The sequence below is a fragment of the Perissodus microlepis genome, chromosome 15 (genome assembly GCF_051167445.1).
Source record: "Perissodus microlepis isolate ML-2025 ecotype Zambia chromosome 15, ASM5116744v1, whole genome shotgun sequence".
NCBI classification, from domain to species: domain Eukaryota; kingdom Metazoa; phylum Chordata; class Actinopteri; order Cichliformes; family Cichlidae; genus Perissodus; species Perissodus microlepis.
The window spans coordinates 35,207,036-35,329,320 of NC_140475.1; the positions used below are offsets into that span (position 1 = coordinate 35,207,036).

General features: G+C 40.1%; 4 protein-coding genes across 8 annotated transcripts; 2 read left to right on the forward strand and 2 right to left on the reverse strand.

Moving 5' to 3' along the window:
- The first annotated feature begins 19,630 nt into the window (after positions 1-19,630).
- Positions 19,631-28,403, forward strand: LOC146372563 (5-hydroxytryptamine receptor 3C-like). The gene is made up of 10 exons (XM_084952419.1): positions 19,631-19,745; positions 21,016-21,079; positions 21,921-22,084; positions 22,388-22,432; positions 22,714-22,820; positions 23,382-23,551; positions 23,674-23,837; positions 24,603-24,813; positions 27,308-27,517; positions 27,610-28,403. Exons 1-10 carry the CDS (start codon positions 19,743-19,745, stop codon positions 27,882-27,884), a joined length of 1,413 nt encoding a protein of 470 aa, XP_084808545.1. The 5' UTR covers positions 19,631-19,742; the 3' UTR covers positions 27,885-28,403.
- Positions 28,404-33,500: 5,097 nt separating this feature from the next.
- LOC146372564 (5-hydroxytryptamine receptor 3A-like) lies at positions 33,501-38,736 on the forward strand. The gene is made up of 8 exons (XM_084954397.1): positions 33,501-33,674; positions 33,837-33,881; positions 34,001-34,110; positions 34,695-34,864; positions 36,796-36,956; positions 37,550-37,760; positions 37,930-38,220; positions 38,456-38,736. The coding sequence occupies exons 1-8, from the start codon at positions 33,501-33,503 to the stop codon at positions 38,671-38,673; spliced, it is 1,380 nt and encodes a 459-aa protein (XP_084810523.1). The 3' UTR covers positions 38,674-38,736.
- A 14,610-nt stretch (positions 38,737-53,346) lies between these two features.
- rubcn (rubicon autophagy regulator) lies at positions 53,347-82,114 on the reverse strand. 4 transcript variants are annotated; one of them, XR_014802671.1, is made up of 23 exons: positions 81,690-82,114; positions 79,661-79,814; positions 77,968-78,051; positions 75,956-76,115; positions 75,735-75,841; positions 75,282-75,507; positions 73,869-74,300; positions 73,195-73,242; positions 72,167-72,262; positions 70,293-70,408; positions 69,911-70,106; positions 68,872-68,979; positions 67,560-67,634; positions 64,925-64,985; positions 63,800-63,932; positions 63,578-63,723; positions 63,190-63,254; positions 62,856-63,094; positions 62,496-62,557; positions 62,251-62,404; positions 62,030-62,123; positions 54,713-59,237; positions 53,347-54,048 (listed from the first exon to the last, which is right to left on the reverse strand). XR_014802671.1 is itself a non-coding variant. In XM_084952415.1 (22 exons), exons 1-22 carry the CDS (start codon positions 81,725-81,727, stop codon positions 59,101-59,103), a joined length of 2,931 nt encoding a protein of 976 aa, XP_084808541.1. In that variant the 5' UTR covers positions 81,728-82,114; the 3' UTR covers positions 53,347-59,100. The 4 variants fall into 4 exon arrangements, 3 of the variants coding, with proteins under 3 accessions (XP_084808541.1, XP_084808542.1, XP_084808544.1); XM_084952415.1 differs by having other exon boundaries at positions 53,347-59,237; XM_084952416.1 differs by lacking the exon at positions 73,195-73,242 and having other exon boundaries at positions 53,347-59,237.
- Positions 82,115-87,851: 5,737 nt separating this feature from the next.
- Positions 87,852-121,300, reverse strand: tsc22d2 (TSC22 domain family 2). 2 transcript variants are annotated; one of them, XM_084952763.1, is made up of 5 exons: positions 118,996-121,300; positions 103,546-103,617; positions 101,877-101,894; positions 90,623-90,674; positions 87,852-90,299 (listed from the first exon to the last, which is right to left on the reverse strand). In XM_084952763.1, exons 1-5 carry the CDS (start codon positions 120,540-120,542, stop codon positions 90,009-90,011), a joined length of 1,980 nt encoding a protein of 659 aa, XP_084808889.1. In that variant the 5' UTR covers positions 120,543-121,300; the 3' UTR covers positions 87,852-90,008. The 2 variants fall into 2 exon arrangements, with proteins under 2 accessions (XP_084808889.1, XP_084808888.1); XM_084952762.1 differs by lacking the exons at positions 101,877-101,894; positions 103,546-103,617 and having other exon boundaries at positions 118,996-121,299.
- Positions 121,301-122,285: the final 985 nt, after the last annotated feature.

A 122,285-nucleotide genomic window follows, 5' to 3' on the forward strand; every position in this document is an offset into this window, starting at 1 on the left:
GATGGCTTTGTGTCAAAGTAGATGAGGATAAAACTAAGAAAAACATGAAGGCAATTTTCCTGGCCTGGGATTTTATAAAAATATTCTGCAGTAGATCAAAAACGCTGCTGAAGTGAAGCAGAGCAAAGTTACAGAGGTTTGATTAAAGACGCAGCTAAGAGTTTTGCAAAAGTTTAAATTTGTTCAGTATTGAACAGCAGAAATTAGGTTTTCTTTTCAGAAGTAAGTAAAAGGAAAAAAAACAGCATCCGACAGCGCTGTACGTAATAAGCAAGTTAATAATGCGGAAAACAGATTTTTAGACAGGAAACTGTTCTTGATGTGTAGAGAGAGGGAGAGCTGTGCATGAAGTGTGATTCCATCGCTGGGAAGCAAAACAGCAAAAGTCAGAGGGAATCCATGACGATGTTTATGTGAAGCCTACACTGTAAAAAATGTTTGTGAAATTAACAGTAAAATTGTGTAAAATCTTGACATCAAAAATGTGTAAATAGAAAAACAAGAAAGCAATGTTTAATTTACATCAACATTTTGTAAATAATACATATATACCTGTAAAGTCCTGAACCAAATAAAAGTGTTAATTTTACAGTAGGAATATGTTTTAAATATCAAATGTCCTTGTTGAATTTACAGTTTACTGTTTTATAAACACTGAAAAATTGTAATTTAAAAGTCAAGACATACAACTGAAACGGTAACAAAATAATGTTAAAATTACATATTTTGTTAGTTTTTTTAAATTCAGAAAGTATCTGTATTACATTTCACAAATTCATTCAAACTCATTTACAACGTTGGTCACATACAGACCCAGAGGCGGAGGCAGGCATTTGATACACCCGGGGCTTAGCCCTAAAGGGTAGTATGCATGTGGGATTGGGGGAGGGGGGGGGGGGGATTATTAGGCTCTGTTTTGAGTTTTGTTAAAAAAAGAATGACTTCATATAGTGAAAAATATATATCTCATATGCAGGACACCTTAAACTCGGTTTTTAATTAAGCAGCAAGGCAGAACAAAATCAGGGCTGTATCAAGACACGAGGACCCCAATTCAACCAGACCCAGAACTGATCCGGAATTAAAACAGGACTACAACAGTTCAAAATCAGGACTACTTAGGATTTAACCAAGACAGAACCAGAATCAGAACTAGATGATAGTAGCACTAAAAATCATCATAGACCTGCACTACACTTATTTTTTAATTCTACCAAAGTCCACTATTTAGATTCAGAAAGGGTTATATAATTATTTAGCCTTGTTGTGCAAACAAGCCTGCATAACTTAATAAATATAGAATTTGAAAAATAACAAACCTAAAAAGAAACACTAGGTACGAGATACATGAGTCCCTATGATACGGTGATACTTTTGGTAAACAACCATTTGACTAACATGTGTGTCTCACCTGCTCTTGTTCCATCTCTGTTCTGTCCTCATTCTCCATCTCTCTCTCTGTTCCTCTCTCTCTCTCTCTGTTCCTCTCTCTCTCTCTCTGTTCCTCTCTCTCCCTCTCTCTGTTCCTCTCTCCCTCTCTCTGCTCCTCTCTCGCCCTCTCTGTTCCTCTCTCGCCCTCTTTATGCTGACAATCAAGCCAAACACCAACATCATCAAATATACAGTGGAAACCAGATATTTACGTACTCTTCAGATAAAAACACAAACACTTTTTTAACTGTAATATCAAATCAGACTAAATGCTTATTTTTTTTAGATTGATAAATAAAAAAAAACATATTTGTTAACTTTCTATCTGTATTTCTTAACTGTAAATGGCACCAAATTGTATTCAAAATTGAGCCACACTTATGGAGGTCCACAATTCGTTTCCTGGTGTTTTGGTTGACATCTCTTGATTTTCCCATGTCAAAGAAACAGGCTCTGTGTTTTGCCTTATATGCATCCACAGGTGTGCCACCAATTTACTCACATGGACTCTACTAACCTATCAGAAGCTTCTTCAGCTCAGAATGGAATCGTCTGGAGTTTTCTTACAGTTTTTCTCAAATGCTAAAACACGTCACAAACGTTACCACCAGGTCCCCCAATGTCCAAACACAACACCCTTCTCTAAAGCTACATAAACACAACCACACCTTCCCACTGCAAAACTCAAACTCCCACACCAAGAGAGCAGCTCGAAGCTGTCAAAACTGTAAACACTATAAACAGCATTACACACTACAGCAAAACAATTGAAAACACAATGCTCAATTTGTGAGAAGGTTCTTTGGTTCATAACTGCCAATGCATATTTTTATAAACTGTACAGTAATGGATCGTCATAGAACCCTGCAGAGGATTAGGCATTTAGATTTGTGAGTTTCACATGAAGACTATAAATCTATAAAAACATCCTGCATGTACGTACACTACTGTAACACAACTCAATGCAAAAACAGAATCTATCGCACACAACAGTACTCTCGGAAACATGATCAGGGTGTGAAGTCTTTTTTATTGTCTACACGGTCTTTTTACAGTATTACACACAGTCACTGTGCGGCATCATGTCGCCGAGCTGCATTGGGCCACATCACCTCATCCACATCACAGGCTATATTGTCCCTTGCTAGGCACCGCGGGAAAAACGCCCTGGAATGGCGAATCCATCCCTGGAAGGCCTCCACTGGGATGTCAGCACAGGCCAGCTCCATTGCCCGTACGAGGTTCTCTCTTGTGTATGGCTGTCTGTCATACACCTTCCATCTCCATGATGAGAAGAACTCCTCTATAGGGTTCAGGAAAGGGGAGTAGGGTGGCAGACAGACGTTTAAAAAGTGGTCACTGTTGGTGGTGAACCACTCTCTGATTTGGTGTGTTTTGTGGAAGCGGACGTTGTCCCAAATGATCACATACATGTGATGTGCTAGCCTAGGATGGTGTTGTTGACGGTCCAGGAGGATGTCTTTTAGCTCCTCTAGGAAGGTGAGGAGACGTTGGGTGTTGTAAGACCCAAGGACAGCATGCCGGTGGACAAGCCCCTCCGTACCCATAGCTGCACAAAGAGTAATATTACCCCCCCCGTTGGCCAGGAACCTCAGTGATGGCTCTTTGGCCAATGATGTTACGGCCTCTTCGCCTTCGTTTCTGGAGGTTGAAGCCAGCCTCATCCAGGAAGAGGTACTCATGGGGTCTGGCCATCGCGTCCAACTGCATTATCCTCTGAACATGGAAAAGCGTACAGGTGTTCAGAACGGTCAATCAGGTAGCACAGTATTGTCCAGAAGTAATGTAGGCCACTAAGCAACACAGTATGTCCACTAACTGTACTGTGGACATGGATGTATACGTACTTGCACATACTCGTAACGTTGTTCTATGTGTCGCGCAGAGTTGCGCCCAAAGGGAACCCTGTAGACCTGTTTCATCCTCATCTGTTGGCGCCGGAGAACTCGGTCTATTGTGGACACGCTGACAGCATCAATGTTCTCAAAGTTTACATTATCTGCAATGACTTTGTCTCTGATCTCTCGGAGTCTAATGCAGTTGTTCTCACGGACCATATCTGCAATGAGGGTTTCTTGTGCCGCTGTGAATATGGCAACCCTCCCACCTCTATGTGGCATCCTTTCAGCTCTAAAGAAAGAAACATGTGTTGTCAATTGATTTATATGTAAAACTACATGTAAAGTAACAGACCACTTTCACAGGCCTGTAAAACTGTAGTGTGACAAAGAAAGCAATAGCGTACTATACCTGTTGTGTTGTCTAAATGCCTTGATAATGGTGGCCACGGTGAACCTACTCAGGTTTGGATGTACTCTTCGTCCCGCTTCAGCCATTGTCATGCCATGGCCAATGACATGATCGATTACTGTTGCTCGCATATCATCTGTTATGATGGTGCGAGGTTGTCTTCTTCTCCCACCTGGACCTTCTCCTCTCTCTTGTTGGCCTCCTTCTCTTCCTCCTCTACTCCGAACTCCTCTTCTTCTTAGGCCTTCACCTCTTCCTCCTCTGATCTCAACCCCTCTTCCTCTTTGGCCTGCAGCTCTTCTCCTTCCGCACGCTCGAATGCCTTCATCCATTGTGATTGTTTGGCATCTTCACCAAACTATGCTTTTATAGGTGGGGTCACATCATTAGCAACAGGTGTCTTCAATTTTGAGTCGTTGTGTGTAGTGACTGACGCCAGGTGTGTTCCCTGTGTTCAAAGATTGGTGACTGTGGCAAGCATTTTGCATCACATGGGCTTTCATTTGAGAATATGAGCAGAGTTGTTTTGCAACATGTGTTTTAGCAAGGACAAATGTGTTTAGATTTATGAGTACAGAGGGTTGTGTTTTGTGAATTGTGTCTTCATGTGACATGTGTTTATGGTACTGGAATATGGTGGCTACATTTAGTAAATGTGTTTAGACTACTGGTCATTTGGGTTACAGGATTGGCTTTTGTGTTTTAACATTTGAGAAAAACTGTATTAATTAACACTAAATTTAGTGTATATGTGCTCCTAAATTTGATGAAAGTGATAAAAAATAGACAGCTCTGTCTCTCTAATTCAAAAGATATTTCAATATTGATTTATCTAAAACAAAACAAGTTTACTCTACATTGATGTTCAACAGTAAAAAAAAAATGTTTTCCCTAAAGTGTATGTAAATATCTGGTTTCAACTGTGAATATACTGCTGTGTATTGAAATTCCTCTTGTTTTGCATAGAAATATACTGAACAACATACAAAGCATAATATATAAAATAACATTACCAGAGTTTTTTCTTTGAAAGAAGCTCCTTATGTCCATTCTTACTGAAACCGATTTATTTAGCCGTGGAGGGTAACAACTGAAAATATGAATTAAACACAGGTAACCTAAGACTCTCTAAAGAAACAGCATTGTTGTTGTTTGGCTTTTCATTTCGCCATTTCTTGATTCACTTGAAGAGCAAATATAATATGGGTTAAGTGATCCGTTTCTTTTGTGATACACCGTCATATTTACATTATTTGTACAGTACGAATGATTTGCTTTGGTACCTGGTCAAACTTCAGTTCTCCTCTGTCTGCCTGGCTGCGCTTCTCCAACAGCACACTCGCAGGCAGCAGCTCCCCCCGCCCCCTCGCTCAGTGTCTGAGCTCGGATCATACCAATATTAGGGGGGATTTACGCACAGTCATAAATTCCCACAGTGTGCACTATGTGCTTTGAATATTGTGTGTAATTTTTGTTTTATACAGTTGTCAGCCAGGCATCTAACTATGAAAAAATTGCACTCCAAAAGACCCCGGGCTTAAGCCCAGTAAGCCACCCCCCCGCTCCGCCACTGTACAGACCACTTTTTAAGTGGGACAGACCAGTACAATTTCTGTCAGTGTAAGGAAGTTATCAGAGATATCTTTATATGACAGTACAATTTCAACAGTACTTGTCAGTTTTTCTACATTTTAAAGACAAACTGTTGTAGTAAATAAATGAAATCATTCAGCATAAGTCTTTAGTCTTAAACTGTAATAAATAAATGTTAAAAATGACCTAAAAGTTATGGCGGCCCACTGGCCAGACTGTCATGTAATTATAAAATAGAAAGGTTTTTGTTGATTCATAGCAAATGTCCTGTTTTTTTTTTTTGTTTTTTTTTATAGACAGTGAAAAGACAGGAACTTTTATTTCATTTAGTTGTTATTACTTTGGTGTAGTAGGAATGGCTATGGAGGAGGTCTTTTTCAGTGGGAGAAAAATCCAAAACTTGTTAAAATCCAAATTTCCAAAACTGGCCAGTGGGCCAGACTAGAGTCTGTGCTGGGCTGATTATCTTTCAAATAGACATCTGGTCATCTCCTCCATGTTAGTCATTTCTTTAATTTTGCACCACGTTCAATCAATTTTAGCCAGATTTAGTAAAAGTTAAATTAATCATTTGCTCAAATATTTATTTTTTTAATGCCCAAAGTGTGTTAGTATTTAAAACTACACAAGCTCTACCTTGGCAAATCACTGAGCGTGAGAGTTTGTTTCTGTTCTTTGATTGGACTACTTAAATTATTGCGGGAGTAGCAAGCTTGGCGGCTCGTGCCATTACGCGCTCAGTCTGCAAGCAGAGTGGTGGAGATGTGTATACGTTGAGATATTTTAGCACGAGCAAAAGTTTTGGTAAGCTAACATTGCATTTTCTGTTATCTTAAAATACATGAGAGTATGTTTTCCAGTAATAGTATTAATGGCGTCTGACCGAGCGATAGGCTACTCCTATTTTTTCCATGCTGTTTTCAAGCAGTGGTTATTATAAGGTCATAGGAGGTTAGTAACCTAAAACAAATGTGCTGTCGACAGCTACAATGATTTCGTGCTCTTTTTGCAACAAAACGCTGAAGACGTTGAGGGCTTATGTGCTGCATTGTCGCGTTCACAGGAACAAACCCCATCATTTTTTCAAATGCATCGGTAGTGAATGCAGGCATACATTTTATGCTTGCGCGGCCTTTAAAGCTCATTTCTATCGGGTTCACAATGTACCTGCACCCCCTATTGCTGGTAGCGCCATTTTTACAGACTTAAAATGTGCCACAACACTCTGTGAGCGCCAATGTCACACAGTGAAAGAACTTATATCCCACTTAAAACAGCATAGAGTGGAGGGGCAACCTGTGGCATGTCCAGTAACTGGTTGTAAAAGTATGTTCTCTTTGAAATCGTCATTTACTGCTCATATGTCCAGAAAACATAGAGAATGCTCTGTTGAAAGCATAAGCGACATGTATAGGGGGACACTTCCTCAGTCTTCTACAGTATTTGAAAAAAATAAATAAAATAAAAATAATATGTACATTTGATGACAATATGTACTTCTCTCGGCACACAGACTCATTGAGGTGTGTAAGGTCGACACATATGCGTACATCTTCTGTCTTCTTCAGTACCACCACCACCAGAAATCCCTCTCCCTCATGTTTGAGCCACAGGTTAACCAACCTCGAAACAGCGTCAATTAAGCCCGAAGCTCCTCGGAAGGTGCGGATGCCGCTGGGTCCATGTTTGGTCGGCTCGTACTGTCACGGCTGCCGAGGCGAGCCACGTGGTGTTGGAGGAAAAGGACCCAAAATATCTTCAGCACTCAGGCTCACCCAAGCCCAAACTTCTCGTTGAGAAAGGGGTGTCAATTGCATTTAGGGACCAGTTGATCAAATCCATAATTCCTCTTTTAGGTTTTAGAGAACAGACTGTGAGAGAGTGTTCCAGGGAAAAGTAATACAAAAAACACGAGACTAGACAAGGACATAAGAGGCTAAGCAGGGAAGCTAAGGGAGAGGAGGAGAGGAGAAAAGTGCGACCGCCTTCGTCAAGAGCAAGAGGTGATGAATAGGTTGCTGAGCTGAGGGCGACTGAAGTAAAGGTTGAGATGATAACGGTAGTGAAGTTGGAGTAGGTGGTGGAGTAGATGACTGCACTAGCGGGGACACAGGAGACTGAGCTAGTGAAAGAAAGGATGACTGGGCTTGTGGCTGGGCAGCTATCTGAGCTTGTGGCTGAGCAGCAAACTGAGCTTCTGGCTGGGCAGCAAACTGAGCTTCTGGCTGGGCAGCAAACTGAGCTTCTGGCTGGGCAGCTAAGTGAGCTTCTGGCTGGGCAGCTGACTCAAAAAACACAGCCCCGGAATAAATAGTCACAAAGTCTGGCAAAACAGAAAAAGTGTCTTTTCCACTCACCACAGCCGGCAGTTCTGAAGTCCCAACATCCGGCTGTGGGGTGACGGGCCGACGGCGCAAACGTCGCTTCCTTCTCGGAGACGGCTCCGACGGGCCGGGTGATTCCACATCCGGCGGGTCGGGTCGCAGAGTCCCTGGCGGGCCGTGCAAAACATTCACCGCCGGGCTGGGTAGGGAAGCGGTAGCGGCTGGAGGGTGAAGGTGAAGCTCGTGGAGGATAAAATCCTGTGCAAGCAGGTGAAGAGAGTCCAGTAGCCAGGGGTGAGCAGAGATTAATTGCTGTAGCCTGGCTTCCACAGCGCGGTGAAATCCCTCTCCCTCATGTTCAAGCCACAGGTTAACCAACCTCGAAACAGAGTAAATTAAGCCCGAAGCTCCTCAGAAGGTGCGGATGCCGCTAGGTTCATGTTTGGTCGGCTCGTACTGTCACGGCTGCCGAGGCGAGCCGCATGGTGTTGGAGGAAAAGGACCCAAAATGCAGGCAGTTGACTGATAATGCAAGTGACGTTTATTTACAAGTAATAGGGTGACGGAACTGGCAGTGAGAAATGACAAATGACCAGAGATGGGCAGTAACGCGTTACTTGTAACGCGTTACTGTAATCTGATTACTTTTTTCAAGTAACGAGTAAAGTAAGGGATTACTATTGCAAAAACGGTAATTAGATTACCCTTACTTTCCCGTAGGAACGCTGCGTTACTGCGTTACTAAAACCGTGATTTTTTTGCGAGAATGTCTCATGACAGTGACGTAAGCGAGTGAGACGTTCGTGACAACAGCTGTCTGCAGATCAACAATGGATAATATATCGAGTGCGGGAGAGAGTATGAGCATGCAGCGTTTAAAGCGTGGAAGTACTTTGAGTTTGATTCCATAAAAAGTGACAAAAACATTAGCGTCCGTTGTGCGTGGGAAGAAAACTTCTTTTTACACCGAAAAAAACCCTAAACAAGCTCCGAGTGCGCAACGACGTAATGGGAAATTCACAGAGAAACTCGCGGATTCTTCCACTGACCACTGCGCCACACCGGCACCAGAGCACACCTCCGCCTACCCCACTCCTGCTTTACAGGTGAAAATAGAGCAACAGGACTGCTAGTCTTTGATTTTATTTACTTTCTGCTGTGTTTTACTTGCATCTATTTGAAAGACTGAGTTTAAACACAAAAAATATTTTATTTTATGTGCTGGAATGTGCAGAAAATAGGTTTAAATGTTAAACTAATTTCTTCAAGTCAGAGAATGGTGCATATAATTTAATTTTTGCTTGATGCATAAAGTTAAAAGATTAAAACAGATAAAACAAGTTTAAAAAAAGAGACTTTTCCATTTGATTACATTTTGTATGATGGATTATGCAGAAAAAGTAGAATTGGGTTGACAGATCTATCGCTTTATCACCTATTCAGGTTGTAAATCGTGTTTTTAAAAAGTAACTAAGTAACTAAGTAATTAATTACTTTTGAAAATAAGTAATCAGTAAAGTAACGGGATTACTTTTTTGGGGAAGTAATCAGTAATTAGTTACTGATTACTTTTTTCAAGTAACTTGACCAACACTGCAAATGACTAAAGAAACCTAAACTGGGAAAACCAAATAACAAACCTGAGAACCCACTATATATACACACAAACAAGGAGACCAGGAAATGACATACAGGTGGGAGCACAGCTGATTCTAATACACAAAACGACCTGAGGATACAAGCTGAACACAGTGACAACAAACCCAGACCTTCAAAATAAAACAGGAAATCCACAACACGAACAGGGCACAAGGGGAGGACACAGAATACCAACATCAGAATAAACTAGAACAGAAGACAATAATAATATGAAACACAAAACGCTGGGTCAACGACCCAGCACCATGACACACCTTAAGGGGTAGGACTGTCACATCGGCACCCGTATCAATTTTAAATGACACGTTCTTGTTGTTTATGCTTAAGTTGACAGTCCACGGCTCACCCTCACACTTAACACTGCTTAGGAACAAACCATGTTCATCCTCTTTGGGTGCCCTGCATACGCGCCTGTAATGTGCTTTTTCCCCACATGCATGGCATTTCACTTCATTTGCTGGACAATCCTGTTTTGAATGGGATGGGGCGCCACCACATTTCTGACAGGTTGGCCCTTTTTTGCCGTCTTCTCGGAATCCACATGTTTTAGCTTGACGACTATCAGCCTGGAGAGGTTTGGTTCTAACAGGCTTACGACTGATTTTGTGCACTCTATCTACGGACTTAGCATCGCTAGCCTCAGCACTAAAGTCACCTCGTAAGGAGGATTGTTGTCGCTTTACCTCTTCACTTTGCCTCGCCATGTTGATAGCCTTCTGCAAAGTCAAATCTGGGTTAAGCTGCATGCGTTCTGACAGCTCCGCCAGACACAGGTTCGTTCAGTCGAGGTTATATGGATCAGCACAGGACTTCTGACACCATGTCGTGTTATTCAATTGTACGCGGGTCCACTGTACGATTCATAACCACTCTTTATTTTTCCGTTCTTGCTCTGCTCCCCACATAACATAACATTATATTCAAAACATACCGGTCTCGCCCTCTAGCTGCCGTCAGCCTAACTACACTGACCGGCTGCATTAACATCTACTGTACAATGCAATTACACCACAATAACAGGCACCACACCCGCAGTAGATGTGCTCGGTCTTGCAGCAAGCTATCAAACACGGTGCATTTCTCGGCTTTTAAAAAAACGCTATGTGTCGCCAGGTGTTTCATCAGATTCGAGGTGTTACAGTATTGCACAGTATCACCTTAAAGCACTTGTTGCAGGCTGCTGAGTTTGCATCTTTTGCTGTGAAGTACAGCCACACTTTTGACCGCTGCTCTAAAAGAACGTATGTACCTGGGCCCCCCTATTATCCTCGGAAAGGTAAAATGATTGGCTAGAATCCAAAGTGTATGACATCTCAAGAAAAAAAAAAGCACCGAAATAAAGCACCGAAATGTGCGCTGCTTTTCGGTCTGGTTACTACCGTTTATGTCAGAACCGGTGCCATACCGGTATCCATCTCTAATCATAATGAAGCAGTTCATTTCAAGTTGTAGTTTCAAGCTGTTATTTGTATTTTTGGCCACCAGATGTCAACCAAGAGGACTGTGTTGAAAAATTTTGCATAATGAACCCTTTGTCAACATAAACTTCAGGTCTTCAGAAAAAGTATTGGCCACAAAGAAGAATATCAAGAACAGGTGTGTGATTACACCAGGTGGGTGGAAACAGAAGACAGGAACCAGAGGAAGGCCCCACTTTTGCACCAAAACCAATTCATGGTTTAAAACTTTAAAAACAATTATGATGATTGAACATTTATGGTATCTAGCAATGAGTTTTTCACATCACTGCGGAAGAATTGTGGGAGGTTTTGCCTGGAATATTTAATTTTTTCTGGACTGAGCTGTAATTGGAAATAAAAATTCATTAAATTCCAAATTATTTCTAAGAAGTACGAGATTAATGTTGAAATTGTTTTATTGTGAAACTCATATTGCAAACCAAATGCTGCAACATAGTTTGACTCAATATTATTTTACTGTCTCATCAGCCCTTTGCATTGCTTGCAAGGCGAACTGCTGTAAGCCAAACGAGCCCACCCTGGTTGATTTGGCCACAAGTGCCAAAATGAATTAAATAAATACATCATTAGACCATTAATTACATTTGTGATTAATAAATTAAAATAGACAAAAATAAATATATAAATAGTTAACTAAAAATTAGGCAATTTCATTTAAAACATTTATGAAATGATTCATTTATTTCCCAATTTAATTAATTAATTAATGACACATTTAATTAGTTATTCAATTATGTATTTAATTATTTATTTTCAGCTTACATAAACACTGACTGCCACCAGACACAATTCACTTATATCTGTTGGGTTAAGTTTATTTCGCTGTTTTATTTGTTCCTGAGCAAATTTATATTAATAAGTATGCATGCATTGTTATTGTATATAACTTAAACCAAGTCTGAAAAAATAGTAGACAAAAAAACCTTTTTCAATAAACATGTTATATAAAATGATAAATAGCTTGGCTGGTAGGAGGTTTTTCAAACCAAACACCACCTGTTTCTCACAGGTTACTCTTATTTGCTTGTGATCAGCCGGTGTGATACTGACGTTGCTGTGGTCAGTCTTCACCATTTTTTGAGTCACACACTGAGGTACATTACATTACCTGCGGTTTATCTGCACTTTGTTTCAAAACACATACAGCCAAAGCAGTCGCTCTGCCTTTAGTTTTCCCTGCTCCACATCATTTGCCCGTGGTTTGTCCTCATCGCGCTTTGTTTAATGAGAATATGTATATCTTGGCCACGAAGGCTGGAAATTTGGAGTTGGTTTCCCAGAAAAGCTGCCGACTCTGAAGTCATGAAAAGGAATCTTCTGGTCTTTATGTTATGAAGTGTAACTAATAGGTAATGTACATAATAACTAATAGCAATAGTGCATCTGTTACTTTAATGCAATGTTTTACTGCTAGCTATTATTAATAAAACATCTTGATTATACTTCCTTTTAATTATACGGGGTCCTTCCATCATCAAGCCAACCATGATCGTTATATATATAAATTTCTGTTTAACCAGTTGGTGAAAATTCAATTCAATACTTTATTTTCTCACAAGGAGAAATTAGTTTAGCAGCATGGACAAAAAAAGACAACATGCATGGGAACATAATTAGACTCAATATTATTGTTTGACTGTTTCATCAGTTCTGTGCAGTGCTTACATGGTGAACTGTTCTGTGCCAAACCAACCTGCACTGCTGGACTGTCTGTCTCCAGTCTTTGAAGTAAGTGACATATGGCCCGTGTCGGCCCTTTCCTCATGCTGTGTGGGATTCTAGGAGTGGTATGTTCACCTCTTTGAAGATGAGCTTGATATATAATTTAATGAGAGTATATACAGGCCGCAACATTTTCCAGAACTGCTTTCTAAAACTCTTCAAGTGTAGACAAATTACTGAGAGAAAAGCTTCATGATTTTATAAATAAATATTACATATGTTCGCAAACATGGCCAAAGCCTTGAATGTGAGTGTGAATGGTTTTCTGTCTTTATATGTGAAATGTGTGTTCTTTGAATTTGAATGTTATGTTCAAGTTATCACGTTATGTTCTAAAAAGACTTTAAAACACACATTGTTATTGTTTTCCTGGAGTTGATCTCAGGTGTGGTGCTTGCATTTCCATGGTCAAGAGAAACCCCTCCACAATAGCCAACTGTGCGATATCCAAGTCTACCTTAAGACTGCATGAAAGTACTGGAAGTATTGGACTTTGAACATTTTTTGAACATCTGAAAAAGGCCAGCAAGCTTCTGGGATAAAAAATACTTTGAACAAATGAAACCAAGATCAACCTCTACCAGAATTATGGCAAGAAAAAAGTACGGAGAAGCCGTGGAACAGCTCATGATGCAAAGCACATCATCACCACATCATCTGTAAAATACAGCGGAGGCAGTGTGATGGCATTAGCGTGCATGGCTTCCAGTGGCGCTGGGACACTAGTGTTTACTGATGATGTGACACGGGACAGAAACAGCCAAATGAATTATGAGGTGTTCAGAGACATAATGTCTGCTCGATTTTGGCTAAATGCAGTCAAACCGATTGGGCGGTGTTTCATAGTACAGATGGACAATGACCCAAAACATGCAGCCTAAGAAACCCAGAAGTTTATTAAAGCAAAGAAGTGGAATATTTTTGAATGTCCAAGTCAGTCACCTGATCTTAACCCAAGTGAGCATTTCACCTGTTAAAGACAGGCCCACAAAAAAAAAAACAGTAACTGAAAGCCTAATGGCCTGACAGAGCATTAAAAAGGAGGAAACCCAGCATCTGGTGATATTCATGAGTTCAACACTTCAGAGCGTCATTGCCAGCAACGGGTTTTCAACCAAGTATTAGAAATGAATGTTTTATGTTCAGTTATTTAATTTGTCCAATGACGTTTGAGCCCCTGAAATGAAGAGATTATGTTTAAAAATTCTTAGTTCAGTTCCACTGAATTAAAGCTGAAAATCTGCACTTCACATGCATCTGAGTTGTTTCATTTTAAATTCATTGTGGTAATGTCCAGAACCAAAATCTATCCAAATACTTATTTAGCTACGATATGTAAAGTAGTATGATAATCCTATAAGTCCTATAAAGTGAATTAAGGGTTTAGATTTATATTTTGTAAATGTAATGACTACTCAGACCTGCTCTTTGTGCTGACACCAATTTTATTATTTTAGTTCTGGATGAAAGAGTTCGTCAGTTGGGACAAAGTTCAGTTTGGTACTGACCTCCTGCATCTCCCCAGAACCAAATTCTGGCTTCCAGATATTGTAATCACTGAGTTGTAAGTATCATCATACAAAAGCATATCAAACTGCACAAGTATTTTCCAAAGAACAGGAGAAATGTTGAGATAACCTATAAATAAATAAATAGTTTGTTTAATTGTTTATTAATTCTTTGAATAGGCATATAATTTATTAAAACTACTGTACACTAGGTTTTGGTAAACAATTGTGCATAATTCTGCACGAGTATTTTGAGTCTTCAGAAAACTTTTCTTTAAAAGGAGAGATGTGGAGATAACCTGTGTTTTCCTTACTGTCAACTATTATCATAAAAATCTTTCCAGTATTTAGACCTGTTAAGGTTTATTCATAGGTAAATGAATAAATATAATTGTATACTTTAAATCTTTGGGTGCCATTCTCTCACTTCACACATTTGATCTGGTCTCGCAGTATGGAGGAAAACAAAGCACCACCTGCTCCCTACCTGCATAGCAACAGTAAAGTGGATGATGCTCAGCCTGTCAAAGTTGTCAGTTCCTGTAACCTTGATATCTACACCTTCCCCTGTGACATACAGACTCTAGTCACTTCTTTATGTGAGTTTTACTTGATTATTACTGTTTAGAAAAACGTTCAAACCCTTTTCACATACCTCTAAAATTAACGAGGGCTTTTTGTGAGCTCAGCTTTCTCTTCACTTTTCGTCTCTGCACAGCGAGGGACATATTTTCGAAGATTTTTCTTGGAAGTTCTGCAGAAAAAATGACAGATGTCTCAGAGAGTGTGATGGTCACCATCGGTGAATGGGAGCTACTGGATATCACCTTGGATAAAAAAACAGAGAATGATACTGGCAGTGATGGTTTATGTGTTAATGAGCTTGAATTTTATGTAAGTTGATTGTAACTATAAACTACTATAAATAGTCAGAGTCAAAAGTAAGCAAATTTATATTGGAAATTTATTTTCATTTTTAAAAAGTCAAACACACCTAAAAATATGAATTCAAATAAAACCGGAATTATACAGTTATATAGTGAAGATACATGTACAGGTAATGACAAGACAGCTTAAGGACGCCTCTTATCTCTTCTTTTCATTCCTTCCACAGCTCAGATTGAAGCGCCGGGCCACTATGTATATGGTAAACCTCTTGCACCCAAGCTCATCACCAACCTCATCACCAACCTGCTGTGTGGGTCTGCTGACTTCTCTCCTGTCCCTCGCTGGAGCCGAGTCCTCGTTCTGCAGTTTCTGGGCTTTCTTGTCTGTACAGCTCGATTGAATAAGAGATCAGGAGCTTCAGGTATGTAGTTTATATTTCAACAGAAATAACTGAATTCCCAGAGTAGTTGGAAATCATTTATTTTGTCATGAAAAGTTGTAAAAGAAGAGAATCACACTGAAAAACTAAAGCTAAGCAATATTTTTCCTGAATTAACTTAGAAGTAGACCTTAAGACCACAACTGCCATCAGAATAATGAAGCCTCAAGAAACAATGGGGCCAGCAGTGAAGGACAGGGCTGTGCGGGAACTAAAGAAAGTGGGCAAGGACCTCCAGGAAATCCGCCTGCAGGTCAAGCATTAGCAGAAAGAGAACCAAGGCTTAGAGGAGTGGATCCAGGTGGGTTTTTTTTATCATAGACCGTCTGCTGTTTGGCCTCTACATTCTCTGCTTTTTAGTCAGCTTTATCACCATCATCATTATCTGAGTGAACTCATACAGTCAGTAGACAACTTCAATTTGTAATTGTTTTAAATGGTCTGGAAAAAAAGCACATTTATACAATACACATCATTAAATAAGCTCTTCTACATTAATTAGAAGATTTCTTCATCTTTCAGTGTTACTGAATAATTTTTAATCAGAGGGAACCATTGTATACAAAATAAAACTATCCCAAAATTTCATTCAGTTTTTGATTTACATCAAAAATAATTTTGCAAATAATATGTCAGTTTTGTAATACATTTAGAAACTAAAGCTATTGCTATCAGCGGTTCACCTAGAATAAAAATTTGATTTGTAGGTTTAAGATTAAACCGACAATAAAAAATAAATAACAGAAAAGATCCTGTTTTTCATCATCTATTTTGATATATAAGGTTGTCTGTGAATGAACAAAAACAACAACAATTAACCTGATCTAACAATTAAGGTCATGGTTTAACAGTTAGGTTCAATTTGAATGATGACCTGTAAAGATTGTCTTTAAAAAGATGCCCGCACCACTATCACACCACTCAAGCTGACAACCACTTTTAACACAGCTTTAATGTTTTTCTGCCCGCAGAAAGTCAAGCCTTTGAAGCTTCTATTCATCTTCATCTCGCTGCTCATGCATGGTAACTAAAGCTCGTATAACATGCTAATACACATTTATTTATGTTTCTTATATTATTAATTCAAAATTGCAAAATCGATGTCAAAGAGCCAGATTATAACACCTATTAAAGGATAGTGTGACATTTTTGGATTTTGACAGTTAACTGGACTTAAGATAAGATAAGATAATATACCTTTATTAGTCCCACAAGGGGAAATTTCATGTTAAGGCTGCACGCAATGGCGGCGCCATCTTACCTTTCCTTTGCAGCTCAGTACAGCTCAACTATGCTGCACTGCTCTAACCCTGATACATCTTCAATGCTGGAGGCACTTAAGCCAATCTTTAACCTGAAAGCCATTCGACCCGTGGTGAACATAACAACAGCCACTAACGCTGGCCTTTTTTTTTAACTATGTTTGGCATTTTGGGAGTGGTAAATGACACCTTTGTTAACTTAAAACCAATTCAGTACTAGCTCATATGTTTACCTCATATGCTCATATGCTATTCTGCATACTGTACAAGATAAAGAGAATAAAATTAATCTTTTCTTTCAGGATGAGAAAGCCCAACTTCTAAAAACATTTCTCAGGCAAGATATTTTTAAGTACCTCATAGTAAATTCTGAATCAATAATGTTGATTTCTATCCATGCTATCCATAAAAATGTTTTTATAGATCAGAGAGTAAGTTTTGTCATTAAAAGAAATTCTGTACAGCAGAAGGTCAAACCCATTAGTAACTTTCAGTTAAATTCAATTCAATTCAGTTTTATATATATAGCCCCAAATCACAACAATTGTTGCCTCAAGTTGTAAGGTAAAGACCGTACAATAATGCATTAAAATGATGAAAGACGGTGCCAGGCTCTTTAGTCTCTGGAGTTTCTTTTCTTATGAAAACATCTGAAGTTTGAAATGGTAACTGTCTGGTTCATTTTATGAGTCAGAAGACAAATATGCTCAAAGTATATTTTGTTAAATTTATTAAGGGTTAAAGGTTTAAGTTAAAAACAGTGCTGTGTCTCTTACAGGAGACTGAAATGAACAAAGAGCACCACACCCAGGCTGCATACGCTTTTACTGTGTGTCATAAAAACACAATGTTAATGTGATTGGTTGAAACAGTTGAGGGTGTACCACGGTTTTAGACTTGGTCCTCCCTTTGGCTTGGGTCCATCCCTCAGGTCATCTTCCACCCTGTATGGAGCAAACATCTCTTGTCCTCTGGTCAGGCCAGCAGAGGTAGATTTAGACCATGATTTATACAGTTGTTTTCTTTTAGGTATCACAACCCACACCCAAATCCTTAAGAGGGGCCTTCTGTCTTGTGTCTGTTAGCATCAGAGTCCAACAGTCTAAATCCAAATCAGATTTGAATGTGTGATGTTAGATAAAACATAAATGTGTGATCGAAATTATGAGCTAATTGTGAAATATAAAATAATGGGGTTAATAATGATTAAAGATAAAAAAAAAATTCTAACATAACCAGCAGGTTTCATGTTTTCTGCATGATTTCTGTTGTAGGAGTGGGGAAACAAATTTACCAAGTGGGACCCAGAACAGTACGGTTCTAGTCAGATTTAAGTTCCACGAACAAATCTCCGGGTACCAGACATTGTAATCAATGAATTGTAAGTCCCATCAGCAACTATTCAAAGATTACAATCCGTGTATATTTTATGTTTTTGTAAGATCTTGGGAACTAGACCTGAAGCATTATTAGCTCATAAAAACCTAAGTAGCAAAAAAAATTAAAAATGTAGAAAATGCAAGTGAGAGTACTGTTGGGTTTTTTCATGAGAGAAGACAAATATGCTCAGATTATACATTTTCACAATTTATTATCAAACGGTTAGAATTTTAGATTAGTTTTACATGGCGCCATGGACCTCTGTCTCTCTGGCTCAGAGACAACCAGCCACACACAGGCAGCAAACACTTCTATTGGTGGGCTCACAGAAACACAACGTGAACATGATTAGTAGAATCAGTTGAGGGTGGTCTGATATCGGCTCATGTTTCTTCTTCTGCACCTCTCTGGACATTTCCTTACATGGAGATGACCCTATTCCAGGCATCACTACCATTACTATGGCAACCACCTCTTGTCCTCTGGTCAGGCATGTACAGTTAGAGAAGAGGAGAGAGTCAATTCCATTTCCTAACACCAGATATTACGGCCCTGTTTTGGTGTAGGAGAGTCAGCCAGTTTTGTAGCTTCTGGTGCCATCAAGAGTCCAGGCAGACCATCCCCCACAAATTCCTCAGAGAAGAAGTCCTCTCTCTGTTTATATCTGTTATTAGTGTAACAATCTAAATCTCAAATATTCTACAATACATATCTCTGTGTAGTAAATGATAAAACAAATGTGCAATGCTAATTATGAGGTAATTGTGTAAGATACAATAATGGGGGGACATGAGCCTTAAAAATAAAAAATAAATAAATTCCAACAATACCTGAATGCTGTTGTCAGAAAATATTTGGGATGGGACTACATCTACTTGCACTGAAAATAAAATGATAATGATAAAAAGGGTGGATGGGATCATTTAGTGGCTTGTTAATACTCCTATTAATATTTGAAGGTTTTTGTCATCCAAAATGTATTTAGTCATGAAAATAAATTGAAAATAATTAGTGAATATTTTAGATACAGCGAATAGGCAAATATTCCGCAAATAATTTGGAGTGAATCTCCGTGAATCTGCAAATGCTGCACTGCAAATAGGCAGGGGTCGACTGTAGACGTAATTTTAATGATGTAGATTGGTTTTATTTAAAATCCATACTGCAATAAGGTCAAAACTGTGAAGCACTTCAAAATGTGTTTTAAAAACAGCTGTACAAATAAAGTTATTATTACTATTAACAGGAAAACAATGTAAACTATCACACAGAGGATTTTATGTTCTCACAAAACTGGTGAATTTTAATTACCGTGTTATAAAAAATGACAACGCTTCACTGGTAGGAGGTTTTGAAACCACCACCTTTCTCAACGGTTACTCTCATTTGCTTGTGAACAAAGCAGGTGTGGCACCGACGTCACACACTGACTTGAAAACCACATTAACTGTGGTTTATCTACACTTTGTCTCAAAACACATACGGCCAAAGCAGCTGCCCTGCCATGCCTAGTTTTTCCTGCTCCACATCATTTGCCCGTGGTTTCTCCAAATCCGCCAAATCAATCTTTGTTTAGTGACAATATGTATATCTTGGCCATGAAGGCTGACTTTGTTAGTTTCCCAGGCAAGCTACAGACATACTTTTGCACTGTAGCTGCTGACTAATGCATCTGACAGCAAAATGTTTTGAATGTGACAATTCTTTAAAGAAGATAAATATTCTGTAGTAGTTTGAAGACAAACTTCTCAGAACGGCAAGAATACAATTTCACTTGCAACATCATGGTAAGAAATATTATTGTCTTTATGTTACTAATAAGTAAAAACTGCCTTTGGTTTGGCCTCTGCGTTCTGTTCGTCTCAATCAGCTTCTTTGCTGGGTTACATACTGTTAGTAGCCGGCTGCTATGTTTTAGAGGTCCCAATTTATGCCAGTGACATGAATGTTTACTTAATTTTGACTAATATCCTTAGAGGGTTTGAAAATGGGTACATAGATAAGAACTGATATTCAGATATTTTTATCAGTTTTGGGTGCATATACAATCATAAAGCATGCTCATCACTCAAAAATAGGAAAAGAAAAGGCTTTAGCAGAAGAGTGTTAACAAGCGTAAAATGACTTTTATGCAGTAAACGGTTGTTTGATGAATGCGGAAAAAAACAACATAAAATATGGTTGCTGAATCTTATGGTATTTCAAATTTCTTGAATAGTCAAGTTTTTTATAAGACTGAAAACATTTATACAGATAATGTTGTGATATCCTGAAAACCCCTAAGTATATTTCTGTATTTTCCTGATACTATCAGTAATATGTTTACAAAATGTTACCAGTTAACGAAGGTAATTTTGCAGTTTTCCTGCAACTTAAGAATATCATTGATATAATGTCATATTACAGTGCAGCACTTAACCCAAGTAATCTAAAACATGAATATATAGTTGTAACAGCTCTTATATATATAAAAAACACTGAGTCAATGACCCAGGTACCCTAACATGAGTCAGCAAAGTAAAAGTAATCTTTGTCCCTTGAGCTCTTGCACTCTCTCCTTCCTCTGTTGCCTGGGTTTCATCTATCTCTGTCTCTGTGTGTTTCTGTGTTTCCCATGCTTCCTGTTTTACTAAGTTAGTCTCCTGTCCTTTGTGCGTCATGTTCAGATTTACTTCTCCCTGTCTTGTTATTTGGATCACACTCAGTTGTGTTCCCTCCTGTGGTTTGTTCCCTCGTTTACCCATGCCCTGGTTCAGTTTGAATGGTTTTTGAATTAATTGTGATGATTTTCTTAAAACAATAAAGGCAGTGTTACATTAAAAGTGAAAAACATTATTTTCTGTTTTGTCTTAATTAAAAATATTTATTTCATATCTTGAAATGTCTTTTTCTACTGTTGGGGATATGTATCAGATTTTTGAAACAGACGAAGAAAAAGAAGAGATGTAATCATTAAAAAACACTTAAAATGCCTCTAAGAATCTTTACAGGCATTCCTCACCACTTGCACACCACTGAACCTGACAACCTGTTTTGATGCAATTTTAATGTTTTTAGTGCTGCCTGCTGAAAGTAAGACCTTCTAAGCTTCTATTCATCTTCATATCTCTGCTTGTGAATGGTAAGTACAGCTGCTAAAATGTATAAAATGAATTAACTTGATTTGTCTTAAAAATGTATACACATCTTTTATGTGATTAATTCCTTGATTTACATTTTTAATCAATTTTTGAGTGTTGATTTTCTTACAGTTTTCATTCAAGTCAGTTATCCAAAATACTAAAAAATATGCAAATGACTGTATGCATGGTAATGTTTCAGCATTAGAACTTTTTATTTTGTCTGTTAATCCAGGGTCAGGGACGTGACTTGTTTATTTTGTTAGCATAACTCACAATGACAGTTTAGCCAAAACATGTCCAAATCACACATTTAGTCAGAAATGTGCGTTCGTGTCCACATTTGAAAGATTTTCTATGGCTGGATTAAAAACAAAATATTCAAAATCTTCGGAAATCTGAACACTGAATAAAATCACGTTTAGATTTAGACACATTTAGACTGGTCATGCCTCGTTTGTATTTTTAAAAATGAGGCATGATATATAGATATTAAGAAAACTTGCAATAAATTAAGTGGGACTTTTACTGTAATGTTAATCAATGTTTACTCTGTACTCTGTTTTCACCTAAATGTAGGGTTGAAAAACATTTTGACGAAAAAATTGAAAATTGCACAAAACATTACCAGTCGTAATTGTTCATCCAAACCGAACCACTGTATACATTGAGGTTCAGGGTTATGGTTCTTCATTTCACACAAATGTTTATGTGGGTTTCTGATACTTTGCTAGGGCCATTTATTCATTTGGGGGAAAAAAAACATATCTGCTCCTAGATAGTGAAGCAAATGTCAAGTCATCTATATAAATCATAAGGGCACATTTCTTCTATCCTTTGTAGCTCAGTACAGCTCCACCTTGCTGAACTGCTCTAACCCTGATTCACCTTCAATGCTGGAGGCCCTTAAGCCAGTCTTCAACCTGAACACCATTCGACCTGTGGTGAACATAACAACCGTCACTAACGTTGGCATTTCTATAACTGTGTTTGGCATTTTGGGAGTGGTAAATAACACCTTTATTAACTTAAAATCAATTCAGTAATGGTCGCATGTGCTTTTCTGCATACTGTACAAGATAAAGAGCATAAAATGGTCAAAAGAAATTTCTCATGAGAGGCTTTTTTAAAAATGTTGTCTCCCTCTCATTCCACATATTTTTAATTTGAGTTTTAAATCAAAATGAATAAGTATAATACATCTGAACATCAATAATTAAGACAAATGAATGATTCAGTTCAGTATGTGCTCTACAGACATTAAGGTTCAGTAAAACTATCCAGTTATGGATAAAAATCTTCTTTTTCAGAATGAGAAAGCTCAACTCCTCAGAACATTTCTCTGGCAAGATTTTGTAAGTAGTTTCTTCATAGTAAGTTTTCAAGCAATAATGCTGATTTCTATCCATGAAAATGTTTTTAGGGATCACAGTGTAAGTTTTGTCCCAAAATAGCAGTAGAAGGTCAAATCCACTAGTGACTTTCAGTTTAGTACAGTTTTATTTATATAGCCCCAAATCACAACAATAGTTGCCTCAAGTTTCTTTACATTGTAAGGTAAAGACCGTAAAATAATACAGAGAGAAAGTTAAAAAGAAGAAGGATGGTGTCAAACTCTGGGGTTTCTTTGTTGCAGAAATGGCAAAATGAATTTACCAAATGGGACCCAGAAGAGTGCGGAACTAGTCGGATGTCTGTTCCAAGAACAAATCTCTGGCTACCAGATATAATAATCAATGAATTGTAAGTCCTATCTTCAACAATTCACAGATTACAATCAGTTTCTTTTTTATGTATTTTTATGATCTTGAGAACTAGCCCTGAAGCATCATTAGCCAATAAAGAGCTAACTCTGCTAAGTAGGAAAGAAAACATGGAGAAAGTGCATACAAGTGAAACTACAAAGGTACAGTTTATGTGTAGAATTTTGTCAGAAAACATGGGGCTTGTGACTCCAGTTGGTTTCATTGTACAAAAAAAAAAAAAAATCATAATGGCATGCACAGGACAATAGAGCGGCTTGGTAACACTGCTATCCGCTATATAAAGGTATAATCCTTATCATCTGCCTCCTATAATATTTAGCAGACAGAAAGAAGCGGATAATTTAACAATAATAAGTCACTTATTATTAGGCTGCACGTTTCTCAAGTCTTTGATCTATTATCATCTGCAGATACCTGGTTATCACTTCTGGTGAAAATCAATATAGGCTACAGTCCAGTTTAAGCTATTTCTCCATACATTTTCCATTTCTTCCATGTAGATATCTGACTTCAATTAATGTCTTTTATCTTCCTGCAGCATGGATGAAAACACAGCTCCAAAGGTGCCATATGCCTACCTGCTTTCTGATGGTACTGTAAGTGATTCACAGCCTATCAAAGCCATCACCTCCTGCAGGCTTGATATCTACTTGTTTCCATTTGACATTCAGAACTGCACTTTATCATTCAACTCATACACACTCAAGAGTAAGTATAACCACGAGGATGTATCACGAGCAATCCTGGTGAATTGAGTGGATTAGTCTTTAAAGCTGTTGTTTTATTTATATGTATATGGTTTTATCTGACTTTGACTATTTTCCATGCAGGTAATGCTCTGCAGCTTTACCTGACAGAGACTCCAGAGAGGATGTTTGAATACTCTAAATCTAAGATGGCAACTACGGGTGAATTTGAATTAATTGGAATTGCAGCAAAGAAATACACACTACCATCTACAGCATCGGGCTCTTACGATGAAATTCGCTTCTATGTAAGAAACTGCATTGCACTGTAAAAATGTAATGTTATTGTATGATTTACTTATTCATACTATAAGAAAACAGAAGACAAGTTCTTTCAGGAAGTAATCAGAAACAAGAGTTTTCTCTTCATTACCATTTGACTCTATTGTTTGTATATTTGATAGGAACCTAGGATATATTGCTTCATGTATATAAAGAATTTGGGTGTATAGTTGCAGTTTCCCATATGGAAAAGATATATATAAATCTTATAAAGTTTGTATCTGTCTTGTGTGAAACTTGTATGAAAAGCATACAAGAGTGAAAACAGATATAAGATCCCTTGAAAAATTATATAAATGAAACTTGTATGTTTTGGATACTTACTAAAACAATATATGAAAGTAATGAGAAAGTGGCCACTTTCATGAGTAAATCATATAAGCCTTACATGATTCACTATATGAAGCAAGCCAAATCTGATGCAAGTCTTTTATAAGTTTTTTCTATTTATTTTCCATATGGGTTAATTGCAGTTCAATTGTTTAGTTACTAATAAAAAGAAACTTCATTACCTGCTGCCACAAGTATTCTGATCATAACTAGTTCTCTACCACAGTAAACAGATTGAAAGGCTTTGTTTTACACAGTTAAGATGGGGAAACCATTTCACAATTAAGTTATATCTGCAAATTTATGGGCCTTGTCATTTAACTATTGTATATGTATGAGGTACTGTATAATCAAAGCACAAAGAGCTATGTGAGATTAGTTAAATTCTCACTTTGCTGCAGATCTCATTGCGGCGCCAGGCCATGCTGTATGTAGCGAACCTCCTGCTCCCCAGCTGCTTCCTCATCACTGTGGACCTCTTCAGCTTCATCTTACCTCCCAATGATGCTGACCGGTCTTCATTCAAGATGACACTGATCCTGGGCTACACCGTCTTCCTACTCATGATGAATGACCTGCTGCCTGCCACTGGAAATGCCATACCTCTCATAAGTAAGTTTACATTGTCTTGATTGGTATACACTTATTCCCAATGTGACTTTTTGGCCCAAATACAAAAGGGTATACAAATACAAGTGGATGGATGACTTGTTTGGAACGTTTGTGAGGATAAAGTCTTTTCTCTCCAAACAATAAATCATCCAGCCATTTTCTTTAACTTATCTAAAGTCAGGTCAAATGGACAGCAGCCTAAGCAAGGAAACCCCGAACTTCCTCTCACCAGCTGCCTTCTGCTTATTAGTGATGTGCGGATCGATCCTGAAATATCGATTCCTCCGATACCAATCATCAATCTAGAATCGATTCTCACATTAAAATATAGATATTTTAGTAATTTAGGGTAAATTTGTAGTTTATCATTAACAGGAACACAGTGGAAAGAAACTATATCATTCTGATTGTCTACATTCAAAGGAACTATTTCCTCTTCCGCCTTTCATAGTCATGTGCGAAATACGGCTGTATAAATGTCTCGCAGCCCCTGGCGTGCGCACTCACAACAATGGCTGAGCGTAATTGTGCGGACGTATTTTACCTCCACAAACAGCTGAGACGTGGTTTGCGATACATGTGGCAAAAAAGTGAGGTGTTGTGGCCATACTTGCCAACCTTGAGACCTCAGAATTAGGGAGACGTTCAAAAGGGCTGTTTTGGGGTGATAAATACATTTTACAGTGTTTATTTATCGGATAAAATATGTTATATGTCACCGTTATTATTGGCTGGCCCGGAAACAGCGGGGGTGTCCAAATTCAGAGGCTGCTTCCACCTGAGGACCCAGCCTTCGTGGTCTAAAGAAAGCCGGGTAGTACGTCACGAGCTCCCTCGGTGGAGTGAAACTCTGCCGTCTGCTCCTTGCTATCTAAAATATAACAGGGCGCTGACTTAAACTCTCGACCGTCTCACACTTTGTGTAATTAGTTTTCTGTTTAACGTTTATTCAGCTGTGTGAAAACCCCGGAGGAACCCTCCCGAGGGATTAATAAAGTTAAATTTAATTGAATCTAATCTAATAACTTTAATCTCAGCCAAACCGATTTACTCACGAACAAATAAAACACTGAAAAAGCCAAACAATAACATTTTTAAGTTATCAAAGTGACTTATATATCATGTTTAACCCGAGTAGTGAAAGACCGCGGGGGTTTGAAGACGATGTGTCGGTTGGCTCAGATATTTGAAGTTTACACAGCTACATTCTCACCTGAAAATATGTTAAAAGTTTTTTTGCGACCCAGAAAGAGAAATAAGAGTAATATTAAAACTAAGTAGCTGCCGCCATTGTTGGAAACTGGAATTGGCTGGGCCGCGCTATGAATTCTGCGATATGGTTTTCACTTTTGTTGCCCGGGTGGAAAATCAGGAGAAATTCGGGATGGTTGGCATGTATGGTTGTGGCAACATCACTAACCTTGTCAAACACCTCAGAGTAAATCATATCACAGAATATGACGAGCGTATGTTGAGGCGAACTGAAGAGTGGGACAGGGACAGGTGCTGCTAGGGCGAGACAGACGTCTCTCACGGAGTCCTTTAGTGCTGCAGGCAGGCAAGGTGTTCAAATAGCGCACAACTTCAGTTTTTTATTTCTATATGATGAACCCTGCATTATTAAGTGATAAGAACAAGTAATCTGATGTCCTGTAATCATTATGACGCTATAATTTGAGATACAATAAATAAAACAAGTTTTTGTACAAAGTATCGGTATCGGATCAGTATCATCGATACCACCCTGAATATTACTTGGTATCGGATCGGAAAGGAAATCAGTGGTATCGCACATCACTACTGCTTATCCATGGAAAGATTGAGGTATTCCCAGGCCAGTCACGAGATTAAATCACTCCAGTGTGTCCTGGGTATCCCGGGGGCTTTCTCCTGGTAGGAGATGCCAAGCTGGAACAGTTTACCCAGGAGGCAACTGCCTCAACTAGCAACTTTTCAATATGGAGGAGTAGCGGCTCTATTTTGAGCCCCTACCAACTGACTAAGTGAGAGCCCATCCACCCACTGAGAGCTAATTTCTGCCATTTGTATTCACAATCATTTGCTTTTAAAATATTTCACAATAATAGTGGTAACAAGATCAGGCCTAGATTAAAAACCTTGTTGACGTTTCTCAACAACAATGCTCCATCTGTTGGCAAGTGGTTGCATAACATTTTGGACACAACAATTTACCGACATTAGGCATCAATTAAAATGTTAATAATGAGATTAAACAACAAGTACGTCTGGTATTAATTAGTGACAATACTGAAAATGAATTGTCTAATCAAATAGTTGCACACATCCCTACAGTTAAACATTATTAGTTATGCAACACTCTTTACAGTGAACTGAAGGAATGTATCTCTCTCTGTCTTCCTCCATCTCCATGTCCTCGTTTTAGTTTTAAATGTTTTTGTCTGGATTTAACTTGTATTTGTCTGTAAAATATTGACATTAATTATTTCTCTACTATTATTATTATTGTTATTAGATGTTTTCCTTTCTATGTGCCTGGCTATGATGGTGGCTAGTCTACTGGAAACTATCGTCATTACAAACTTCCTCTGCGGTTCCTCTAACTATTCTCGAGCTCCTCGCTGGATCAGAGTGCTTTTTCTTAAAATCCTGGGTCGACTAGTGTGCCTTCCTCCAAAGCCCAGAGATCGAAACGACACAGTGATCCAAAATCCGGTCACAAAAGGTAGGATAGAATGTCGGGATGAGCAAGTTCTTAAAAAATGCCAAAGCTGACATAATTTTCTCTGTTGTTTTCTCTGCAATACAAAATGCCAGTCTCCTCTCCAGTGACAGAGGAATCCAAGACTCTGGAGCAGAAGGGGCCACTGGGTGAGGACAAAACCCTGCAAGAGCTGAGGAGCCTGGGCAGAGTCCTCCAGGCCATCTGCCTTCAGGTGGAGCAGCATCTGAGCAAAAGCCTGAGCACAGAGGAATGGATCCAGATAGGTTTAATCATAGACCGCCTGCTATTCATCCTTTACATCATCTTCATAACAGTCAGCTTCATTACCATCATCATTATCTGGGTGGTTTCATACAATGCAGCCTAACTTAACTTTTTAGCTTGTCTGTTCTTTAAACTTTTTGCATTAACTTTTAGTTTTCAAATAATATTTAACATCACACCCACAATGAGACAGCAAAACTGAACATAACACAGATGGGACAAGAGACTTTCAAAATAAATTAGGAAGTAACAAAAACTGAGACCAGGACTAAGACAAATGAACTTGGAGACTTGGGAGGCAGAAAGGTAGACAAACATGGAATCAAAACTGACTTCCAAAAGAAACGCTGCGGACCAGACACAGACAAGACTGGAAAGAGAACTAACATAATTTCATAAAGAACTAATTATTGGAAACACAGGAAATAACACCAGAAACAAAACACCATAAAAATAACACCATCTCTCAAAATCAAAAGTAACAAAAGGTCCAAAATGAAAAGCTGAAAATACTGGGTCAAAGATCCAAGTCCATGACATATGTCAGTTACAAAGGGTAGAAAGACCGAAGCTGGCATACATTAAGCTGCTAATATATACGGCGTGACTTACAAACAGCTAAATATCGTTTGACAAAAATTAATATTTTATGTGTTAAGTATCAATTACTTGTTGCCTTTACCTTTATTCTATTACTTACTGTTAAGAATTTCTGATCTTGTGTAAGTAGTATGATCTTTTGTTTTGTATCTGTGTGAAAATATTAAAGGTCTTTCTCACATTTTCTTTGCTGTTTGTTATTTTGTGTTTAATTCAAAAGTTTGTGGTAAATTGCTGTCTTGGTTAATCTTAGAATTAAAAAGACCTTGACTTTAAAAGTATAGCATTACTAGTATGTCATTATATTATTATGACATAATAATAAAAAAGCTGTCAGTATTGGTCAGTTAGTTGTAAGTTTTGCAGTTTACAATTCATTTTAACAAGCAACTGAGATGAAAAAGTGCAATACTTGCTCAGATTGTTGTTGTTTTCTTTTGTTTGGTTGAGTTATGGAAGTGTATGGAAGCCTGTCTTCTCATCTCTGTTTAAAATACATGAATGGATGGTGTAATTGATTAAACAGCATTTAAAATTTCACTAATTCAATTTCAAAAATACAATGCCATTTGGAAAAGTTAACTGCAGTTCACTCAGTACATTATATTTAGCACCATGAAGACAGACAGCTTCTCATTAACAGATCTGCAGAGTATATGCGCATCTAGAGAAACCCTCACACCCATCCAACCACACCTGGGGGACAGCGTGTTGAAGGAATTGGGTTCGTCGTTGACCATCTATTAGCCATGAATCTTCTCTTCTGTCTGCTTTATAACCACTGTGTCTGGCTTCAGATGAAATCACCAGATCAGTCATCTACAGAGTTCATCTGGTTAAAAAAAGGATTATAATATGCTGAATTTATTGATTTAGCAAGTGTTTACAATATTCAAAATGTTACTTTTCTGTGTTTCATTTCACACTTGCCTGACTAGTAGCTCCAAGTTTAATATATAATTTCATTATGAACCTGATTATCGGGGTAATTTGAGCCTTCCAAGAGTTCTACATCATACATCTTTAATGACTTTTAAAAACAACAAGTTAGAATTATTTTGGATTTTCTCTAATCCACACAGGGTTAAGAGTATACACACACAGTTGAATATAAATAGCCATCCCCACTAATTTTTGGTTATATATATTTTTGTGTGGTTTTGTGCAGCCATCAACAAGCCTTCCCATATGGAAAAGATATATATAAATCTTATAAAGTTTGTATCTGTCTTGTGTGAAACTTGTATGAAAAGCATACAAGAGTGAAAACAGATATAAGATCCCTAGAAAAATTATATAAATGAAACTTGTATGTTTTGGATACTTACTAAAACAATATATGAAAGTGGCCACTTTCATGAGTAAATCATATAAGTCTTATATGATTCACTATATGAAGTAGGCCACATCTGATGCAAGTTTTTTCTATTTCTTATTTTTCTTTTCCATATGGGTTGGGCATAATTCAAGATAACTGAACACTCTTTTTGGCAGATTTGATAGTGGTTAGTTTCCTGACTTGGATGGTGAAGCTTAATGTTAGTCTGCTTTATGCATTCCAAAACTAGTGTTGATGTGTGTTTGCTTTCATTATCCTTTGGGAACATTGAAATGTGTTGCAAACATCTAGCTGTTGATTTGTAGTAAAGTTAAATAATTTGAAGATAGTCTTCCGTTTTAATTTTCCGTCCATTTGTGTTATCTACAAGTACTACTGGTAGCATAACAGCACCAGAGTATTTTGCTACCACTATCATGGTTGACGGTTTAGTGTTCTTTGGTTTCAAAGTCTCACCTTTACTCCAAACACACCGCTTGTTATTGAGGCCAAATAGTTCAATCTTTGTCTTCCCTGACCATAAAAATGTTCTCTAGAAAGCGTTTGGTTTGTCCACGTGGACAGATGCAAACTTCATTCAAGCTTGAAGGTGTGAGTTTTGAAGTAGGGGTGTCTTTCTTGATTGGCACCTTGGGTCCTTGTTCTTGTCTTTGTTTATGACAAAATGTACAATTTAAGAATCATACATTTTAAGCTATGTATCAGGGTCAGAGCCTGTCATAGGTGTTCAAAAAAGCATAAATCCAAAAATAATTGTGTGGATCATTAGCACAGTACACACCGAAGGGTATCGGAAAAGACTGCTACTCCCACAGGTGGAGGTGCTGAAAAACAAAATGGGTGAACGGTTACTGTAGGTGTGAAAAACAAGTTCTGTGCTACCCTGTATGTGTTTGTGATGCATTGCATAGACCACAGTTTTCTATTTACTGCTATTTTTGTTGGTGATTTTTGGTTTGTGTGTTTGTTTTTTAATCTATTCACGAGGCCTCAGTGACCTCAAACAGACTGAAATAATCTGCCATTGTGACTTATTGCATAATAAAACGTGTTAAAGGGTCCTGAAAGTTTGACAGGTATGCACAACAGAGTTCTAGCACATATATTGTTTTGTTTATTATTTTTGTTGTTCTTTTTTAGTGAAATCTGTTATTTGTGAGACTCTATTTATAAAATGTGTATAAAACATTGATGATTTAAACAATAGAGTCTTTATTAGTCTTAAGATTGCTGTTTTGTTCGGGGGTAAGGCAGGTAGTGGCTGTGGTTAAGGAGGCACTAAATCTCCAGAGGTTCATCATTACAATATTTCTTTAAGAGACAAAAACAAGTATGTGTGTGTGTGTATTATCAGGAGGAGCTTTTCACTGCACATTATTAAAAGGTGGTGGTGGAGAAAGTTTAGTCTATCAAAAGCTTTCAGCATGAGCCCGTCTCAGCAGAGAATCAACTTCATCACAGGATTACTCTTAATGTCAGGTAATGATAACACCTCTATTTCCTACTTAAGTGTTCATACTTTATTTTCTAAACCTAAGCAGGTTTTCATCTGCAACAAATGTTTTTAATAATAATGATAAGCATGACTGTTATTATTTTAATTATTACTAATGTAAAGGTTTTATCTGTCAGGTTCAGGTTAAAATCAGTCTTACTGTGCAAATATATTTGTTTCTTTTCCCTTTTGTACATTTAGTTTATGTCACTGTGGTATGCTAGAATCACACTTTCTAAGTATAAGTACTGCAAAGACGTTTGGTTTTTTTACTGCTATAAATATTTTTTATTTCATCTTCTAGTTGGCAACTGTTGTTATTGTTTAATGGCTTTTAATGAATAACATTTGATTTGACATTTGATGAATAACATTTGATTACACCAGATCTCTTTCTAAAAGTGCTATAAATAAGTTCAATCATCCCCCCCCCCCCCCCCCCCCCCTTTATCTTATGTGCAGTACCATTGATTTCCTTTCTGATCTGATAATACAGTAAAATTCAGGCAGCAATACTGATCCAATACCGATACTTTGAACAAAAACTTGATGTGTTTGGATTAAAAATGAGAGTATTTCAAACTATACTTTTATAATGAATACAGGACATTAGACTCTTGTTCTTATTGTTTAAATATGAAGAATTATCATACAGTGTTAGTACGTACATTTTAAAATATTCAGTTAAGAATCAAAACAAATCTGGCTGATTGAAAATGATAGAACTAAGTAACATTTTGTACATACACATTATTATGTCTTATGTATGAAATACGCCTAAAAAAAATCCATCATAAAGTCTACAATCAGAAGTGTTTAGTGTAGCTCATAAACACACACCTGAAAGCAGATAAGCTGTAAACTGGAGAGGAAAAGTCATCTCACTAATTTAGAAGACGCTTATTTAGTTTAAGAAAAAAGTTTGTTGCGCTTTAAAAACAAAAAATTAAAAACTCCTCGGTGAAGCTAGGGCACTTATTATTCATTGCTGAAAAAAGAGAATAGAACCATAAGGTTTCTTTTCAACACTGTAACCAGGCTGACAAACAGTTAGAGCACTGCTGAATCAAGTTTTTCTTTAATCGAAACGACTTATGACTTAATGAATATTTTCACAAAATACATTTAAACCATCAGAGAATAAATTAGTCATCACCATCTCACAGCTAATATTATGTACAGCTACTTGCACTACTACTGATATTTGTTTAGTACAATTCTCTCCAATGACCTTTCTGAATCATATCTACTGTATTTTTCACACTATAAGGCACACTTAAAATCCTTTAATTTTCTCAAAAACGACAGTGCGCCTTATAATCCGGTGTGCTTTATGTATGAATTCTGGTTGTGCTTACTGACCTCGAACCGATTTTATGTGGTACACAGCGCTCAACAAACTGTCAAAAATGTTTTAGTACGACTTTTGTAAGCTATGAAGCCGCACTGCTGATGGATTGTTGGAGCATTATGGCTACCGTAGTCAGGAGCCTCGCGGAGTAATCTGGGTCCAAAAATCCATCTGCCTCGGGTCCCAAAGTCAAATCAACACTGCGGCATCAATGAGAGGTAAAAACTGTCTAAATTCTTTCATCTTTAATAAAATGATCAGCGTTGCTGCTTTACCAGGTGTAACAATTATGTTTAACATCCAGGCATCCATGAAAACGGGATTTATTAAATTTAACAGAGTTAGAAGTTAGCAGTAAGTTAGCTCGCTAGTTTCCACCTAAACATGATATAGCATGTTCTGACTGAGAGATTTCTGAAACAATTCAAACGTACAGCACTGCTATCACTTCCAACATAAATGAAGACAGAAAACTAAACAGCAGTGATGTTTGTAGGGTTACTGAAGTTGGGCTAGCTGGTATATAATGATGTGCTCCGTGATCGCTAGCAGCACAGCTATATTAGCATAGCATAGCATAAACAGTGAAGCTGAAGGATGAATGCTAATGCTTGTTTTGCTTAATGCGCCTTATAATTCGGTGCATCTTATGTATAAAAAAACAGACCCGTTCATCGACAGTGCGCCTTATAATCCGTGTGCCTTATGGTCAGAAAAATACGGTAATTAATAGATTTCAATTTATTGTGCTTGCTCCAAGGGGGTCATTATTTTAGGGGTTTTATCTTACAATATAAAGTGCCTTGAGGTGACCCTCTTGGTCACCCCATCTAAACTGACACTATAGGTAAAAATCCATAAAGACAAAAACTCAAAAGCAAAGTTTCTTTTTTGTTCTTTTTGTCTTTTGTTGTTTTTATGAAATACATTTTCTATGTGGTCAGTGTCTGTATGTTACAGTATACTGTCTTGTAAAAATGGCCACAGTGGCCCAACACACGAGTCCTTGCAGGCTGTCTTTGACCTCCAACCCTTCAGGCCAGCCGTGAACCTCAGCAATCCCACCATAGCCAACATCTCCTTCACTTTGTATGCTGTCCTCGGTGTGGTGAGTTTCCTTATTACCACTTTAAGAAATGCACCAAGACTTCTTAAGGAATTTCTCTAAAACCACATATTATTATCATACCTATTCTTATTTAATGCTGTTTTAACTCAAATTGAGTGGTACCAGTCAACAACAGGTTTACTCATATTCACTGTATTTCAGAATGAGAAAACTCAGATACTCACTACTTTCTTGTGGCTGAGACTGGTAAGTACTCAATAAATGTCAAACTTATAGTAAGTATAACCATGGACACTGTAAAAAGCTGCTCACATATTTAAATGTTACACTGGAGGTTTAAAATCAATGCATTACTTCTGTGGCAGTACTGGCACAATGAGTTCCTGGTCTGGGACCCCAAGGAGTGTGATGGTGTCACGAAGATTTCTCTACCTGTGAAGGAGCTCTGGTTTCCGGACATCATTGTTTATGAGTTGTGAGCACTTCAAATAAAACATTTTTTAAAATAATATAATTTATGCATTTAATCAGTTCAGCAAAATGAACCTGAAAGCACGAAACCACACATGCATAGTTGCCATAAGTACAGAGTGATAAGCACGAGATGCTGATACAGATCTGAAAAAGATATTTTTGTGAACAGGCTTGGAATCAGCCAAAGATCCTGAAGTCCAGTTACAAAATACAAACCATGTCGATATTCTAAGATGTCATCTGCAGCTACATTATCGACCTTTTCATGCAGACATTTTAGCTTGTCACAGTGGAGGAACCACAGGTGTAATAAGGATGGATACAGACCTCTTATGGTCCTAGTATTGTGTGTACTTGATTACTGTAATTACTTACAGAGGCACTTATAAAATTATGAAGTTATAAAAAAATGCCTGTACTGGTATTTATTTCTATTTTTACTTTACACTGCCTCAAAACATATGTCTATTGTGTCTCATACATATGTATCCACAGTGGGACTAATACAAATACGATCTCTCTTTTCTGTCATTGTTTTTGTTCAATATTATACTATTCCCTAATTTCCCCACCTCCCCCTGCCAGTGTGGATGACGACGTCTCCCAGGCATGTCCTTACGTCTACGTTAACCACACGGGTCACATCCGCTGGGACAGGATGCTGCGGCTCGTCTCATCCTGCAATCTGGAGATCTTCAGTTTTCCTTTTGATGTGCAGAACTGCACATTTACATTTGGCTCTTACATGCACACCAGTAAGAATGGGCTGCTTTCAGCTTTAATTCAGAGGGTTTAACAAAAAAATTGCATCAGCCGTTTTAGGAATTACAGCCAATTTTACACATAGTAGTGATGGGATTTCTGGCTCTTTTTAGAGAACCGGCTCTTTCGGATCGGCTCACTAAAAAGAGCCGGCTCTTTCGGCTCCGAACCGGCTCTTCAGGTTGTTTTGTTGCTTTAATCAATTTATTATTAACAATAATATAAAATTATGCACAAAAGGAATTACTAATGTAAAAAAAAAAAAAGTGGTTTTATTTATATATGTTTATATATAAATATATGCGGTGGCCCCTAGAGACAAAACACGTACAAACTCCAAAAAGCATGTACAAACTCCAAAACACATTTCTAGCATGAACTGAACTTCCAAAACAGAGCTACCTAGATCACTTAAATTACACAATTGAAAGCATGGAAGCATATGTGTATTGTTTGTGTATTTATACACAAGCATTCATATATGGTCAAATAATTAAAAAAAAAAAAAATGTTCATTTACCTGTTATTACCACACACCAAATCCGGTCGTTGGTACTTGCTGGCTTGTGTAGCCACTAGGTAACAAAAGTTCAACACTGCCCCTAGCATCCTGGATCACTTCTGTTGTCTTTTGTACGCGTTTTGGAGTTTGTATGTGCTTCGGAGTTTGTACGTGTTTTTTACGTGTTTTGGAGTTTTTACGTGTTTTGGAGTTTGTACGTGTTTTGGAGTTTGTACGCGTTTTGGAGTTTGTTCGTGCTTCGGAGTTTGTACGTGTTTTGGAGTTTTTACGTGTTTTGGAGTTTGTACGTGTTTTTACATTTTTTGGAGTTTGTACGTGATTTGAAGTTTGTACGTGCTTTGTCTGTATGGGCCACCGTAAATATACTTTTACTTATTCACTCCACATAAAATGTAATAAATAAATCATATAATACAAAAATCAACTATTCACATTTCAACTTTTAACTATTTAAATTTTCAGCTTTTTCCTTTTACAAATTTAAAGTGAAACAACACAAAACACTGCAAACCACAACACAATTAAATATAAATTATAATATGAAAACAAAAAGAACATGCATATTCTCTGTCATATGGACCTGCATGAATAAACTTTCTGAATCCTTTATCATCCACAACTGAAAATAGTTGTGGATGATTGCTATACCTTTCTAATGTGACGTTGTTGTCCCTGGCTCTCTTTCTCTCTCTCTCCCTCCCGCTCTGTTCATGTGCTACTGAGTGTAACTACCGCCCCTCCCCCTCTTCCCAGCTTAAAGCACAAGGCTGGCATGCTGAGTGAAGCGGAAAAAAAGTGCGAGAGAGAGGGTGAGAGAAAGAAAGAAAAAAAAAACACTGCTCGCGATAAGGAGCCGGCTCCCGTCGTTCACGTCAAAGACCCGGCTCTAAGAGCCATTTCGTTCGCGACCGACCCATCACTAACACATAGTTCACATCTTCAGTGGCTACATAATATTAATGGAACAAAGTAACATAATTTTAAATATAATAATTGTTTTTAATACTGGGATACAAATTCTCTGACTGCCTGAAGTGCAGAAGCCATCTAACCAAATACTGTTTCCTCCCTTTCCTTCCTGCTAGGGTTTTACTGAAGCCACCTTCAGTTGCTGTTTGTTTTTGGGTCTTTTTGGGTTGTAATAAATAAATAAAAAATATGTTTGTTTGGGTTGAGATTAGGTGACTGCTATGAGACTGACTCAAATTAATTTGAAGGACTATGTTTGAAAACGTCTGTATTTCCTAAAGGGTTAATTGAATACCTTTATTAAACCGCTTAAATGAAAGCCAAATATCTTCATTTCAATCACACAACTATCATACATTGTGTGCAAATTACAAAATTACTTTTGTATGTATACCTAACAGTGTATTGTGTTGCTGTGATTGTCTTACATAGTACGGGATGTGAGGGTTAGTCCAGCTCTGCCTTTTAAGGAGATGTCTCTAAACTCAAAACGATACCTGGAAGCAAGTGGAGAGTGGGAGCTGGTGGACATACTGGGAGAGACCTCCATACTTAAATTTGGAATCGACGAATGGGACATCATCACCTTCTGGGTCAGAGAACCACACTTTCACTGAATTTCCTACTTTTAAATAAAACAAATATAACAGACTGAAACTAATTTGGGCATCAGAGACTCCACAGCACAGCAACAATGGGACTGATGCTTACTTATTAATGCTATTTACCTCTAGTGTCTGTATGGCAAATATACAATGTAAGCCAGCAGGTATAGTTTAGCTCAACACAGAGTGTGACATGTAGCTGAGTCTCTTATTATTAAGGTCAGAAGTTGTTTTTAAAACCATCCAAAAGGCTTTACTGCTTGACCACAGATTATCTGCAAGCCACTGCATCACTGTAGACCTTTAAAGTGATTTTTAGCTAACTGTTTCCTTTCTTACTTCTCCTATACAAACTTTTTGAACTGCAACAGGCAGATGGTTTTGTACATTCTCATCCCCAAACAGGAGTCGGTAAACGGTATTTTAGAATTTAGCATTTACCAATTCAGTATCTATCAGTTTATAGAAACCAAAAAAGAACCAACAGAAAGTGAATGCAAAATTAAAAACTCACTTTTCTGAATACAGAAGTCACACCTGTGAAGATGCATCTAAACCGCATGTGCTTTCTTGTTCACTAGGTGGTCGTAAAGCGGCGCCCAGTCCTCTACGTGGTCAACCTTCTGATCCCAAGCTCTTTCCTCATGCTCATTGACATCCTGTCCTTCTACCTGCCTCCCCATAGCGTCGACCGTGCCTCCTTCAAAATGACCCTCATCCTGGGCTACACAGTCTTCCTGCTCATCATGAATGACCTGCTGCCAAGTACAGCAAATGGCACTCCAATCATAGGTGCATACTGTTATAAACCACCTTATAGATAAGTAGAAGAAAATGGTTGGAAGGCTTATAGGTCCCAAATTTAGCTGCCAGTTAAAAGTGCTGATAAACAACTCAGCCAACATCTTAAAAGTTAAATGTATGACTGCTTTAATGTGTGTCCTTTGATTCTTCAATCTAGGTATCTATTTCTCAGTGTGTCTTGCCCTCATGGTTATCAGTCTACTGGAAACAGTCATCATTACCAACGTCCTCCACCATAACTCCTTGAAATATCGGGAGGTTCCAAAGTGGGTTAGGATTGTTGTGCTCAAACATATAGCAAACCTCATCTGCTACCGCTGGCCAGAAGATATCCAGCTGCCTTCTACACCACAGAAGGATAAACCTGGAAACGCCAATAGCAGTTCTGGTCCTTGGATCATTCAACCAGCCAGCCGGGCACCTGACCAGCACCCAGTTAGTAACGGTAGCCAAACCTACATAATGCTCTGTCATTACTGCCATTGGCCAATTGGTGCTGAAAAATCTTGTGACCTTAAAAGTATTTAAGAAAACATACTGGCAGGCATCATTTGGTTCACTCAGATACAAAAAGGTTACATGGGCAAATGTTCTATTCTGTATTAAATTAAAAGATATCTGTGGTGTTAAATATATTATAGAGTGCTCCTTATTTGACTTTGTAATCTCCACTTTTCTGTCAGGTACATCTGCTCTGCCTGAACTGCAACAGATCTGTCAGTACCTTGCTGAACTTCGTGCCCACCTCGTTTCTCTGCAGAAGGAAAGCCAGTTGTTGGACCAGTGGTGCCATGTAGGATATGTCCTTGACTTCCTGCTCTTTCGTATCTATCTACTGATCATCAGCTGCTATGCTATGGTTATTGTCACAATGTGGTGCATTTGGATCACTCAAACCTAAATGAATATTGATATGATCCAGGATGGATGTCTTGTATAAACAACTAGAAAACATGAATGCATGACAAGGACTGTATTTTTTTTTCTTTAACATAAAATATAATTTACTTGTAATTTTGAAACAGGCCAACTGATAAATACAGTGCAGTGGTTTTAGGACAGGGGCTGGTCATCATCACCATCATCTGCCACAGTGATAAATGAGTTAACAATCCCCCCTGAGAGCAACAAGGTCCTTTCTCTCACAGTCCAAACACATGCATGTTAGGTTAACGGGTGATTGTAAACTGGCTGTGCATTTTGGGATAGATCATATTGCTTAAAGTGGATGAATGTATGATCCGATGTGGTTTGAGCTTTGCATGATCAGTAAGATTTTCAAAGTGCTAATATATATATAGCATGCCTTTAGATTTACTTCTTGCTTTTTACTATTAATCCTGTACAGCAGTAGCTTCTTTTATTAACCTACCAGTTGTAATTTTTTAAAAATTAACCTAAGATCTGATGACAGAAAACAGTAACACAATAACTGAAGTTAACTATAACAATGCCATTTTCTTGTCTTTATGTGTGAAATCAGCTGAAGAAGAGTCACGTGGTAATAAATTCTCAGACACATTACATTTTTAATCCATTTTACACACACACACATATTTATTATTATTTTATTTGTCAAAGAAATTAATTTTAATGAAAATAAAATCTTAATTAGTAATTCTGAAAATAAAAACAGTGACACAAGTCACAGAGGAAAATCTAATCATCATCTAATCACAGAGGAAAAAGTATGAACAATAAAGTAGGAAATAAAAATTTGTTATCGTTACCTGATATTAAGAACAAGCCAGCAATAAAGTTGATCCTGGGCTGAGATGGACTGACCCACAAAGCTTTTGATGGACTATTTATTCGCCATCACCACCTTTTAATAATGTGCAGGATTTTTTTTTTTTTTTTTTAAACAAAAACGGAAATTCTCCATTTTCAAAAATACCTGTGTACTGACCACTATCAGTCCAGAAAGGGTTACAAAGTCATTTCAAACACTTTGGGACTTGAACTGACCGACCTACTAAAATTACTCCAAGGCCAGGGGCGGATCTAGAAGGGTGGCATGGGGTGGCAAGTGCCACCCTAAAATAAGCCCTTGCCACCCCAAGTGCCACCCTAGTTTTGCATATGGCAGTGTTGTTTATTAAAATAAGATAGCATTAATGCTTCGATCAAGCTAGCTTCAATTTGTACTGAGCATGAATTTTAAAACTAACTGAATTGACAATCCCCCCTTGCCCCCTAAAAAAATGGTTCAGCCCATAGCCGCTCCTCCTGGAGGAGTCCTCCAACATGTTGTCAATCCGATTGTTCAGTCTGACGTCACTAGCCGTGTCTGGGTCTAAACTCCGCTGCAGGTCCATATATCAAACGATCACTATGGCAGTACTGAGAGTTGAAAAACTGTCTAAAGTCTTTCATCTTTAATAAAATGATCAGCGTTCTGCTCTACCAGGTGTAACAATTGAGTTTAACATCCAGGCATCCATGAAAACGGAATTTATGACATTTAACGGAGTTAGAAGTTAGCAGGGAGTTAGCTCGCTAGCTTCTATCTAAATACAATATAGCATGTCCTGACTGCGGGGTTTTGGAAACAAATTCAAACGTACAGCTCTGTTATCACTTCCAACATAAATGAAGACAGAAAACGAAACAGCAGTGACGTTTGTAGGGTTACTGAAGTTTGGCTAGCTGGTATATAATGATGTGCTACGTGACCGCTAGCGACACAGCTATGTTAGCATAATATGAACAAGCTAACTTTTTTTCCACTCGATAAAAGTTAACGTGGGTGTTCTCGGTGGTCAGGAACAAATGTAATCGCATGGCAGGATGCTGTAAAAGGACCAAACTTCAGCCAGGAGAACAACTGAGATAATCCATCCACAATACGAGGTTAGTCATTCATATACTGCTGCATGGGCTGGGCTGTAGTTACATCCTAAGGTTTTAAAAACTGAGCTTAAATAAATGATTAGCGGTAATAAAAGCCAGGGAGGTCAGCAGTGATCACTGACTGTTTTAGGAGCTTTTTGAGATCAAATAGAAGAAAATACATAACATTAAACATGTTAACAACACAAAAGCCATATTAAACGCAGACTACTTTAGACCCGGAAGTAGGATTCGTTGCATCATCACTGAACAACCGGATAGCTGCCATCGCTATGCTCGGATTGGTGGAAGGGGACATTTTGAATGAACACCGCGCAGCATTCAGATTTCAACTCAGACTGTTGATTTGTATTCTCTGGGAATGTCATAAAGGTAAGTGTTATTAGCCCAATAAATCATGAAAAACAAGGTTTATATTTCTGTACATTTACTGATAGTTTGTCTGTACTTAATGTTTATTATTTAATGTTGTTTTGTGCTATTGCATACCGTGAAAGCTGCGGTTTTCATAAAAAAAGTGCGCAAATCGTAAGATAAACTTTAATTTGGGTAATCAAGTGCATTTTAGTTTTAATATTAACGGTAAAGCCCATTACATTGAACGCGTTGTGTAAAAACGGCAGTAAGTCTCAGTGCGATCATCATCAACTTAAAAAGTTGATGTATAACCTATATATGCACATCGAACGCGTTGCGCTTTTGCGGATAATTTATCCTCATAAAACTGTCTAAAAAATAGAAAAATGAAGTTGACATGAAGCGAGGACGAGCTGGTGCTAATCTTCGTAAACGAGAAAAGTGGGAAATGAAGATTCTGGTTCATCCGTTTCTCAGAGAAGACAACAGCAGGGATAATATTATCGTTTGATCCTGGTGTTGAAGCTGTATCACGGCTTCCTAATGCATTTTTGCCAAATGCATTGATCTAATTGGTCTGATTTGTGTATTCGGATCCGAAACATCTGAAAAATCGGTTTGAATTATATGCGCAAATTCGTCCAGTGAAATAACACGGTTGGGGCGGAACGTAGACCTGTGACACAAAAAAATCACCAAACTCGGACGACCACAGACTGTTTTCCTTCGTGGTGATGAAGAAAAACGCTGGGTTGGCATGTAAAAGGACCTAGCTGCTATCGGATATTTATATAGAGATCCTCCAGCTTCAAACTGTATTACCCTTCAAGGACCTGCAGTTCAAAAAAAGTGCCCCTCCGACAGCCAAACCCATCTGTTCTCTGATTGGATTATTACATTTGTGATTGACATGACATTGACCAATCAGATGAAAGGAAGAAAAATAGGGTCAAAATTCGTACTTGTAACTTGCAGGGTTGTTTTTTTGGCTAAGTCCACACACAAATCTTTTTTTACGCACACACAAATTCTTTTTACACATACAAATCTTTTTTACACACACACAAATCTTTTTTACACATACAAATCTTTTTTACACACACACACAAATTCTTTTTACACATACAAAACTGATTTACAAGTACAAAATATTTATGACCACATTTTGAGCCCATATGTCTGCAGCTGTAAAAATAAAGGCATGACCAAATTAAAAAGCTCAATTAAAAAAAAGCAAGGAAATTTTGAGTAACCGTGAACTAAAAAAAAAAAAAAAAATAGAAAATAAAAAATGAATCACTGAACTCACGCTAACATGCTCAGAAGATTCCAAATATCTAAGTTTTCTGCTTTTCTAACTTTTCTAGACATCATTAGATAGAGATTCATGTGAGAATGCAAAAGTCCGACACAACGGTATCAAACGTTTAACCTGCCATGTCCGCAAGATTTCGCATTGCACCAGTGTGAGAACAACACAGCTAACAGTGTACATTCAGCAAGAGCAAGCGCGCTGCTTCCTGCCCACTCCATCCAGGCAGTGGGCTCACCTAAACCAGTATTTGCACTTGTGTGAACCTGTCTGAAGCAGGCTATTTGCCATGATAGATGTGAGGACAGAGAAATGGAAAATTTCACAACCTGATTTTTCTGAAACCCTAAGTTCACACGTAAAAAAGACTTGAAGAACCTCATGTTTCAAAAGCACCTCCTATATTTTAGTGCTAAAAACTAAGTACAGGGAGCCTACATCTCCTATGACTAACTGTCTGACAACCACTCAAACACTCATCAAGTTTGGGGATGGCAGCAGCACATTGGTTGTGACAGCCAGCAAATGTCAGACCACCTACAAGGAGCACCTTTAAGCACCTTGTAACTCTAATATGAACCTTAAACCCAACAAGTGTTGCAGCAGGTCATTCAAACCCTGTTGCACTTGCTGGGATTTTTCTGCCGTGACATCTACCTAAAACACTGCCAGAAGAGGGAAATGCATCATGTGATTAATAACAATAATAAAAACAACTTCTTCTAACTAACCCCCATTTACAGCAACTTGCAGCATCTCAGAATGAGGGAAAGGGAATGCAATTTTGATGTTTTTTGATGTTGTAACTGAAGCAGACCACAGGTCAAAATGGCAAAAGCTCTGTTTCTGTGTACCGTAATTGTCGGGCTATAAGCTACTTTTTGCACAAGCTTTGAACCCTGCGGCTTTTAGTCAGGTGCGGCTTTTCTATGGATTGTCCGTGATTTTTGAGATATCGTAAGAGGATTTGTTTTGTTTGTTCCGCTGTTGTACGGCACTACGTTGCCTGGCGGAAGGGCATGTGATCAGACACACAGTATCGGGGTTCAAGAGTGGTATGTTGGTCACATGTTCGTCCGCCAGGCAACGTAGTGCCGTACGAAGTAGCGCGAAAAACAAACTTCAAAGTAGCGCTACTCGTTCAGTGGGAGGCGTGGATGACGAGCGGCGATAAACTTGCGAAAAGCAAGTTATGCCCAACTCCACCAGTGGATTCTGACAGCGTGGAAAAGTGTGAAAACATCCACGATCACCAACGGATTTCGAATGGCTAGACTACTGCATGATGGAGAGGAGGACACCGCCACGGCCCTTCTGAGGGTGTTCGACTCTGACGCTGACAATGAGGATTTCTTTGGTTTTGAAAGTGACAACGAAGGAGAGAAGCGGAGAGTGGATGACGAAGCCATCCTGAGCCTGTTTGTTTCCGACACTGGAGAAGAGGACTTTGGTGGTTTTAGTGCGCGGGAAGAAGAGAAAGATGGTGGTAAATGACTGACTTTTCTTCTTGTTAAAGCCGTGTCACTGCACCTGAGCCTAAAAGGTAGTCTGGATCTATTTTTCTGGTGTGCTGTAGGTTATTGTTATGTACTACATTTGTTACTCATTCATGAAGCACAGTACATGTTTCGTACTTGTAATTACCGGTACTTGTACATATACCTAAAAAGTTATGCAAATATGTACCCATAACTTGTTTTTCAAAATATTAATAAAAGGGATGTGTCTCCAAACAGCCATCTCTTTCCTGACAATTCCCTTTGTGCATATTCTCCGTCCATATTCTCTTACATATGATAAGTCAACATTGAAACACCTGCGGCTTTTAGTCAGGTGCGGCTAATGTATGTACAAAACAGGATTTTCCCCTGATTTTAGCTTGTGCGGCTAATATTCAGGTGCGCTTTGTAGTCCAGAAAATACGGTACTTGTGTCACTTACACTGAGTGGACATAAATCTAGCTTTTAGCAACAAAATTAGTGTGTATCTAGTCAATGTTTATACAGAACCAAGCCTTACAACAGAACCCATCTTAAAACATCTCCAGGCTCTTATCTGTCCAATTAATTTGAAGCATTGCTTAGATTAACTGAAATTTCATTTGTCATAGGTACACAAAAATTGTATCTACAGTATCACCAGTGAGAAAATATTTGCCCAAAAATACAGATTTAAGATTATTTTTTACCCTGGAAGCTGTTGCTGTTACTGAATTCACGCATAGTATCTATGTATATCTAAAAATCCTGAACAGAAATCTATGCCTCTCTCTTATAATGTAACTCTGACAGATGTGAATTCTTTTTTTTTTATAAAGCTCTGACTTGTATTGTGAGTCTGTGGTCTGGGAGAGAGTCCTGTAACTCTGTCTGTAAAATACAGAATATAATGACCAATGTTGGGCAATTAATTATATAGTTACTTCTTCAAAAAAGTAACTGAATTTTGCAGCTGTTTACCTAAAAATGCAACCAAGGCATTTTTTTTTTAAATAAACATTTAAAACTATTTACAGAACAATCAGCTGTTCTGCATTAAATTTGATGCCACTCAAATTATTTGTGCCACTCCAAAAAATAATTTCTGTCCACTATGAGATAAAGGAGAACAACAGCCTGATACCTGCAGGCCTGACAACAGGAGATGTATCACTCCTGTAACACCTGTAACATTCAGCAGTCGCCTCATTGTTCTGACACACTCAACAAAAACTACACTGCACACTAACTACACAAGATTTGCGCTAAACGTCGCAAATCTCTCACATCTCAAACACCGCCGTAACTCCTAAAACTTCCCCCTTCCTAAACAACTAAATACCACGTTGCCTTATCACTTTTTGATTGGTCGACATGGTACATTTTTCCACCAATAGGAAAGGGTGGGGTTTTTTTGGTTTTGTTTTTGCTCACAGGTGGAGAGTGCTTTCCAGCGTTTTCCTTATAAAACACCGTTTTTACCATTTCTTCCCGCAACGATAGTATTCAGAAAGAAAACCAAACATCGCATTTTTTTTTAATCATAACTCTGGTTTTACGTGGCCAATCAACACAATTTAAAAACTGGTATAAAGTCCACACTTTTTCCGTCAATTGTTCCGTCTGTCCTGCTCACATCTCCAATGGTTGTACACGTTGTCATTAACGTGGCTTCACTCCACATCAGCCACGCCGCTTTGCTAGCTGAAACACCGGTGTCGGCACATAAGGATGCTGTCATAGCCTGTCAACGACGTTGATTAGCTGCGTATATACGAATGTGAATCGCATCATTGGCTGGACTATGGGATAAGGCGGCATCGTTCTGATCCCATACGGGAGCAGCCAGTCACTTACTGACTAACACTGCAAAGCAGAATTGTTAAAGTTTTAATTTTAATTTCGATTCTGGTTAGATTTTTTTGTGTGCGCAACACAGATTTTCTGTGTGCAGAGACCGTGCCAACAGTGCGCAATTGCGCACGCGCGCAGCTTAGAGGGAACATTAGTGAGCACCTCTATAAAAGCAAAGTTTTGACAGGTTGCTGATCTGGAGTGTTCAGGTAATGCAATGTCAGAAGTGGATGTCCCAGAATTTTCACCCAAGGTCAAACTATGCTCTGAGAAAAAAAGCTCAAGAGCTTTATCTCCGACTTGTTCTCTAAAAGGAACATGGCAGGACAGTTTACATTTGCAAAGTTGCATCTAAAAAATCCATAAAACTGCTAGAAAAAAAATTGCACGTGTTTGATAATGTGCTTGGAAACATTCATACCCTGTGCAAAACGCAAGTGCATGTATGCATGTATGACCTTAAGAGAACTGTGCATGAATGAATGCTTGCAAACCTCAATGAACAGAAGCAACATTGTAAAGATGAATGAGTTAAAAATTCTCCATAACCATGTGAGAGACTGATGAAGTCATACAGAAAATAAGTGTTTCAAAGATCATACAAGCTACTAAATCATAGGGAATCATGGGTTTTACCTCATAGAGTATAGAGCAGTCATTCTCAAACTGTGGTACGTGGGCTCTCTTTAGTGGTACGCGGGAAAAATTAAAACGTTCAGCTCTGCTATCACTTCCGACACAAATGAAGACAGAAAACTAAACAGTAGTGACGTTTGCAGGGTTACTGAAGTTGGGCTAGCTGGTATATACCGATGTGCTACGTACTGGCTAGCTAAACAGCTATAGTTAGCATAATATAAACATACTGAAGCTGGAAGATGAATGCCAACTTTTTTCCACTCGATGGTTTGGGACAAATGCAGTTGCATGGCAGGATCCTGCAAACGGACCAAACTTCAGTCAGGAGAACAACTGAGATAGAGGTTAGTCATTAATTTACTGCTGGGCTGTAGTTACGTCCCAGCTTTAAAACCTGAGCTTTAACAGCGGTAATAAAAACCAAGAGAGGCCGACAGTGATCACTGCCTTTTTTAGAAGCTTGTACAGATTATCAGTCGATTAACAGTCGATTATTTCTCACCACCAAATGAATTTATTAATATTTTTTAGTAATGACAGAATTTTAATAACAAACTTTACTACTTAATACTAGCAGTGTATCAAAAGATTTATTAGAATTCACCGTTTTGTCGAGAGCATAAAGGCCATATATGAACTTTCATTAAACAGAACTTTATTTAATGTGATGGATGTGCTTGAGCAGAGGCACACAGCTCTTCAATGTTTGGCTCAATTTGGGAAAGGCTGAGTCTCAAATCGTTTTCCACACAAAGTCTTGCTCTGTATTTTGTTTTCATGTTTGTTAAAGCAGAAAATCCCCTTTCGCATAAGTATGTGGTGGCGAAAGGCATCAGAGTCTTGACAGCGCGCTTAGCCAGCGCGGGCTGTTCAGTGCGCAGTCCTATCCAGAAATCCACCAGGGTCTTTTGAGCGTGTTCAACTTTTAGAGATCCATCTGTGGCGATCTCAATTAGGCTCTCCTGGTCAGACGGTGATAACGAAGTAGGCACGGCGGTGAATGGGTGACGTATCCAATCATTTGAGCCGTCCGTCTCTGGGAAGTATCGGCGTAACTGCACCGCCAGCTCCTCAAGGTGCACGTTACATTCGCGCTTTACACTTTTAGATAGTGTGAGATCATTAGAGCACAGAAAATCATGCAGCACGGGAAAGACTTCAGTGTTGTTTGTATCCAAGCAGTTCTTCCAAAGGTTTAACTTCTTTATCATGGCCTCAACTTTATCTTGAACATTGAATATAGTTGCAGAAATGCCTTGTAATCCGAGATTGAGCTCGTTCAGACGAGAAAATATATCACACAGATAAGCCAGGCACGTAAGGTACTCTTCATCATGCAAATGTTCAGACAGCTCAAAGGGATGGTTAATGAAGAAAACTTTAAGTTCATCCCTCAACTCAAAGAAACGGGTCAGCACTTTCCCTCTAGATAGCCAGCGAACCTCTGTGCGGAGTAATAATGTCTCATGCTCGCTGCCCATCTCATTGCACAACGCAGCAAATAAGCGGGAGTTCAGTGGTCTGGCTTTCACAAAGTTAACCATTTTTACACTCGTGTCCAAAACATGTTTCAAACGGACAGGTATTCCCTTTGCAGCAAGAGCCTCTCGGTGGATGCTGCAGTGTACCCAAGAGGCGTCTGGCTGCTTGCACACGCGAAACCACACCTCCGTGTCTCCCAGTCATGGCCCGTGCGCCATCAGTACAGATGCCAACACATCTGTCCCACATGAGTCCATGTGTGTTCATGAATGTGTCCAGCTTTTGATGCGGCAGTTGTCCTTTCTTCCAGCGGTTTACAGAACAGCATGTCCTCCTTGATGGTTCCTTCATGAATGTAGCGCACATATACGAGGAGATGCGCCAGGCCAGCCACATCCGTGGACTCATCTAGCTGTATTGCATAAAATTCACTGTGGCGTATGCGCAGAAGTAGCTGCTGTAAAACATTTTCTGACATTGCATTGATGCGCCGTGAGACAGTATTGTTTGATGATGGAATGGACTGTATCGTCTTTTTTGCCTTTTTTTCAACATTGTCCCTACCATATCTAAAGCAGCAGGAAGAATGAGGTCCTCCACAATAGTGTGGGGTTTGTTGTTTTTAGCCACTCTGTAACTGACCATGTAAGATGCTTGTAGTCTGTTTTTATTCATAAGATCTGGCACCTGAATGCAGGTTTTACTTGTTGAAAGTGATTTTAGCTGTCGCTCAAAGTATTCTCTTGGTTTATTTTTCAAATGGGGATGATTTGTCTCTAAATGTCTGCGCAAAAGTGAAGGTTTCATTGAGTTCTGAGACAATACTTTTGCACAAATAACACATTGTGGCTGGGAAAATCCACCAATATTTATACACGTGAACCCCAGCGAAATATAATTGTCATCATATTTGCGCTTCTTTGATGAGGTTGTGTTACAGTCCGAGCTGTCATGCTTTCTCCCACTTTGACGCTCCGCATCAGACACTTCATCACTTTCCACATGACTGGCTCCAGCTATGCTAGCCACTTGGCTAGTAACCACAGATACATCCGTGCTAGCATCCAAATCTGACGAACACATTGTTGTTGAACAATCACCTGTGCGGTCACTGGAAAATGCATCTTCAGATATGAGCTTATTGGTTGTTGTGGCCGGTGTCTCTGTGGTAGGGCCTTTTTTTCTTGTTAACCACTTGTCTTTTTTCGCGCTGCACTGAATGCTTGGAGGCAACTTCAACTGTTAGGTGTCAGTCATTTGGGCAAGTCACGCCCATGTATTTTGTCAGAGCTATTTTTTTGCTGAACACCAGAGGGTGGTATATAGTCATGTATTTGACAGGCACATAAAACTGCATTAGCGCAAATTTTGGCTTTTAAAATTTTTGATCCCCACTCCAACCCCGACCCACGCGTACCCCCTACAGCCACTTGCGTACCCCCGAGGGTACGCGTACACTAGTTTGGGAACTGCTGCCCTACACCATTATACTGCCACCATCAGCCTGAACCATTGAAACAAAACTGAAAGATCAAGGTTTTCATGTTGTTTATGCTCAATTCTGACCCCACCATCTGAATGTTGCAGCTGAAATCAAGACTCATCAGACAAGACGGGATTTTTCCGACTTTCTTTGGTGAGCCTGTGTGACATGGACTCTAACATTCCTGTTCTTATCTGACAGGAGTGGTACCCGGTGTGATCTTTTGCTGCTGCAGCACATCTGCTTTATTTGCATTATTTGCATTGCTGCTGCCTTCCTATCATCTCATACCAGTCTAGTTCCCTCCTCTGGCCTCTGGCAAGAAAGCATTTTCACCCTCTCACTGGACATTTTATCAGTTTCGCGATAATCTCTGTATACCCTAGAGACCGTGTGGGAAAATCCCAACAACCACGCAGCATTCAGCGTCACTTAAATCACCTTTCTTTCTCATTCTGGTGGATTTCAGCAGAAACCTTTGACGCTGATTAGATATTTGCATTTGTGAGCAGTTAAAGAGGAATACTTAACAAAGTGGGGAATGAGTGTAATTTTAATGTCTGTCACAGTTTTATTAAATGTTTATCCAGCAGTTTTTACAGCAAAAACACATTAAATGCAGATTTATGTAAAGATTCTGTCTGTTGCATGAAAAACAAATGATTTTGTCTGAACCAATGACTGTATAAAAGATGGACGACGCGACACCGCCTCCTCCCATTGTGCAAAAATGAAGCCAAAATATCCCGCTTGTGGAGACTGCCATCTTGCAAATTTGGAGCCAGAGTCTGCGCAGTAGTGGCTTGAGGTGGAGCGACTGTGTAACGCTCCCGCCCACACACCCGCTGGACGTGACCACAAACACGCCCCCCTACACTTTTTACGTAGCCCGGCGGCTCGAGTTTTTTGCTGGTTTACCGCGACTGACGACTCGTTTAATTAAGGTAAATACAGCCATATCACTGTTATAAAAAAAAGACACACAGCTTATCGTCTTATAGTTCTAAAATCACTCTGTTGTTAATTCGTTAGCTAGATTAGCCGCTAGCATACGCACTGTGTTGGAGGCTTGTTGCTAGCTAGTTAGCGATGCTACACACCTGTTACTCTAACAGTCTGTGTTATTGAAGGATACAGCACTTCTTAGGTTTTTTTTTTATCCATTTTTAGACAGCGATGAGATCAGCTGCACACTCTCCCGAGGCCCAGAGTTACTGTTAATATCAAAAATATAATGCTGTCCTTTGAGATTTTAACATAAGACTGTGAGTGTAATGGATCTAAAACTGTTTAAATCTTCAGAGCCCTCTACATCCTGGTAACATGGAAACTTTAAAAACATCAGCAGAACGTTTCAGTAGTGTAGTCTAATTTGTTCTTTTCATTTAATAATAGAGTCCATATTATATCAACAGCTACATTCACCCTGGAGAGAAACTAGTGAGGGAGACCATCAGGACCAAGCTGGGTTTCCTGGGTCCAGAGGTTTGGAGAAACTTCTTCCCTTTCTTTCATCACAGCTGTCCTGTGCCAGAAGTTCTGTTGACCCACTGAGAGAGGCTTCATTTAAGAAATACCAGGAAGACTGAAGCTCATCGCATTGATCAAGCAGGACTCATGATCTCCACCAGCAGCTCCCTCACAGGGAAATCTTCAGCACTCCTCCGTAGGCCCTAGTGATGGGTCGTTCGCGAACGAAATGGCTCTTAGAGCCGGCTCTTTGAAGTGAACGACGCGAGCCGGCTCCTTATCGCGAGCCGTCACGTGGGGTTTTTTTTTTCTTTCTCTCACCCTCTCTCTCGCACTTTTTTCCGCTTCACTCTGCACGCGAGCCTTGTGCTTTAGGGCGGTAGTTACACTCAGTAGCACAGGAACAGAGCCAGAAGGAGAGAGAGAGAGAAAGAGAGCCAGGGACAACAACATCACATTAGAAAGGTATAGTAATCATCCACAACTATTTTCAGTTGCTGATGATAAAGGATTCAGAAAGTTTATTCATGCGGGCCCATATGACAGAGAATATGCATCTTCTGTTTGTTTTCATATTTTAATTTATATTTAATTGTGTTATGGTTTGCAGCATTTTGTGTTGTTTTCACTTTAAATTTGTTTAAAAGGAAAAAGCTGAAAATTTAAATAGTTAAAAGTTGAAATGTGAATAGTTGATTTTTGTATTATATGATTTATTTATTACATTTTATGTGGAGTGAATAAATAAAAGTATATTTACGGTGGCCCCTACAGACAAAGCACATACAAACTCCAAAACACGTACAAACTCCAAAACACGTACAAACTCCAAAACACGTACAAACTCCAAAACACGTACAAACACGTACAAACTCCGAAGCACGTAAAAACTCAGAAGTACATAAAAACTCAAAACACGTACAAAAGACAACAGAAGTGCTCCAGGATGCTAGGGCGCAGTGTTTTGTTACCTAGTGGCTACACAAGCCAGCAAGTACCAACGACCGGATTTGGTGTGTGGTAATAACAGGTAAATGAACATTTTTTTTTTTTTTTTTTTTTATTTGACCATATATGAATGCTTGTGTATAAATACACAAACAATACACACATGCTTTCAATTGTGTAATTTAAGTGATCTAGTAGCTCTGCTTTGGAAGTTCAGTTCATGCTAGAAATGTGTTTTGGAGTTTGTACGTGTTTTGTCTCTAGGGGCCACCGCATATATTTATATATAAACATATATAAATAAAACCACTGTTTTTTTACGTTAGTAATTCCTTTTGTGCATAATTTTATATTATTGTTAATAATAAATTAATTAAAGCAACAAAACAACCTGAAGAGCCGGTTCGGAGCCGAAAGAGCCGGCTCTTTTTAGTGAGCCGAACCGAAAGAGCCGGATCTCTAAAAAGAGCCGGAAATCCCATCACTAGTAGGCCCGCCCCAGGAGATGGATAAACCCAGCATTTCATGAACGCTGTGATGGAGACCTTTGGTTTGTGTAATGTTATAAATACTCAGATACTCCCCAGAGGCTCTGGACTTTTACATAAAGATATTATATTCAGTCCTGTAGAAAGTTATATATTTAAAAATATATGATCCTCTCTGGTTACTCTGGTATGAATAACTCTGAATTACTTTATGGTAAATAACACACTATCTGCAAAAAACTGTGAAAGAATTCCAGATCACAAGTTTGTAGTTCAACATACAAGTGACGACCTTTGACCTTCATCAGGTTTTATTTAATTGTGTCAGAGAAAATCAGCTGTGCTCTTCATGCAGCTGAGTACATCAAGTGTTTAAAACGGAAGCTGTGCAGGTCTGAGATCAGCAGCTTTGTGAAACACCAAAGTGAGGTCCTGTTAATGCTGATATAGGCTGTATCCCAATTCAGGGTCTGCAGCCTTAAAGTATGCAGCCTCAACAGTCCTCAAGGGCCGCGTACTCAAAGACCGCTAAGGCCGGAAGTGCGAGGCTTGTGAAATGGGACGGTCTAGCCTCCGTCGCGCTGCCCAGGTTGCCTAGCAACCATGATAGCTGAAAACGTGTGGTTGACATGAATGAAGGAGAACATATTTTGTTCGTTTGTTTGTTTCTACATGAGCTTTGTGTGATTTAATAAGTATCTGAGACTGAGACCACAGGACTGTAAAACATGATTGTTGAGCTTCATTTCTGTATTGAACAGTCATTTTAAGATTAGCTATTAAATAACAATTAGTTAATGTTGTTCATGAGACTAAAGTCAGTGTAAATATGAGATCGCAATATTATAGTTATTATATTAATCATAAGTTATTTCAGCAGTGAGTTTGAACTCTCAAATCAAATCACTTCTATTGTCACATCACATGTGCAGGTACACTGGTACAGCACATGTGAGTGAACTCTGTGTCAAATACTGAGCTTCAGTAAAGATTCAAGTTGCAGTTATTTATATTTCCCATCACCTTAAATCTTCACTCAAAGACAAGTATCTTTGACAGTGTACATACAGATGTATTATATATAAGAGACAAATATTGTTCCTTCAGTATGTTGGCATTATTACATTTGGCTCAATGCTTACATATGTGTAAAAAGAAAATGTACAAGCTGTGATAACTGTTTCTGATAGAATGAAGAGTAGACTGATATATTAAATATTCCTTTATTGGGTGAGAAAATCAGACCATGTCATAACTGCTTTAAGTCATACAGAATAGATATCAGAGCCTTAAACAGGCTGACTTCTGCTAAATGGGTCAAACTGGGCAGAAAGTATCCAAACGCATAACATCCTTATAAAATATGATGTAACACTATAGATCAACTTACCTCAGAATATATAAAGTAAATAAACAATTACAGCAATATGATGCAACAAACACAGCAGTGCTACTGATCCAAAATACTCAAAGCTTCATAGAACTGAAACAAACATTTGTTTTTAGGTCCATTCTGCTGCTGATACACGCTTTAGGTTTCTGGATATTAAACTTATTTCTGCCTTTCATAGTGTGTAACCTGAAGGCCCTGAGTACTTTCTCCCACACTGAAAACACTGGAATGATAAAATTATTTGAACATTACCTAATAAGACTGATTCAGGACAGACAATTAGTTATTTCAAACTTTTCTAGCAGTCCTTCACAAACAGGGAACAGTCTGTCTATTCTCTCCATCTGTCAGCTGCTGCTGGCTCTTCCTCCTCCTCTTCCTCACACACTGCTGAGTTTGTCCTGGTGGATCATCAGGGGTGCAACGCCTCACAGATGATGTGCAGCAGTGGGTCCCTCAGTCTGTCCTCACTCTGGACACTTGCAGTTGTCACACATGGAAATCAAATGTGTGATAAGCTGCAGGATTCAAACACAAGTGTAACTTATAAATACATGTTCATACTTTTATTCCACAATCAGAGAGAAAGAAAAAGAGAGAGAGTGCAAGACAGACAGATAGGTGACAGTCTCAGGTGTATACACTGCTACAAAACAGCACAGAGAAGGAGGATTTAGTGTTTGTGTTATTACGAGTGCTAAACAAGAAGAGTTCCCAGATGGTACAGTGGACACATGTGTGACTCCTGTGATTAAAGCATCTTTCTTTCAGCTTAACGAGTGAACCGTCAGCTCGTTCAAACACACGTTAAAGTCCGTTTGGCTCGACACCACCGAACAGAGGCAGCAATATAACATAGCTAACATTAACAGTGCAGTGGATCCTGCTTGTGCCGTGATATTCAGGACTGCAAACCGAGCAGCATCACTGACTTTCAGCCTGTTGTGTTTGTGGATATATGACTGACTTTAATTATCCACAAAATCATCACATTCTCTGTAAGATTAAGGTCAACTATCTAACGGCGTATAAAGTAAAGGCTTTAAAACAAAGTAAATGCTGAAAGTACAAACATCGCTAATGTCACATAACTTTGCCGGCATGTGGCCAACAGTAATGTTTTAATGTTCCTCATTATTAAACATTTGCACATAAATAAGTGACATAATATTCAGAACTTACTTTTGAAAGTTTACTCTTTGGCCGCTCCGCTTCTTTGAAGTGTCTCCCAGTCCCAGTGCACTTGTTAGCATGTTTTGGTTCGTGCAACTGGTCCGTCCGGTTATTGTCTCCCCAGAAACATTTCCGTTGTCTTTTTTCCTATTTCCGTTGTGTTGTGTGTGCTTTTGCAGCGTTTTTCTTTTTGCAGCATTTTTCTTTTTGCAAGTGCTTTCTGAAGTTGCAGTCCGTTTGGCCTCTCGGGGCCACCGTATATGATCCTGATGAATCTGGACATGTAAACTTTAGGTCACAACTCTCCACAGTCATGCCACGTATCTCTCAGCTGAAAAGTACGTTATGCTTATCCTTATTTAAGCCGGTAGTAATATAGTCAAGTCAATTTTAATCACCATCTGCGACTTAAGAAAAAGTAACCACTATTTGTGGTCTCAGGGTGTTTTGTTTGTGTTTCACATCACCATCAGCGAACACCAGCGCCACAAACCTCTCCGACCATCAGAGCATCTCAGATGTTACACTTTCAGCTTCTCTGGACTCTCCGGACCCAGTTCTGGAACAACTGAGGATGTTAGGCAGAGAGCTCACAGCCATCGGAGTTCAGATGGACAAATACTGTCAAGGGACCAAAGCCACGCAGGAGTGGGAAATGATCGGGACAGTGATCGATCGTCTGCTGTTTGGCTTGTACATCATCTTCATTTTTGTGAGCTTTATCACAATAATAAGCATCTGGATATGGAATAATTCATTTGCTACATGATTAGATCAAAAACTGCATCACATGGATTAGTGCCATGGCAATCTTCACTTCAGGCATGTACTTGACCCCGTGCTGATTCCTTATTTTTTTGCATATTTGTCACATGTACATGTTACAGATCAAAGGAATTGATGACCTGAAACATTTTAGTGTGACAAATACACAAACCAAGAGCAAAGAGGGCATGAGTTAGATTTGCTGAGATCAGGAATTGCAGCATCATTTAGTATAATGAAAATAGCCCTGCTTCTGTTGTCTGCATTTCATTCCTGTAATCAAAATAGCATCAGTTAATGAGCATTTGTCTGTAAGGTAGTTGGCCTTGGCAAACTCTGCATTTTACAGTCACAAACATGACTGTGGTTTACTGTATCCTGACACTATTTACTGGAGCTTTTTTTTTTTTTTTTTTTTTTTTTTTTTTTTTTTTAAAAACAAAAACATATCAGTAGCCAGAAAAAAATAATGAAAGAGGGACACATTCATAAACTCACAGGCCTGGGCTTACATCCAGTAACCACCATTTTCCTTGCAGACCAGAACCTTGAACACATTTAGACTCTAATGCCATTAATAGAAGTTGTACTTGTCTTTAAGATTCATTAGCAGTTAAAAACTATTATGACTATTATTGTATTGTTTTTCAATTTCACAGGTTGTGGTTTACCTGCATAATCATAAACAGCAATTTGTGACAAAGAAAATAAATACGTGAGACATCAGCTTCTGTGACAATGAAATGTAAGCGATGGTCTCAGCTCTGCTACTTAAACAGCTTGGCATCTAAACTGAGTAACCAAAAATGAAATTTTATGACTCTAGTTCAAGATTTAGAGCAGGCTGTCCACCAATCAGGTTTGATTTGCAAACCACTTCAGTATTGAATCCCAAATTTGCTCCAAATGCATTCATCAGTCTGACCGGATATCACCTAAGGCAATCATTTCCAATCACCACACCAGCAGAAAATGAAGACTTTCAGCTGGGTTTTCATTCATTTTGATGTTCTGATGACTTGAGTCTTCATTAACATCTTCACTTTTGCAAATTAGGATTTTTTTTAAATTTTATTTTAATTAATCAATAGACAATAGTAGATCAAAAATGAAAGTAGCTCCCCCCCCAAAAAAAGAAAAACCCAAAACAACAGTGATTAATTTTTACTGATTATTTATTCATTTTTAAAATAACTTTGCTTTATTTTATTAGTTCAGTTTCTTTTTCATGGAAGGACTCCAAAATTATCATAATCAGAGTTTTTAAACAGAAAAATCTATCAGATTTTGGAGTCACTTCCAATGATGTTTTCCTATAGACTCTTATAGAAACCAAAATGATAAATGTTTGATTCACCGTATAAATAGGATTATGGCATATTAAAGGTTCAGAAGTGCAACATTAAAAATTATACATTCTCTTTTATTTAAACTGCATACAAATTACATGTATGAAGGAAATGTTCAAAATGGGTTATTGTTAATGATCTCCTATAGTCGATCTGAAGTACCTTCATGGCCCACCAGGGGGCGCCAGCCTATAGTTTTGCAAACACACAAAAACAAAACAAGCAAACAAAAACCTCCACCTCTGGGTCTTGGTAGCTGTGACTCTGATGTATTAAATACTAATTATGAACATACACAGCAGATGAACTTCCAAGACTTCCGTTTTATTTACCAAGAAAAGTTCTTCAAGTGAAGAATGACCCTTATTAACAGTCTAGCCAGTCATTTATTATTAACATGATTACAGAACCAAAGCAAATGAACACACAATATTAATCATAATAATTAACTTTTTTAATAGCATACATTTGGATCTGTAGTGCACTGTAAGGCTCCTTCGCTCGTCCATGTTAAAGGCAACAAAACCAATAGTAATAATCATCTAAATGGAGGTTTGTCAGTAGAGCTGAGCAGTCACTTTGTTCAGCGTTTCTTCTAAAAAGCATCTCAAAATTCAAAAATCAGTCTCTCTGGCAGTTTTAAATAAAGACATTTTATCCTTATGTGCCCAAAACCTCAACAACTCAAATCTACAGATGGGATACATACACTGGAGTTTTATCTAGTCTATCAAAGGACTTCAGGACTACAAATGTGATCAATTCAGCTCACAACAGAGCCAATAATCAGACATTTCTATTCCTCTGTGCAATACTGGGTTTGCAAAAAAGTCATCAAAATAAAACGATCAGAGTTGTAAAGATATTTTTTGGTTCAACTACTGAAATTACTTATCTGCTACGGGTGATAACAGCACTCTCATACGTGGTCAGAACCTACAGCCCGTTACGGTCAGTTTAAACAGTTAAAGGAGACTCCAAGCTAGCAGTCCCATTGGAAAAAATTGCTTTCGTACATAACTCTGTGTTCAAACAGTGAACCGTCGTGTTTACACTTTCAAACTGCTGGAAGAAAAAACATAAAATTTAGCCCAAGAAGTGATAATGGTATGTCTCTTCTACCTTGTATATCTTCACAATGTTGAGAAACTCAACCGGCAGGAACCTTTAAGACCGTTCAAGATCAGGGTTCATGTTCCTGACACACATCTAAAAACTCAAAGAGTGATGTCCCACCATCGGCCCCTCCAACAAAAACATGGGATCAGTGCAATTAACCAAACCTTCTCCAATATTCCAAAACCTACAACGAGCAGCCGTGTGCCAGTTGGGCTACACGCACAGCAGGTAGACGTGTGCGCAAATCAACACAAGCACCCACACTCACAACACACCTCTCTCCAGTAACCAAATGCACACAAAGCAGCAGCAGCACAATTTTTTTTTTTTTTTTAAAAAAAAATACTCAATGCTGATTTGAAACACCTCCTCTAATGTCCAGTGTTTTTGAATGCAGCTTTGTCCAAGAGCCACACAAATGTGTGTAAAATAGCTAAAAACGGGACAGTAAGGAGCGAGGAAGAGAGCACTCCTGGGTTATTTAAATACACCGTCTTAACTGGGAAACTGATCAGCTCTTCAAATCTAACGTTTTGCAATCCCAATTTAAAGATTTAAAAGAGAAAAATGGGGACTTTCTGACAGGTCGAGAATCTTTGGCTGTTTTCACACATGAAAGTACAACATGAGAGCATCAAACATCTGTGTAAGGCAGCACGTTTTCTCATTCACACACACGGAGCAATTTTATTAATTCAGGAATGATTCAGCACAGCTGAAGCAAGAAAGGTGCCCTATTGTAAAACTCCCTTTGGAGCAACAGAAGCACTACCATACGGAGATGCTGGCAAGAATATTCAGTTCATATTTACAAGGAAATTTAAATAAAGTCATCAGCAAAGGACAGACAAATCTAATCCAACTGCCAAATCAGGGAGCTGATTTCTAAAAATCACTACCATTCTAGCAGGACGCATTCTTAGAGTAAAGTGCATGTCTGAAAGAGATTCATAGGAAAAATCAACACCAGCCTTGGTCCTCTTTCTGAGTGATGCGGCTGCCCTGATGTAGTAAAACCTGGATGTGAGGCAATCAGCTGTTTGCAAAGGCCGTCTCCCCGGGTTACAAAGGCTGGAACAGAACGAGAGATGGTCAGCCACTACAATCATCGTCGTGTTGTGCTTCTCCTCCTCCTCTTTCTCTGAGGTTGCCCTGTTGCCAGCTTTAAGGCCCGCCTCCCTCATCTTCTTGCTCCTCCATGTTTTTGCGTGCCATCCTCTCTCTCCGGTCTGCCAGCCGCTGGCAGCGAGGACAGTCTTTACCTGTGCGGAAGCAGGTGCGGTGGTAACACGCGTGGCAGTCTGAAAAAAGCGGAGAGAAAACAAAATTTTTTTAAAAAGAAAGCCAGTTTAACTGAGCTTGTGTGTCATCTTAACAAGAAAGCGACACCTGCGCAGTGTAAACCAGTTTAACTAGTTTCATGTTTGGACTGCACAAACAGCAGCCAATCACAATTAGAGCTGAGGGACGATGGGTGGAGCAGGGAAGGTATAAAAGCCGCAGAAGAAAAAGGCAGAAAGCCACAAGGAGCAGGTATGTCAGGCAAGTCATATCCTGGGATAAGCTCAGCACAAGGAAACTTGTCCAGACATGTCCCGTTTCATTACTCAGCCTCATTCCCATAAGATGCTCTAGCGGGGATCTCTTTTTTTCTGTTGATGATGGACTCATGAAAAAACAGGCAACTCAAATTCAAAAACAATGTTTATTTTATGAGGACATAAAATAAAAACCAGCTTAAATAATGCAATCAGAAGCTACTAAAAAGCATAAATTACACATTCAATCGGATTCATGTCGTCACCTCCGCACGTTAAAGTAGTTCCTTCGACAAAAGCCTAAATACTAAAATAAAAGGGTTTAAAAACACAGACAGGCGAGGCAGCGTAGCAACAACAGCAGCAGAGTCCAGATTTACTTGACTCTTCTTCAGCCGACATCACACACGAACAAAGGGAATGAAATCGCCAAACACAAACACCCACCGAAACGAAGCATGCAGAAATGTAAACGTTTCAGAGCGACGCACCACTGCAGTACAGTTGCCACCCGTTCCCAGAAAAGATCTTAAGAAGAATAAAAGCAGCAACTACAAGGAGCAGCGTCTCTTTCACAGTGACACACACCAACAACACGGAAGCAGCTCAGAGCTCAGAGAGAAAGATGGGAACGTAGAGCGCCAGCACCTCCACAACCTCAGCCAAAAGAGATCCACCGCAAAAAAACCCGCCCAAAAACATGGACCCTCCACCAGCACCGTAACAACAGAAACACACCAAACCTCAGTGACAAAAAACAACTGTAAAGGGAAAAAGATGGCTGAAATATGAAGGTACGACTACAACGTCTAATAATAATTTAACACACAGGACAGTTCAGCATGTCCTGTGCAGTTAGAGAACACCACTCTTATGTCTGCAAAGTAAGGTTAAAACTACATATTTAACACTGGATGTAAACACGTGAGGCCCAACTCGTGCATCTGCAAAGTTTAGAGACGTTTATAGGCCATTGTTTTACCTTTAACAGGCAAATATAAGAGTGGTATCAATATCATCATCATCATACTCTTGGCAATAAGGATTGTCCAACTTGGTTTCTGTAAGACTTTCTGGTTTTGGTAAACATTAATGCACAGCTACACAAGTGTTAACTGCCAAAAATGTGCGTTTGGGGTAGTAACATTTTAAATATCAAGACTGTGAACACTGTAAAAAACATGTACCTCAAGGGTAGACAAAATTAAATCACTGTACAATAACTGCTCGATAGTCTTATTCAAAGGATAAATAACCGTGAGGCCTTTGGTTAACTGCAACCAGAAATCCATCGCTTGTTCTGGACAAACAGGAGCTAGTTTTAATCCAGCAAATGTATGAAATTAAACTGTGTTTGCTGTGAGCTGATTCCAGGTTTACTCAGGTTTCCTAATCCTTTGTGATCCCAGGACACAGCCCTCCTTACTCGTGTCCTCCACCTCCCCCTGCATCATGATCTATGTCGCTTCTCTTTGTGTTCTCCCCTCTTGTCTTATTTTTCTCCATGCCTTCCCTCATCTTCCTGCCTCTGGTTATTTTCCTGCCTTTGCGAGTTTTATGATTTCTCCAGTTACTCCGCGTCACAATTCCTGATTCTTCTTGGCCTTCCTCCTCAGGGTTTCTTCCTCTTCCTCCATCACTTTCCCCACTTCCACTACTCTCCTCCTTCTCCTTGCTTCTCCCTCTGGAGACAACAGTTGTCAGCTGATGAGATTCTAGTCTCATAACGGGATGTTTGTCAGCCACAGATTCAGTTTTCCCCGTTCTCCCAGCTTGGGCCCCATCTTTCTTTTCGTCTGCCGTTCCCCGTGCTTCCTCTGAGGATCTTTTTTTAAACTCTTCATTTCTGTCTTCCTCTTTCACTTCTGGTTTCCGCTCATCCTCCACGTCTGTTTTTGAAGAACCTTTGACTCGACTTCCTAGCACTGATGCCTTGCCACCTCCCTTCCCCTCTTTTCCAATTTCATTTAAACTTTCCACGCTGCTGCCTATTTCTCTGTCGCTGTCCCTTTTGTCTGCTTTTAAGATGCTTTTCTTTAATCTGTCCATCTGAAAAACCTTCAAGAAGTTCATTTTTTCCTTTCTTGTATGTCTGTCCTCCTTTTCCTTGCTCTGCTCCCCCTCACTGCTCTCCACCCCACCGTGCTGACCAACGCTTCCGTTGTCATCATGCTCTATCTGTTCCTTCCTCTCCGAATCCCCCCCTCTTGTCATTACCTGCTCCTCCTCATTAAGCTTATTCCGGGAAAAAGCTTTAACCAGTTTTCCAGCAGTAAAACCTTGAAATAGTCCCCCTTTCTCATGTCTCACTTGTGCTGTGTCTCTTGATGCTTGTCGCACTTCCTCCTGCTCCTTTTGCTCTCCACTCCTCACCTCCTCATCTACTCTCATCCCTAAATCCTCCTCCCCACCCACCCCCTCTTTCATGCCCATCGCGAGGGCCTTTGCCAGGCTACGAGGCTTGGGAATCTTCCACTCTGGCCAGGTAAACTGAACGGAGAGGCGGGAGGAAGGCCTTGCACCACCCAGGCCTGCCACCAGCAGAGAGGGCTCACCTTCGCAACGCTGGCACTTGCTCAGGTGGAAAGGGAAGATGATGTCTTTGTCGTTCCCGCAGAACTCGCAAACAAAGCCTTTTGCTTGGCACAGCTGAAGATAAGATGAGGGGAAAGGAAATTTTAGATTAACATGAAAAAAAACAAAAAGCATTGTATTTGTTGATGTTATTGTCCAAAAGCCCAATTTAATTTATAGAGGAACCTGACTCTCATCTTACCACACAGCTGGCTACGTGCATGGTACCAAGTTTCAGCAGCTCTTTCATTCGGGAACCCAGTTCCCCGTTTCGCACAGCAGTGAGGTCGTTGAGAGAGAAGAGGTGAAAGTCCTCTGTCAGGTGACCCGGCAGGCTGTCGAACTTGTCCAACAAGCTGAGGAGAGAGACATACACAACCTCAAATTAAGTTCGTTACCAAGCTTTGTGAAATGATCGTAGACTACGAGAAAGCAGAGATCTCTTACTCTTTAGCGAGGCGACACGTCTTGAAGAGATTTTTCATGTGAAAAAGCTGCGTCCTCAAAACCTGAATACCACATTAGAAAATTATGTTTACTTCACTGTGCAGAAAAATAAACATGACTTGTAAGGCTGTGTTACTGTATGGTGCAAAAGTCTCAAGTCAACCATCATCTCTTTATATTTTCCAGGAAAATCAGAAGTATGTGCAGTAATTCATTGAAGCACTTGCAAAAATAAATTCAAATACAGGATATAAGATAAAGACAGAGTGTGAATTATTTTCCAACACTCTTTCTTAATGATATTGCATGTTGGTGATGTTAGTCTGAACATGATAATGTCACTGCTGCCTCTGAACTCACTCGAACAGTCTCCAGAGATTTGTTTTTCTTGTACAGCTCGCTGTTGATATCGTTGAGGTTGAAAAGCGGATCTCCAGAAATCTTGCTCAGCAGGTCCCGGGCAAAGTTGCTGACATAGTATTTGCTGAAGTCCCACTTCCTCAGCACCCGGCCGGGAACCACTGCCTGAGAGTTTTCATGACAGCACTGGCAGAAGTACCGGCCAAGGTATTCACAGTAACGTAGCCGCTTAATGTAGTCTGAGGCAGGGACAGGCAACAAAAACATAGGGAGGTAAGGTAAGGATGTGCACGCAGAACAATTCCTTTAGCTTTTATGTTGTTGCTGGTTATACCTGGGTCAATGCGGGTGCCACAGCCAGCACAGCGGTAGTTCTGTTTAGCCACAATTATCTTCCTCCTGAAAGACAAGAATTAGTTAAAAAAAAAATGCAAACAGTTGTGTCTCTTACTTGATTACTGCATGTCTGAAATGATTAATAAATATAAGCATATCTTTAAATTTTCTGTGAAAGAGCCCACAGTCATCACCATTATTCCTGAAAAATATAAATTAAGTTCATTGGTGCTAACAGAACCCTAATTTAGACTCCTCTTCTCCACCTACTGTATCCACTTTAATCCCTGTAGTATGCTTTTATTTATTTTTCATACATACATACATATATTTATTTTTTTAAATTTATTTTCACAAAGATGAAGATACATATGATGTGGACTCACTTGGGTGCAGGATGAATGTTGAAGATGATCTGTGGTCGCGGCGGCGCCCACTCGAGGTTACCTCTGACCCGAATCCTTAACTTGTAGATGTCTGCGTGCTCGCCGTCATCAGGAGAGATCGGCAGAGAGTCTGGGATGGGCAACAACTGGGAGACAGCATGATCAGTTGAGTACAATGTTCAGTGCCATGTTTGGAAAACTGCAAGCGGCAGGGATATGTACCTTCTGAGGGGCATCCTGTTCTGGGACCAGCCAGTCGAGCTCAGAAGCTGCAGGAAGCTGCATGCCCTCAAACTGCCTGAGTAAACCCATGGCTACTGACTCAGCTGAGTTAGACTGGAGGAAGGAGGGGGTGCTACACACAGGAAAGCAAGACATTTTTAAAAAAGGGACAGTAAAATCCACAACCTGATTCATTTTAATGATCAAATCTGGAATTCAACTGATTGATTAAACTAACTAAATGAAGTCAATGGAGTGTAGGAAACCTAAAGCACGCTTTGTTTTGTTTTGTTTTGTTTAAACGACTTCAACTCTGGTCTTCAACTCCAAATAGGTCCTTGTATATTATCAGTAAGTTATTAGTATGACAATAATAGTAATAATATTGCAATGCCCTACTTGCATGGACACGTAGAGGAAATACTTTTGGCCTATTTCACCTAGCACCTACTTGGCTCAACTTGACTTAGTTGTAATGAAAAAGTGACCCGAGTACCATCCAATGTACACGAGATTGATACAGCAATCCAGCTGAAAGTCCAGTGACGTCATTTGCATGCGACATGAACACCACAACAATGGAGGACATCGAGGTGACGGTATACCTGCTACTCAGTGTACGGCATTTTGTCAGCCTCGGGAACCATTGTGTTTTGTGGGTAGTCATTTCCCTCGTTGCCAGGTTTCTGTGGAGACACTCATGACTCATCAAGTGACGCCACTGAGTGTCAAATTGGTAGCATGCAGTCTGTTGATGTCAAATTTTCCCAATTGCTTTAGATTGTTTGGAACCCCGGCTCAATAGGTAATAAAAAAAAGGTACCTGGTATCAGGTACTACCACCTAACAGAAAACCTGAAAAACCGAGTCGAGTCGAGCTGAGCTGCCCCAGTAAGTACTAGAGGAAAAGGGCTATTTGAAAATGCCTGTGGTTGGGCCAGTGGCTATTATAAAGGGGGTCAGGAGACCCTCTGTCCTTGCAGTGATTGGTCTGTCTAGAACGACGATGTGGTAGTGGAGCTTCCATGATTTGTCGAGCCAGTTCCTTAGTGAGGTACTGAGCCAGTTTTTAAAGTAAAACTGACAAAATTATGATGTAAAGAGAAATGAGAAAAATTTACTTACAATGAATCTGAGCTGAGAAAAGATCTGCCGCTGGAGCTTACACTGTGCTTTATGTCTGCATCTAGAAGATACAGCAAAAAGTTAAAGGAGATTTGGCCAAGTGAAAACAAACAGTAACAGGACTCATTTTTAAGAGAGGGCTTCCAAAGGCTTGCAAGAAACTGGCGAGTGGATGGTGTTTCTTTGGTTTGTTGCCACTATTTGCTACAGCAAAGCAGAGTTAAAAATAAATTATAATAAAAAATTAATCAAAGAGGTTGAAGATTAAAAAGTGAAACAAATCGAGGAAGATAAATTTGACCAAAATATCATCTCTTCTCTTCTAATTCAAGCTAATTTTAAATTCACTTAAGCAGAAAACATGCAGTGAAAGCTAAACCGTCTCAATATCATCACTAAAACGTGTTCTTAAAAAAAAAAAGAAAAGAAACTAGCGAGCAAAGACAAAAGCAGCACAGGTTTGGCAGAACAGGAGACCGCCTGCATGGATTTACCAGTTTCTTTCAGGATCAACATTCCTGTTTGCTCATATGAGTGCAGGTTACAGCCAAAATTTCAGGATTGCAGGCAATTAAAGTTGGTGCTTAATAGATAAGATGGATTTTAAAAATCTTTTGATTATGTGTGTTATGAATAGCTTCTACTAAGCAAACTCAAGACCTACAGATACAAAGGTCTGAACGGTTGCATTTGTTCTGATTGGTCGAGATGATTAAAAATCATCGTGTGAATGTGGAATTTTCAATTAGTGGCACAACGTAAATCATGTGTGCATAGAAGCTCTGACAATTGATCTTTTTGACCAGTCTGTGTTCAGAGGAGTGAGTTGCAATTACAGCACAGTTAGAAAGCTGTTAGATTTGTTGGGATATTGTAGTCAGTGGTGTTAGCCAATTTCTTTGCCTTCTCTTTAAACGGTGCATTTTCAGGAAAATGCTACGAGAAAATTAAAGCTGTGATGTCTAAATGAAATCCCCCTAAGAGATAACCGCTTCTTTGTTATTCCTCCTGAAGTGTACCTTATCAGGAATAATCCTAGCACCATTCTGGTTACTGAGCTAACTTCTTTAAATATGAACACATGGTGGAAGGACGCATGTGTGACAACACCAGATGGTCATTGGACACATGTTGGAAGTAATGAATAATGACTGGGATGAATGAATGGATGGATGGATGGAAGAAAACGTGATAACCTCAAATGTACAACAGCCACATGATGCAACTGGTTAACTCCCTCGTCTCCTCCCGAGAGCCTCTTTAAACCCCGACAGGTACAGGCACATTCGTCTTCCTGCACCACCAAAACCCCGGAGCATTGAGCAACAAGCACTAACACAAAAAGGCAAGAGCACAGTTTCACTGAGGTGAGGAGGCAGGTGGCTCATCTCCAAACTGACAAGTTCTTGTAAAGAGATTAGATACTGGACACAAGGAAAATAAAATAACTGAGTGAGTATGAGACTGAGCCGATAGCATCACAACTGTGTTTGGTTCTTAGTTATGGAAGGAAACTGCATGTTGCCACTGCTAAGAGTGGTTATTCAGCACGCTATCATTTGAAATGATTTGCAAATTTCATAAACTCGCATTTTATTCTTAATAGAACAAAACACACCAAGTGCTTAAACTGAGACATATTATACACATAAATATTAACTTGTTTTGATTTGATGGCAGCAACATCTCAAAAAAGCTTGAACACAAGAAACAAAGGGCTGAAGCATAAGTGTTTCTAACCCATTTTGTCCACATGACCAAACACAAGATGGAGACCATCCAGCGTATTATCAGCACTCACTTCAAACAATGGTATGCGAGTACATTATTGCCTATGGAATTAGCAGCTTGTACATCAGCCATCAGACCTGAAAGGTATATACAAGTTTTAGAGCCGCATATGCGCCTATCAGGATGACATGTTTGTCAGAGAACACCTTGAATGTTGCAGACTCCATGTTCTGAACTGGCTTGTCTGCAGTCCAGATCTTGGAGCGCAATGAAACAAACAAAAAACTAAATAAAAGTACAACAAAGACAACTGAGGACTGGAGAGCAGCTATTGTGAAATAATGAAGGGATGCTATGCTCCAGTAAAATTTAAAATGAGCTTAAAATGTTACATAATGTCAGTTTAAACATTTGACATGTTGGCCAAGTTCTTTTGTAAAGAAGACAAATCTGTACGTTCTCTTTAATATACATTTTACACAGATTCCAACTTTTTTGTAATTTGGTTGTAAATTAAACCCAGAAATGTATCATCAATTTTTTAATGCCTTTGGTGCACAGCTTGCATAGCTCTCAATAAAATACTTAAAAACTATAAAAGCATGTAAAGACAAGATATTATTGCAAAACCTTATATGCACAATAGTATAAAAATTCGTGGTGAGAGCTGGGTGAAATGGAAGTTTTTAAAAAAAAAAAAAAAAAAAAGTATTACTATGAAACCAAAACACTAACTAGCACGGCAATTATGCAGGACCCACATCCAGCACAGTTAGAGCGATTAATGAAAGAAGGTTTTTCAGTTTGGAGTAGAACCACCAGCTTCCTCTCAGAGGAGCACAGCCACAGTAAACTGCCTGTAAGTAGCTGTGGAGCCACGCCCACCACTCCAGCCCGCAGATACCTGAGAAGAGGGAGGCGAGTGACAGGGAGAGGCCGTTCTGAGACATCGCCAACAGGGACTGACCCTCACAGCCATCTGAGAGACACAAACTGTCACCACATGCATACATTTTTACACTCCACAGTGTGGCACTGACACACACTGCGCTGCCGCATCCAGAGGAGCATGTATATGTGGAAGTCATGCAGGTACAAGGGCGAAAACACATGAAATTATTTTACTCCAATCTTCTCCTCTGACCTCTGGTATCAACAAGGCTTCTTAACCTGGAGAATTGCCACGCACTGGATATTTTCTCCTTTTTAGACCAGTTTCCATAAACCCCACACATGGTTATGTGTAAAGATAACAAGTTAGCAGTTTCTCCTAAACACCTTTCTTCCCTTCTGATGCTTGGTTTGAACTTGAACACAGTATTACAACTAACCAGCTTAATATTTTAATTAATAAGTACTTTAACAGGTATATTGAATTAAATGGCTGTTGAGTTCATATACTGAGGAAACAGTAAAATATTTTAGTTCTAGGTAAGAATGTTACCAGTAACACCACACAATAAAAAACAACAACAAAAAAAACTGCTGCTTCACTATTGCAAAAGCAGGAATACATCTGAATGTATTGCAACAACCAGTAAAGAGAGTCTGTAACAAGCACCAGTGCTAAAGGACTAAAGTAAAGACGAGTTGCAAATGATATCAGGTCGACAGATGAATGACTAAATATCAGCTTCACAGCATCTGTCCATGATTGTAACTTCCTGAGAACTTTTGGGTCAAAGTTTCTTTTTCCCCCTACCAACCAACCAAACCAATTATCCTCTGCTAACATTTAATTAAATGTTAGAGGACAGCCCTACTGTTAGCAGAAACCCCAAAGATGTTCATTTCCAAGTACAGTTAAATACATGTATATACATTCATACATAAAACCCACCAAGACACGAGAAAAACCACAACCCTTATTAGCAGAATCAAAGCAATTCATAGACTACTGTTGTTTGTAGTATGAGAAATATGACAGACTTCCTAGAATAGCTACGCCTTTCAAAATGAGTATGACTATATAAATCCTTAGCGTGTGTGATCACATGACTTTAACAGCTATATATAAATGGCAACAGCAGAAATTGCTAGTATTATGTGAACTCTGCGCTCAGACATTCATATTTAGGGTCTTCGGTGAAATGTGACATGCTTGGTGAGCAGACAGGCTGATGAAGAGGTTATGAATTATGACCAGAAAGTGAATTAATCGAATCAATGATGAATTATAAAATCCCCCCCCCAGCGTTCCCTCATTCCCTCTCTACCTCGCAGTTCACACTCCTCCACCTCCTCCGCTGAGCCCGAGTCAGACAGGCCCTGGTAGGAGTCCTGAGAGCTCCTCCTGGAGCCTCCACTGTCAGTGGAGTGAAAAGCTGCACAGAAGAAAGGACACAGAAATAAACAACATGTGCAATAAAAAAAATAAATAAATAAAAAAAAAAAAAAAAATCATAAATGGTTTCTCCAGTATTTCTGTGGTCCATCTGTATATGTAAGTAAGTAAGTAAAGTTTATTTATATAGCACCTTTCACAGACATGTGTCATAAAGTGCTTTACAAGGTAAAAACACAATACAGTCATAAATACATCACAAGGACCCAAACCCTGGTCTAATTAAAAGCTTTTTGAAATAAAAATGTCTTTAGCTGCTTTTTGAAGGTCTCCACTGAGTCCAAACACCGTAGAAATAGGGGAAGTGCATTCCACAGTCTGGGTGCAACAGCTTGGTAAGATCGGTCCCCTCGGGTTTTAAAACGAGTGTGGGAGACCACTAAAAGGTTTTGGTTTGATGACCTCAGGTTACGAGTGGAAGTATGTGTATGAATCAAATCAGCAATATGGGGGGGGAGGGCTCTTTAAAACAGGGGTCATATGAGCTCCCTTGTTCGAGCTGGTCAGTAACCTCGCTGCAGGGTTTTGAACAACCTGTAGACGAGCTAGCCCTTTCTTGTTTAGACAAGTAAACAGGCTGTTACAGCAGTCAAGTCTAGCAGAGACAAAAGCATGTATGATCATCTTGAGTTCACTTGTTGACACAATGGATCTAAGTTTAGAAATGTTCCTCAAGTGAAAAAAAGCAGGTTCTTACTATCTGATTTAAATGTGAGGATCTATTAAAAGCTGATACTTGTTTTAAAGATCTGTGCATCAGTGAAAGCTACTTTAATTAAACAGACACATTGTTTTTGAAGATTGACAACTAAAAAGCTCTCTCTCTACTGAGAGACCTAGAATCACATGAAGGAAGTACTGTGTCTGTGTACAGATGACAAAAGGATTTCATGTAACTGATGTTTGCGCACCGTGTTGGGAGTTTGCTGATGGCGGCAGACGGCTGCGTCTGATCTGCTGCCTCCGCAGGCGAATCTTCTGCTTCAGCTGCTGAATCTCGTTGTCACTGTCTCCTTCCTCCTCGCCCTCCTCCTGACGCCGCATGTTGTACTTCATCAGCTCGATGGCAGCAATAAGCGACTCGGAGATGCTGAAATGGGCATTTTCCTGCAGCACACAGAGGTAATTAAAAAGGAGAATATAATAGAATAGAATAATAATTTAATTGTCCCACAAGGGGAAATTTGGTTGCAACTATCATCATATCTTCACCCATAATTTCTACATTTTTCTCCATTTCAATTATGTTTGCACTGAAATTCAATTTACATTTGCAATGAATTAAGCCCTGACCTTCTCAAGGTCTGCACAGCTGCCAAAGTCCTGCTCTGACAGGTAGCTGATGAGGCTCTGCCCCTCTGACGGCCTCCTGAACATCCCCTCTGAGGTACTGCTGTACTGGGACCCATCTGAAGTAAACAAAGCATACACAGAAACACAAAACCATAAAAACAGACATTTACACACTGCACTGGAATTTAAGTGCCATAATGTTGCCTACAAATCAAAAGGTTCTGATTTTTGGCTGCCAGAAGAAACACTTTTTAATTGAGGTGTTGGTCAAGACAGATTTACTTTTATCCATTTTACATAATCTTGGACAACAGAGATCGAAAATGTGACGTCATTTCCGGGGTAAAACCGCAAAGGATTGTAGGTACAAGTGGCAGCACGCGCGGGCTATTACAAGACAACAGTCACACAGAGATAAACTGAGACACAAAGAATGGCAAGAAGCTGTTGTATTATTAACTGCCATAGGCAGTCACATGACAGCCACGGGAAGCCGATGGGTAAAGAGATCATTTTTTATCGGATTCCTTCGTGGAAGAAAAATTGTTCAAGTCATGTTTCCGAAGTCACGAAGAGGCGACGGATGGCCTGGATTACAGCTATTCCAAGACCAAATCTAACGTTCCAGAACACTCCAGCTCACATGTTAGTCTGCTCCAAGCATTTCCACAAAGGTAAATCTTTTGTTGCAGTTAACACGTAATTTATCATAGCATAATTGTTGATGTGGGTTACAAATAAGTCTTATATGGATTTGAACTGAATTCGTTGCGCTTTGCTCACTGTGGCTTTGCCTGCTAATGTTTGTTGTGTTTTGTAGGAAAACCAGCCTACAAAATGCTGCGGTCCAGACTGGGCACCCTCTATCAACCTGGGTCATACTGAGTTTAAAGCTGCTACCACAGCGAGATTTGATCGGTTAAGAGGGAGAGCGAGATCAAAACAGCCATGAAAACTCCGACATATATGTGCCCAAGGGTTGTATTGAAGAAATCAAGTGATGAATAACTGTTTTCCAGTATGTTGTTTTGAAATGTTTTGGGGTTCTTTTTTTTTTTTGTTTGTTTTTTTGCATTGTTGATTTGTTTTTCACCGAAGCAGCTAATAAAGCATAATGGATTTAATTTTGCCTCTTTCTTGTAAGAATCTATAATAGAACGAAACAATAATGCCAGTTATAAATAAAGACAATAAATTGAATGAATTATGAAACACTTATTTTATTTCTATTGGATCTGAAAATGTTGTGTAAAACTACAACCTGAAAAGACAAATAGATTACGTTGGCCTGTACAGGAGAAAATGGAAAAAATTTTAACGACAGCTGTAAAAAGAAATAGTCCAAATCAGAAAATAGACACACCAAAGTAAACTGGACCTGGGCTTGTTGCAGGGATCTGAAGTTACTAAACATTTCGTGAGTGTATGCACTCACACTTAGGACCATATAATTCTAAATATGAGTGTGATGAAAGTTGGGCAGCACGCCTACGTCTTTAGCCCACTCTGTACGCTCGTATGGGTCTGACCCTTTCACTCCTTTGATTTTTTCCTCGTACTTTTTTTTTGCCTTTTTGTCAAGTCTGTCTTCGTACGGGCCTGCTGTGTTCGCCTTCGTTTTGTACATAACTGTTTTGGGGGCAAATAAAATGCAAGTAGGGATTAAAACTGCAGAATGAATGATTACCGGTGCTGGAAATGCTAGCGCCTGATGCAGTCTTTTGATTTTGCTGCCATTCGTACCTACAATGCAATACGCGAAACTCACGTGGTCTGTCGATCTCTATTTAATGACCTAATTGCATTTTGAATAAACAAAACTCATCAAGACGTCAGCTGACATATGCGTGTCAGTATTCACACAGAAAACTCACAAGACTCCATGTAAAGAGAACTGGATGTGCTGGTATCACTGTGCTGAGGTGAGAACGGGCTGTAGTCTTTCATGCAGCAGTCCTCGCCTGCTGATTCTGAGACACACACACACAAAAAAAGGATGTGTGTTAATACCTTTTTATCATCGATTGTCATTCACCTCATTACAGTATTCTTTTAAAAGAAATGGATGCAAACATGCTTGAGTGCAGGAAAAGCAGCTGGTTAAATGCTTTGTGTTGGACAATGACGTCTAAGGCTATTGTGTAGTGTATGGCTACACTGAAACAAATGTGGCTTTGAGTGCCAACCAGCCTAACTGCAGAGTGAAACAGAGGTAGTCTATATCACTCAGTGACCCACTTTTACTTAAAGACCGCAAACTTACAGTATTGTTTACATTGTCATTGCTTTGCAAGTGTAAACAATACTGCATTAAAGTTATGTTTTGCATTGGGAATCTTCCTCTCTGTGAGCTCCAGAATTTATATTAAAACTTCAAAACATCAGAAGAAAAGACAAGACTACATGATTCTTTGAATACAACACTGACACGTAGTCTTAGGGAACCTTTATGGTCGCCGGTCACCCCCATCACACTTCAGTTAAAGGCAATGTTGCTTTTTGGGTTCTCAAATAGACGGGACACTCCCAGGTATTTAACCTCTAATGGGGCTGTAACACTGACAATTTTGAGAGTCATTGACCCACCTCATTGTCATGCGAGTCGTAAGGGTCACATGAGCCAAGGTGTGAATTGTAATAGAGTCCCAGAACAAAAGAAAACAAAGTGATAAAGTGACTTTTTCACACCAATCTGATTTGGTTTAAATAAACAAATAAGAAGAAAACTGTCCTTAAAATCCAAAACACAAATGATGGGCTGAAGACATGAGTGGAAAATAAGAGGGATGGAGTTCTTCACCATGCACACAAAGAACTTTTTTTTTTTTTTTTTTTTTTTTATAAAAAGGGGAGGGGAGATGAGAAGTCATGTGATGGAGTACAGTGAAACTGCACCGCCAACCTGCTACCGGGTCCTCTATTATTATGGTGATTTTTCTGTGGCCCCCTCCTTTGTGCAAACAGTAGAAGGGAGAGATAAGACAAGGACAGAGCAGAAGAAGAGATGATTAATTCAAGCCAAGAAAGGGGAAACAGTCTGAGCAAACGGAGCCGATATTAACTGGGTGAAAGCTTTAAAACCTCAGACAGGAAGCGTGCGAGAACACGGCTTAACCGCATATCAGAGAGCTGTGAAAAAACACACATACTATGCAGGTAGAACTACAGCTTAACCTCACCCTTAACTGCATTATTCAGGTACATTTCTGCTACTTACAGTAAAATTAGGGTTAGTTTAATTCTGAAAATGACCTAAACTCATGAGAAATTTACAAACTCGCTCCAGAGAAACACGCCAGACAATTACAAATAAATACCACAAGTACTACAGGCCATGTTGTGATCTATGAACATGCAACACAAAGTGACTAAGCAAGAAGTGAACTGGCTACCAGCTGAAGCTGAACTTCACCGCTTTAGGAAGTATTACAAACTTGTACTTCAAAATTAATTATCTTTAAATGTTTCTCATAGGAAAGAGAGGCTCCTTAATTAAACAGAAAATTGCTATACACTGTAATTTAAATAAATAAAACAATCCCTTCCAAACGGAAACTCTTGAAATCTCCTACTCACCATTCCTGAGTTTCTGATTGACCCCCGTGTCAGAGAATGATCGAGTGTGTCCTTTGAGCCCCCTCCCCGGCCCCTTCTGGCCCTCTGAAAAAGATGAACGCCTCTGCGGGGCCTGTGTAGTAGAACGCTGCAGGGATTGGTCCGTGTTCCCCCCCCGCTCGCTGCTGTGGGTGGAGCTTTGGGAATTGCGTCGATCGTTGCGTTGCCCGAGGTTACCGATGGCCAAATACTCTGGACCATCGTCAGAGTCACCGCCGCCACCGTACTCGTCAGCCTCGGGCTGAAGGAAGGAGGGTGTCGAGTTGGTGTCCGTTAATGAGATTGAAGGGATGGACGCTGAGCCAGGTGGGGGAGTCGCACCTCGTGCATTCTCCCCCGGACTGGTGACAACCACCCATTCAGATTCCAGGCTGCTGGTTTGAGAGGTAGTGTCTGCAAGACAAATAGGACAGATTAAGATTTGTACTCAGATTTTGCTTATGGGTTTTTGGTTTTTCACATATTCAAATTTTACTCCCAGAATTTTCTGCCCCACGAGGGCTTGCGTATGTACACAAGCCGTCGTGCATGTCTGTTTTTGTTTATACAAACTGTCTAAAAATGGTGACACGCTGCAGAGATTTTAAATCCACTTAAGCTATTTTTTAACCACCCTTGTCCATTTCAGTAAGCACATTCAGCTCAGGACACTGACTTCGCCAACTGCATTAACACATTCTTCACCAATTGGCTTTGCCCACAAACAATCAGGCCTCTGTACGGTTAACTCAGCCTGCCTATTCACATACAAACTGTAGTGTATTCATAGCGCCTTACCACAAATCCACCCGAGAGGGGACATTCCCCAACTCTCTGTGAATGATACTCATGGCCATTGATCAGTGGTTGTTGATCAATGGTCATGAGAATTTGCATAATTATGATGAAGGAACTGACCTCCCAGCCCATTGTTCCTTCACTGGGCTGGTTTCAGTCATTATGCAAATGTACTGTTTATAAGATTGAAACCTGCAGTCAGCCGAGACTGAAGAAGTCACTTGGATGAGTGACGAAACGTTTCTCCCAATGAGAACGCGACGTCCAGATGAACAGAATCAACTTTTGGAGATTTACTTACCTGGATGATTGAGCATGCATCAAGACACTTATGTCTGTGAAGGTTCTCAGTCATCCAGGTCATCGTAGTCAAAGGAGCTTGCAAAGAAAAGCGTCTGGACTTCTTTAAGTTTACTTGAAGACGTTTCACCTCTCATCCGAGAAGCTTCTTCAGTTGAACTGAAGAAGCTTCTCGGATGAGAGGTGAAACATCTCATCCGACTTAAAGAAGTCCAGACGCTTTTCTTTGCAAGCTCCTTTGATCAAGACACTTAAGTATAAGAAAAAAGAAATCCACAACCCAGCCTCTTTTCTCACTTGTGCTGTTGCTGTTTGAGGATCCAGCCGCTGTAGTGCTTGCAGAGTTTTGGCTGGTGGCGACTGCTTCTCGCAGAGAGCAGTTGGAGGTGGTGAGTCTGCGGCTTAGAGATTCTCTACTGGGAGGCTTGTCGGCGTTTCTCCAGGCCCCACCAGATCCGGGCAAGACACACAGACTCTGGCTCTTCAGTAGTCCCAGGCAAGGTGGGCCCTTCAGAGGGGACAGCTGGGCAGCGGAAAGAAAGAGATTTTTAATAAAAGTAAAAGGAGTTTCTTTTCTTTGAAAAATTAAATCACTTTAACAACACTCATCAAAGATGGGTGATGGTTAAAAACTGAATGATGTGTTTACAGTGTGGTCAAACTTGAGTGAAACAGCGATGAAAAACATTTGCACAAGTGACCTTTTCATGAATAAACAGGTGATATGTGCAAAGATGTCAGAAAACCCACCCCAACAGTGTCTACTTGGGCGAGCAGTTTGGGATTATTCTGCTCCACAGCTTCCAGGCACTGGAACATGGCGGTCACATGAGGCTCGCTCAGCAGAAAAGCATCATCTGAAAGACGGACAAAGCACGAGAGAGGGGGAAAAACGAAGTTAACACAACTTATACACCACAGCAATCTCTAATACAAGTATATCAACCTGGGCTGTTATTAACGTGGCTCACCATTGTAGTATTTACGCATGTGTCCCAGATGCTTGAGCAAAGGTCGGAGCTGCGATGACAGCATGTGAACCTGTAAGCTGTGAAGCAGCCAACGCTCAGCCTTGTAGCTTTCACCAGCACTCTTCATCCCAGTGCTTAGCACCGGCTCCAGGTGCCTGAACTGAGGATGGACAGAACAGCAGATGGGAAAGTGTTGACACAGGCTACAACTTTTATATGTCTGTAAAAGCACATTTCCATCTCTAATTATGTGATCAAACTTGTAAACCAAAAAACAAATTTCGGCTGATGAGGCCATAAACATTTCCTTAACTGGATTTTGTTTTTGTGATCATTCAGCAGGTGGTGCTGGCTTTGGCTTTGGAGTTCATCCTTGGCAGTTAATGGTTTCTAACACCTACCCAGATCTTCTTCTATATATTTCAAACTAGTTTCTATTGTTAAAAGAAACATTAAGCCAACAACGAGTCAACCTCACTGCTCCTCTTATGAGTTTTCCTGCAAACATTCCCCATAAGTGTTTCCCACCTGTTGGTCTAAAGCTACGAGGAGGGTTTAGGAAGAAGAGACAGAAATAGACACCAGGCTTGAAAAGAGAGAAAAACAAGTGGAATGTCAGATGATAAAAAGCAGCACAAAACTAGAGGACGGCGGCTCAGATATGAACAACAAACAATCATCACATGGTGATTGCATTATGCCCGAGTGAGCCCTGCTGGTCTGTAACACCAGGGGAATAATGAGGATAACTAGATTACTCCAAGTCCATTTGCTGTTATACAACTCCATTACCCCCTGACAGACAGGACTGGGGTTAAAGGCAGACCGTTTTCCACAACAAACTAGGAAGCAAGTGTAGTGGCTCTACCCAGGCCATCAGATCATGTGAGTTTGGGGGGGATTTTTCAAGAAATTTATTATAAGGCCCGTGTTATTTTTCTCAAACACATTCTAACATCACTTTATGGGGATTTTCCACAAAAGGGAGGCAGTTCCAGCAAATCTAGCGCTTCAGGCTTGATGGGACAAGAGCACATTACAGGTTAAAACAAAGTAGACTATCATTTTTCCTCCAGAACAGATAAATCCTCCAAATCCAACAGTGTCATTTTCTTAAATGCAATCTTCACACTAAAGATGTGTTTGGTTTGTAGTAAACAAATGCTTCTTCTGAGCCTAAATTATGTAATTGCTTACTCTTTGCTTTTGCAGCTCTCTCAGGAAACTTGCTATACTTTCAAAACTAAAACACACAGCAACAACATAAAAGATATAAACATACATGTGTGCATCCCTGGTAGCTGTGAACAAGGATTGGAGAACTGAAACATTAGCTCTTTTTACAGGTTCCACATTTACAGTAAACTAATAAAAATAATAAAAAAAAAAAAACAATAAAAAAACAACAACAACAACACCAGACACTGTTTAAAGCTTTGAACAAGATGACTCAGAAGTAGGAAACGAAGCGAGAGAAACGAAGAAACAAAGGGAGAAACTGATTTAGAAATGAAAACCGCATTAGCAACCAATGTAAAGTAAATAAACATCACACTTAGCATTAAATCATAGTAGCATATTTTTCTCAAACACTGATAAACAGCAACTATTAATTATTTAGTTAAGGAGAACCAGAGCCAAAAGAGTGTATACTGTATTTTCAAAATATACATTTTGCCACATTATTTAAGGAAAAGATGTAAATCACGATATAAAAACAAAAAAAATTGTAGTGTTTGATTAAATAAAGATGCTTTTTAATTATTTTTTCTTTTTGAACTGCTGTTCCAAATTTCTGTTTGTAAAGGCCAGCCAATCAGAAGAAAGCCGGCTTAAAGTGGGTGAGCGCTAAAGCAGCTTGTTTCAGCCAGAGGATGTATTAAGAGTCTGTATCACAGTTTCGAATAAGAAAGAAATTGAATCATGCACATAAAGTCTAGTAGAAATATTTATGTGCCAGGAAAGTTTAAAAGAAAAACTTTACGTCCCAGCTTTAACATGGCTGGGCATACCTGTTCAACGTGGGAGGCGAGTTGTGGGCTGATGTAGCGAACACACCAAACAAATGGCCAATAGTTTCTCTGCTTGTAGTACACCTGCAACACAAGGCCAAAGGCTTGTATGACCCAGTTTCAAAAGTATCAGCTTCAACCAATTCAGTAAGTCATTATGAAGAACGAGAGTTGTGTTTCATATCATATTTTCCTTAAATTTTAGAAGGGAAACAGAAAAAAAATAATAATAATTTTTTGATGAATTGGTAGTTTGCAGAATCGCCCTTAGTAACAATAACTTGAAGTTATGATTTTCTGTTTAACTTTATTAGTCTCTCACATTGCTGTGGAGCAGCTTCTCTACAACACCACTTCAGTTCATTTGCGGGCATTTGTTTATACACAGCTCTCACGGCTCCACCACAGCATTTCAATCAGGCTGAGATCTGGACTTTGACTGGGCGGCTGCACTACTGTGATTCTTTTCGTTTTCAGCCATTCTGTTGTGCTTGGGATTATTTTCATGCTGCATTATATAATTTTGACCAGGCTTTAACTGTCGGACCAACGGCTTCACATTTGACTCAAAAATACTTTGATATGTAGAAGAGTTTAACAACTGCAAGATGTCCCGATTCATGTGGCTGCAAAATAAGCCCAAATCATCACTTCTCAACTACAGTTCTTGACAGCTGGTATGAGGTGTTTGCACTGGTATACTGTGTTTGATTTTTACCAGACATGATGCTGTGCACTATGGACAAAACTCTCCAAAGTGCTCTCATCTGTCCAAAGGACATTGTTCCAGAAGTCTTATGATTTGTTCAGATGTGGTTTTGCAAGCCTAAGCCCTGTTGCCATGTTCATTTTAGAGAGTAGAGTCTTCCCCTGGTAGCGCTGTCAAACAAGCCAAACCTGTTCTGTTGTTTTTTTTCTCCCCATTATACCATCATTTAGCACTTAACATGCTAACTGACGATCAAACCACCAAAACATTTGCTTCTACAGGAGGTCCTCACACTTCCTGATGATCTGTTAATCAAATACATTTGCACTTTCCTGCGTCTTATCCTCCTAATTCACGGACGTAAGGGTGTATTTAGATTTCACAAGACTGCACAGTCCTGTGAAAACTTCTTTTTTCCCCCCCACATGACTGTAAACCACCTGATAAAAATCACACGCTTCCATCCCGGCCAGATTTATTATGGTTTTATTTTTTCCTGATTAGTTCACATTTGTGTTTCACTTTTGTTTTTAATTTAATATGAGGGCAGGTTGTTTCCAAAGCAGGTACTCCCATTGCCATGATATGTAGAGTATCTGTCAGATCAGAACAGGTTTTTCAATACAAACACAGCACTTCTGTCAATATCACTCACATAAACATCCCAAGTCTCAATACATGCATGCACCAAAACCTCATCAGGCATGCTGTGTTGATACAGTTGATCAGGTTGATCAGGGTAAATGCGCACTGAAGGTGCAACAAAGTGTTTTTGTCTTCATACCAGAATCAGATGGCACAGACACAGCATGGGTAATAAGATACAAAACACACAGGACGTATCTAGCAAAATCAGCATTCTTTATTTTCCCCCAAGCATGCGAATATGCTGGTGTTATTTTAGTAAATGCCATCCTTGTTCTGTTAAAACAAAAACAAAAAAAAGGTTTGTTGTTGTGACCGACATGGGCTTCGTGTGCTGACCTGCTCATTCCTCAGTCCATGGCTGAGGATGTTGTTCATGTCCTTGTGCAGCCGCTGCAAGCCACCATACCGCGACCACACGTTAGGGTTGTTGGTGGACAAGAGGCCCTCCACTGTGGTCTTCAGGCTGGACAGCAGCTTCCAGTGCTCCTTTCTGGAAGGCAACAGGGAAGCAAGAAGACATTTAACAAAGAGGGAGGAGGTACAGAGGTTCTGATGTTGGCAATGCAGTTGATTAATCCATTAATCATCTAGACCAAAATTCTTTTCTCAGAAATAATCAGAAATTCAATGACTTATTGGAAATGCTGAGGATTACTGAATGTGTGAGTAGTGTCATTACATCCCAACATGAACATGTGGACTTTTCCTGATAGCCAAGAGTCTGCCTATCAGGAAAGGTCAGTACGTTTGAACCCATTATTGATGTTCATGACGTTCTATCATGAACATCAATATTTTGTGTACAAATGTAAATAAAAGGCACATCTTGAACCTAGTGAGAGCCCACTTGAATTCTACAAGTACCTTCATGAAGTATACTGCAAAACAAATTCAGTCATTGACATGTACCCACTGAGTACTGAGTCAACCCTTATCTTTAGGATACAGTCAGCAGTGGAAGGTTGCTGCTCAAAAAAAAAAAAAAAAAAAAGTCAGATACTAGATATTAGACACTCCCCAAGAGCCATAAATTGCTGGCTCACAGGACTTCCTCATTCCCCCTCAGCTCAGCAAGTCAAACTTCACCAGCAGCACACAAATGAAAAAAATTAAACAAAGAAACCTTCACGTTAACAACTGAGGGTGAACTCCTTGATTATAGGAGAACTTAACTGGACATGTGCTCCATGGTGTTAAATAAATCCAGTAGATAATATAAAAACACAACTGCAACAAAATACAGAAGATTATGTGTTGTAAGGCTGTGAAACCAGACTTAAGAGTTCTTTGATCTAGGCTGACATGGCCAAAGACAATCACCACAATTTATTTTCCTAATAGATCAAAAACAGTATCTCAGGCAGAGACGGTGTGTGAAAGTAGAACGGCCAGCTAGAAAAGTCAATAAAACCTGGAAGAAGCACAACAGTGAACACAAGGTCTTTTCTTAGGCATCAGCAGAATTTCTGAGCAGCAGCAGCATCACGAGTTAAGACACAGAGCCAACTAATCAAATCACATAATATGTGTAACACAGGAGTGTAAGGGGGACGAGGCCGGAGGTTAGCGAGCATTCTGCACATACTGCGGAGCGTGGTGCATCTGTGAGAGGGGTAAAGTTATGCAATTAGCACCTCCACATCCAGGGGTAAAATTCCTCTAGACTCTGAGAGATTGAGGTTTTAAGGATTACCTTCCACTCTTATCTGTGCGTGTTCATGTACGAGAAACCCCGGGCTGTGCAAAGAGGATCTGCAAACATGTATCCTTCTAATCTACTAGGGAAAACACTTGGAAATCCTTGAACTTCCCAAAAGTCTTCCAGTACTTGCACTGTCAGTAATTCTGCTGATCTTCAGTAAACCTTCATAAAAATAACCACCTGCTTAGCTTGCTGATATAACCCATATTTTAACCTTATTAGACAACAGTTACTTTATGTGGTCAGTTTAGCTGTTAGCACCATCTCACTGTATGACAGCTAACAGCTCTAATAACGCTAACGAATACAAGCCTTTCCCTCATCTTCCAAATGTGCATTCAAACAACGCCATATTTTTTACAACACAGTAAATAATAAACCAGGAGACCTTTGGGATAGAGCCATTAGCTCCAGCCTGTCAAACCTTGGCATGTCAGGTTAGCCTAGCCTAGCTTAACGGGTAATACTGGTATTAGTTCTTCACTAGTGTTCAAACCTACTTAGGCTCGCATTTTTTACAGTTGGCTCAGCTTAAATGTGTTCACTGCTGGTCATCTTTTTAAACAAAGCTCACAGCTAACCAGTGACATAACTCTTTAGTTGCCTTGTTTATGAAACCATGGGTGTTAGCCGTATACCAACGCTGCCCAACCTGTCACTCACCTGCGCTCCTCCGATTCTCCCTCTGCCCTGATCTCCATGTCCTCAGGGAGGAACCGAGTGCCGTACAAAGCCGCCAGCTTCTCGGAGAATATCCCGTCCTGTTAGGTACAATAGAGATGTATCGCAGTAGCAGGGTTGCTTGAAAGAGTCACCCGGACTTAAAGTCTTCCGCCATCTCTATCCTGTCTGTCAGAGCCGTGGATCAAAACAGTGGAGGCCGCATGACCTGCTACAATCATCAGTGGGCGGTGGTGTTCTGCGTAGCTCTGCCCACTATTTAACGTAACAGTGCTTACTTTAAAATAACACAAGATAATACCGCCCTCAGTTAATTTGCAAATAATTTAAAAATAAAAGGCTCGGTTGTGTTTTATAAATAAGTTTATAAAGAGTTAAGGCTTTTAGGCGGCGGGTGAGGAAAGAGCTTTCTAGAAGACTAGATAGAAACCCGGTCCATGTCGCCACCTGTTGTTACAGAGTAGTACTGCAGGTCTATATTTTCAAGCTGAAACTTTAAAATATTAGCAAAGATTAAGCCCATAGCCACAGCAAGGGAATTACCACTGACCGTTATAATTTTACACTGCAGTAGACTGAAACATGTACTCAAAAAAGAAATTATTATGATTACAAAGGACAGCCTGATATAATAAATGAGGGAATTAATCTGAAAATCTACTTGTAACTACAGTGGACTGAAAAATTGTACTAATGCTCACTACACATCTCTCTCTCTCTCTCTCTCTCTCTCTAGATAGATAGATAGATTGAAGGCATAGATACGACTCTTTAAACAGCGTGGAAAAAATACAAATAGTAATAATTATTATTATTACTTATCGCTGTGGCAGTGGTCCCACTTGACCAGTATGCACAATAATAAGAATAGGAGAATCTCTTCCGGTTTCAATTCTGTCCCGTAGAAAGATCTTTTTACTTTAGTTAAAAATGTGTTCACAACGAGACAAGAATAGAATAGAAAGAATAAATAGCAACCAGAAGAGTCAGTCGAAAGGATTATAGTGAAGAAATGACATTTTTTCACTTTCTGACCACTTTATTAGGTACTAGTACCGGCTTGAACCCCCCATTTTCCCTTCAGAAAAGGCACAGACCTTGGTTACAGCCAGCTGTTAACGGAGTTAAATATGAGTGTCGATGAGCGGTTGTGCAGGTGTACCTAATAAAGTGGCCGGCGAAGCTACTTTTCTGCCACCCCCACATGATGGCGCCACAGTCTTACACTGTGTGTCTGCACGAGGCCGTAGGACTCTGCTGTGACGCCTGATGGCAGTGGAGAGTCAGCGGAGTACAGTGTTTCCCTGTAACAGCAAACTTTCATCCTCAGTAACTGCCAGGCGTGGTTACAAATGACTGAATGGTGAGTAATTGCCCTTGCATAACGCACATGGACACGTATAACGTGGACAGTCCCTCGCCATGTACAAATCACCCCTGTGATTAAATAAGACTTCCTTCCTCTGTGCTATTTGACAGTGCTATCTGTGTTATACAACATTAGACATTCTTAGCTGAGTCAGACGTAAGGAATACTTTGACCGTAACAGAGACGTCCGACCTTATTTCCATACTCTCTGGAAATATCAACAATGTTCAGTTTCAAAGTAGCACCACTGTCAACAAACCGTAACCAAAAACAAAAATGTTGATTATGCCAAAATGCAATTTCATAATCTATTTATTGGATTTACTTTAACCAACTCGAAATAACAGTTTAATTTTAGTATTAGACGGGGTAAATGCTTTCATGTGATATTTTTGTGTAATCAAATGTTCTTTAAAGATTAAGATGTCCTGCTTGGCTCATCAGAGCTAATCGGATTTATATGATCATAGAATGTTTTTAAAATTTTAAATTCAATATTTCCATTTGAAATTTAGTGAAGCAGGAGAATGAAGTGATGTAACTTTGTACCAGCAGCTTTCCAACAGGGTTTAATAAACCATTAAGTTGCGCTCAACATATTTAATATGACCCATCTTGACCTTTGACACACATTTTACCACCTGTCATGAGTCAGAACATGTCATGTGACAAGATCGCAGTCAAATCAAGGAGCGGAAATGTTGATTTTAGCGTTCTTCCTTCTTTCATAGTGTTGCATTTGCTGAATTGTATTTGCTCACAGTGACGTTTGAAACACTCCCAGTTGTGAGCAAATACGGGGTGAACATGCTGCCGCATGACCGCATGTAATAATGTGTGGAAAGTGTGTGGTTGGGAAGACCTGTCACACTGACACAAAAACCTAGTCCATCCAGTTCTTTAGTTTTGTAGCAACGTGCAGTTTGCATCCTTTGTGTTGTAGCGTAGCCACAAATACATGCCCTTTAAATGTCAGCAGATAGAAGAAAAACTGAGAAAACTAAAGTATGAATTTTGCCATTTTGTGCAAAATGCAGACCATCTTTCATTATTCCTGGCAGAGCAATGAAAAAATTATGAATGCAATGACATAAAAACCAAAAACTTCAAATAAAGCTGTCTAAAAGTTAAGGGGTAAATAAAACAGGGCGAAATCTTCATTCTCTTTTTAATCTGACTTGAATTAACCTTGATGAGATTAGATGCAACTCTGTAAAGCTCTGACAAGGAAACTGGATCCACATGACGCCACCTGTAAACACAGAGAACAGCGTTCCAAGGAAGTCGCTGTTTTCTGCAGAAAAGTGCAAGTAAGGGCATCAGCCTGCTGTTTGACTCAGCCAACCCATATGGAAAAGAAATAGTAAAAACTTATATGTGATTACTCATGAAAGTGGCCACTTTCATGATTACTCATGAAAGTGGCCACTTTCATGAGTAAATCATATAAGGCTTACATGATTTACTCATGAAAGTGGCCACTTTCTCATTATTTTCATATATTGTTTTAGTAAGTATCCAAAACATACAAGTTTCATTATATAATTTTTCAAGGGATCTTATATCTGTTTTCACTCTTATATGCTTTTCATACAAGTTTCACACAAGACAGATACAAACTTTATAAGATTTATATATATCTTTTCCATATGGGAAGGCCAACTCCTGATACATGTTATTCCAGATTTTAGGTATAAATGTTGAAAGCATTCACAGTTTTCAAGAGAAAGAGGTTTGAAAGAAAGGGAAGCTTAAGAAAGACTCTTACAGCCCAGTGCAAACAGCATTAGCTGTATGTGTCGACTGATGTTTTGCAGTTCAAAGAGGCAAAAGGTGGCTGTGAAGAAGCTCACATGGGTTTAGAAAATTTCCCACTTTTTATAAGTAAATGTTAACTGAAGTGCAAACATGATTTCATGCTTATTCAGTTTCGTACAGAGCAGTTTCCTCAATTTATCCTCACATAATCACACCGACAGATATTTGCATGTAGCATATATTTCCAGAGAAGTCATAAATCACATATTTTGCCGATGGGGAAGGGCATTCGGTTTATTGCCTGTTCGGTCGTTGTCAAAAATCAAATTGAGCCAGTACCGAAGAGGTTATGACAGCCGAGGGTCCGTTTTAATAAATGAAAAGAATTTATTACATAAGAGTGTCCCAGAAAAACAACTTAGAGTTAAATTGGTTTACATGTGACCACAAACTCAGCTAACTGAGAGATTCAGGCCAGAGGGATACTTGGAAAAGAAAAGCACGGTATTCCAAATAAGCTGAATAAAGACCTTTCAGTTTCAGGTGTTGTAGCTGTGTTGGTTTGAAAATAACTACCTTTGTTCAAATTTATGCCTGAGATGCCAGGCAGGCGATGAGTGATGCCTTCATCTGTGCTGGTGTCAGTTTCCGTCCTCCTTCATGAGACGTTGAGGCAAGCAGGCAGAGTTACTTCCTCCTTGGAAAAATGAATTACTCAGAATGAGATATGTTTTTCCTCAGAGCTCTATCAGTCTGTGAGGAATTTTGGAAGAGGACAGATGATTGTTACGGTGATATAATGAGGTCATAGTAGGCTGCATGCTTCGTTACACATGTAAACAGCTATTTTTGGTCAGAGCTTTGTTTTCATTGTGAATTATTTTAATTACAATCATTCATCAGTCACTTTGCTAGGTAAGTCTTGCTAGACTCCCTTTTTCCTTTGAGATGGACTTAATTCTTCGTGGGTTAGATTCAAAGGTGGTGGAAGCAAAATATGTCAAGCACATATCCATTACACCAGCCTGAGCTAGTGGTATGAGGTGGGATGGATCCTTGCTTTCATTGTGGCTGATGCCAAATTCTGGCCATACCATCCAAATGTTGCTGCAGAAATCATGACTTGTCACTTGCCAACTATTTTCAATCCACCATTGGAGGAGTCCATGCAAACTGTAGTCTGGCTTTCCTGTTCAAAGCTGACTGGAGGACCACCCGGTGTGATCTTCTGCTGCTGTGGCTCATCTGCTTCAAAGATGTGTGTTCTAAGATGCTCCTCTGCATACCTTTGTTCCTACAAGTGGTTATCTCAGTTACCGCTGCCTTCCTATCAGCTTGAAGCAGTCTGGTCATTTTCCCCTGATCTCAGGTATCAACAAGTCATTCTCACCCAGAGAGCTGCTGCTTACTTATTTTCAGTCTGTTTGTTTTTTTAATTCTGGTTGTGTGGGAAAACCCAGATTAGTTTCTGATGCATTCAAACTAACCTCTCTGTTCCCAGCAACCATGCCACATCCAAAGTAATTTAAATCACCTTTCTTCCTCATTCTGGTGCTCAGTTAGAGCTTAAGCAAGTCCTCATGATTAGACACCAACATGATAAGACACTGCTGACGAATTTGGCAGCGATGCTAAGTGGTGAGCGTGAGGCTCCTCATATCAGTCTGGGGAAAAAGGGAGGGGAAGATAAAATAATAATATTTGTAATAACTATATTGAATTAGGAAGAAAAAGAATAGTAAAATTAAGAAAGATATTGGGGAAGAATATATGGAATAGCTAACAGTCCCCAAGTCAGCAGCACTGGAATGATGGAGAGCCGACTCACAGACTATACACAGAGGGTAGCTTTGCTGGAAGAGGTTACCCAGGTCAACAGCAATTCTGTTTTATGATTCATGGAGTGAAAATTCTCCTCTGTCTTACTGTCTTTCAATGGGACACGTCAATTTGGAGACAAGTTCGCTGCTACAGAGCTGAGTCGACCTTAGACCTGACCCTCTTTAACAGTCCCGAAGACCCAGATGAGCCCATAAGCAGGCTGTCGATAATATTAAACTGAATTCTGTGTTGCTCACAGGATTGATGATGAAAGTGAGCTGGAGCCCCTCCAAAGCAGCCCACTCTTCAAGTTGACCAAATCCTTGAACTCAAGCTCCAGCTACTGTGAACGGGGTGGAGAGTAAATAAGGTATTCAATTAATCAGTATCATTATAATACAGTATTATTAATTCATTACTAACACATAGATATAGATCATCCAATAATGACAGGTTTTATACATACACAAGATCTTGGCAATAGTAGTGCAGAGAATTCTAGCAGTAGAGGTTTGTAATTGTATTGTTGATAAGTCTCCTAGGAGGCAAACCTCGGGGGGGTGAAGGGATGTGGCATTCCAGTGTGCATGGTGTTATACAACTGCGGCGCGGTGCCAGGTTAGCATGCAAGTACTTATCAGTAGTAGTGCTTTGTGTGTATATCTGACTCTCCAGATCCCTTTTTCTTTTTGTGTAACTTTTCACCCATATAAAGTTTATTGTGAATAGGTGTACCTAATGAAGTGGCCAGTGAATGTAGGTTGTCATGTTTATGTTATATTCATTTCACAGGAAAATTGAAGTCACAAATGTTTTCTGTGCCTCTTCAAACAAAACCACCTCACACACAATTACTAAACGTTAATGAGCCAACTCTCAGGTTGACACAGTTCTTCTGCCATCATCGACTTCACTTCTGTATTTGTTCCCATGCAGGACCCCTGTAACCTACAGCAACTTTTTCATTTTACAATATTGTTTATTTGCCTGTTTGACACTCTGGGAGACAAAAAGCCAGATTTAGGCAAAAGAAAAAAAACAGTAAGTATATGATTTAAGGTGAAATCACAGGATGTGACAAATTTTATTTTGTAATTTTGCTGCTTACAAGAAAAAAAATCTTGGTAATGCTGGAAGGATGACACTTTCGCAACACACGGGGATATGTAAAGGAAGAATAAAGACACATGAAGACATTCTCATAATAAAACAGTAATTTATTATCTTTTTTTTGTTGTTGTCGTTGACTGAAAACTAAAATTGTCTGAACAGCACATTACAAGGGCATCGTTAAGATATTTTCTCCAAGGCTCAGTGATCACTTTCATACAGTACATTTGGCATGTACACGGTATCTCCTTCAAATGAAAGAACAGAAAAAAAGAGAAGCCCATTTGCCAAAAAAGAAAAAAGAAAAGAAAGATGACTGATTGTACAATTACCAAGCAATTTGGTTCTAAGCCACAGAGAGAGATGCCGATCGCCTGCTGACAGCAAGCGTCGGCAGAGGAGGCACAAAAGATGCAATTGCAGACAGGACATCCCATAATATGCTCATACGCAGCTGACTGAGTTCCAGCTTGAAAGTGAGAAATGTTTAATAGTTTGGATTGTTTTGTTTTGCTGTGAGTATTGCTGTTTAGTTTTTGTGTTTTTTCCACTGTAAGCAAACTGTTATGCATTACAATTAAATGGTGCATTCATCAAAATCTGCAATGTAACAAACCCTTCTCTATGCATATGAAATTTAACAGCATTTAGATGAAAACAAAGACTGCTCCTTTTCTCGCCTCATGCACAAGACTTATCCTTCCATTCTTCTTCTTCTAACTCACACCATCAGCTACTTACTCCAACCTCCTATCCATTTTCTCTCTCGGAAACCTTCAGATTTTCATTCAACAGAAAAACAAGAGTTCTGGATAAAAACCACGAGGTACCAAAGTGGTTTGATAACAGATCACGCAGAATATGCAAAATGGCGACAAAGAAGCACAAGGAAGGAGAGAGTAGAAAAAAATATATATAAGTGCGCGGTTTAAAATAAAAAAGGAAAAGAAAGACTTACACAGCTTTGTGTCTTTGGTTATAAAGTAGGTCAAACAATTTTCACAGCTTTTCATCCCCCCAAAGCCAAACCCAGCAAATTCATTTTCGTTTTGACGAAGAAAGTCTAGAAAAAGTTAATCAACAGTTTTCTTTATCAAAACATCCCATCACATATTATTTATCTTAAACAACAGGTGTTCTCCCGTACAAACTGCCCATGCTCTTAATACTTTACACTTTACAAAATATACATTCAACCTGGATTTCATCTAATGTAAGCGCAGCTTTAGTGTTAGCACTATTTCATGAAGAGGCCAAAAAAAAGTTTATTTTTTGGAAACTTATTGCCTACCTGTTGAGAACTACGAGTTGCAAGAATCTATCAAATTTAATACCCGACAGATTCTAAAATACCAAAAGACCAAAAAGAAAAAAAAGGTTTCTTTTTTGTTTTTTAATAAGCATCTCCATGACATTGTTCATTTACATTATGAAAATAGCAGCCCTGAAATAAATAAACGCAAATACTAAAATGAAAATTTATTATGATTCATGTCAAACGTATGGTGGCTCTGAGAACAACACAAGCTTTTTCGATGCAGCATATAACAAGCCGAGGCTGTCTGCTCGATCCGCTCGAGCTGAGCCGCCTGCCGGCGGCGTCCTCTTGCGCTCAGGAAGGACGTATCCTCCAAACCACCTCTCCATCACCCTCTCTGCACTCTTGGCCTCTTCCAGCCCTGCAGTGACGTTGGGTGCAGACACTGGGAGGTCAGCCCCTGCTGGATGTTTCCAAGGATCCACGTCACCCCTCTGGTCCCTCACAGGTACACGCTGCTGTCTTCCCCCATTTGTTGCCCCAACAAATCCAGCTCTCTGTGCCCTCTGACCCCCGCCATCCCCTACACAACATCAACATGCAGTTGCTGGTTTTTGTTTATTTATTTTTTTAAATGCACACTGGCTGCCCTGCTCCCCCTCACCCCCCACCCATTTGTCCCCCCCATCTTCTCCTTTTTCAGCTCTGTTGCAGCCAAACACAAGGCCCGAATAAGACTTTGCACAGGATGGTAAATGTCTTAAATAACGTGAAGGCCTGATGACATCAGCACACGCTGAAACACGGCTCTTAGTGACAAACACAGATGTTGCTTTGTTGATTTGTCCTCAAGTGGAGCACTTTGAACACAGAGCCGAGTCCATTTGCTGTTTGGGGTTAAGGGGACGGTAGTAGTTAGTTGTTGCCTTTGCTAACAGACTCCTGTCCGTGGGACGTGTGTTTCTGACAGTTTATAAAGAGGGAATCACGCCGAGGTGATGTCGGGCTGATGAGGGACGCTCTGGCTTCCCTCGTGGTGAACCAGAGAGGGGGTGCTGTTTGTGACGAGCGGGTGTTGCTGCTGCAGCGGAGGCGATCTGCTGCCATGGGTGAGCTGATTGGTCAGATGGCTGAGCTGCTCCGAGTTGGCCAGTGACTTCAGCACAGCGTTCTCGCGCTCCAGCATAGAGTTTCTCTCGTACAGCTCCTTGATGTGCTCCTTCAGCACCTCCACCTCCTCACGAACAGCGTACATCAGGTGACTTTTAACCAGATCCTGACAGGGAGGACAAACTAAAATTAGCACACAAAAATAAATGTGGTCTTTGTACCGAGGCGTCACTGCTGCAGCTGCTTTTTAACAAATCCCCTGTCAATCAAAAGGGACCAGCAGCACAGAAGCCAAATGTTTGGGCAGATTTGAGGCTCATTTTTCCTCTGTTTCCTTCTACAAGACATTTCACGTTCATCCTCTTTCAAGCACTTATCTTAACATCAGCAAGGTAAAAGTTATTGTGAAACGTGTAATTGTACAGACTGGCAAGGAATCCATATCACAGGATTCATTCTGATATGACTTAAATATGCAGAAAAACTCACCATTGCCTGCTCAATCTTGTTATCGATGGCAACGACGCTGGCTCCCGAGGCACTGTGGACGGAAGAGGAGGAAGTTTAGATATCAATCTTGCTTATGCCCATCGTACATTTCACATTCACCAAGTGCCAAAATTGGCTCTCCCACAACTTGAGATTTCACTTGCATCGTTTAGGTGAATCAAAGCAAACCCTCGAGCGTTTTCACTCATGCAGATTAGCTTCTAGAGAATGAGATTAGACCAGGAAAAAACAAAACAAAAATAAAACGCGTACTATTTTTAGTGAATTTTCCATCGTGTTTAACACAAACTGGCAGAGGGCCCATGTTTGGAAACGCAAAAATGCAAGACGGCATGCTACAAACGTGATGCTGTTTTCAGAGACCAGAAGCACGGGAAAGATTGAGGTGGAAGGTGGAGACATATCTTGTTATACACACCAAACTCTGTTTCAGCAACAGCTTTATAACCCGGACTTGAAGCCTTTGCTCTACATGCCTGCATTAAGTGAAGTTGGCTTTCATCGCTCACACTATCTGTTCAGTATAAACAGCTGTCAGACTCTACTTTCAAATGTGCCACCAGTGAATCAGAGCATAGCAGCAACCCATAGAAACCAAGACAAAGTTCCACTTGTTATAACAGCTAAATCAAAATTCAACTATCTGCACATATATCCAGGTCAGACAGCATCTATGCATGGCAGACAGGGAGTCTGGTCAGTCGTGCAAAACGTGTTCGGTAATCAGATTACATCATCAGTGCACGCTCTCTTTTCTAAATTATATCTGCATAAAATACCAAGCACCCACTTAGCTCCTCTCTGCCTCTTACATCGTTATAAAAACATCTTGATGTGGCCTCAGAGGAGCTCAACCCTGTATTTTACATCTCACCATTTCTCCACCAGAAAGCGACGATTAAGCGTTTAATTAAAACACGACGATTAACTTACGAGTCCGTGCTACAAATCCTCATGAAACCAAACGACGCCGACTTTTCACCGTTTGCCTTTTAACCTCCTCCACAAAAAGCGCCTTTGTTTTCGAACGATCACCGCCCTGCTCCGCTGTGGAGCGAAAACAAAAGCAATCGATGTGTTCTGGAGCCGCTGGACGGCGCTCTGACTGGGAACTGGAGCAGCAGACGGAACACAATGTGCAGACTGCCTCTAATTATTGTTTTTAGAGCGTCCACGATGTTAACAAATTGGTTAACGTTATAAGAATGTGATAAAAGTAGATGTGAAACAGTTTCCTTTGAATTAAATACAGACGCAATTATTGTGTACCGAGGTTGGGGGTTGTAAGGAGCTTAAGTTAAGAAAAAAACATTTGTTACGTTATGTTTACATCTTTTTTAAACGTAATTAGATAAAAATTAAAATTTAAAAAAAAGAACGTGGAAATCGCACATTGCGCTAACATCAGCCTGGTACCAGTCTATCCATCATTTACACCCTGCGTGCTAGAGCGCACGTAGTGTACGGCTCCGTGGGCATCTCGTGGGGGGACACGTGGTATAAACACAGATCAAACTGATGCCACATGTTCGGGAAGAGAGTGGTCAACACTCGGAACAGCTGCTGGCAAAACACCTCAAACTATGCGGGGGACAAAACGAGCGCAAATGGCCACCGAGCAACACTCAAAGCACGTGTAAAAACATTGACAAGGAGCCAAAGGTCTGCAGTTCGTAAATAAGAGTTTTAAAAAAAGGATGCAGGTATGTAAATGTTTTTAGTTAGTAACGCAAAGATGCCGTAAAAACTCCAAACGCGGTCTCCATATGCACGCGTAAAATAAGCCCACACGCGCGGACACAGAAACAGCTTTTAAAGGTGTTTACCTGACGCATCGCGCTCTGTAGGCCACCAAACGCCCTGAATGTGGCGGGGATGTTCCCGGCGAGCAGGGCAGGCTGTAGCTCATTTTGCAGCGCATGGTTCTTGAAGTTTTCTCGCAGCTACACGTTTCTTACTGAGTAACAAACACAAACAACTGTCCTGTTTGAGTGGAGGCTCACGGTTTCTTAAAACCACTGCTTGGTCACATGGTGAGGCGGAGTTCAGCCTTCGCCGCCTCCTCCTCCCTCCCCTCACCATTCATTTACTCTGAGAAGCTTCTTTCACAAGTTACATTATTCAGAGCCTAAACGTACGTGCGGAACAGCCACTCCAGAGGCACACGGGAACATATTTAAAGACTCAGCTTTAATTCAAGGGGAGGCACAGCTCTGTATGTACCCTATATCTTGAGTTAGTGCCTTAAACTCCATCTGCACCATTACAAGGCTTCTGCAGGCCTGTTTCTCCACGTTTATTCTGTCTTTCCTTGAAATCTTGAGGCAAACTTTGGGGAGTTTGACATATAAATTGTGCATAAAACACAACAACAGTTGTTTTAAAAAAAAAAAAAAACACATTTGGTGGTTTTATTGATCACATTAAGACTGTGCATTAAAACATCACAGGAATAAATTCATGTCCTTTTCAGCTAATTACATTAGCAAAGCAGTCCCTTCCTCCCTCTGTCATTTCCAGTAAAAACACCAAGATTAAAACATGAGATGACTTCAAACTGCCTGCTTATTTTTCCACTCACTCAGTGGTTTACCAAGCACCTAAAATGGTTTAACTAAACATCTGAGATTAGTCTGCGATAAGAATGGCAGCCAGGGTGTACCCCCACATTCCGGCTCTTTTGACTGCTGGGAGAGGCTCAAGCGTCTCCACTGCCCGTAATCCTGAATTGGACAAAGCGGAAGCAAAGGGATGGACGGATGTCAGAGATGTACTCGTGTAATGACGGTGAGGTAAATGAGTTGCATTCCAGCACAAATCTCATTCAGATATGTGATTTTAAAGTCGATAGATGACGGCAGCAGCAACAGAACACATTCCTCCCTTCGAACTGAGCACTTCCACATCTGGGACAGCGAAAGAGATATGTCCACGAGCTTTGGCTGGAATGTGTTTTTATCAATAGCAAAAGACAAGAGGCATGCAGGTTGAATTAAAAATACGAAAAAAAAGAGAAAAGTTTGGCTTTGCAATCTGTACTTGAAGAGTTAAAGAAAAAGCTAGAAAGGAAGAAACAGGTTGTTGTCATTCCATGTTCAAGGAAAACAAAGCAAACTGTATATTTTATTCAAGGAAGAAGACATGTGGTGGTTTATATAAGGACCACTGGCTGTGTTAACCTCAACACGGGCCTTCCCCGCAGACTGCAGCAGAGTACAAATGTACTCACCACCCCCCACCACCCCCAAACAAAGTCTCCGGGACCACTAGGCAGCACATTCCAGTTCTGGCCACCTCCGGCCCCGAGGCCAATGCATTCAAACCCAGACATCTGTGTCACAGCCACCAGGGCTGGCTGCAGAGTTTCTACCACGCGTGCCTCCTTTTTGACACCGAGCCCATCTCCTCTTACACTGCACGGTGTACCCATCCTCCACCTGGATTCGTGTACATCACAGCAGACACGTGCAGGAGCCAAACAAACTCCCTAAATCATCACACACTGTTTTACAGCACCAGATTGCCAATGTGTTCTCCATTAGGGTCACAAATGCACCGGCACTCGTCCCCGTCCCAAAGCACATAAACACTCTCTGTGGGGGAAGGCAGCTGAATAAATTAGACCTTTGTCTTACAGTAATAACCCCCCTCAACGATCATATTTCAAAACAATAGCTGGAGGGTGGGGGCTGCAACAACAGATGAGTGTGCTCGCTGACAACTCACTGTGTCTCTCGTTCCGATGCAAACGCTGGCTGCAGCCGGCCGCTTGTTTGAAAAGACAGGAGGGTGTAGTTCCGCCGCTGCGCCAGTTGGCGTCAGCAGAGGCCCCCGATTAGCTGCGACTCAAAAGTTCAGCAGCTTCAGGAAGACAGCAGTTTAGCTATGACTTCATTATTATGGCACAAATCAGCTTGAAGTTTATGTTTAATCATGACGCAGCTGTAAAATTAATTTTAAAATAAAAAACAAAGCATGTTTTTGCTCCATCGGAGCTACAGGGGACCAATTCTCTTTTTATCTGTCTGAAAAGGGTCAAAAGTGCTGCGTGACCCAGCAAACAACCAAGCAGGCTCCACAACACTCTGCTCAACTAAATGATCACTCACTCTGAAAACAAAGAAACCAGTATTTTTGCAACAGGGTGTTCTCGGCAACAGACCTGTGAGCCCCTCATGTTTACCCATCTGCTTAAATCAATTAGATCATATCCAGTTTTTCCACAGAAACAAGTACTAAAAAAAGAAAAACAAAAAGAAGAGGAAACTTGGATTTCAGTCAATGCAATGTCTGCCGACATGAACAGATTTTTTTAGAAATATGTCTCTATAGCTGGATTTGACGCGTGGACATGGGTTCTAGTTTCTTTTGATCATATATACTTCGATTTAAAGGCTTTGTTTCATAAAAGATAAATCTATAATATTTCAGATTATTCTCTTTTTACTTAAAAATTAGGGGTGAAATAAAGAAAAGTCATTACAATTTCAGATTGTTATCTTTTCAAACTTTTAGATTTATTTAGATTTTCAGTTTCTGATCACATCAGCCTAATAAATCAATCAAATCCTCACATATGTGAAGCTGAAGAAAGTTTCAGATTATTTCCTGTCACACAAATAAAACATTTTATTCACTAGCAAAACTGCAATTAGAAACTCGTTAGTCAAAATGTTCTATATTGAAATCAGTTATCAGGAAGAGCACAATTTACCTTCTAATGTGTGTGAAACGTGTGAGTCAACACAGCCTCAATGCTTTTCATGAAAATAACCTGAAACTGGAATATTAAAAAGGGGAGAAACAGGTTACACATCCCACAGGGAATTCTTGTGGTTTACTGCAGTTTATTTTTCCTGCAAGCACATATATTTGCATACTGAACTAAAGTAATCCCCAAAGAAAACAATCTCGACAAACTACTTCTGTCCTCATGGACAGCAAAGCTTCAAACAACTGTGACAATTGCAGGATGCAACAAGTATGTTAATACGAGTCTGTGAACAGGGCACATATTTGGATGCTGTGTTGTTGGAAGCATGTCTATATAAGGGGTGGTCCATATTGACACAATGGAGTCTAAACATAATAAGAGAGACCACGGGGAAGTTTTATTTCTCCAACACTAAATCAAAGTCACAAGTGGGCGTGTCTGCTGTCACCGAGCTTCCTCGTAAACAGGCCGGAGGAGTTGTCCCACTGCAACCTCATCTGTTGCGCAATATCGCTACACTGCTGCACAAGCAGCTCCTCGTCTAACATACGCGATGTGACTGGAAGGGAACCGGCCCGTCCTTCCACCACATGGACAGCTCCAGCAGACATCTTGGTAAACAAAACCGGATGACGGGGGAGCATGAGAAGCAGTCAAGTCCCTCGGGGGCTTATAAAGCGAGGATAAAATCTGAATTCTTCAGACGGCAGATGAACTTCGTCCACCACTTAATTTAAGCAGTCCACAGAAGGCCTTTTTTTCACAGTCTTAGACGTGATGTCCATACCTACCAACAAGCATGAAAACATATCAAGAGACCAGTCGCGTACACGTAGGCCACAATTCAACTAGACAAAAGCTGCTGGTTTAGGGAACAAGCTCACCAAAGCAACATCTGCAATCTGCTCCCCATCTACAACTAACTACTGCTAGTGAAGCTGACGTTTTGCGTTGCTGCAGGAAAAGGGGCAGGCGGTAAGAAGCAAACGGACCAGCAGAAGTTCCAAACGTCTCAGGTGTCCTAAAACAGTAGAGTACTGTGAAATCCACTAGAAAGTGTGAGTTTTAAAAAGAGGCTAAAAAAAATTAACCAGGAGGGTTGTTTGTTAATGGCGACTGTACTCGACCTCGACAGCTCCTACAGAAATCCATCAAAACCTATATGCAAACAGTGAGAATGCAGCTCAAGGGTCCTCTGACCATAATTACCTAAACACAATGTGCTGCAAGATCAAATTACACTTTTTCAACGCCTGAGAGACTTGAGCTTCGCCACTTGTTTGTCTCAATCTGGATTAAGACCCCCGCTGGAATGTGCATACGTAATAGTTTTGTTCCTGAGGCTTTAATGGAAAAATCCCGGCACCTCAGCGTTAACGGGCCTCTGTATTCAGGGGAGCATTTATCACAGGATCAAGGACTCAGCCTCATTTGGGTTTACTCTCTGAAGCGAAGGGTGTGGGTCAGACTAATGTCGTTAGGTAGTACAGTCTAATTACCCCTAATACACATGTCAGTGCCTTTATCAAGGGGACTTTTGGGAAACGCTGATGTTTAATGTTCTAAACATTGCATTTTAAAAGCAACCACAAGACAATCTGACTACTTAACACCAACTAATTCCCTGTGCTTTAAATAAATGATTAACACCAGCAAAGACAAAAATTAATCTCCTCCTCAAAAAACAGGATACTGGCTTTTAATTTGGTGACTTTGCAGATTTGGTCAGACAAAATATGACAAAATAAAACAGCCATTTTTAGTGTTTTCTGACCAATAACTGCCAATGTCCATCGTCTACTGTAAATCATATATCAGTCTGACCTCATGGTGGTTCAGCTGGTAATTTAATGGTCAGTCAGTGGCTATAGGAGATACCCTGATATATAACTAAGTGTGAATGTCTTTAACTGTCCGAGCTCTAGGAGACACGATGTTGGAAAGGCCTGTGTGTGCTCAGCAAACCCTTTCTGGATAAAAACAGATCAAATGTCAGCAGCTTCCAAAGATAAAGTAGCCAGAATGAAAATGCTGCCACTAAAACAGTACAATCTTTGTGACAAGTGGTGTGTTATGCAAGCTTTAAGGATATGGATATGACTGCCATCCATCAAATTCTCCATGAATCTAAAAAAAAGGTGTCCCATATGAGATCAGTGCTTTGTGCACATACAGTCCTGTCCTGGCTCCCACACAGCTGTTGGGTAAACTTTAAATTTTTTAAAAATAACTGTACTTCCTTAACAGATAAGACACTGCAAATGTATTGGGATGGATCTGATGAGGATAAGACCCGCCCCCCAGGCTTTTGGCAATTACAATCTGACGTAAGTCCAAGAAATAACAAAGGTGCAATAAATCGTGACAGTTTATAAAAGTTATATTTCTTAGTTCTATTTTGAAGACAACTGCAGCTAAGTTGATGAAGTAGTTTACCATGACAGTGTTGTCCAATCAGCACATCAGAAGTGAAACTTCAGCATTCAAGAGTTAAACTTTGCTCCTCTCCCCAATAATGACTGCTCGTTTCTGAGTCATAAACAGTGCTAACATATCTGATCTGGTTTGAATAAGTCCCTGCTGGCTGAGCCTTGGCTGGGCCTGAGGCCACCAATCAGGTGTTCTCTGACCAAATATAAATCTGTCTATTCTTTATTATCCATAATCATTGAGTTGATCTTTGTGGACAGAGGACTGTAAAAGGGTTGCTGCCTGTGGGTTACGTGGGACTAATCACAGCCTTATAATAAATCCATTCAACACAGACAACAGATCGCTTTCCTGCTATGTTTACAAAAGCAGAGTTCAACTTGTAATCTTGTTAGGTTAAAAAATAAATGTATGTGCAGAGTTTTTTTACAAGGGAAGACTAAAGCAGAGCTGTAGGGGATCAACTAAAGACCAGTGAGACTTTGAGTTTGTGAAATGATGTTCAGAAACAACTCTGCATCCTGTGGTTATACTTCTTATTAGCAGTTAGAAAACTGAAAAAAATAAATAAATCACTGCATGGGAAACCTAAGACTGAATGTCTTAGATGACATGTGTTAATAGACCTCTCTGCTGAATCACTTGTTATTAATCTCTGTCTCTCTTCCACATAGAGCTGGGCGATATAAGATTTTTTCATATCACGATATGTTTTTTTCATTTCAGGCGATAACGATATATATCACGATATAAGCCAAATAACTATATTTGTAAGATTTAAATGTGCCGTTGCTCACAAGTAAAATGTGAAATAATCAGCAGCTTGTTTTGAATTAAATATTTATTTCCCATAATAAGTTCAACAGGGTAGATGTACTTAAGGAACATGAGACTTTTTCAGATAAATAAAGGCAAATATTGCAAACTACACAAAAGGCAGCCGCTAAAGCGTTCAAGTTTGAAAATAGAACAAACAAAACAGACTACTAAATTGTCAATTCCACTTAGAAACAAAATATTAATTCTAAAAATAAATCTTAGTTTGTTTTACAGAAGAACAGACAAAATTGACTAACTTTTGTCAATATCAAATAAACTGAGAACTAAAAGGAAATTCTCAATCTCTCCTTGTTGTATAGCTTAGCTTTTCAAACAGTTTTAACAGTTACTTTAGTCTGACAAAAGCCGAATGACGAATTAGCGCTTTCAGTCAGAGATTGAGCATGCACCGCTTTATTGTATTTCCAGACTTGCTTTCGGCACAATTTACAGTGCGCGCTACTCTGTTTTTTGTCAGACTTGAAATAGCCGAAATACCTTCACACTACGGAACTTCTATGGCTCTTCCGTTCGACAATCTCTCCGGCCATTGGAACCATCATCTGTTTTCTCTTCGGTGACCTTCGGTCACGCTCTCGGTTGATTTTTCTCTAGTCGGCACACTCATTTCCTCCATTACCCGGGCGGCACGGTGGCTGGCTGCTTCCCAAACAAATACACATTTGCGGCTTGGCACTTGTGCTGTACGTAACAAGTCACGTGACGTGACGCTGCGGCTGTGATTGGTTCGGCTCTGCGCTACTTAATTTGGAATGGCTGTTCTTTTTTTTCTTTTTTTTTCTTTTTTTTAAGAGGACAAGAGCGGTGAGGCGTATCGCAATAGTTTAATTTTTCTATCGAGAAAAAGTTATTTCGCAATACATATCGTTATCATTCTATCGCCCAGCTCTACTTCCACAGCATGTCTTTATCCTGTCTTCGTTCTCTCACCCCAGCCAGTCGCAGCAGATGGCCCCGCCCCTCCCTGAGCCTGTTTCTGCTGGAGGTTTCTTCCTGTTAAAAGGGAGTTTTTCCTTCCCACTGTCGCCAGAGTGCTTGCTCATAGGGGGTCATATGATTGTAGGGTTTTTTTCTTTGTATGTATTATTGTAGGGTCTACATTACAATATAAAGTGCTGTGAGGCGACGTTATGATTTGGCGCTATATAAATAAAATTGAACTGAATTGAATGTCAAAGAGAAAAAAGTTACAGATGAATGCACATTTTTAGTACAATTATACAAATATGAAGTACAAATTCACTGCCACTGTTTTTATGGGTGAATATTAAAAATTCTGCTCAGTTTACCAAACCTTCCAAATTTAAATCTGTATCCTGATGTAAAAAAAAGAAAAAGAAAAAAAAAGCTATAATGCGTGCCTTCGAGTTTTGTGTTTTCAAAATTAAAATAACATTTGCGTGTTTTATTTTAGTCACAAGCAAAAATTTCTAATGCAGCATTTTTCCACAGGTGTCCAAAAAGGCTTTCAGCAACCTGTGTTTTTACAACTAATTTGGGTTGTAAAGCTACAAGCTCTGCATTGCTGATAGAGCAGCAGAAGATTTGGCACCAGAAACTTGAACCAGAAACTTGTCTAAAAATGAGAAGATGAGCGGGCACTGTGCTCAACTGAGGTTTTACATTTTTCATAAACCCACTCATTTTGAGGAATGCTTTAAAGGGCCCTCAAACTGTTTGTGTGCAATTCCCCTCTTCATTTCCAACAAGTCCGACCTTGCAGGAGAGCTGGCTCGGGACAAAGGGAGGTGGAATGAGGCGTCTCCCTCAGGTTTACCTGCGGTTAGTTGAAAAGTTCTGAATAAAGCTGCTCTGTTACTCTCAGAGCCCAGAGGCAAAGCCAAGCTGGATGAGGAACAAACAGAAGCACTGAGTCTTTTGCCAGCTGTGACGACGCACTGTTGCTCAACTGCTACTGTTGTCAAGTAAACAAGGACCCTTATTTAGGTCATATGGACGATCTCATGCTTAATCCAGTATTACGGGGCGATCGTGGCTCAAAGAGTTGGCAGTTCGGCTTGTAACCGGAAGGTTGCCGGTTCGAGCCCCGGCTCGGACAGTCTCGGTCGTTGTGTCCTTGGGCAAGACACTTCACCTGCCGCCTACTGGTGATGGCCAGAAGGGCCGATGGCGCGATATGGCAGCCTCGCTTCTGTCAGTTTGCCCCAGGGCAGCTGTGGCTACAACTGTAGCGGCCTCCACCAGTGTGTGAATGTGAGAGTGAATGAATAGTGGAATTGTAAAGCGCTTTGAGGGCCCCGAAAAGCAATACATCATTATCATTATTATATCACACACAATGTCTGATTGGTTGCTAATCCCTCCACCACTTACTGTCACTTGGCAACAGAGGTTTAAAGTCACAAGCATTGATAAACTACTCCAAAAATCCACCAACCCTTGATGATATATGCAATTTTAGTCAATATCCCCAAGAATGACATTTTGAAACAAGAATCATTTAAAGCTCAATAATTGTAAACTCTACTTCTTAAGTCATTCTGTCACATATATATCACAGGATAAATGTTAATATATGGCATTATTAAGTCATATTTATTTTCTTGCTTCTTCCCAAGACTCCCCAGAATTTTCTGCACGTCACTTCATGACATAACAAGTCAACCGCATGTTTAAGGACTTAAACGATAAATACACCTCAACTTCAAAGTTTGTTTGCCGGTATCTGTTGGCAGCTTCCATGAGAGCACATGGGAACAGAAACTGTTTATGGTAAATGCAAACCACGGATTCCCAAGTCAAAACAAATGCCATTCATTTGTCTGCGTTATTGACAGGTACCTATGCAACGAAACAAATATCTTATAAAAAAAGAAATCATTAAGCACAGAAAATGAAGCCTAAACTCTAAATAAAGCAAGATTGTCAAATGCGTTATACATACTAGCAAACACCAGGCTCGTGGCACTTTTTCAATTTCTTCATCCCGTATTTAGCCCCGAGTGAAACGGATGAGTTAGCATCACATTAACAGGGAGACGATGAAATGAACGTAATATACATCCTGAAATCCAAGGATTGTTTTTTAAAAACATAGGTGTTAATAATCGCTGTGTGTGTGACAGTGTTCGTGCAAAGTAAGCATACAGATATATACGTACAATATGATGATTACGGCATTTGTTGATTGATTTATTTCATTAGCAACTCAAAGCAAATCCATAGTTATGCAATTTCATAAAATTCCGCTTGGAAGTTTTACTGTAATCTCTGAGAAAGAGCACATACCTGTGCTTCAGCTCTTGTCTTGGTGGTGGAACAATGGGAATAATGAAGAAAAAAAATAAATGAATTAAATTATCACCGGTAGTATGCAAGTAAAAGCATTTGGAGGACTTAAAAAACATTTAATAAAAGAATAAAATAAATGGATCTGGCCACACTCAAGAAATGTATACACAAATGTCTAACATAACTTTTAAGATATTAAAATAATTTAATGTTACAATTTTTTTTTGTTTGAGTCAATCTGGACAGCTACCTTTGTGTAGCCGTTTTTGACAGGTCTAATAAAAGAAGAGGCGATATCTTTAATTCAAAGTAATTTTTGATTACTCTGTCATCTTTGTAGTCTATGAAAGGTAAGAAGAAAAATCGAGCTCTCCCTGAAGAGACATTTGTTGGAGCTGGAACAGGGGATTTAATACTCTTTTTTTTTTTTTTTTTTTTTTTTTTTAATTTAAAAACTAAAAAATAGTTCTCAAATTTACACATAATCCCATCCATTATGGGTTAATATAAATCAGCTGAAAGCCAAGGCATGTTAGTAACAAGCACAATGCCACAGCTCTGACATGGACTCTTTTTTAAGGATGAGCTTTTAAAAGTTGAGAATTAAGCTTAAGCTTTAAAACACTTTTAAAAATCACCAACTTCTCATCTGATCATACCAATGACAGGCTTACAAAAATATTGGTCATGTTATTACATTTGGATCTGCAATTCTCAGTACTAAACCTCTTCAGCGCTTAGCTCCACACATCGCAGGGACAAGGGAAACCTGAGCCCCAGATCCTCGTGACTGGCAGACCACAGATACACTGAGTGTCACAGAGATGTGAAACGCTGCCAGATCAGCTCTAGTGCTTCTTCCACTGCCATGCTTTCTGCGTGCTGTACACACTCACACCTGCTGAAATGTCCAGTTTGACCAGCCGTTTAAGTAATGAGTCCCAAAGTGATGTTTCTTTATTTCAATAAAGGAGAAAAGTCTAGACTTCTCTAATAATCTGGTAATCATTCGATACATTCAGTCTTTTCCTCTCAACGATAAAATCTGTACGACACATAAGGAGCCAATTATTCTTTGGTTTAATTCTGGCTGAAAAATTGCTGTTTAAATAATATAAGTATATAGGGAAATAGATCCATAGATACATCTATCAGAAAAGGAAATAAAATCTTATCCAGAACAGGTCATCGTTTTCTACAATAAATTTAAAGTACAGCTGTAGTCACTTGTAAACTATATAAATCAGGGGTGGGGAACTCCAGGCCTCAAGGGGCGGTGTCCTGCAGGTTTTAGATCTCACCCTGGGTCAACACACCAGAATAAAATGATTAGTTCATTACCAGGCCTCTGGAGTCAAGCCATTTAAATCAGCTGTGTTGGATCAAGGACACATCTAGAACCAGCAGGACACCGGCCCTTGAGGCCTGGCGTTCCTCCACCCCTGACATAACAATCATCCTCCAATTGTTTCTGGAAATTTGTGACAGATGCTCACACTGAAATTAGTAAAATCAATTAATTACTTCAGGACTCCATAAATAGATTACAGGCTGCTGAAGATGGACATTTTCCTTTAGGGTGCACAAGGTGAAAGGGGTACAGGGTCCGGTTAAGCCAGCCAGCCAAGTCAAGGCCACACACAAGTTAAAACACCAGAGCTCATACCTATCGTTGATGGGCTTTGACCCTCGTAATCGGCTAGGCCGGAAAGCCTGGTAGAAAGCAGTGGACGGGTTCCTGTATTTTAATTAGGAAGGGAAAAAAGAAAGTAGAAGCATGAGTGAAAAAACAGAAATGTGCATAGTGAGGAAGTAGAGCAAGAACTTGAACCACAATGAGGTAAAACTGAGGAGAGAAACATGTCAGTCATCCGAGTGACTTCTTCAGTCTCAGCTGACTGCAGTTTCCAAACAGTAAATTTGCATAATGACTGAAACCAGAACCACTGATTAACAAAGGGCTGTGAGATCAGTTTCATGATCATTAACTTGCTAATTGTCATGACCATTGATTACCACGAGTACAATTCACAGAGAGTTGGGGAATGGCTGCAATCACATGATTGTAAGATGGTGAGAGATTCGGTTCCCTCCTCGATTCAGAGATGGTCTTTCCCTTTTTGGGTTTGAGCAGTGAGTCAAGGAGGCTAAAGGTAAGTCTGCAGGGTACTGAGGTGGAAAACAAGAATCATGTCATTTGTATGAACAGCCAACTTAAAGCTTTGACATGTCCACTCCAAACTTTGTGGCTCATTTCCCCAGACATGGATTAAGCATAGTCTTAGACTGAAACTTGTTTCCATTGGAGATCATTGAATGTTTTTGTAGTTGAGGACTTGCTTTAATCCATGTCTGAGAAACTGTCTTACTATAATCAGCACTATTTCTAAAAAAAAAATAAATATCTATATATATATATATATCTATCTATATCTATATATATATATATCTATCTATATCTATATCTATATATATCTATCTATATATATATATATATATCTATATATATATATATCTATATATATATATATCTATATATATATATATCTATATATATATATATCTATATATATATATATATATATATATATATATATATATATATATATATATATATATATATATATATATATATATATATATATATATATCCTGGACAGACGAGACTACAAATTGGGAGAAAAATAATTATTGTAAGGTTCGTGCTGGTTAATATGCCATGTCTGCATCTTCAATATAAAACTTTTTATGGAGCCTGCTCCTACAGTGTCTGCAGGGGTGGTCGACCAAAATCACAAACTACGCAGTTTAAATATATACAACACCCTGGAGGACCTAAAAACAAAATCAGGTGTGGCTTAGGAATTCAGTTCCAAAACTAGAAGAGTGGGGTTAACCAGCCACTACTGTATACTGTACTAGTGACTGTCGAGCCTGATCTACCACTGAGTTTTCATATGCGAACCCTTGATAGATTTATATGTGCCACTCCCAGCCAACAGCAGCTCAGTAAACCCAAGTTTTCTGCATCTCTGCTTCGGTATTTAGACACTGTCAGTTTATAGAGCTCCCAAACAACACACTTCATGACAGCAGCTGTCACATCAACTCTGACAGAGCCAAAATACCTGGTTTTATTGGGATGGGGAAAATTTTGCATGCAAAATGAGGTCATTGTATGAAAGAAGAGGGCCGCCAGGTATGAAGAGAAGATGAGTGAAGGGGAGTCATTCAAAAATCAAGGAAGTAGAGAAAGAGGGGAAAAATAAGGGGGGGAGGAAAGCAGTTATAAGGAAATATGGAACCACCGTGTCACCACACACCTCTCAGCATTACCCTGAGCAAAAGTTTGGTTTCTCATAGCACACACTATATTACAGTGCACAGGACTATAGAGACTTTGTTTGCCTTTGCAATCACTCTGTTTTAGATCTCATTTGAAGGAAATAAACAGACTTTGTTTTCTTTTAAAGTGGGCAGAAGGCTAGCAAGCTCCTTTAGGTCCTCTCTAAATAAAGCAGGTCTACTTTAGACTACTTGGCACTCACCTTTGTGGGAGGAAGAGCAAGTAAAAGTGAAAGAAAATGTACACCAGTTACAAGGCTCCGCACTGTCAGCAACTGGTAACAGATGGTGTATGAACATAGCACTTCTGTTCCCCCCTAAAAAGGAACAATAGTAAAGAAGTGCAGGTGAGGTAGATATGGTAGTCAGGAGCCTCACCCACAGAGAGAAGGTAATCCAGCTCAGAGATGAGACACCAAAGCAACAGGTTGTCATAATTTAAGTTTGTGACAGTTTAAAAGGAGCCTTTATCACAAAATAGAGGAAGCACCAAGCCTGAACACCACCAATGGCAACATGTGTATGTACTGGTATATGAATCCACTCTGTCAAACATTTTATTTGTTTCTCTGGGATTTCTCCCTGATGCCGAAAACTAAGATAACAATTATTGTTCTCCTCCTTTTTCAAACTCAGTTTAATTTCACAATTCAGGTTTAGTTAGATGTTGTGACAGCCACGTTACACCCTTGACTGATGCCTCACAGTGAAGCAGAGCATATTAAGAGCTTAAGAAACTGAAAAATTGTGTAATTATTAGATGAGAATATAAAGCTGTCCATTTTTAAATTTGCCACAGTGCCTCCAGTAAAGTGTAAAATGTTTTTTTTTTATTGTTTTATATAAAGAATTTGCCATTTTATTTATTAGACATGCACGTTAGAGGTAGGGGTGGGCGGTATAAATGGTATACGGTAGAAACTATATGAATTTGGCCAGCTGTAGAGGTTTTGACTATACCGGGATAGCGCATATTGATGGTGTCATCAAGCTGCACCTGTTTTGGTCAAAAGCATTGCAGAGACTGCAAACGGAGGAGTTTTGGACCCAGATTACTCCGCGAGGCTCCTGACTACGGCAGCCGTAATGCTCCAACAATCCAAAACCGGTTCAAGGTCAGTAAGCACAACCAGGATTCATACATAAGGCGCACCGGATTATAAGGTTCACTGTCAATTTTTGAGAAAATTAAAGGATTTCAAGTGCGCCTTATTAGTGTGGAAAATACGTTATACAGAAGAAGAAAAAAAATATTGCGATATATATCGTTACCGCACATGCTTCAAATTTTACCGCAATATGGATTTTAGGCTATATTGCCCAGCCCTAGTTGGAGGCATCGAATCATTACCTAGTTTTATATTTGTCATTTCCTCTTAGTTTTGGTTTGCCGTTGTCGCCATCATGAATGGTTCAGTTTTCTTTCAGTCAGTTGTGCACCTCAATTTTTGCAGCCCGCTGACTGATACGGAGTATGGTGTTGGTTCGGGGCAGAGGTGACATCACAGTTTGTGTGTGTGACAATCAAAAAACAACCAAAGCGGTGATGCAGTCCACTGTTAACATCACAGCACTGCTGCAGAAGAAACGAAGACTGCTTGCAGCTTCATTCTCTTAACCTTAAAGAATCTTCTTGTGCTTGAAGTCACAGTCACACATGCAGAATGGATACATGTTGCTGTCGCTGAGCTGCATTTGACAAGAAAACTGAAAGTTAATGTGAGGAACTGAAGCCGTTATTAGTCATGTAAATGACCAAGGTAACAGTGAATCGTTCTGGTGTATCAAAAGGGAGTTTTCTATGAATAAGTCACTTTCGGCTTTACGAAACATAGTTCACAATTCAATTTATCTTTTGGAAATTCGCAGAATAATCAAAAATTAATGACGTTTTTGTACTTTACTTCAGCGGTCCCCAACCCCCGGACCTCGGACCGGTACGTGAGTCGTTTGGTACCGGGCCGCGAGAGTTGAGGCTCAGGTGTGAAATGTATGGTTTTCAGGGGTTTTATCGGTTTTCAGCGTTATTTTGTTATCGTTTTTATTGTTAACTTGGTTTTCCTGGGTCTTTTCACGTGTGTTATGAATAAATCTTCTTTTTTTTGGTACCGGTACTAGTTTTATTTTGTTGTATTTATCCGCGACACCTTAAAGGCCGGTCCGTGAAAATATTGTCGGGCATAAACCGGTCCGTGGCGCAAAAAAGGTTGGGGACCGCTGCTTTACTTCACCTGCTGCCACTTGCATTGTTGCTGAAGGTGAATATTAAAGAGCACTGAAAACAGCTTCTTGCCCATTTGACCTTCAGCTGCTGGGGACATCGGTTAGAAAACGTGAAAAGACTCTTGCGCAGCCTTAAGGCGTCAATTTAGAAGTCACTTATCACAAGTGCACATGACTACACATGATCTTAATCTGACTCTCTGTCAATCAGAGTTACAGTTTACTCATTGTTCCTGCATTAGCTGCTGTGAAAAGCCATAGAGTGCCTCCAGCTCGAGCAACTGCTTGCGTGACTCCTCAAAGAGTATCACAGGCCCTGAGATTTAAGGAGAGGTAATTTATGATCCATGCTGTCAAAGTACAGGTTGTCCTGGATTTATTTACCTGACTCAAAACAGTGAACAAAAATGACGAACTTAATCAGGTCACAGAAACACCAACTGACTGCTGCCAGTCGGGGAAAAAAAACGTATACTTCACCTTTCCTTATTAACTTGTACATTTTACATAAACCTAGGCAAGCAGAAAAGAAAGAATGATGTATCCATTTTATAATACAATAAAAATGTCATTACTTTAGGTTTTTCTCACAACTTTTTGGAGCAGGAACACCTTTTGTCCCATTGTACACTCAGGTACACTGAACAAAAGCACCATCAACTGTCTACTGCAATAAAGAAAATAGAAAATACTCTACAAAAAGATTACCAAAAAAAAGATGCCTCCTGTTGGCTGTGCAGTCTGACATAAAGTCACCATACTGTCACATCTGAGAGACTGTTCCCTGGTCTCATGATGTATGCTTGACGAGGGATTTAACAGCCGGTGCTTTTGTCAATAAAGGAGGGTCGCTGTCACAGCCATTTATCACATGTGGAAAAAAGGACCTGCCAAATCAAACACGCAAGAACCATTTGGAGCAGTAACCACCATTTATGACTTTAGATACTTTGGTAATGATAACATTCTGAGAACAGTTTACATTACGTGTTCTGTTAACTTCAGTGACATAATCATAATCTCTGGTGTGACAGGAAAACATGAATGCCTCGTAATTTTTTATTTTAATAATGCATTTTTTTTCTTAAATAACTTAAAAAAAAATACAAATTTAGGGACAAAACCAGACTCTATAAACCTAACTTGGGATTGCAAACTGGGTTTTGAAATGCGACTTATTTTTCTTTGAGCTCACCTCTGGAGCACCATCTCCCCATTTATGGTCACCAAAAACTACATTTGTGTGGGTGTGACCTGATGGTGGGCCAAATATACTGGAAAGTGGACGGCGGACCGAGCAATTGCATGAATTCTTCCTCATAACACGGTGAGCGCAAACGGCTCATCTGCCAACGGGGATGTAACCCTTTTCATGGGGTCGAGCCCGCGTCCGTAGCCAACAAAATCCCAGCAGTGACGGCACAACCCAGCCCACTCTCTTATGGGAGGCTACAGAAAGCAGGAAATAAAAGAGGTTTGTTGGGGCATCTGTGGCTCAACTTAGAAAAGCCTCAATGAACAACATCACAGTTGAGGTTTTAGCAATGTTAAAACAGGCAGCAAAACACTTCAGCAAAGCAAACGTGTAAAAGTCAGAGAAAACCTAGTGAAAATATGTCACGCTGATATGAGCATTCTCGTAAGCACTGGGTGTTAATTTCTGCTCGAGTTACACATAATTGTTACCATGAGCACCGATGAGTCAGTCTAATTCACAATCTGCGGTGGCTTATTCAGTTGGGTGGCAACCGATAGCTTCAACCTGGAGCTACAAAGCCACCATTTCTGCTCAATTTCACTTTGCTGCGTTCGTGTTCACTGACTTTGCCGGTTAAATAAAGTGTAGAATCGGTTCCTGAAGCATGACACTGGCCTACTGAACTCTGCCACACTGGCCGTCAGCTCTGTTTCTGTCTCGACTCGTCAGCTGTTCTGTACCAACAGTGGCCTGTCACTCACACGTAACTCTGAGGTCAAGCAGGAAAGCAGGGCGACTCAGGGAGCACCATTATCTGACAAGTGCTCCCTGAGTTATGTTTAGTGACTATAAAAGCTGGGTTGGGAGCAGTTGACTCCCTTTATTGTTTCCCAAAATAAATAAATAACTCACACGTAGCAACTTCCAATGCAAGTGCAGCTGCTTTGATTTAAGGCCTGTTCTTCAAGACCCTCCCAGCTGTCTGTGCATTCATACCCTCGTGCAGATGAAGCAGTAGCAGATTCCTGTGACAAATCACAGCCAACTCCTTTAAAATACCACACACTGGGTGTGTCTCGTGGGCATTTCACTTACTGCCCTGAGGTAAACTCAACCTGATATAGATCTTTATCTCCTACAGGGAGGGTACAATGCAAAGGTTCATTTTACTTCTTTGCAATGATGTCAAATATAGTGCAAAGTTATCATGTTTGTTAGTGAAAAGTCAGTTACATTAAAATGCACTTTTACAATTCACAATGCCTGGCAAGCTGGATGAAAAAAAAAGACTTAATTGTTGCAGACTGCACTGCAACACAGAGAGCTTTCAGATCACCCCTGCCACTGTGCCAATGCTCATTATAAGCTACTTTTTCAGACTGTATAGAGCAGGATCTATCAAACAACTACCCTTCAGTGCTTCTCGTGGTCTCTCGCAGCAACTAGTTCAGCGATAAAATCCCAACGCACTACCCTTCTTGGCCTTAACTGCTGCCTTGCTTCATGTGGTACACTCCACTGACAACACGGGAAGTGGTAGCTGAATATTTTCCATTGTTTGGTACTGAGTTTTTTTGGCTGACCTCACTCTGAGCTAGAGCAAGGGGGGTGGCAAAGTGATGAATTGGATGAGTGGTGCACAGAAAACAACAGTGCTTTTTTAAGGATGATTAGCCCTTAAGTGCAGAAACTATAAATATGGATTCTTGAAGCGCAGCGCTGTGTCAGCTGTGTTCATGTTTCACAGCTCTGCAGCAGCTGATAAGAATGTGGGTGAAATATTTTAAAATGTTAAACATAGAGGCTGACTCAGACGTAAAGTAGAAAGGCACGACGGTGTGAAAGCTCAGAAGGAACCAGTCATCCCATCTCACCACGGTGATGTGTGAGAGGTCAACTTGTCTCACACTGATTAATGTTTTTCAAAAAAAGAAAGAAAAACGACAAAGTATTAGTGCTCACAATTAAAGAGTATAAAAGGGGGGGGGAAACAACATGGGCGTGATTAGTGCTTCTACAAATTTCTGCATTTTTCCCCCCCTGAAGAAATCAAGTCTGATTCATAAGGGGATGATAGAATAAATATTTCATTGAGCTACACCCGCAGATACTTGAAGATAATTAGAGGAAGTTATTTGTTAGAAGCTGGGATATAAATCTGCAAAGGCTCCCTAAGTGAAGACAACGAGTTTAGGCACTTATGACAAATCCATCCTGATGCAGCGATAAGCCAAGGTGCCATCTGTTCAGATGTTGGTTTGAATGAGCGACTGTATGGTTATCAGACTACCCAGCCACAATGACTCACGTCCGTTTCCTTGCAGAAGTCTGCTCATTGTAAGACATCAGAGAAGGTGTTTCGGTGTTGGGGGCAAACTTAAACTGCAGCATAGTGCAGACAAGAGGAGACACTCGAGACAAACTCAACTTCAGAAAAGGAAAAGGGGGAAGACGGCAGAGGAAGCGGGCCACTGAATATGAAAGTGCACATCAAAGTATGAAAGGAAACGGAAGTTCTTACAGAATTTGCACGTTTCTCAGTTGATGACAGAAATGGATGCAAGATTCATCTTGCAAAAGAAATATGATCTCGGCTGACCTTTCGAGGAGGTTGTGCTCATCTTCCTTACTTGTAGAGAACTTGTGACTAAATAATTCAAAACTGACTGCAGTGCTGCACCCACATAACCAGATTAAACTGTGTTTTTGAGGGGGAAAAATGCAAAAAAAATACAGGAAGCCACTGTAACGTGTTTTATTTTCTTTGCCAAAATTGTCCAGGTCAAATGAGGTGCAGATTTTAAACTGATTTCTCTAACTGCATAGCTACACACTCGAGATACCTCAATGGGAAGAAGACGGACTTAAGGAGAGGGGAAAAAAACTGGCAGTGATTGGTTACTGAAAAGGACAATCACGGAGGCAGCCAAACATGAGCACCGTCCTAAAGTCTGAACTTCACTCTTTCAGTCAGTCCCACGCTGCCATACTGCAACATACACAGAGGACAACCAGAAAACAGTGAAGAGTCACAGGCACCAGTGAGCCAGACTAAACCCACTGAAAGCAGGAGAGAGCTCTGAGAGGATGGATGACTCAAATGCAGCTGCCTGCCATGCTTTCCACACATCCTCATTACTCACTATGTAGACATCTTGGGCTCTGCGGGGCCCGAGGCTCTAAAACCTCGTTGTTCAGCCATTGCTTCTCTCTCTAAGAAGACTGAATGGCACGACACACAGCTCCGCATTTTCTAAAGCAACTGGTTGTTGCTGAGCAGAAGACTTTTATATCCCACAGACTTGCAGCCGACTGGCTTCTATTCGTGAACAGCTCTGATCTGCGGTCAGCCTTGAAAGCCTTGAACCACAAAAAGACATTATCCCAGAACTGCTGAATCACCTCTCCACTGCATTAACCCCAAATTATTTGAATGTTCTCGTTCTTCCTGCCCTTCCCCATTACAAGCTCCTTCTCCTTCTGCCCTCTTTTGATTTCTCATTTCTCATTTTAAGCATTTTTTTTTTTTTTAGAATTAATCAAAAGGAGAATAAGAAAGTGAAACTTGGTTGTGTGACCAGTTCTGCCCAGTTGCCCTAAAATCGTAGCATCTGACACTTGCAAAGAAACAGTCCACGAATAAACTTTGACAAGCTTTTCTCTCTTTCACTTCCTCTATTTTGTATCAGAATATCTTACTTTACCGTAACCCAACAGATGGAGATAACAAAGTCGGACATAAGTAAGGTGACTTCTGAGGAAGAAGACTCTGAAGCGCCACAGTCGTCAAAAAGAGTACCGTTTTAAACATGCAAAAGTGCCCTAATGGTCACCGAGTTGCATGCAATTTTGGTCTGAACCAGCCAGTGAAAGTGGAAAAAGGATTTTCTTGGCCCTTAGCCTAAACTCACTTCCTAAAACTGAAAGCACTAGCAGTCGCAAAGAGAAAAAACAAAACTACATTTAGACTTTAAATAAAGAAACCTTAAGAAAACAAACCATGATACAGTTTCCTGGTAATCACAGAGACCGCTGGTAAGAGTTTTATCATCTGACGGAGTTTGATCAGCACATCAAATGCTGTTGCACTAATAAGTTGACTGGTGAAAAGTCCACATGGTATCCACCTGCACCGATGTGCAAATAGCACGTGTAATATCAGGTAAATTCACAGCCAGCAACAGGTCAGCCAACCTTCTGCACGCATTACTAAGCAGAGATGCAACGATCCAGCATTTTCCAATCCAATCGAATACCTTGGGTGTGGGCATCTACAGCTACCAATCCGATACCAGTTTTAAATTAATAAGCTGTAATCCTAACTGTGAGGATTGTGTGAATTAAATGAAAATTGTTTTAAAATGAACAGGCGCTATTAATCGAATTTATTTACTTTTCCTTCTCATAGGCTTTTTGCATGGGGAGCTGCCAAACAGCTGGAGTAAAGTGTCATATAATCGAATTGGGGAGAATTCGTTATGTTACTAAAAACTTCCCAATAACTGTTAAACCAAATATAATATATAAACCAAATACAATCATATAATTCTTCTGACCAAATACACCAAGGTTAAACAAGCGTCGAGAGAAAGCATCGCTGTGGTGAAGTCTTTCTGATCATGTCGATTCACTATCAGCGTTTGTAGCTAAGAAAAACACTTTTGCAAACACACAAACAGAATGTGTGAGTGTTGGAGCTGTGAAATATCTCCAACCTGCAGCCACATCGCTAAGCTTAGTTTTGCTGCTAGCAGCTAAGCTATCGCACAGTCAACACACAACACTACAGCGCTGAATGGATCAAACCATGGATCAAACCATGGATCAGTTCATTGTTGCCAACATTCAATCCAGCTTTTTTGCTTTTTCAGTATCAGGCTGCACCAGTGTACGTCTTCCACATGTAGTTTTTCCTTCGCTTGTGGGTTTGCTTCTTCTTACAGCATGATAAGGCTAGACTTTAACACGTGTAGCCATATGCTGTCCCTCACTGCCTCTGTACATCCGCTGTCAACAGTTTCCAAATAAAAAACAAATAACACTGCGTTTTCAGAATTTAGGTATCGAATGGTACAGCAGAAGTATTGCTTCTGGTGACATCGCTAACATGGACTGGAACATTACACATCAGTCACATGTAGGAAGTACAAACTGGTAACGAGGACCTGTCAACAGCTAGTCCCTACGCTGGAAAGCCACCCTTTGAAAAGAGCTGAAGCATAACTATCATACTGCAACCACTCAGTCGAACCTGTTTTATACTCAGATTTGAAAAAACACCATCGGTTTACAGACATTGTCCTCATTCCTGGAACGTACTCTGGTTGATTTAATTGCTTTGCTTCCAGCACAAACTGAGTTAGCTACAGTGGCCCGCCAGGCTCTTGGTTATTTACTTGCCTTGGCAGACCCGTCCTATTTGGAAGTGATCCCCTGACCACATCTTGCTGCGATAACAGGGTGGGTCCTGCTATGCTAACTTTTTCCACCACTTTACCTCACACCACTGACCTCTGTGAGTCTTTATTTAAAATTAAAAAAAAAAAAAACCTAAGAAAAAAAAAAATCTTAAAATCAATTTACTGTGCCATCACATGAAGAGGGCCATTTTTGGCCAAGTTAGTGAAACCAGTAATCAGCACTGTAAGGGTAGTTTGACGAGGCACGATTAAAAGCCAGATTTGGTCGGTTATTAAGCATGTAAAAAATGCTGGTGATTGCTCAACCTCTAAACTTCCAGCACAAATTTAAAGCAGAGGGAAGCCCAAGTATGACCTGAGGCTTCTGATGAAAGAACAGAACTGTTATTTAATTAAACCAGAAAAGACAGTTATGGCAAACAAAAAAAACTGCATCAGCAGTTTAGAAACAGACAGAGTGTGTTACCAGCTCCGTTTCAAGAGACAGAGCTGGCACGTTAGACGGAGACAGACAGGAGGGCAGGCTGAGCGGTCTCGCCCAAAAACGGAGCTGTTGCAGACCCGCTTGCTCAGTCTCCAGCCCGGGGCATCCCACAATCACAGCCATTCAGCAGTCCTGGAATATGTCCCCTGGAAGTTCAGGCAGGTCAGCTATCTGTGGAAAATAGCTGCTGCCTTGTCTCCAGGCACTATAGAAACCAAACTAACCAACACACACATACACACACACACACACCATCCCAAACCTGCCTGTTCTTCCCACACTGTTCTCAATCTTTTCCAACTACAAGTCAAAGGGGGTAAGGCACTACAACACATGCACATTCAGACTATCAAAACTGAAAGTAGACATGCTTTCTTAAGGAAAAATATTACCAAAAGTTACCAATATATTATAGGCATGGAAGAGAGAAGCTGTGGAAAAGGTGGCTTAAGTATTCTTCTTTAGATGAGATCCAAAACAACTCATTTGTGACAAAATAGTCAGCTGAGAACCATTACAGGCTAACCGTTGAGCTACTTGCTAAGCTCTTACTCAGCTTTAAGTCAATCCACTGTTAACACATTCTTGCTGGCAGCTGCTTTAAAGAATGCCATCTGCATTAAATGTTGCCCCCCTTCCAGTAAAATGACTCTCCACTAACTGAGTATCACTCTTCCCCTAAAATGCTGCAGGAGTCTAACTCCTCTGGAGGCAGACCAATCACAGTTTCCCCTAAAACTGAACTCACTGTGCGTCTGACCTTTCACAAAGCTTTGTGTGACATTTAATGTGAATGAGGAGAAATTCACAGCGTAATATTTGAGTTTCCGCAACTTTACGGTGCTGACATTAGTGGACTGTCAGGGAAGTTGAGAAAGTCTGGCAGCTGTCTTGCCCTCTTTTGGTTGGCACATGTAGATCAGCTTGCTTTGCAGATAAGAGCGGCAGTCTTTTAATCTGGCGGAAACCTAAAGTTTATAAACCAAAGCGTGTGATTATATGGTAGCTGTTTCAAACATGCAGAATGACCGGAAATTTCCCTTCACTTGGGTTACTGCCGTTCATATTCTTCGCATACAACTCAGTGTGGAGCTCTCAAATATGAAGGTGCTTATATGCACAAAGGTGAGGAAAGGTAAACAAGCCATTTCCACATGTAAACCTCTGACAACGTCATGACAATCAGTTTACGGCACTGCCCTCTCTGTCACCACATGATGGCAGATTCTGCAGATCGGATGGGTCCTCACTACAGAAACGCTCTTTCATGTTGTTGGTGAGAGTAGGTGTCTGAGCAAAACGTGTCAGACACATGACGCTGCCTCTCTTCCCTTTTAAAAAAAAAAAAAAAAAAAAAAAAAAAACATGGACTTTGTACTGTGGGTCTGTTGAGGTAAAGACTGATTCGGACGTGTGCTTTCTCACCACCAATCTGCTTCTGTAAAGGTCTCAAAGCCATATAATCTACATGATCACCACCCATACAAGATAATCACTTGCAACAATATACAGAAGCTGTAATTAATCTTTCATTTTCACCATTTTGGAAGCTTCATCTCAGCCAAACCTACACTTTAGCACAGAAAATGAGTCAAAACAGTCTTTCAAAAAGACAAACAGAAAACAAACAGGACCTGCCTGAACTTCCTCAAGAAAAATGGCAATGGTATCGGGAAGGGAAAGGTGGACGCTGTGCGGGAGCAGCTGAGAAAAGTCAGATGTAAGGAAAAAGGCTCTAGTAAGAAGTGGAGGGCATGGGGCAAAGTACCGGGATATAAATAAACCAGGAGTAGTATTTATTAGTAATAACACGTGAAAACAGAAGGCATTTTTAAAGCATAATCACATGACCTACAGGTACATAATCAATCTGATTTATGTTCAGTTCCTGAAAATGAAACAACAAAATGGAAAACAGTCTCAGAATTAGCTGCAGACTGCGTTTTATCCTGTTGCATAATTAAGCCTCCACTGCTGGGCCGCTTGAAACAATGTCATCAATTACACATTATTAATTAACATTCCTAACTGAGGCGTTACAACAGGGGGGTGGTCTCTCCTGGGAGAGTTGAGAGCCAACTGCTCCAACTGATGGAAATCGATTTGTCCCGGGGCAGCTTCATCACTTTATTTGGCGAAGACCGCCGAGCATAGACACTAACCATTCCAAGCTGGAGGAAAATCATTGTCATCTCACAACTCCACCCCCACAATGCTTTGTTCCACTTTTTGTGATGCACTCTAATTCAAAACAGAACAATGAAACTTGGAACAGATTCCTCAGCGAGACAGCGGTCGTTCACCCAATGGGAAGAAAACAAGCTGGGTGTGTTTCATTAAAAACTTTTCCTTTTTTACAATCCGTTTCTATCTGAGACTTACAAGAGTTATGAGTTACAAGTTAACATGACATTTTAAGAGATGATGTGCATAAAAATGATGCCACGGCAGCCCAACTCGTTTTTCCCCACAACCTCTCCTCAGAAAGGTTTTGTTGAGGTCTGTGAAAACTGAGCACGTGAAACAGATAAAATTTTAGATTTGTTTCATAAATAGCAACATGCACTTGTAGCCACGAGCAGCAACAAAGGAAGAAAAGTCAAAAACTGAAGTACTGACATATGAACTTTAACCAAAAGGCCAACATCTACTCTGTATGCTTGTAACAGGGCACAGCATCTCTTACAGCTTCAGGTCAGACCTCGGGGCAGGAAAAAAAAAAGCCTTTAAACAACATTTCTAAGCATCAGAAAGCGTCACCCCATGTAGCCGAATGAGCTCAACTAGTTTTTCATCAGTTGAATATGTCCCATGTCATGTGCAGGACCGAGAATCTTTGAACTGGAATTTTAACCAAACCTATTGAGCCTGGGTTTAGAGGGGCGGCATTTGATATTAGATCAATGTAGCACTATCCATGTTGCTGTAATGCTAATTGTGATGGTCCTATGTCAGCACACAGTACTGCTACAATGTCACAGAGCAGAGCGAGTGCACACAAAGACAATATATCAGAATATCATGAGTCAACACTAAATGAGTCAACACTGAATGAAGTTGATGTTTCAACATTGACGACTCAGAACAGACCTTAAAGTAGACAGAGCAGAAGGTAGCTATCGTTCAGCTGATTTGGTCAGCTGTGTCATTGCTGACACACAGACAGCTTACGTGCCTACTATCATTTCCACAGGTGTTTGTGATGTAGGTGTGTGTCTCCCGTCTGTCCACTCCACCTTCTTGACACGTCCCGTCCTGTTGCCACAATCTACACAATCACTGATGTCACCTTCGTCCACTCAGTCTCACGCACATGCATAGCAAGAAATCGGCACTTTATGATGACGCACACTGCGATCTGCTCATTATATTAAGCCTTGTTTAATGCTGCTAAGACAAAAAATCTCCAGCAAATATGACTTGCTTCATCAGTATCTGGACTAAAGGCAATAAAAATCAGGACTCTTCTCCTCAAACACACACACCCTACTGCTCTAACTATGTCATGCACAATAAGCACACTAATAAACAGAGACCAACACAAATACAGGACAGAGTATGCACGTGTGTGTGTGTGTGTGTGTGTGTGTGTGTGTGTGTGTGTGTGTGTGTGTGTGTGTGTGTGTGTGTGTGTGTGTGTGTGTGTGGACGCCATCCAGGTTATTCTTGGCTCAGACATCACCTCTCCAGCAGTATTGTCTGCGTCGAAAAGAGCAGCAACATTTCAGCTCAAGGTCTGCAAAGGCCATTCGACAGACCCTAAAGTAGACCACGTGTACATTAGAAGCCCACTGTGTAGGCAAGTGAGGCGTCTGCATTAACAAGGTTGGGAAGACTGGGAAAACTGCTCATGGTGAGTATGCTAACCATCTCTCGACAGAAAGGAGAATTTATTTATTTATTTATTTATTTTTTAAAAGCCACATTTGGGGAGGTGGCTGCATAACAGCTACTGTCTGTGTTGCAACTTATTCGAGAGCCCGTTATCGTCCACTCAAAAGCACAGACACATTCTGTGGCTGAACAGGAGTTTAAGGGATGGTGAAAAAACAACTAACTATTCAGTATGGACTTGATCCAGTGTGAGTGCCCCATTACTGACAAAGACAGAAATTAGCTCCCATCAACGCCCGTTTTTATTTGCCCTCTACCCCTCGAATCCAAACTTCCTCAAAAACATAACTCAGAAAAAAAAATTAAATACTGCTTTGGGTTTGTACTACCGAACACTTAGTCACAGCATGCTTTATTTGGGCAGTGATGAAGAAAGAGGTGTTCTACACAGTGTTGAGTATGACCACACTGCTCCAGAATGAAACAACAATGCTTAGTGTGAGGGCACACTTCCAGATACAAAGTCGCTAGCTGTAGAAGTCTATTAGTGCTAGATTTTAAGTACAAATAAATAAATGAAAATTTCTTGTAGGCATTTGTTTACTCTCTTACCTGTCCCCGTCCATATCCATGGTAATATGGATGCCAAACAGGCTGTTGACAGCAGGAGAGGGTGGGTTGGGGCCCTCACTGAGAGGATTCACACCATCTTTTTCTGGCACCACACCGGCAGTGTGCTGAGGTAGGGCATCAGTATTCGGTCCGCTATCATCTGGCTGGTTACTGAAGACGGGGGGAAGGCCTACTGTGGCTCCTCCGTGAGCTCCCTGGAGCTGGATATGTCCTCCTGGGTGTCCGGGACTTGGCACACCCGGAGAAGTGTTGGTTATACTGGGCACTGTGGAAGGCACATTATGGCCACCGCTGTGAGAGGTAGTGGTGGTGGAAGGTGCAGGAGCAATGCCTAACCCTCCTGAAGGCTGAGTCTGACCAGCGGCCTGACAGGGGGCTACCATAGATGGTGCGCCACCAGCTTGCAGCGGTAGGCCCTGGGCTGAAGCTGCTTCTCCACCTGGCACCACTGATCCAGGACCAGTAGGGGTCATTACAGGTGGGGACACTTGTCTAGTTGGGGGTCCTACAGCAATGGAAGTCACGGGAAGGTTCTGAGCGCTCGAGCCAAAGTGGGGCTGATGAGTTGAGTAAGGAAACTGCTGGGCCTGTGGGGCAGCAGGCATGGAAGTATTCTGCTGCATTGTAGATTGGTGCACACCATTGAAGCTGTTAGAGGGGAAGGTCTGAGCAGCTACAGGCAACATATTAACCTGAGCCTGGTATGGTTGCTGTGATGATGAAGTTGTGTACCCCGTGGGTTGGAAGGCACTTGCTCCGCTTCCTATCTGAGAAGCCAAGCTGTAGCCTTGCTGCCAAGACTCTGAAGGGTGTGGGTGGGCAGGGTTCCCAACAGAGGCAGAGTAGCCGCTCTCCGTGGTGGTGTCCAAAGTCTGAGAACTGCTAGTGAAGACAGAATTACCAGTGGCCCCTAATCCACTGTCCCGGTCTAAACTGTGGTCATGAGTCAAAGTGGACTTTATACTGTCACTCCGATTAATATTTGAATCTGAATCTCTCTCATAGTACTCAGTACATGTCCACCTGCCCCGTCTGAAGGGCTCTCCAGTACCATGGTCAAGTTTGATAACTCTGAAACGGGAAGTAAAGTTGGTGCTCACGGGAGCTGTCTGAGCAGCAGTGCTAGATACAGTGGAACCAGGGACCGCACTGGTGGCTGAGCCTGAAACAAAGGGCTGAGCTGTAGCTGACATGCCCACACTTCCTCCAACACTATGTGGGGTAGCACGCCCAGAGACCATACTGATATTATGAGAGAGCCCCCCGTTGACAGGCCCCGTGTTAGGCAGCTGGCCCTCCTGAGACTCCCCGGCATTGCTTAAGGTTTCCTCGGATGAACTCCTGTCACACACCCCCAGTTCGCCCCGAGAGGCGTCAAATATTTCCGACGACACATCCTCCGTCCGGGATTCGTCCGGATCGTCCAAGCTCTCGGCGTCGTCAGGGATGGTGTTCGCCGCCACCTGAGCCTGCGTTACACTCGTGATCTGGAAACAACTTTTCTTCTTCGCCTGCATTTTCGACATGTTGACTAACTGCGTCAAGTTCTGTCAGCTCCCAGATGAAACCAAGAGCTGCGCTTACTGCTCTTGCTAAGTGTTCACAGATAAAGGATTTGACACAGGCATGTACCGTCACAGTACATTTCCATACCGTTCCTCTTTCTTCTCCCTCCTGTCCGAGGGAAAAAAATCGTGTCACAACCGAGGCCAGACCACGACAGGAGTCCCGCAACGTTTCCGCGGTGTCCGGTCGCAGCAGACGGGCCGAAGCTCTTCACCTCCTCCCGGCCTCTCTCTCCCTCTCACACACTGTCTCTCACACACATACACAAACGGTCGGCCTTCCTTGTGTCCCGGCAGCGGAGTTGTAAACAGGCCCTTGTCAAAGTTCTTGCTGAGCAGCTGCCACCGGTACTTTAGTCTGAGGCGGGCCCGGTGTCTCAGACCACTCTCCTCTCTCAGCTATATATGTACTTCTGAGCAGTTAGCCAAGTTATCTGATGTTAGCTACTTTTCCCTACCTCGGCACCAGCATGTGCGACATCATGATGTAAACAACTCCTCGGCTTGTCAAAAAATAATATATAATCCAGCAGTGTGGGAAGAAAACGTCCCAAAGTCGGCGAAGTTTGCCTCTCGCCGTGGGGACAGCTCACTTTTGGCAGCAGCTACTAGCAACTAGCTGACAGATAACCACTTTACTACGGCGGCTGTGAGCTAACGGGCAGCTAACTCCTGCCCGCCGCTCTCCTTACGCGACAAGATGGCAAGCCGAAGTGCATCCTGGGTATGGAGGTCAAACTACTTTTCGGATATCTTAAAAGTAAATTTCACAAATTAAAGGCACATTTTTAAATATATCAAATCTTTCAATTTAAACCTGCCAAACATTAAAAAAAATTATAGTTTATTTTACGTTAAAACATTTTACATTAAAAACGACTCCGTTCATTGCCGTCGTCAGTTCCGGTTGACGTCACACACGCAGTGGAAGCGGAACGATTCTGCCAGTGTTTCGTTACTAGATTGAACTGTTTTGAGGTTTTTTTGTGTTTTCAAACTGATTTTAAATCCACCTTTTGTGTATTGCCATGTATTACAGCGTTTCATATTCAACAGCGCCCCCATAAATCGTCTTAGTTAAAAAAGCAACAGTTTATTTTTAGCTGTACGGCTTTAAACTGACCTCTTTTACAAGAATCGGTTTCTATACGGGAATAATGCGTGACACATGTACTTTTGAGCCATACCTAATATTTTATAGAGTCGTGGCAGTGAGTCATGACGGGTAATTGTTTATGGATGAATCATTTAATTAATCTTAGAGCGCCTGTCATAAGCATTCAAAGCTTGCTTAAGTAACGCAGCTTAGTGCTGTGTATTAATATCAGTGACTAAAAGTTACTACAACTTAAAAGTGAAAAACAGATCATACGTATGAGAAGATCTCACATTAGGCTGTTGCTGCTGGAAAACGTTGACATGAAGCTTTTATCACACAGTCCCAATTCTAAACAAAGTAAGGGTGCTATGTAAAATGTAAATAGAAACTCAATGTAATCATTTTCTAATCTCAAAAACCATATAATGTAATATTTAATATAACTATTTCATAGAAAATATGAGCAAATTGTGAATTCGAGGGGAGCAAAACATCTCAAAAAATTTGGGATGGTGCAACAAAAAGCTGGAAAAGAAAGTGATATTTGAGAGACACAACTGGAGGAACATGCTGCAGGTTAGAGTATCTGGCAACATAATATAAAA

Coding starts and splice junctions, on each gene's coding strand:
- rubcn (XM_084952415.1), bottom strand. CDS start 81,727: ATGGAGATCAGGGCAGAGGGAGAATCGGAGGAGCGCAG. Junction 75,508..75,734: donor CCCAAGTAGACACTGTTGGG/GTGGGTTTTCTG, acceptor TCCGCTGCCCAG/CTGTCCCCTCTGAAGGGCCC. Junction 63,095..63,189: donor TGGCACCCGCATTGACCCAG/GTATAACCAGCA, acceptor TCCCTGCCTCAG/ACTACATTAAGCGGCTACGT.
- LOC146372564 (XM_084954397.1), top strand. CDS start 33,501: ATGTGGTCAGTGTCTGTATGTTACAGTATACTGTCTTGTAAAAATGGC. Junction 33,882..34,000: donor CTTTCTTGTGGCTGAGACTG/GTAAGTACTCAA, acceptor CTTCTGTGGCAG/TACTGGCACAATGAGTTCCT. Junction 34,111..34,694: donor GACATCATTGTTTATGAGTT/GTGAGCACTTCA, acceptor TCCCCCTGCCAG/TGTGGATGACGACGTCTCCC.
- LOC146372563 (XM_084952419.1), top strand. Junction 21,080..21,920: donor CATATCTCTGCTTGTGAATG/GTAAGTACAGCT, acceptor TATCCTTTGTAG/CTCAGTACAGCTCCACCTTG. Junction 23,838..24,602: donor ACGATGAAATTCGCTTCTAT/GTAAGAAACTGC, acceptor ACTTTGCTGCAG/ATCTCATTGCGGCGCCAGGC.
- tsc22d2 (XM_084952763.1), bottom strand. CDS start 120,542: ATGTCGAAAATGCAGGCGAAGAAGAAAAGTTGTTTCCAGATCACGAGT. Junction 103,618..118,995: donor ATGGATATGGACGGGGACAG/GTAAGAGAGTAA, acceptor ATTAAAATACAG/GAACCCGTCCACTGCTTTCT. Junction 90,300..90,622: donor ACAAGATTGAGCAGGCAATG/GTGAGTTTTTCT, acceptor CCTCCCTGTCAG/GATCTGGTTAAAAGTCACCT.